Raw genomic sequence first — 144,179 nt, 5'->3', positions numbered from 1 at the left:
TGTATAAGTACCATATGGACTATATCTATATATTCTCTATCATACTGTGGGATCATTTGTATAATATATCTGACACAATAAAAGGCTAATGCTGCTCCTCACCTTTATGGGGGAATAGGAGTGTTGTGCATCCCGGCAGTCACTAGATGGCGCCCAATGGAGCTTCACGTTTATGAGGTCTGTTTACTGATCCATATTCACTCTTCTTTAAGAAAAGACTGAAGAATATCAATTAATTGTTTGATTTCTGGCATAAATAGGGTATTAGTATGGCCAGTATGTTTCCACTTATATAGATGTCCAAGATTGGGACCTTAATTAAGTATTTTTCAGAATATTTTCTCCAATGGATAGATCATTTTATGGTCCGTAGAGATTAAATTCAATTTTTCAAAGGAACAAATAAAAGATTCCTGGTATCACCAGCAGTAGTGTTCTCCTCTGTGTCCAATGTGAAAGACACAGAGGAGAACACTACTGCTGGTGATACCAGGAATCTTTTATGTATGTATATGTATGTATGTATATGTATAGGAGTATGTCCTGAAGACGGGCTTGGCCTGAAACGCCGTAGGCATCAGTAAAACCGCACTTTATTTTGAAAGAGACCTGGAGTGACGTTCTTCATTGGGGAAGTTTATATATATATATATATATATATATATTTATTATTACTATTATTTACATACATTTGGTCTATCTATAATACTTTAACTGACCCGGCATATACTGGGTCACCTAATTGTCCATCTCCATGCTTTGCTCCGCCCCTCTGGAAACCCCCTTCTGAAAATCCTGCGTTTGCCCCTGCTTCTATCACCCAGACATTCACTCAGTTTATTTTTCACCACAAACTAACACAGGAACAAGAGGTAATGTTAGCACAGAAACAATATACAGGTAGTGGCCCAAATATCCAGTCCTTGTAGAATATATAGTTCCTCCATTGCTTCTATATTTGCCCATTACTATGTCAATTTTGGCTTTTGATTAGGAATTTCTCCCTAGATCACATAGTCATTTATATTCCATTCACAGCTGATGGCCAATCATTAGGATCAGGGCTGCCATCAGAATATGTGGGACCCCGGACTGACATAATAGACAGGGCCCCTTCCTTTTCTCAGACAGTCAGCAGCACTGGCCGCACTACTCAATCTATACATTGCTTCATGGGAAATGGGAACTATGTTTATGACAAATTGCACTTTATAGACTATAATCCTGGGCCCAATATCTGTCTGGGACTGGATAGAAACTTCTCTGAATGGAGAACACTTAGCACCAGGTGTATTTGATATGTAGGAAGGTTATGTTTCCACTCTACCAAGGGAATTCCAATGTAGAATAACAACAGAGAGTCTTGGGAAATATTCCCTACAACATAGGACAGGGACTAATTTTAGCCTTCTCATGTGCGGCTCCTCTCACCCCCTGCCCCTTTCTTATCTTCTCATGCATTGGCTTATGATATATTTATGGACAGCAATACTGCTATTATCTCCACAAAGGTTTCTTGGAGGAGTTTTCATGTATTAATTCCTCATTTATGAGAAATGGCATCATATTTATTTTGTATATTAATGGAATGACATTACTGACTATTATATTGTGCTATTTCTTGCCCACTGTATTTGCTATGATATACCATTTGGATGTTTGCCTATTGCCATGGATATATAACAGTCTGACATGCATTGAATAATCTATTATTACATGTCGTGCTTTATGCAATACAATTGTATTTGAAATTCATTTTTTTTTTTGTGTGTTACAGGTATAATCCAGAAATTCTGCTAAGAACATTACAAGACATTGTTAAAAGGACATTATTCTCTGATCAAGCCAACTATAGATAGTGTTTTCCTATACACCTCTGGAGGATTCTCTAAAGACATTCTCATTTTCTGCATGGGAGAAACCTTCCACAGCTAATTTGTATCTTATCTAATACAGGATGAGTCACACAGGAGAGAGACCACATCTGTGCTCTGAGTGTGACAAATGCTTTACATATAAATCACAGCTTCTCACACATCAGAGGAGTCACACAGGAGAGAGACCACATCTGTGCTCTGAGTGTGACAAACGCTTTACATGTAAATCAAATCTTCTCAGACATCAGAGGAGTCACACAGGAGAGAGACCACATCTGTGCTCTGAGTGTGACAAATGCTTTACATATAAATCACAGCTTCTCATACATCAGAGGAGTCACACAGGAGAGAGACAACATCTGTGCTCTGAGTGTGACAAATGCTTTACACGTAAATCACAGCTTCTCATCCATCAGAGGAGTCATACAGGAAAGAGACCATATCTGTGCTCTGAGTGTGACAAACGCTTTACATGTAAATCAAATCTTCTCATCCATCAGAGGAGTCATACAGGAGAGAGACCATATCTGTGCTCTGAGTGTGACAAACGCTTTACACGTAACTCACAGCTTCTCATACATCAGAGGAGTCACACAGGAGAGAGACCACATCTTTGCTCTGAGTGTGACAAACGCTTTACATGTAAATCAGAGCTTCTCATCCATCAGAGGAGTCACACAGGAGAGAGACCACATCTTTGCTCTGAGTGTGACAAACGCTTTACACGTAAATCACAGCTTCTCACACATCAGAGGAGTCACACAGGAGAGAAACCGCATCTGTGCTCTGAGTGTGACAAATGCTTTAAATGGAAATCAGAGCTTCTCACACATCAGATGATTCACACAGGAGAGAAACCATATAAATGTGCTGAATGTAGCAAGTGTTTTATCACCAGGCAAGCACTTGTTCGGCATCAGAGGAGTCACACAGGAGAGAGACCATATAAATGCTCCGAATGTAGCAAATGTTTTTCCCAGAAATCACATCTTTCTGAACATCAGAGGACTCACACAGGAGAGAAACCATTTCAATGCTTTGAATGCAGAAAGTGTTTTACAGACAAGAGAAATCTTCTTCTTCATCAGAGGATTCACACAGGATAAAAACACATTAATGTTCTAAATGTAACAAGTGTTTCACTAAGAAACAAGGGACCGTATTCATGTCTGTTCGTTCGGACCCCTTCGTTCACAAGGGGTCCGATGTTGGGCTATTGTCACAGCATAAGATGAAATTTTACAGCAGATCCGGGCGGCTCTGATCTTATGTGTCTGTACATGTGTATTGTCATATGTAGGGGACTGTTCAATGGGTGCACACACACAACCTTGAGGGCAGGGGGGGCAGGTGGTGGTGGACCGGACCATTTACATATGGGAACACCCAGCACTTAATGGGTGATCCCTAGATAACACTGGGCATTATCATGCTAATGGGCCGATGATGTGGGTACAGGGGCGGGCAGATGACATCACCGGTTGTCAGCTGCCCGCCCACTTCCTTCTGAATTCTCACACACATCTAAGGTTGCTCCAAGCAGATGTGCGTGTGCCTTCCACATCATTCGATGGTCGCTGACCATCGAATGATATGGGTGTTCCCCTGCAGCCTGCGAATGGAAGTCTATGAAACATCCATTCACAGCCTGTGTGTAGGAACACCTGCTGTAAGTTGGGGTGAGCAGCCCAGCATTCTCAGGTGGAGTTTGGTGGAAGAAACTAAAAGAAACCACAAAAACTTGTTATACATCCAATGAGTCACACAGGGGATCAGCCAAATACATGCTCTGAGTGCAGCAAGTGTTTTACTAAAGAGATCAACCTTATTACTCACATACATAGTCACTCTGAGGGTCTGACTGTTGCATGCGAATCAATAGTAAGTTGTATCACCACATTATGTGTTTCAGGAAGGTAACTTTAATGTTACAGTATGAATATGGCAATGAGTTGATATAAATCTATCTTGCTAAAGACAGGAGAGCTGTGACCAGTAAGCTGGGGGCTGCTTTTCCCTTGGGACAATCTCTCTGTTGGGAAATAGAGCTGCAGTATAACAGACAATGACGATGTGGCTGCCATTACTGTGCCCTGTAATATACAGCTGTTCTGCTCACACTGGTGCCGGGGATAGTACAGGAAAGAGCTGTATATCCATTACAGAGTCCCAGCAGCTCCTCCAAGTCCCTATTATACCTCGTGATTCTGTCCCTCATACATTCCTATTGCTGTCTTACCTCCCTCTGATTCATATACTATGTATTATATTGTATAATGGTGCAACTAAGACATCAGTCCCCTGTATCCCATATTAATCACTGATTATACAGTTGTTTGTTTGTTTGCTGGCACTAGGTGATGAAAGCTGATATCTGGTTGCTGTGGGTAACAGCACATATTTTGTTTTTACACCATGTTATAAATAAAATCCCATTGATAACACATTGTTTACCATGTTTATGATCAAGAACATAATTAAAATGACTTAGTGACTATAATCAAACAATATCAGTAACTACTATTTATGTTACTGACAGTTATCCCCATAATACTTGTTGTTGAATAAATACTGATCCTTATAAATGATATGATTCTGTTTTTGGCTGCTGATCTAATATATTTTATTAGTATTAAATCCTTTTGTACATTGTTCTACATATTAGAAGATGGGACCAGGGGAGATACAGATGGAGCCACTATCATCTAGCCTGCCTATGGTGTTTGTCCTGCCATAAGTAGCACAGCATGGTATATGGCATATGGCATTATATACCAGCAAGACCAGTACCATATAAAACAGGAGATTCTTGGCTTTCAGGGCTCCAATGAGTATAAACATCAGACACATCTCACCATCACCTGACTACTTATAGGTAGAGCTTAGGGCTTCTATGAGATTATCCAACACTGATCCTGTATTGTCCTATATTACACTTTCCCACAGATTTTTTTTTGTAATATTAGAATTGGAATGAGCGCTACTGCTGTCACTGATAGTACATGGATGCTCCTGTTCCATAGTCTGATCCATGGCCAGCTGTCACGATCCGAGCTGTCAGACAGACGTTCTTACCGGCTAAGTGCCTCCGCAGGTTCAGCTTGTGGTCCAGACGTCATCCCTGCCGGCGTCCTGTCTGCCGTGCGCCATCACCGCTGCCATCCTCCAGTCCTCTCAGCGCTGCTGAGTCCGCGGCTGCGCGGCGCACCGCTCTCCTTGTCCCCAGTGACAGTACTCAGTGCACGGCAATCCATCCGTCCGCCGCCATTGCTTCCAGTATCCAGCATGGTGTGCACAAACACACTTTCCCGCCATAGCAGACATGGGGGTTGCCATGTTCTTCCCAGTCACATGTCTGTACTGTCCAATCCTGAAGGTTCTGATCTCCCAGTCATACCTGCCCGGCCAATCCTGGCCACTCTGTGGGTATAAGTATGCTGGGAGCTCTCAGAACCTTTGCTAGTGCTTCAGTTGTCTCCAGTGTATGGTCAGCTGTCCTTGTCTCCGTGCAAGTGTATTTCCTGCTGGTGTTGTCTCCCATGCTGCAGTGTATTCCAGGTTGTTCCATCTCCTGTGAAGTCCAGGTTATTCCATCGCCTGTGATCCTGCCTCTACAGCCCAGCGACCAAGCCTAGCTCCGGGACTCTGGTCCTTCGATGCTTCAGCATCACCAACCATCGATGTTCCATCATCACCTGTAAATCCGATATTCCAGCTTCCAAGTCTTCCGTCCGTCATTCCGGACCCACAGTCTCCACGTCCGTCATTCCGGACCCACAGTCTTCACATCCGATATTCCGGATCCAATGTTCCACCATCGATACAATTCTTCAACTCATCTGTAAAGTATTGCAATCTGCATGAACTGTATCATTATTCCTGCATACTTTACTGCCTGTCATATTACAACCATCTGCTCAATAAACTCGGTTGTATTTTACCTTTGACTACTCATTGGCTCCAGGGTGCACTGTCGCGCAGTCCATGCGCAAGGGTCCTCTCCAACCTCCCCGGTTCAGGTACTGGTCCAGGTCCCCACCAGAGGTCTCAGTCTTGTCGACTCAGCCCCCTGGTGTGACAGTAAGCACTAGCCAAATGGATCCAGCCGCAAGCCAAGCATCACCATCCAGCCCTGTACAGCAACTGGCTGTTCGCTTGGATCAGCAAGAGGCTGCGCAGAGCCAAGTGATTCATTGTCTGCAAGATCTGTCTTCCCGGCTGGATAAGCTACAGACCACTCTCAGTGGCCCTGAGCCTGTCAGAGAACTTCCAAGTCCAGTTCATCCTCCTGTAATGGCTGCTGCACCTCGCCTTCATCTGTCTTTCCCCACTAAGTATGATGGGAACCTCAAGACCTGCCGAGGTTTTCTCAATCAGTGTGAGATTCACTTTGAGCTGCAACCCAGTAACTTCCCTACTGAAAGGGTCAAGATCGCCTACATCATCTCCCTCCTATGTGGAGCATCGTTAGAATGGGCGTCCCCTTTATGGGAAAGATCTGATGCCATCTTGTCTAATTACAAAGACTTTGTGTCAACATTCTGGCGCATCTTCGATGAGCCTGGGCGATCAGCATCCGCCTCCACTGAACTCCTCCGTCTCAGACAGGGATCCCGCTCCGTCGGGCAATATCTGGTCCAGTTCCAGATTCTGGCGTCTGAACTCTCCTGGTGTGATGGGGCCTTATACGCAGCTTTCTGGCATGGTCTATCCGACCGTATTAAGGATGAACTCGCTACCAGAGACTTACCCTCAGGTCTAAGTGACCTTATTTCGTTATGTATCAAAGTAGACCTACGCTTCCGAGAAAGGTCTGTAGAACGTCACAAGAGCGCTCCAGTTAAAGTGCCAACTCCTCCGCCTTCTTTACCTGCTGCTCCCGTGGCTCATTCCAAAGAAGAACCAATGGAGATAAACCGCTTCCGTTTGTCCCCAGGAGAACGACGACGTCGTCGGTTGGCACAGCTCTGTCTGTATTTTGCCGATCCTGCACATCAAATTTCTGCATGCCCAAAGCGTCAGGAAAACTCCTCCTCCTAGCCCGTCAAGGAGAGGGTAGGCTAGGAGTAATTAAGTCCTCTCCATCAGCAACTGATTGCGTCCTTCCAGTTTCCCTACAAGTTGGTCAGCATTTCAAGACTGTCTCCGCACTTCTTGATTCCAGTGCCGCTGGCAACTTCGTTACTGCAGAACTGGTCCGCAAGTGGGGGTTGCCCACTGAAAGTCTTTCCAAGACTGTCTTCCTTACTGCTGTGGATGGCAGTAGGATTCCTGATGCGACAGTCTCCCGCAGAACTTTGCCACTTACAGTAAAAGTGGGAGTCCTGCACACCAAACTTTTGTCCTTCCTGGTTTTACCCCGAGCCACTCATGCTCTGGTTCTGGGTTTACCCTGGCTCTGTCTTCACAATCCTTGTCTCGATTGGAAGACATCTGAAATCCTTTCCTGGGATCCTTCCTGCTCTGGTACCTGTCTCCAAAAGGTACTCCCAGCTCGTCATTCTTCAGCCGATGCAGCAGACCTTCCGCCTCTTCCCTACCAAGAGTACTCAGATGTATTCAGCAAGTCTGGCGCTGATGTCCTACCTCCTCACAGACCGTGGGATTGCCCTATCGACCTTATCCCAGGCAAAGAACCACGCAGAGGTAGAACCTATCCTCTCTCTCTTCCAGAGACTCAAGCCATGACCGACTACATCAAGGAAAATCTGGCAAAGGGATTCATCCGTCCTTCGACTTCTCCTGCTGGTGCAGGATTCTTCTTCGTAAAGAAGAAGGATGGAGGCCTACGTCCCTGCATTGATTACCGCGGCCTCAATGACATCACAGTAAAGAACCGATATCCGTTGCCCCTCATCACCGAGCTGTTTGACCGTGTCAGCGGTGCAACCATCTTCACGAAACTCGACCTGAGGGGTGCATATAATCTCATCCGCATACGAGAGGGCGACGAGTGGAAGACGGCGTTTAATACCAGAGACGGCCACTATGAGTACCTCGTCATGCCCTTCGGGCTCAGCAATGCCCCAGCCGTGTTCCAGCACTATGTCAATGAGATTTTTCGGGACATTCTGTATCGACATGTAGTTGTATATCTCAATGACATTTTAATCTACGCCAATAACATCACAGAACATCATTATTGGGTCAAAGAGGTTCTGTCCCGGCTGCGAGCTAATCATCTCTACTGCAAACTGGAGAAGTGTGTCTTCGAGGTGAAGTCTATACCCTTCCTAGGGTACATTGTCTCCGGTTCTGGTCTTCAAATGGACCCAGGAAAACTGCAGGCCATCCAAGATTGGCCAATTCCCTCTTCGCTGAAAGGTATTCAACGTTTCCTGGGTTTTGCCAATTATTACAGAAAATTCATTCGTAACTTCTCTTCTATTGTGGCTCCCATCACTGCCTTAACGAAAAAAGGGTCTAATCCAGCGAAGTGGCCGGCGGAAGCCATCGAAGCCTTCCATCTGCTGAAGCAGAGGTTCACTTCAGCGCCTGTTTTAAGACAACCTGATACCACTTTGCCCTTTATTCTCGAGGTTGATGCCTCCTCCGTGGGTGTTGGGGCAGTCCTCTCGCAGAAAGCGCCCGATGGTCGTCTTCATCCCTGTGGGTTCTACTCCCGTAAGTTCCTGCCTGCAGAGCGTAACTATGCCATTGGTGACCAAGAGCTCCTCGCCATCAAGTTGGCATTAGAAGAATGGAGATATCTTCTAGAGGGCGCTGTCCATGAGATCACAATTATCACAGATCACAAGAATCTTCTGTATCTTAAGTCTGCTCAATGTTTAAATCCCCGTCAAGCCAGATGGACACTTTTCTTTTCCAGGTTCCGTTTCAAGCTGTCATTCTGTCCAGGGACACAAAACCGAAAAGCTGATGCCCTTTCCCGCTCATGGGAGCAAGATAGTGAGTCTAAGTCCACACATCAACATTTCATTATTGATCCAGTGGCCTTCTCCGCAACAGGAGTTTCAAATCTCACTCCCCCTACAGGGAAAAGATATGTAAAGCCAGCTCTAAGGAAGAAGTTGCTTTGTTGGGCGCATTCTTCAAAATTCGCTGGCCATGCAGGCATTCAGAAAACTTACGAGTTTATCACCAGGTCCTACTGGTGGCCGTCCCTTAAACAGGATGTACAGGACTTTGTCGCCTCTTGTGCTAAATGTGCTCAGCACAAGACTAGTCGTCAGTCTCCTCCTGGGCAATTGATGCCACTGTCAGTGCCACATCGTCCTTGGACGCATATTTCTATGGACTTTGTAACTGATCTTCCAGAGTCTGACAAGTACACCACCATCTGGGTGATTGTTGACCGGTTCACCAAGATGGCTCACTTTGTTCCTCTCACCGGTCTTCCGTCAGCTTCCAAGCTGTCCCAGCTCTTCATCAAAGAGATATTCAAGCTTCATGGGCTGCCTCTTGAAATCATCTCCGATAGAGGAGTCCAATTCGTAGCCAAATTCTGGCGAAGCCTGTGCTCCCTGCTTCAAATCAAGCTAAAGTTTTCCACAGCCTATCACCCTCAAACAAATGGCCAAACGGAGAGGGTGAATCAGGACCTTGAAGCATTTCTCCGCACATATGTCTCTTCTTCCCAAGATGACTGGGCTCAACTTCTTCCATGGGCAGAGTTCTGCCATAATAACCAATATCGTTCTTCATCAAATGTCACTCCATTTCTTGCCAACTATGGGTTTCATCTTTGAGTTCCTGACTTCACTCTGCAACCTGTGTCCTCTGTTCCAGCGGTCGACACGACCATCCGGCAATTCATCAAATCCTGGAAGCTCATTCGTTCTTCACTCCTGAAGGCTTCAAGCAGGTACAAGAAATTTGCCGACAGGAAACGCAGAGCTGTGCCAGCCCTCCGTCCAGGAGATCATGTCTGGTTGTCAACCAAGAATCTCCGATTGAGAGTGCCATCTATGAAGTTCGCTCCCCGATATATTGGTCCATTTCCAGTTGAGCGAGTCATCAATCCTGTAGCTTACAAGCTCAAGTTGCCGCCCTATTTGAAAGTGCCAGCTACATTCCACATTTCGCTGCTCAAGCCGCTGGTTCTGAATCGCTTTCATTCCAAGCTCCCCAAGGCTCCTAAGGTTTGCACCCAGCGTGGAACAGAATATGAGGTCAGTAAAATCTTGGACTCTCGCATCCGATATGGTCGTCTGCAGTATTTGATCGATTGGAAGGGCTACGGCCCCGAAGAACGATCATGGACCAATGCCATCGATGTCCATGCTCCCAGACTCATCCGGGCGTTCCACTCCAAGTTTCCCCGCAAGCCTAAAAGGTGTCCTGGGGCCACCCTTAAAGGGGGGGGGGTGCTGTCACGATCCGAGCTGTCAGACAGACGTTCTTACCGGCTAAGTGCCTCCGCAGGTTCAGCTTGCGGTCCAGACGTCATCCCTGCCGGCGTCCTGTCTGCCGTGCGCCATCACCGCTGCCATCCTCCAGTCCTCTCAGCGCTGCTGAGTCCACGGCTGCGCGGCGCACCGCTCTCCTTGTCCCCAGTGACAGTACTCAGTGCACGGCAATCCATCCGTCCGCTGCCATTGCTCCCAGGATCCAGCATGGTGTGCACAAACACACTTTCCCGCCATAGCAGACATGGGGGCTGCCATGTTCTTCCCAGTCACATGTCTGTACTGTCCAATCCTGAAGGTTCTGATCTCCCAGTCATACCTTCCCGGCCAATCCTGGCCACTCTGTGGGTATAAGTATGCTGGGAGCTCTCAGAACCTTTGCTAGTGCTTCAGTTGTCTCCAGTGTATGGTCAGCTGTCCTTGTCTCCGTGCAAGTGTATTTCCTGCTGGTGTTGTCTCCCATGCTGCAGTGTATTCCAGGTTTTTCCATCTCCTGTGAAGTCCAGGTTATTCCATCGCCTGTGATCCTGCCTCTACAGCCCAGCGACCAAGCCTAGCTCCGGGACTCTGGTCCTTCGATGCTCCAGCATCACCAACCATCGATGTTCCATCATCACCTGTAAATCCGATATTCCGGACCTCCAGCTTCCAAGTCTTCCGTCCGTCATTCCGGACCCACAGTCTCCACGTCCGTCATTCCGGACCCACAGTCTTCACATCCGATATTCCGGATCCGATGTTCCACCATCGATACAATTCTTCAACTCATCTGTAAAGTATTGCAATCTGCATGAACTGTATCATTATTCCTGCATACTTTACTGCCTGTCATATTACAACCATCTGCTCAATAAACTCGGTTGTATTTTACCTTTGACTACTCATTGGCTCCAGGGTGCACTGTCGCGCAGTCCATGCGCAAGGGTCCTCTCCAACCTCCCCGGTTCAGGTACCGGTCCAGGTCCCCACCAGAGGTCTCAGTCTCGTCGACTCAGCCCCCTGGTATGACACCAACAACAGGAGGAAAGATATACATGATATTACAACACGTGATCACCCAGTGATACAGACAATAGAGGGGCTGCTACCCTGTAATTCAGACACTGATTGTATAGAATAGATTGCCTGTATATCATATCTAAGAAGTTTTTTATTAAAACAAGTATTAAAACAACAGAAGAGATAAAATGACACACAGGTTCCTGCACACAGATGTATATTAGGAAATGTCTCTGCTTGTCCATGTGATTCTCACCAGACCGATTTTATGGGACAACCGATGGTGTCTGACTCCTAGAAGCACAGTCCAAGCATATGTTGTTACAGTATCTAACCACGTGGGGATAAGTTTGGTGATGTTTGTGATGTAAACGATGGTCGATCCTCACTGGTTCTGTGCTATGCTTGAATTACAGTTTCAAATCCAATATAGGAGTCCCAAATGATTTCCTAAATGGAAACTGCATCCATACTGGTCCTGGTCTGGTCCAAGCAGAGAGGGATGACCTTTGGGAGAACAAGTGTGTACTAGGAGTTGGTTATATAGGGCCAGTACGAATTGTTCTGGGTGACACTCTATATGTAGATCCTTTACCTATTAGGTAAAGATTTAGATTTTGTATTTTACATTGCACAAGTTGTGTTTTAGATCTTAGATTTTTTTGGAAAAAGTGAAAGAGAGACCAAGAGTAGATACACTGGAAGATCAATAAATAGTTCCACCTCTCATTCCATGTTCAGGACATATAGATAAATCGGTACTTGTTTCCTAGCACGGCACCTATCGCATTGTATACCATAAGCCTTACAATGGTACGTGATGCGATGTTACGCGATGGCACCCGATGTTATACAATTTAATATCGTATACCATCGTATATGGCATAGAATGGCATACAATGTGATGGGATACGATTTTAAATTGTATAAGCACCTTAATGGGTGTTTTCAATGTTAAATGGCCCCCCTATAAGATTATTAATTTAATAAGCACCGTAAGGGGTGCTTACAATGTTAAAAGCACCCCCACGCCACCCACACTATCAACGGCAACCCGAAGCAGTAAAGTAATACGCTTCCCCTTGCGGGGCTCGCTGCGCTCGCCATGCTTTGAGCTCGGTGGCTCGCTGCGCTCGCCACACTATATAAAATCAACTCCACGCCGACGTAGATAGTGGGGGTATAAAAAGGTCAGAGGACGCGTACCGCCGCCCCTCGCGAGCTCGCTGTGCTCGCCATGCTTCGGGTTGGCATTGAGTGGGGGTGGTGTGGGGGTCCATTTAACATTGTAAGGCTTATACATTTAAAAATAGTATAGGGTGCTTAAAAACAAGTACTGATAAATCTATCCCACTTTGAGCATGAAATAATAACAATTAAAAAAATGCTTAAATCGCATCACATGTGGCTATATGGCATGCGATGCGATACAATTCATAAGATGTCATACGATTGAAAATCATGGGCGCCGTGCTAGGAAACAAGTACCGATAAATCCGCCCCACTTTGAGCATGAAATAATAACAATAAAAAAAAATGAAATAGATAAAAATGGATTATAAACTTACTAAGGTTGGAATTGGTGAAGTAAATCTACATCAAATAACATATAATCAGTCCATGAGACAGAGGATAGATAGTATTACAAACCTTAGAGGCACTTTTAAATAATGACTCTAAAATGGAAAAAAAAAAACTACATTACACACTATATTCATCACAAGAGTCACAATCACAGACACAATTTTGGTGGGGTGTTCAAGTGGTTAATGCGCATAAATTATAAAAATGCAGCCTGCTAGTGAACCATAGGGAGGATACCTTCCCCCTGTAGATAGAATTCTGTATAGTAGGTATATGGCACAGCTTGGCGCAAATTTATAACAAAAATGTGTGAGTTGTTTGTATTTAAAACAACTTTTATTGACATCAATATTTTTTAAAAAACAGATTTCTTTAAAAACATATAATTATACATACAAGGTACACATGGACATCTCAATGGTTCTTTAAAATATAAAGAATACCTCACCCTATGACTGGATTGCGGTGGGCTAACTTTGAATATATCAAATCTGCGGCACCACCGCAGAAGATGTGAGGGTGGAAGTCCCAGGGTAAAGTGCAAGTGCGTCCCCTTTCAATGGATGTCCAAGTGTCCAATGGTGGGTGTATGAACACCAGCGTGTAGCAGCAATGCGTTTCGAGGAGTAATCCTCTTCTTCAGGCTGTATGCTATGCCTGTGCTGGCCAGGGTTATTTATACCCCTTTCCTATTGGCACCAATAAGATGCTAACCAATCAAAATTGCGGCATTTTCCCGCATTTTTCTCCGCTTACCGGAAGTGATCTGCGTTCCAGCAGTCACTTCCGGTTTGCGTTCCACCTCTTCTCTACTTCCTACTCGAATGGACTAATTTCTCCAGCGCAATAACCGGAAGTGTTCTGCGTTCCAGCAGACACTTCCGGTTTGCGTTCCACCTGCGTATCCGCACTTTCAAACTTTCTGTTGAGGCTGGGCTTCAGGATCTCAGCATTGTGAGGGAGCTTTACTGGCGTCCTTTTCTTAGAAGCTGCTTGCAGGAGCTTGATCTTTTTGTTCACCATATTTCTGGATGATCGCTCTTCCCTTTTACAATTTGATAGATGTTCTGTCCACCATCTTTAGTGTGGGCAGAGGAAGGGCATAGCGATTTTCATCATATTTTACATTCGGATTTCATTCATTACTCTCCTCACCTACTGTGCCATACTTCGTATTCCGGCATAGTCCATCCCTTTTACCGGGAGAGTAATGATTAACATAATAATCCACTTGTAGGTTTGATCCGGAAATACATAAAAATGGAGTAGAAAAGAGGAACATGTTAGGAGGTATAAAACAAATGAATAATAAAAGGCTTATAAAAAGACTTATAAAAACAACTATATCAATACTAGTACAATGTTAAAAGGTTACTCTTCTAAAAACCATTTGAGTTCAAAGTCAACATTGTGACCATTGGGTAAAAGTGTGTCTAAAAGAAAGATCCATTTCATTTCGTTTTTTGCTAAAACAGTTTCCACATCACGATTTTTCCAATGGGCAATGACCTGTTGTATGCCTATGAATCTTTTTATGGAGCTTTCGCATTTTTTATGATGTTTTAAGAAATGCTCAGATAGTGGATGAGTGATTGCACCTTTACGGATATTGTAAATGTGCTCCGCTGATCTTAATTTTAGATTTCTTTTTGTTTTCCCAATGTATATTTTGTTGCATTCACATTCTAGAAGGTATATCACATTTCTACTGTGGCATGTGATGAATTGATTTATTTTATACTTTATACCATTTACTTCAAATGTGGTTGCTTTCTTTTCGTATGGTTTATGTGAAGTAGCCCTACACATTAGGCAGGAGCCACATCTGTGGAAGCCTTTGTTTCTTTCGCTTCCACTTTGTTTTTCTTGTAAGGCGCTTTTTACCAGTAAATTTTTCATAGAAGGCGCCCTTCTGTATATGAAATTGGGCCTTTCGGGAATATGTTTCCCTATCACTGGATCATCCAACAAAATTCTCCAGTTGTTTTTAATAATTAATTCCACTTTTTTGTGGTACGATCCATATTTCGTAAAAAAGGCCCACTCTGTCAAGTTCGAATTTTTTCACATCTTTTGTGGGGATTTGGGTTTTAGCAATTCTGATCTTTCTATATTGTTAATTTTTACTCTTGAGTCTCTCAAAAGGTTTTCAGAATATCCCTTTTGTCTGAATCTTTGGTCCAATTCATCATATTGTTGTTCCAAAACCTTGTGTTCTGTACAATTCCTTTTGAGACGTTTGTACTGTCACAAAGGAATGTTTTTTAACCATCTTTCATGGTGCTCACTGTTTATTTCTATGTATGAATTGGAGTCCGTTATTTTTCTGTGTGTTTTAGTTTGTATTTTTCCATCCTCAATGTATATATTCAGATCCAAGAATACTAATTCCGTCTTACTAGTATTAAAAGTCAAATTTATATTAAAATTATTGGTGTTTAAAAACTCACAAAAACCACTTAAAATATCATCACTTCCTTTCCATATGAATAAAATATCATCAATGAACCGCCACCAGGCTACCAGGCCCGCCCCCTCCGCCAACCTATCATCGACCACTCCGGTCTCCCAGAAGGCCATAAACAGGTTGGCATAACTAGGTGCAAACCTGGTGCCCATGGCGGTCCCTTTTATCTGAATATAAAAACTTCCATTAAAATAAAAATAATTATTGTTTAAAATGAAAGCTATGGATTCAATTATAAAATCTTGCAGATCTTGGGAGTAATTGCTTTTTGTTAAAAAAATATTTTATTGCCTCCTGCCCTTTTTCCCACTCTATAATTGTATAGAGGGTACTTACATCTGCACTAATGAGGGTACAGTCTGTGTCCCATTTTATATTTTCCAATTTTCGTAATACGTCTCCCGTATCTTTTAAGAATGAAAGAGTTTTCGACACAAGCGGTTGAAGGTAGAAATCTACGATGGCCGATAGATTTGACGTAATGCTACCGGTTCCAGTAATGATGGGACGACCCGGTGGTTTAGTTTGGTGCTTGTGTATTTTGCGAAGAACGTAAATTGTAGGGGTGGAGGGGTGTGAAATATTTATGAAATCCAGTTCTTCTTTTGATAATACCCCTTTATTGAAGGCTTTTTCGCTCAGGGTTTTTAAATTTTCTATTATTTTAGAAGTAGGATCGCTCCTTAACTTTTTGTATGTGAGCTGATCACTTAACTGTCTATCTATTTCTTTAATGTAATCCGTTTTATTTAAGATTACAACCCCCCCCCCGCCTTATCGGCTGGCTTTATGATGATATCCTCATTATTTTTAAGGGATTCGATGGATTGCCATTGTTTTTTGGTGATGTTTTTAGTTTTAGATGGTTCTACTCTTCTCAATTCTTTAGAGACAATGGAGTTGAAGCATTCTATGCTCCCCCCCTTTACGTGCTTTGGGTAAAATTTAGATTTTTTCTTTAAGGAAGTGGTGTTTATGGGTTCTTCTATTTCTATGTCTTCAGTTTTATCATCACTGTTTTTCATTAGAAAGAATTTTTTTATGCTTAACTTCCTTATAAACTTTTGTAAGTCCACAAATAACTCAAAAGGATTCACTTTTGCTGTGGGGGCGAACTTAAGTCCTTTCTCTAAGGTTTTTATTTCTTCCTCTGAGAGTTTATGATCGCTTAAGTTGAACACTTTACCAGCACAATTTGTATCAACAATGGGAATATTTTTGGGAATCTTTTGGGGGCGGTTTCTTTTGGATCCCGTACCCCCTCTTTTTCCTCTGTGAGTTTTTTTATTATTATTATTTATTCTTTTCTCGGTGGTCTGGGTTCCCGACCTAAAAAAGGTTTTTGGGGCCTAAAATTATTGGTTTGGGTTCTGAGGTCGTGATTTTGGAATCTAAAATTATTTGTAGTGGGTCTATATTGATTCCCCTGTCGACCATATTCTGATCTATTTTCTGATTCATTTTGATTCCTTTTTGGTAAATAATCACGTTGGTTGGGAGTTTTTACAAATACAGGTTTACTCCACCTTTTTGGTGTTTGATGGAAATTTTCAACCTGTCTTTGATATTTGTTGGGTTCTCTATTATTGATCCGCCAATTGGCCCTACTAAAATTTCTTTCCCCTTGTTGGTAAGAACGATTATTAGGTCTTTTGATGTTTTTTTGTTTTTATTTTTATTTTTATTTTTGTTGAATTCTTTTTGATTTTCATCTTGTGGGATTGTTAAATCAATTTGATCTTTTACACTTTCAATACCCATATCTCTAAGTAATTTTTTATTTTTTCTAATTTGTAGATCCTTTGTATTTCTTTCCAACTTTGATAAAATAATTTTCTCTTTGGAAATTACTTCCTCAGAGTTAGCATGTGGTTCTACCAATGCTTTCAGTCTGTCGATTTCTTTATTAATATCTGACAGATCTCTTTGTCTTTCTTGTATAATCAAATCAGTTAAGGCTTTAGAGCAACTGTGTAGGATGTTATTCCACTCTATTTTGAAGCCTTCTCTGGTTGAATTAAAGGAGGGAACTTTTTCCAAACGTAAACCATTTGGTACTAGGTTTTTGCTTAGATACTGTTCCAGAGTGGTTGCCTCCCACCAGAGTCTGTTTTCTTTTAACATACATTTTTCAAGGTTGGCAAGAATACTATTTAAATCACCATCTTTGGCTATAATATTTTCTAATTCTGTACAAGAAAAGATATCTTTCAAATTTCTCCTGTTTTCCCTAAATGAAAACATTTTCTGCAGCAAATACACTTGATGGTATCTTGTAGACGTACAATTTTGGTGGGGTGTTCAAGTGGTTAATGCGCATAAATTATAAAAATGCAGCCTGCTAGTGAACCATAGGGAGGATACCTTCCCCCTGTAGATAGAATTCTGTATAGTAGGTATATGGCACAGCTTGGTGCAAATTTATAACAAAAATGTTTGAGTTGTTTGTATTTAAAACAACTTTTATTGACATCAATATTTTTTAAAAAACAGATTTCTTTAAAAACATATAATTATACATACAAGGTACACATGGACATCTCAATGGTTCTTTAAAATATAAAGAATACCTCACCCTATGACTGGATTGCGGTGGCCTAACTTTGAATATATCAAATCTGCGGCACCACCGCAGAAGATGTGAGGGTGGAAGTCCCAGGGTAAAGTGCAAGTGCGTCCCCTTTCAATGGATGTCCAAGTGTCCAATGGTGGGTGTATAAACACCAGCGTGTAGCAGCAACGCATTTCGAGGAGTAATCCTCTTCTTCAGGCTGTATGCTATGCCTGTGCTGGCCAGGGTTATTTATACCCCTTTCCTATTGGCACCAATAAGATGCTAACCAATCAAAATTGCGGCAATTTCCCGCATTTTTCTCCGCTTACCGGAAGTGATCTGCTTTCCAGCAGTCACTTCCGGTTTGCGTTCCACCTCTTCTCTACTTCCTACTCGAATGGACTAATTTCTCCAGCGCAATAACCGGAAGTGTTCTGCGTTCCAGCAGACACTTCCGGTTTGCGTTCCACCTGCGTATCCGCACTTTCAAACTTTCTGTTGAGGCTGGGCTTCAGGATCTCAGCATTGTGAGGGAGCTTTACTGGCGTCCTTTTCTTAGAAGCTGCTTGCAGGAGCTTGATCTTTTTGTTCACCATATTTCTGGATGATCGCTCTTCCCTTTTACAATTTGATAGATGTTCCGTCCACCATCTTTAGTGGGGGCAGAGGAAGGGCATAGCGATTTTCATCATATTTTACATTCGGATTTCATTCATTACTCTCCTCACCTACTGTGCCGTACTTCGTATTCCGGCATAGTCCATCCCTTTTACCGGGAGAGTAATGATTAACATAATAATCCACTTGTAGGTTTGATCCGGAAATACATAAAAATGGAGTAGAAAAGAGGAACATGTTAGGAGGTATAAAACAAATTAATAATAAAAGGCTTATAAAAAGACTTATAAAAACAACTATATCAATACTAGTACAATGTTAAAAGGTTACTCTTCTAAAAACCATTTGAGTTCAAAGTCAACATTGTGACCATTGGGTCGTGATGTGGAAACTGTTTTAGCAAAAAACGAAATGAAATGGATCTTTCTTTTAGACACACTTTTACCCAATGGTCACAATGTTGACTTTGAACTCAAATGGTTTTTAGAAGAGTAACCCTTGTGTCGACCTTTCTGTGTTGATTTTTTCTTGTGGCAATTTGCGGCACCCCAGCGACCCCCCTCCCGTGATTCACGCCCCCTTCCCATGATTCACGTCACCCCCGCGCACCCCCCTCCCGCAATTCGCTACCCCCCCTCACGCAATTCACGCCCCCTCCCGCGATTTGCTGACACCTGCGCCCCCTCCCTCCCTTGATAAACGGCACCCCCATGCCCCTCCCGCAATTCACGGCACCCCTAAGCCCCTCTTTAGTCCCCCGTATACTCACACACCCCTATCACTACCCAGCTTCCTGCTCTCCTGAACCGTAACTTCCATCACTGGGGAATCGCTGACGCTGTTTTGCCCACATGCCCCTATCATGCCTTATAGCCTAGCCTCCTGCTCTCATGCACCCTAACTCCCACCCAGTAGGAGGAGACACTGACTCAGGGCCACCATCCTGTACTGCCACGCTGGACCCTCACCCACTGGCAGAAGCTGCACAGTATCTCCCACCCTCCACTTTAGTCCCCCTTATTCCCACACACCCCTATCACTACCCAGCCTCCTGTTTTCCTGTGTCGTGACCTCCGCCAGTGGGGAGCCGCTGACTCAAAAACACCCTACTATACTATTGCACACACACACACACACGCCTAAACAACATGCACGCACAGCCCCCCCCACACCCACAAATGTCACTGTACCATCCACACTATCAATGTACATCTTACTCTGTAACTGCTTTTTAATTAAACAAAACAATACACACCACTTCCACATCATATGCTCTCTATTTAACACATTTCACCTATAACTCAAGTTGCAATACAGGTATCTTTCATACAATTCTAACCATATTTCTCACAATACAAACGTTCACAAATTAAGGGGGCGCAGCCCCTTACGACGGTGTGAAGTGCGCCCGTAGGGCGCGATGAATCACCTAGTTAAGAATAATTAATTAAACGTTCATCAAAATAGCTCACTACATCCCAATTATTTTTATTTAATGTGATTATTATATAGATTTCAACAACTATATTTAATATTTGAACCATACAAAAGCATTTGCTAAAATAATAATATAATTTTATATCACAGAGAGCAATAATGTTTATAATAATAAATATGAATTGCCATCATAAAACTAACCAATAAAACCATAGAAATGGGATCATTGGGTAGACATGCATTACGGTTGACATGGATTAGTATTTATCGCAGTATATAATTCCAGTCTGCTGTTGCCGCTGGCTACCAGTATTATTTATGACAGTATATAAAAATCCAGTCTGCTGTTTCCACTGGCTACCAGTATTTATCGCAGTATATAATTCCAGTCTGCTGTTGCCGCTGGCTACCAGTATTATTTATCACAGTATATAAAAATCCAGTCTGCTGTTTCCACTGGCTATCAGTATTTATCGCAGTATATAATTCCAGTCTGTTGCCACTGGCTACCAGTATTTATTGCAGTATATAATTCCAATCTGCTGTTTTCACTGGCTACCAGTACTATCAGTCCAGGGGTGCCCACATGTGTGCTGTATCCATCCAGGGGTGCCCATATGTGTGCTGTATTTGTCCAGGGGTGCCCCCATGTGTCCTGTATCAGTCCTGGGGTGCCCGCATGTGTGCCGTATAATTCCAGGGGTGCCCCATGTGTCCCATATCAGACCAGGGGAGCTGCCCTTTTTTTAAATGAAAGTAAAATTAAGGTGTTTTTTTTTTTTACTGCAAGGGCTGTTAAATGCGCTGTAGTCCAGGGGTGAGCCAAGAGTGCTGTATAATTCATGGGCTGTTGCTAAGTAAGGTGTGCTGCTCTTTTTTATAATTAAAAGAATACACATTTTTATTTTTTACTGCAGGAATTTGTCTGCCGTATAATTGCATGCCTGCCGCCATGTGTGCCATAACAGTCCAGGGGTGCCACCATCTGTGCCGTATAATTCCTGGGGTATGCCAAGTCTGCCGTATAATTCATGGGGTGCTGCCAAGTGTGCTGTATTAGTCCAGGGGTGATGCTAAGCGTGCCATATCAGTCCAGGGGTGATGCTAGGTGTGCCGTATCAGACTAGGGGGGATGCTAAGTGTGCCATATCAATCCAGGGGTGATGCTAAATGTGCCATATCAGTCCAGGAGTGATGCTACCTGTGCCATATCAGTCCAGGGGTGATGCTAGGTGTGCCGTATCAGACTAGGGGGGATGCTAAGTGTGCCATATCAGTCCAGGGGTGATGCTAAATGTGCCGTATCAGTCCAGGGGTGATGCTACCTGTGCCATATCAGTCCAGGGGTAATTCTAGGTGTGCAGTATCAGCCTAGAGGGTATGCTAAGTGTGCCATATCAGTCTAGTGTTTGTGCCGCACACTTGTGTGGCTTATCATAGTTATCCAGCTACCTCGGTGCAACCTTTTGCCCTAAAAACAATATTGTAAGGTGTGAGCTGTTCAGAATAGACTGTAAATGAGTGGAAATGAATGTTATTGAGGTTAATATAGCGTAGGAGCAAAAAAGTAAAAAAAAATCTGCGATTTTAGCAGTTTTTATGCTTTTTTAACAAAAAAATCAGAACCCAAAACCCGAAAAGTGGCCGGTGCACATCTCTAATTATAGGTAGAGCTTAGGGCTTCAATGAGATTATCCAACACTGATCCTGTATTGTCCTATATTACACTTTCCCACATATTTATTTTAATATTAGAATTGGAATCAGCGCTACTGCTGTCACTGATAGTACATGGATGCTCCTGTTCCATAGTCTGATCCATGGCTGACAACAGGAGGAAAGATATACATGATATTACAACATGTGATCACCCAGTGATACAGACAATAGAGGGGCTGCTACCCTGTAATTCAGACACTGATTGCATAGAATAGATTGTCTGTATATCATATATAAATAGTTTTTATTAATACAAGTATTAAAACAACAGAAGAGATACAATGACACACAGGTTTCTGCACACAGATGTATATTAGGAAATGTCTCTGCTTGTCCATGTGATTCTCACCAGACCGATTTTATGGGACAACCGATGATGTCTGACTCCTAGAAGCACAGTCCAAGCATATGTTGTTACAGTATCTTACCACGTGGGGATAAGTTTAGTGATGTTTGTGATGTAAATGATGGTCGATCCTATAATTATATATAATAATAACAACAGTCCCAATGCCATTATCAGAGTCCCAATAGAAACTGCATCCATACTGGTCCTGGTCTGGTCCAAGCAGAGATGGATGTCCTTAATGTGGGAAAACAAGTGTGTGCTAGGAGTTGGTTATATAGTAAATCAGAGATTTGGGGCCAGAAGGAAGTGTTCTTGGTGATAGATGCAGATCATTTGTCTATTAGGTAAAGGGTTAGATAAGGTCCTTATGTATTTAACATTGCACAAGTTGTGTTTTAGATTTATTGTTGAAAAGTGAAAGAGAGACCATAAGGAGATACATTGGAAGATCAAAACCTTGTTCTACCTCCCATGCCATATGCAGGATATATGGATAAATCTATCCCACTTTGAGCATCAAATAGTCACAATTTTAAATAACATGAAACAGATAAAAATGGATTATAAACTTACTAAGGTTAAGTATTGGGGAAGATAATCGACATCAGGTAACATATATGTAATCAGTCCATGAGACAGAGGATAGATAGTATTACCAACATTAGAAGCACTTTTAAATAATGACTCTAAAATGAAAAAAAAAAAAAAGTACATTACACACTATATTCATCACAAGCGTCACCATCACAGACACAAGACACAATATTAAAGCTAGTTCTGGTCACAAAAAGATTCAAAAAAACATACACAAGATATTTTTTTTTAGATATCACAAACTGCAAAAAATCCGTTTTATAAATAAAATAATACATTTTCTTACAGCAGACTACAGTCACCTTTTTTAATTTTAAAGGCTAAAAAATGTAATAGAAATAATTGTGCCAAATCAATCAAACAGACCAACACTATTGAGAAACCATTAAGAATATATAAAGTTTCATCTAAATAACTCTCTAGATATCAATTCATTTTATTTAATGTGATTGTTATATAGATTTCAACAACTATATTTAATATTTGAACCATACAAAAGCATTTTCTAAAATAATAATACAATTTTATATCACAGAGAGCAATAATGTTTATAATAATAAATATAAATTGCCATCTTATAACCACCCTATAAATCCCTAGAAATGGGATCATTGGGTAGACAGTAAATTGGTCGACAAGCATTATGTCAACATGCATTAAGGTCGACATGCAGGAAGGTCATCATCACTGAAGGTTGACATTGATTAGATCGACAGGGTCATTAGGTCGGCACAAGCATTAGGTCGACATGCAGAAGGTCTCCGGTCGAAAGGTCGACATGTTTTTTTTAAATTGTCCCGAATTTCGACACAGTCGACATGGACACTGAAACATAGAACCACGTCCCCATTCTCCCACCACACCCTAGTGCACGCGCGTCTCAGTCAGATGGAGAGCCGGGCTGCTGGCGGATCGCCAGCAGTGAAGTTCTGGCGATTCGCCAGCAAGAGGCAGCCTGGCTCCATCTGTAACTCAGGCAGATTCCGACACGGGTTATCAGCCAGATCAAAACGGTACCTCTCTGTCTTCCCATATCTCCTTTCTACAGGCATTATGCTTTAGCACGTGCATACAGATATTGATACATACATCTCACCCTTATTTCACCTTAACAGCCCCACCACTGGAGACTTCCGGTTCCGGCATGGAGAGGTGAGCAGCTTCTCTCCGCCGCTCCGTTACCCGCCCGCATATTTTAGCTATATTCAACCTGAATTCCCCACGCCGACACCACTCACGATCACCCCGTCGTCCACACGCTAGAATGGACACTAAACTGAACCCGGGGATCGGAGGACAGAGCGCTGCTGCGCCACAGCAGCAGCGACATGAAAAACGAAGGGGAGATCACAGTATGGCGTCAGACCCGGACAACGCCCGAGGCACGCCAGCAGCAAAAAAAACCATCACGGAAGATGGAAGCTCCCCTCTGGATGTACATAACACTCAAGGTATGTCCCCAGCAGCCCAGAAAGATTTCACAGCGCTAATACAGGCAGCGATACAGCCATTACTGCAAAATGCTGTGGGAGAAATTACTGCGCAAATGGGGAAGCTTAACACAAGGCTGGAGGTGGCGGAGGCTCAAATTGATAGCAACATGGGGGAACTACTCACGCTGAGGAAAACTGTGACCAAGCTAGAAAAAGAGCAGAGATACCTTAGGGATGGTCTGGAAAACGCAGAAAATAGGGCCAGACGCAATCATTTAAGGATCTCTGGGATACCTGAGTCAGTGAAAGGGGCTCAATTGGAACATTTTATCAGGAATACTGTTCCTATGCTGCTAAATATAACAGCTCAATGTCCAGACATTGTAATTGAGCGTGTACATAGGCTGGGCCAGATAGACCCCCAGAGGAAAGTCCGTCCAAGGGTGGTAATCTTTAAAGTCTTGAATTTTCTGCACCGCCAAATTATATGGTCTGCCTCCAGGAAAAATAACCCAGTAAACTGGGAAGGTCATCCACTTAGATTTTTTCAAGATTTTTCGGTGGCCTTGTCAAAAGAAAGACGCTCTTATTCTACTGTATGCTCAGACTTGGTTAAAGCAAACCGGAGATTTTATATGATGTATCCTGCCTGCCTGCGTATTTTTTCGGGGAATGGTTTTAAAGATTTCAAGTCGGCAAGGGAAGCAGAGGATTTCCTTAAAAGAGAAACTAATGGATTCAATCCAGATGACATCTCTGACACAGCCTATCCCCCAGAAGGATGAAGTCTTCATGGACCCCCATACTGTTCTTTGGAAGCGAACTCTTAATCATGTCGGACTGACAACTTGCTTTTGACATGAATAAGGCTATAGACATACGACTTTCTTACCAGGGGACTATGTCTACAATTAAGCCATTGACCTTGAAGGACTGGTTCTTTCTGATGAGTATACTATTATATTTTCTTGTTCTTTTTCTTCATATGAAGTATAGGTGTGGAGGAAATGTTTTACACAAATTAAGCCGATAAAGGCTTATAGTTTGGCTCTAGTAGCCAGGTATAGTTTTAATATAGCTACATGTAACTTGTTTAATAATTGGCGGGGGCGGGTAAATGGAGCTTGCTGGACTAAGTTAATGTGAATTTAGGAATTGAGTCTGCAGATCTGGGTCCGTCTGACGTCCCCAGGTCTCATAGATACTGGCAGTCCATGTACCGTCTTATGTTAGCTGCTTTTTTTCAGTTTTTGTATGTCCTTATTTGTCTGATGTTCCCTTCATGTGCTTTCCTTCCTGTTCCCCACTCCCTGAAAGAAAATCCGATATATAACTCAGTATGTGTACTAATTAGATTCTATGATGGCACTTAAGATCGCCTCTCTAAATATAAGGGATATACATACCCCGGCAAAAAGAAGAAAGCTTTTATCTTATCTAAACAAACAAAACATAGATTTAATTTGCCTCCAAGAAACACATTTGATGCCCCCTGAGGTCAAAAAACTCCAGATGATGGGGTGGAAGGTACTGGGATCCTCGTCACTGAGTTCTAAGTCATGTGGGGTTGTTACCCTAGCTAAAAAATCCATAGATATCCAAGTCGGATCTGTGTTCTCTGACCCTGGTGGTAGGATACTAATAGTAAAGGCGGTGGTAAACAAGTTGAATATTACAATCGGCAATATATATGCCCCTACGGGATACAAAAATCTTTTTTTACAGAACTACTAGCCCGGCTACATACTTATGACCCCACTTCCCTGATTTTATGTGGGGATTTAAATTTAATTTCGTCGATAGGGTTAGATCGCTCATCAAAAAAATCCAAAATGACACACCTCCCAAAAATAGGGGTCCCATATCTAAACAAAATGCTTAATTTGGTGGATGCGTGGAGGATTCATAATCCGATAGAAAGGAATTACACATGCCTCTCCCTTACTCATGACTCATGGTCCCGCATCGATTATATTTTGGTAGCGGAGCCCTTATTTACAAGAGTATCTGTGCCTGAAATTGCACCACCAGTTTTGTCTGATCATGGCATGGTCTCATTGGTACTGGAACTCCACGCACCCTCCAAAGCAAATCCACTATGGAGATTCCCCTCCCACTTGGCACACTCTAAGGAACTTCAAGCTCATATTGAAAAGGTTTGGGCTCACTTCCAATTAGATAACGAGGGACATCAGGAAACTGAAGCCATGGTATACTGGCAAGCAGCAAAAACGGTATTACGAGGAGAAATAATTTCCTTCCTCTCTCATCAAAAGAAAATCTAAATAAAAAGTACGTGAAAATCCAATCGGAACTATCCGAAGCCTTTACTACATTTAAGCAGTCCCCCAGCACATTGACTAAGGCTAGGTTTTTACTAGCTCAGACTCAAAGTAATGAGTACTTGCTAAACATAGGGGACAAGTATATTTTCAATGTTAGCTCCAAATTTTATAGGTTTGGGAATAAGATTGGAAAGATGCTAACTAAAGGCCCCCATACACTATACGATTTTGGGACGATTTCATCCGATTTCGGCACTTTGGGCCGATAACCGGATGAAATCGCCCCAAAATCGCAGGTGTGTGATGTATGATCCGATCCGATGCGCGGTCCCGTGCGCATCGGACCGGATCAGGGAGGTCGGACGGTCAGCACATAAGATCATCCGACCTCCCTGTACTGCTATGCATATGCCTGCCCACCTGTCAGGCATATGCATGCAGACACCGGGGGGCGGGGGAGCACGGCGGGCAGACACACTGACCTGACTGGGCACTGGGCAGCTGTGATCAGAAATAGCAGCGGCAGTAGTGGGGGCGGGCGGTGGCAGTAGTGGGGGCGGGCGGCAGCTCACAAATAAGTTCCCGGCGGGTGATGCTGACCTGGCCGGCATGCTGTGGTCTCAAATACAGTAGTAGCGCTGCCGCTGCGGGACGCACAGCGGCGGCTATTAGATTTTCAAAATAGCTGTCAAATGACCGGCCGTTCTGTGATTGGCTGAGAGCTCTCTCAGCCAATCACAGAACGGCCGGTCATTTGACAGGAATTTTGAAAATCGAATAGCCGCCGCTGTGCGTCCCGCAGCGGCAGCGCTACTACTGTATTTGAGACCACAGCATGCCGGCCAGGTCAGCATCACCCGCCGGGAACTTATTTGTGAGCTGCCGCCCGCCCGCCCCCACTACTGCCGCCGCCCGCCCCCACTACTGCCGCTGCCCGCCCCACTGCTCCTCACCGCCCTGCAGCTCCCCATTTGTTTTACATGTGATAAATCGCATGCGATTTATCACATGTAAAATCTGGCTCATCAAGTGCCAAATTTTATGTGAGCCTCCCGGGGAGCTGCCGGGCGGCTCACAGGAGAATTGGGTCCGACTTGTCCTAAGGACAAGTCGGCCTAATGTATGGGGGCCTTAACCTTTTGCAGGGCTCTAGGCATAAAACTTCTGTCCAGCCATTGCTATTAGAGGATGGTACATTGTCGACTACAGATTCTCAAATTGCGGGCATTCTTAAAAAATACTATGAAACACTATATTCTGCTTCCAGTCATGACCTGGAAGAACAGGGTCTTAGACCTGAGGTTCGATCGGCTGCGACCCCTTCTCCTCTTTCAGAGATGGCTGCCTACTGGGACTTATTACCGTTCCCGCAGGTGCCAGAAACATTAAAAAATGCTTTAGTTAGGTCAATATCAGAGGAGGAGGTGCTATGGGCGATTGGCAGGTTAAAACTTGCTAAAGCGACGGGCCCTGATGGGTTTACTAATGAATTTTTTAAAATGATGGCTCCACAAATAGTGAAACCTCTGACGAAGGGCTTTAACTTTATTATGGAAAGTGGTACCTTACCTAATTATTTTTCAGATGCCATTATCAAAGTCCTACCAAAAAAGGACCGCTGTCTTAATCTACCAGGTTCTTATAGGCCTATATCACTCCTAAACACTGAGTATAAACTGTTTACAAAAATAATTGCGGAAAGAGTAAAAGGAATTCTTCCGGCTATTATACATAAGGACCAGACCGGGTTTATCACGGGCAGGCACTCTGTTGCCAATGTGAGAAAACTGCTGGCAGCGATTCAGAAGTCGAGCGCCTCCTCGGCGTCCAGTGGAGTTGATAATTTGGTCCTCACGCTGGACGCCGAGAAGGCATTTGACATGGTGCTATGGCCCCACTTATTTCAATGCATGACAAATTTTGGTTTTCCCTCTAAATTCGTGGATATAATCCGCACACTATATTCATCTCCCAAATCGACAATAGCGTGCAACGGGCTTTTATCAGTTCCTTTCAATTGCAAAGGGGTACTCGCCAGGGGTGTCCGCTGTCTCCGCTTTTATTTGTGATTGCAGTGGAACCCTTCGCGATAGCCATTCGTACATCACCCCTAATACAGGGGATTAAGGTGCACCAAGAAGAGATTAAAATTGCATTGTTTGCAGATGACACCCTTATATTTTTGTCAAATCCCTCTCATTCTCTACCGGCTATTCTCCACCTTATTAAATCCTTCGGGGAAAGATCGGGGTATAGGGTTAATATTACAAAATCTGAAATACTATTACTGGGCGCCAAGTCTAAACAGCCGGCACAGACGCTTGATTTTCCCTTCCCAATTTGTCAGAATCATTTCAAATATTTGGGAGTCCAGGTGGGTGGCGATCTTGATAAACTATATACAAATAATTATGGACCCATAATATCACAAATAACAACCAAGTTGGAGGGTTGGAAGGACCTACCGATTTCCTTAATGGGCAGACTGGCAGTGATAAAGTCTATTATTATGCCAAAAATACTGTATCGTGCACAGATGTTGCCTATTGCTCTGAAAAAAGTTGACATGGCCAAATTGGATTCACTATTTTCTAAATTTATTTGGATGGGTAAACGCCCCAGAATAGCCAAGGTTAAACTTAAAACCCCCACATCAGAAGGGGGACTGGGTTACCCAGACATTCAGAGCTATATCTTGGCTATCCATTTAAGGTATATCAGAGATTGGCTCTTAAACAAATCTACGTATACAGACAGGGCCTTAGAGAGAAACATTTTCCATCCCTACTCGCCAGGAGCTTTGTTGCAGATGAAACGGGGTGAAATACCACCAGAGGTCAGAGAGCACATCCTTTTTAGAGATACTTACTCGGCATGGATCCAAATCAATAAAATTACTAAGGAAAATCCACATGAAACTCACTATGTACCTTTATGGGGCAACCCGGCTTTCCCCCCCACCATCATGGATTTAAGATACATCATTTGGAGAGATAAGGGGTTAGACCTAGCAAATAAAATTTGACCCAGGGGGCGACGCATTCTCGTTTGGAGACCTAGCTTTGAGGTATGACCTCCCTAACACACACCTATTTATGTATTACCAGGCAAGACACTTCTCAGCCGGCCTTGCAATCAGGAAAAAAGAACTTCCAGTTATTAAACTACGATCACAGATTAGTAGCATAGAGACACTATTGGTTTATATAACTACTAAATCTTATAAATTAAATATGCTATATAACCTACTAATATCTAATACTTTTGTTACTAATGTACATTGGGATATGTTGGCCGAGAGGTGGAATGCAGATATACCTCAGATTCGGACTGTTAAACAATTAACTTATTTAAATTTGAAGGTATTAAAGTCTCTTAAATCAATATACCTACAAGAAGTGCACATCCGCACATTACATAGGGCTTATATAACACCTTATAGACGCAGGCACATGGTGGTAGAAGAAAAAGGTTTCTGCATTAAATGTGGAATTACCAAGGCAGACTATGCCCACTGTATGTGGGATTGTTGTAAAATCCGAAGGTTTTGGTGTAAAGTAACATCCTTTATTAATCAGATGTTGCAGACTCAATGGAGTATGGAACCCTCAGCATGTATGGGTATATCCTTTGAACACTGGCCTCTGGAATCCATTACCTCAGAGGAATTTCACATTTTAATAACTACAATCACAATAGCCCGAAAGTGTATATTGGTCAAGTGGATCAAAAAGGCAGCACCAACCCTGGAAATGGTTAAGCAAAAGTTACTACAAATTTTATTTTTCGAAAAAAAATATGCTCGATTGGAACAGCAGTCTGGAATACGAAAATTTCATGCTAAATGGTTACCATTCATAAATACAGTGGATGAGAATACTAAATCTAACATTATGTTTAGTATAGAAAATGTCTGATGTTTTGCAATTGTTTGACAATCATATTACATGTGTAACTATTTGAATTAGAAAGAAACATAAGGGTAAAGATAGAGGAAGGGGGTAGAGGTCTTCCTCAGACGAACCCAATCCAACATGATGCGGCTTTCTTAGAGGTGCTGTCTAATGGTTTCTTTAGTACGGACTTGCCATATGAAATAAAACACAGATGTATGGACACTTACCTGCCATGAAGAACAGTACAGAATACTCTCTGTTATATAAAAGCTGCTGTCAGGTAATAAGGCGGACACTGACGCCATTATACCTCTTGCATTACCTGACAATATATTCCCTGGCTACCTGCCTCTATGGATATGTAACATGCAAATTGTCCATACAAATGATGTGAAATTGTTTTATTAATAATCTTACATTAGACTAGTCACTGATTGATAATCTTGGGAAAAATATATACCTACAGCAGACAAGACAGTGTGAGATTATATCCTGATATTGTCATAGTTACTTGTCTTGCACTAGAAATGTGATGTTTCCATGTAAAAGCACATTCACTGGGATAATTGTGTAATTACACCACTAATTGTGTGCTCTCATATCAAGTCACATGACTACTCTCGGGCTGAAGGCAACATTCAAACATGAAATAAGACTATTACTATTGCTGAAGTGTACTTAGCATTGTCTTTTGCCACCCGCCCGCATGTGATGTATTATAAACACACTGTTTATACCTAATTAGATTATCACTGGTAACATCTATGTGTTTCCCTTTTGTACAGTCTGTGATACTAACTATATGTATCCAGTGCTGACAGGATTATAATTACAGGCACTTTCCATTCAGCAACTGTATAACTGGATTATTTACTATGTATATTTAGATCTTACTTGCAGACTAATGCTGTGTACACACGGGGGCTATAGCGGCTATAATCGCTGTCCTAATGTGGATAGCCACTAATACTATTTTCAATTAATATCTTCTATTATGTGAATAGAGGAGATACATTTAAAACAGTGCCCCAATAAAAAGAGAGTGATTTTCCTTCTATTACTGATATGTAGAACAAGTCTTTCTGCTGAAACTCTGGCCAGACAATAGGTGACTCCTAAACAAAAGGTCCCATTGGTGACATAACAGGATGCCAGAGGCTGCTGTGATCTAATTACTATACAAGGTGTTACCCTGCCAGGGTGTAATTAGCATTTCCCATTGTAGTAAGTGACTTTAGGAATATTTACCCCTCATATACAAGACAAGGAGCTGGGCAGGAGAAGCTGCTGTGGTGAATGACTGTATACTAATGTTATGTGACCCTAATTCACATGTCACCTCTCAGTGTAAGAATTACTGCAGGGCATCCTGGGAACTACTGGGAAGAGCTGGGGAGGAGTGACTATAAATAGGCTGTATCAGGCCACTGGGAGCTGATGGAGGAGCTGCTGGATCAGTTACTGGTTGGAGAGCTGGGAGGACGGAGGAGTAAGAGAGAGACAGAGGAAGGATCCCCAGAGTAAGGTAATTATATTATACATAAGATTATGCTGATAATTACACAATCAATTTTACTATTCTTTTGTGAATATTGCCTTGTTATTAGTGATTACATTTTATTTGACCAATATATAATAAGTTATTATTACTATATAATATAATAATATGGCCTTATTCTATGTGTGACATTGCAGTTAAGTATTCATAAATCACTATACAAGTTCATGAAAGGTCACATTCTATGTATAAATATATTAAAGGGACTTTATCATTTTACATCTAAATTGTATGTGTCAGTAATGTAGGGGCAGGAATCATTTAGATGTCACATAATTATACTGTATAATATCATATGTGATACAATATATATATAATCAGTAATATGTACATTATATATCTCTATGTGTTCTTTATCAGTTATATGATATCATGTATAAGTACCATATGGACTATATCTATATATTCTCTATCATACTGTGGGATCATTTGTATAATATATCTGACATAATAAAAGGCTAATGCTGCTCCTCACCTTTATGGGGAATTGGAGTGTTGTGCATGCTGGCAGTCACTAGATGGCGCCCAATGGAGCTTCACGTTTTGCCCTGTTTAGGAGCCGACATTATGGTTATGTTGGCTAGTTACTTGTGTATATATATATATATATATATATATAGAGAGAGAGAGGGCAGGGGGGGGGGCAGTACTCCAAGCATCTTGAATAAATGAAACTCTCAGGCCATCCTATAAGGACAACGTTTCGTTGCTTTTTAATAAGCAATTTCTTCAGGTCATGGCATCCATATATATATATATATATATATATATATATATATATATTTATCCGTTTTTTGTATGTAAAATATAATCAAGGAATGGTGATTCATTGAGATTGTAGCAATAACATACTAGTAACATATATTATGATTAAAGTGTGAGGATACGGGAACTTCTATCACCCAAACACTGCGCACATGAAACAAAAAATATCAGTTGATTTTTCACCACAAACAGATATAGATAACACACAGGAACAAGAGGTAATGGTAGCACAGAAACAATACACAGGTAGTGGCCCAAATAGCCAGTCCTTGTAGAGGATATAGTTCCTCCATTGCTTCTATATTTGCCCATTACAATGTCAATTTTGGCATTTTATTAGGAATTTCTCATTAGATCACATAGTCATTTATATTCCATTCCCAGCTGATGGGCAATCATTGGGATCAGGGCTGCCATCAGAATATGTGGGACCCTGGACTGACATAATAGACAGGGCCCCTTCCCTTTCTAAAGCTGTGTACACACGGGGGCGATAGGGGCTGAAATCGCTGGAAATATGGTCGCTGGTGACCATATTGCCAGTGATGGGAGTGTCCCCCGGTGATAAAATGCAGGGTGCGCTCCCGTTTTCAGCCCCACTCTAATCGCTGGTCACAGGAGCTTGCTCCTGCGACCAGCTGATTACCTCGGTGGCTCCCCCAGCAGAGGTTCACTTTCATCAGAGACCATCTCTGGTCGCTAATGAAAAGGAGACACTACTGAGCATTATATTGCTGAACATTATATCTCCCCGTGTGTACGGGGCTTTAGACAGTCAGCAGCACTGGCCACACTACTCAATCTATACATTGCTTCATGGGAAATGGGAACTTTGTTTATGACAAATTACACTTTATAGACTATAATCCTGGGCCCAATATCTGTCTGGGACTGGATAGAAACTTCTCTGAATGGAGAACACTTAGCACCAGGTGTATTTGATATGTAGGAAGGTTATGTTTCCACTCTACCAAGGGAATTCCAATGTAGAATAGCAGATACTCTAAAATATTCCACGTGGTATGAACAACAGAGAGTCTTGGGAAATATTCCTTACAACATATGACAGGGGGTAATTTCAGCCTTCTCATGTGCGGCTCCTCTCACCCCCTGCCCCTTTCTTATCTTCTCATGCATTGGCTTATGATATATTCATGGACAGCAATACTGCTATTATCTCCACAAAGGTTTCTTGGAGGAGTTTTCATGTATTAATTCCTCATTTATGACAAACTGCACCATATTTATTTGGTATATTAATGGAATGACATTACTGACTATTATATTGTGCTATTTCTTGCCCACTGTATTTGCTATGATATACCATTTGGATGTTTGCCTATTGCCTTGGATATATATCAGTCTCACATGCATTGAATAATCTATTATTACATGTCGTGCTTTATGCAATACAAATTTATTTGAAAATAAAAATAACTAGATCTACACCGGTCATTTCTATATTTTAAATATTGATTTTTTTCGTGTTACAGGTAAAATACAGAAATTCTTTTAAGAACATTAGAAGACATCGCTGAAAGAACATAATTCTCTGATAAAGCCAACTATATATAGTGTTTTCCTATACACCTCTGAAGGATTCACTAAAGACATTCTCATTTTCTGCATGGGAGAAACCTTCCACAGCTAATTTGTATTTTATCGAATACATGATGAGTCTGACAGGAGAGAGACCACATCTGTGCTCTGAGTGTGACAAACGCTTTACACGTAAATCACATCTTCTCAGACATCAGAGGAGTTACACAGGAGAGAGACCACATCTGTGCTCTGAGTGTGACAAACGCTTTACATGTAAATCAGAGCTTCTCATCCATCAGAGAAGTCACACAGGAGAGAGACCACATCTGTGCTCTGAGTGTGACAAACGCTTTACACGTAAATCAAATCTTCTCAGACATCAGAGGAGTCACACAGGAGAGAGACCACATCTGTGCTCTGAGTGTGACAAACGCTTTACATGTAAATCAGAGCTTCTCATCCATCAGAGAAGTCACACAGGAGAGAGACCACATCTGTGCTCTGAGTGTGACAAACGCTTTATATGTAAATCAGAGCTTCTCATCCATCAGAGAAGTCACACAGGAGAGAGACCATATCTGTGCTCTGAGTGTGACAAACGCTTTACATGTAAATCACAGCTTTGCAGACATCAGAGGAGTCACACAGGAGAGAGACCACATCTGTGCTCTGAGTGTGACAAAGGCTTTACACGTAAATCACATCTTTTTAGCCATCAGATGATTCACACAGGAGAGAAACCATTTCAATGCATTGAATGCAGAAAGTGTTTCACAGACAAGAGAAATCTTCTTCTTCATCAGAGGATTCACACTGGATAAAAACACATTAATGTTCTAAATGTAACAAGTGTTTCACTAAGAAACAAGGGACCTTATCCATGTCTGTTCGTTTGGACCCCTTTGTTCACAAGGGGTCCGATGTTGGGCTATTGTCACAGCATAAGATGACATTTTACAGCAGATCCGGGCGGCTCTGATGTTATGTGTCTGTACATGTGCATTGTCATCTGTAGGGGACTGTTCAATGGGTGCACACACACAACCTTGTGGGCAGAGGGCAGGGAGTGCAGGTGGAGGTGGACCAGATCATTTGCATATGGGAACACCCAGCACTTAATGGGTGATCCCTAAATAATACTGGGCATTATGATGCTAATGGGCCAATGATGCGGGTACAGGGGTGGGCAGCTGACATAACCGGTTGTCAGCTGCCCGCCCACTTCCTTCAGAATTCTCACACACATCTAAGGTTGTTCTAAGCAGATGTGCGTGTGCCTTCCACATCATTCGATGATCTATGAAACATCCATTCACAGCCTGTGTGTAGGAACACCTGCTGTAAGTTGGGGTGAGCAGCCCGGCATTCTCAGGTGGAGTTTGGTGGAAGCAACTAAAAGAAACCACAAACACTTGTTATACATCAAAGGAGTCACACAGGGGATCAGCCACATACATGCTCTGAGTGCAGCAAGTGTTTTACTAAAGAGATCAACCTTATTACTCACATACATAGTCACTATGAGGGTCTGAATGTTGCATGCGAATCAATAGTAAGTTGTATCACACATTATGTGTTTCAGGAAGGTAACTTTAATGTTACAGTATGAATATGGCAATAAGTTGATATAAATCCATCTTGCTAAAGACAGGAGAGCTGTGACCAGTAAGCTGGGGGCTGCATTTCCCTTGGGACAATCTCTCTGCTGGGAAATAGAGCTGCAGTATAACAGACAATGACGATGTGGCTGCCATTACTGTGCCCTGTAATATACAGCTGTTCTGCTCACACTGGTGCTGGGGCTAGTACAGGAAAGAGCTGTATATCCATTACAGAGTCCCAGCAGCTCCTCCCAGTCCCTATTATACCTCCTTATTCTGTCCCTCATACATTCCTATTGCTGTCTTACCTCCCTCTGATTCATATACTATGTATTATATTGTATAATGGTGCAACTAAGACATCATTCCCCTGTATCCCATATTACTCAATGATTATACAGCTGTTTGCTTGCTGGCACTAGGTGATTAAAGCTGATATCTGGTTGCTGTGGGTAACAGCACATATTTTGTTTTTACACCATGTTATGAATAAAATCCTATTGATAACACATTGTTTACCATGTTTATGATCAAGAACTTAAATAAAATGACTTAGTGACTATAATCAAACAATATCAGTAACTACTATTTATGTTACTGACAGTTATCCCCATAATACTTGTTGTTGAATAAATACTGATCCTTATAAATGATATGATTCTGTTTTTGGCTGCTGATCTAATATATTTTATAAGTATTAAATCCTTTTGTACATTGTTCTACATATTAGAAGATGGGACCAGGGGAGATACAGATGGAGCCACCATTATCTAGCCTGCCTATGGCATTTGTCCCGCCATAAGTAGCACAGCATGGTATATGGCATATGGCATTATATACCAGCAAGACCAGTACCATATAAAAGAGGAGATTCTTGGTGAGATGTTTAAACATCAGACACATCTCACCATCTACTCATACCCCTTTCCCACTGCAGCTCTTAAATGGTAAATTGCCTTTTTTTAGCCTTTTTAAACGGGTAGAGCTGCAGTGGGAAAGCTCCAGGGGGCTTTACCCATTTAACATATACCGGTATTTGTTAAATAGGTAAAAATCAGGGTTCTACCCATTTAAGAGTCATTTTTTGGCAGTGTGAAAGGCTCTATTTCTATGGCTTGAACCGTGTCCCTTGGGGGTTGAATGTGTGAATGCTATTAAATGTTTTTTAAAAGTGGTTTTCACCTGCAATGTGAAAGGTGTTAAGGCTCAGACCCATTTTAAAGTGCCGTTTAAGAATACCGGTTCTTTACCAGTTTCTGCAGTGTGAAAGCAGCATTATAGGTAGAGCTTAGGACTTCTATGAGATTATCAAACACTGATATTGTATTGTCCTATATTACACTTTCCCACAGATTTTTTTTTTAATAGTAGAACTGGAATCAGCGCTACTGCTGTCACTGATAGTACATGGATGCTCCTGTTCCATAGTCTGATCCATGGCCGACAACAGGAGGAAAGATATACATGATATCAGAGCCGGCCTTAGGCATAGGCAAACTAGGCAATTGCCTAGGGCATTTGGAATGCCTAGGGGCATCAACAGCTTCTGCTCATTAAAATGATATGCAGCATGCCTATATTCTGGGTGTGAGTGAGGCTGTATCTGCATATGAAATAGTGTATTCATGGAAATCACTGTAACATTGCATTCCGTATGCAGGTACAGCCACAGTCGCACACAGAATATAGGCATGCCACATATCATTTTTTTAATCACTGGAAGCTCCTTGTGTGTGCTGGTCATAACAATGCAAATAAGACGATTTTTCAGCAAAAAAAGGCACCCAATGTTAGCAGAACTGGCCAGGAGCTGCATGGCCTATTGAGGCAGGATGTATGTGGAAACATCTGTATCCAAGCAGAGGCAGAGGTCACAGTGTTAGCTGCTGTGCTAGTGCTGTCTGTGGGTGGGTTGGTTGTGCAATAGTGTTCGGCATATGTGTAAGGGGCGTTATGTGTGTCATGTATAAATGCATAAATAATGTGTGACATATGTGTAACAGGCATTATGTGTGTCATGTGTATAAGGGCATTAATAATGTGCAACATATGTGTAATGGGCATTATGTGTGTCATGTGTATAAGGGAATTAATAATGTGCAATATATGTGTAATGGGCATTATGTGTGTCATGTGTATAAGGGCATTAATAATGTGCAACATATGTGTAAGGGGCATTATGTGTGTCATTATGTGTATGAAGGGCATTAATAAAGGTTGGCATAATGTGTAAGGGGCATTATGGTTATAAGGACATTAATAATGTATTTCATGTGTAAGGGGCATTACTGTGTGGTATTATCAGGGGTGCTGAGAGAAAGGGGTAGGGGATAGAAATTACCCAGGCCAAAGTCTGTTGGAAGGGCCCAGTGGGGGCCCCGGGCCCCCTCCCTTAAGTGACAGCAGCAGCTGCAGCTCTTCTCCTCTGCCCAGCACACACTGCTTTGTGCTGGGTTGCCGTGTGGCCATGAAGGTGCTTAATATACAATATTTTCTCAGGATTTTTTTCTAAGGGTATAATGTGAATAATGTGAGGAGTAATGTACATAAGGTAAAGTGGTACTACTGTGTGACGTAACGTGAATAAGGGACACCATCGCATGATATAATGTGAATAAAGTTGCACTACTGTGTGGCATAATTTGAATTGGGGGTACTATTGTGTGGCCATGCCCCTTCCCAGCAAGAACACACCCCTGTTTGGGCTGCGCACCGAATGTGTGCACTGTTTCTATTTAAAATATTGCAGGTAGGAACACCAAAATGATGACTGCTATGATGAGGGTTGATGGTGCTGGGAAAGGGGAGCAGGGTCAGAGACGGAACTAGTGGCGGTGCTAGGGGCACCAGCCAAAATCTTGCCTAGGGCATCATTTAGGCTAGGGCCGGCTCTGCATGATATTACAACATGTGATCACCCAGTGATACAGACAATAGAGGGGCTACTACCCTGTAATTCAGACACTGATTTCATAGAATAGATTGCCTGTATATCATATATAAATAGTTTTTATTAAAACAAGTATTAAAACAACAGAAGAGATAAAATGACACACAGGTTTCTGCACACAGATGTATATTAGGAAATGTCTCTGCTTGTCCATGTGATTCTCACCAGACCGATTTTATGGGACAACCGATGGTGTCTGACTCCTAGAAGCACAGTCCAAGCATATGTTGTTACAGTATCTAACCACGTGGGGATAAGTTTGGTGATGTTTGTGATGTAAACGATGGTCGATCCTATAATTATATATAATAATAACAGTCCCAATGCCAATATCGGAGTCCCAATAGAAACTGCATCCATACTGGTCCTGGTCTGGTCTGATAAATCTATCCCACTTTGAGCATCAAATAATAACAATTAAAAAAAAATAAACTTACTAAGGTTAAGAATTGGTGAAGATAATCAACATCAGGTAACATATATGTAATCAGTCCATGAGACAAAGGATAGATAGTATTACCAACATTAGAAGCATTTTTATATAATGACTCTAAAATAAAATAAAAAAGTACATTACACACTATATTCATCACAAGCGTCACCATCACAGACACAAGACCCAATATTAAAGCTAGTTCTGGTCACAAAAAGATACAAAAAAACATACACAAGATAATTTTTTTTAGATATCACAAACTGCAAAAAATCCGTTTTATAAATAAAATAATACATTTTCTTACAGCAGACTACAGTCACCTTTTTTAATTTTAAAGGCTAAAAAATGTAATAGAAATAATTGTGCCAAATCAATCAAACAGACCAACACTATTGAGAAACCATTAAGAATATTTAAAGTTTCATCTAAATAACTCTCTAGATATCAATTAATTTTATTTAATGTGATGTTATATAGATTTCAACAACTATATTTAATATTTGAACCATACAAAAGCATTTTCTAAAATAATAATCTAATTTTATATCACAGAGAGCAATAATGTTTATAATAATAAATATGAATTGCCATCTTATAACCACCCTATAAATCCCTAGAAATGGGATCATTGGGTAGACAGTAAATTGGTCGACAAGCATTATGTCAACATGCATTAAGGTCGACATGCAGGAAGGTCACCATGATTGAAGGTTGACATTGATTAGATCGACAGCGTCATTAGGTCGGCACAAGCATTAGGTCGACATGCAGAAGGTCTCCGGTCGAAAGGTCGACATGTTTTTTTTTTAAATTGTTCCGAATTTCGACACAGTCGACATGGACACTGAAACATAGGACCATGTCCCCATTCTCCCACCACACCCTAGTGCCGGGCTGGGCAACACCAGCCCTCCAGATGTTGATGAACTACACATGCCAGCATGCCTTGCATCAGTTTCAGCATGGCCACATAGCATCCTGTGTAGTTCATTAACATCTGGAGGGCCGGTGTTGCCCAGCCCTGCCCTAGTGGATGGTAGGGCATGAAATACCACCTGTCGGCACAAGTCAACTCAAAAAACAGAGTAAAACCCCATGTCAACGTTTTGACTGTTGACCTTCCCATATCGACCTAATGCTTGTGTTGACCTAATGACCCTGCGACCTAACCCACGTCGACCTTCCATCATACCTTCCTGCAATTCAGAATAATAATTTATTTTAACAAAATAAATTCTTGCAATTCATAGCACAAAATTTGGCAAAAAAATTGTACTGGAATATGCATTTATAATTCTGCATTTTATTGGGCTCCAGCATTGCATCTTATAAATGCTAACGCAGACACCGAGGAAGCCCCCTGTGCGATACGATCATCTGGTGCATTAACCACCATGCACGGCGGATGTCACAGCAGCTACAGATGGAGCCGGGCTTGTCTTTGCAGGGGATGGCGATGGCGACGCCAGCCCCCATCCCCCGCCACCCGCCATCTGTGTCTGCGAAAGGGGACACACGCGCGTCCCCTTCCGACGGCGCTTCTCCCGGGTCCCCGCCGGCTTGTCGGCGGTCACCCGGGGTCCCCACCGCCTCTCTGCACCCCCCCGCCTAACCCTGTCCATCTCCCTGAAGTGGAGACGGACAGGTTCCCATCGCCCTGCCGCACACGCGTCTCAGTCAGATGGAGAGCCGGGCTGCTGGCGGATCGCCAGTGGTGAAGTTCTGGCAATTCGCCAGCAAGAGGAAGCCCGGCTCCATCTGTAACTCAGGCAGACTCCGATACGGGTTATCAGCCAGATCAAAAAGGTACCTCTCTGTCTCCCCATATCTCCTTTCTACAGGCATTATGCTTTAGCACGTGCATACAGATATTGATACATACATCTCACCTTATTTCACCTTAACAGCCCCACCACTAACTAAAACCAGCTTCACATTGCAGCTTTGACACAGTATATTGCCGTTTTGTTTTTACCATTTTAAAACGGGAACAGCTGCAGTGTGAAAGCTTCATTGTCAATTTACCGGCTACAGAATACCGGTATTTTGAAACATGTTAAAAGCAGGATCCTACACGTTTCTGAGCCGTTTTCCCTGCAGTCTGAACAGCTCAGAAACGGGAAAAAAAAACATTTTAAATAACATTGTATGGCTTTCTATGGGGAAAACGGGTTGAATCTGAAGGTACAAAATGGTATTGAAACTGCAATATACCTTTACAACATGCAATATGAAAGGGGTTTAACCGGCTTTTGAACCGTTTTAAGACATGTTTACAAAAATGGGTTTAAAGCAGGTTTTGGCAATGTGAAACCAGCTTGAATGTCGCTCACCATCCACCAATGCAATCCAATTGTATGTGGAAGGCAGCAGCACACTAGGAAAAGGTAAAAGGCTTTTCTATGTCTCTCCTCCCTATCCCACCTCTTTTCCCTGAATACTCTCATCACAACCACTGAAGGATAGCATTCTGTGCTGGGGTATTTCTATACAAGGTGCCACCTAGGTGAGTGGGACAGCAGATATTCAACTTATTTATATCCCTAGTGTCCCAGCAACTAAGACCCGCTCACTCACCATACCACTAAAGCCCACTCGTATTTGTAGTGGCAGTTAGCAGTCACTGGTACTGGCTGGTAATGGGGAGGGTGACCCCTCTGAACACACCTGTTACCATACACTGCATATTGGGTATATATAGTGACCAGCAGCAGTCCGGAGAGACACACCGGGGAGACTGTTCTCCTATAACTACACTGTCTCTTACTATTTTCCTAAGGGGAGACAGTAATTTATACCTTGAACCAATAAAACACAGATTTATGGACACTTACCTGCCATGAAGAACAGTACAGGATATTATGTGTTATATAAAAGCTGCTGTCAATTAATAAGACGGACACTGACGCCATTATACCTCTTGAATTACCTGACAATATATTCCCTGGCTACCTGCCTTTATGGATATGTAACATACAAATTGTCCATACAAATGATGTGAAATTCTTTAATTAATAATCTTACATTAGACTAGTCACTGATTGACAATCTTGGGAAAAAGATATACCTACAGCAGACAGTACAGTGTGAGATTATATCCCGATATTGTCATAGTTACTTGTCTTGCACTAGAATTGTGATGTTTCCATGTAAAAGCACATTCACTGGGATAATTGTGTAATTACACCACTAATTGTGTGCTCTCATATCAAGTCACGTGACTACTCTCGCATGTGGTGTATTATAAACACACAGTTTATACCTACTTAGATTATCACTGGTAACATCTATGTGTTTCACTTTTGTACAGTCTGTGAAACTAACTATATGTATCCAGTGCTGACAGAATTATAATTACAGGGACTTTCCATTCAGCAACTGTTTAACTGGACTATTTACTATGTATATTTAGATCTTACTTGCAGACTAATGCTGTGTACACACGGGGGCGATAGGGACTATAATCGCTGGGAATATGGTCGCATGCAACCATATTGCCAGTGATGGGAATGTGCCCCGTCGATAAATCGCCGGTGCGTGCTCCCGTTTTCTGCCCCATTGTAATCGCAAATTACCTCTGCGGCTCACCCAGCAGAGGAGCCGGTAGCAATATAACTTCCCCCCCGTGTGTACACACCTTAAGTGATACATAGGGGTGAAATGTAATAGGATGAGAGATTTAGAAAGTGAGAGATTTGGTAAGAAATCAATAGTTTTTTAAAGCGACAATCATTTACACTGCAAAATCAAACTGGTTTTGCAGTGTAAATGATTGCCGCTTTAAAATAACTGGAGTTTTCTTACCAAATCTCTCACTTTATGAATCTCTCATCCTACTAAATGTCCCCCATAGTATCAGTATAATTTTTTTTATACTTCAAATCTTTATTTCTTTTATACATATAAAGACAAATAGAAAAAGACTTACAACATACAATCTCGTACGTATAGTTACAATTCAGTGCATTTTTGTTACATAGACAAGATAAAATACAATTTTTAACTCATTGCGCCGTCTTCCTGCTACCCTGGCTCATGTTAAAAAAAAAACAGCTTGTCCTGTATGGCAAGCGATATCAGGTCTCTCCTCCCTTGAGTATACTTATTAACCTTTGTACTACCCTGGTCCCTTCATGGGAGCTTTGGGACAGATTCATATGTTTTTTGCCACCTGGGTAGTTGTTTTAGGTGTTGACCAGTTGAGGGCTAGATGTCATGGGGACCCACCAATATTGCTGGTTGTTGCTAGATTTATTCGAAGATTAATATTGTCCCCAGGTTAAGGTCAGGGTAGTGACCCCTGGATGTGTAATCTGAGTTTACTTAAAAATGGGTGTATTAGTTCCGACGGGATAGTGTTACCTTAGCAACCAGTAATTTCTACAATTTAGTGAGGATAAGTGCGTGTGTATAGAGTAAACTTATAAAGTTTACACTAGTAAGAGAAAGGAGGCGAGAAAAAGTGTAAAAGAGAATAGTTTATGATAAGTCGCCTCTACAGTTTCCATTGCATATAGTGATGCCCTTTATACTTCCCATTATGTGCTTTTAATACGACAAACAAACAAGGTTTGACCGTGTGCGATATCTTTCTAATTATTACCTCGTGATACCTCTAATGATATCTACTATATAATACTTATCGTGATAATTTCCTTCCCATACCATCCCCCCTCCCCCTCCCCCATTACTGTCATTTATGTCTATCATTGTGACGTAGCTATATAAATTACATTTGATAATATGTGGAATTAATCCACTTGTGCCATATTAATTTGTATTTTATCACTGAATTTGTGTATACGGATTGTTCCTGTCTAATGATGTAATTTACTAATACTACCCAGTTATTCAGCTCGGGTGGTGCTTTCGCCATCCAGTTTCTCCCAACTACGACTTTCGCCAGCGAGACTAAGTTATTAATATAGATTTTCTCATTACCGCTCATATTGTCCCCCATAATGCCTAATAGGCAGCACTTAATGGTTAATATCTCGATATTTAACCCGGTATCTACTATTACCTTTTTAACTTCTTCCCAGAATTTGGCGACCCCCTGGCACTCCCACAACGAATGCAGGAAGGTGCCAGAGGTGTCGCCACACCTGGGGCATACTATGGCGGTTCTGCCTGGAAATTTACTTAATGTTTTAACTGAGAGGTACGATCTGTGAAATAAATATAATTGCGTTAACTGAACCCGGAGAGAACTAGTGGCCTTGTTTATAGATTTCATTGCTGATAACCATTCCTCATCACTCAATTCACCGATGTCTTGTACCCATTTTACCCGAAGATATTTCAGTCCGTCTTTAGACACTTCCTTCCCCAAGATCTTATATACCCTGGAGACTATTTTTTTTTTTGTTACTAGATTTTAATATTGTTTTTGTCAGTGACTCCCCAAATGTCGGGGAGTCATTGGCAAAATATGACTGTATAACACTTCTCAGCTGCAAATAGCGATAGAAGTGCGTTTGAGGCAGATTAAATTCTGGGTACTTATGTAATATCTGGGCTCCCGTTTTTCTTATGAGACCGCATCCCCTCGCGGGGCTCGCTGCGCTCGCCACGCTTCGGGCACGGTGGCTCGCTGCGCTCGCCACACTATATAAAATCAACTCCATGCGTAATTGGATAGTAGGGGTATGAAAAAATTAGGTGCATTTAACATGGGAGCCCAGATAATACATAAGTACCAAATTCTGTTTTTAATTGAGTAAATGATTTTAGGCCAGATGCCGTATAGATCTGTTGGAGTTTGGTCACTTCATAGGGGTGCCAGGCTTCTATAATCTGTAAATTGGACGCTTCATGGTCAGTGAGTTGATCTACAATTCGATGATCTATATCCATGAAGTCTACACCCAGTATTTGGTCAGCCTCACGCCAAATTTTTATGGCCTGTATCATTAGTGGAGGGTTTGCACTAGTAAGTTTCCCCTGTAAGATTTTTTGTAATGGGTTGACTCTAGCAATAGAAAAGGAGATTAATTTGTTGGCGTATTCCCAACCGTACTCCCCATGCAGTATCCACGGTCTTAACTGTGCCAACTGAGCAGCCAGATAATATCGCCTCATATCCGGCAGACTCAGTCCCCCTTCACCATTATCCCTCATCAGGTTTTTTAAGCTTATTTTATGCCGGGCTCCATTCCAGATGAATGCAGCTATCATGCTGTTAATTTTACGGAATAGGGGTTTCGGGAGGTAAACAGGTGCATGGGTAAATGCATATAGAAATTTGGGGAGTACCACCATTTTTACGAGATTTATTCTCCCGGTAACTATCAAAGGGAGTTTGGTCCAGACTTTGATTTCATCCCTTAGCCATACCAATAGAGGTTTAATATTGAATTGAACATAGTCTCCAGGGTCCGAGGATATATTTATGCCAAGATACTTAAAAATTGTAACCCATTTCAACGGCTGGGTGGATATTGGGGGCGGTTTTAGGGATGGATTAACTGGAAAGATGATAGATTTTGTCTTGTTTATTCTGAATCCAGAAAAATCACCGAAGTTGTCAATCAATCTCAGGACCACCGGAAGGTACTTACTGTAGTCCAATAAATAAATTAGAAGATCGTCGGCATAAAGAGAGACAACGTCGTTACTGCCGCCTAGCGGAAGGCCCACAATTGCCGGATGTTGCCTTAGCAAACAGGCCAGTGGTTCTATTGCCAGGGCGAACAAGACAGGGGAGAGCGGACACCCCTGTCTCGTCCCCCGGGCAAGAGCAAAAGCCGGTGAGGTCCATCCATTAACGAAGACCCGAGCCATCGGGCTGGTACACAAAAGCTGTACCCATTTAATAAAATTAAGACCCAGCCCGAACGCTCGGAGCACCGCCCAAAGGTATGGCCACTCAACCGCGTCGAATGCCTTTATGGCATCGAGTGAAACAACAATTGAGCTGCCGCACTCCCTGCCAGTGGTCTGTAAATGGGTATAGAGATGACGAATGTTTGCAGAGGTATCCTTACCCGGCATGAATCCCGATTGGTTTTGATGGATTAACGTATGAATATGTTGATTTAGTCTATACGCTAGTATTTTTGCCAAAATCTTGGCCTCCACAGAGATCAAAGATATTGGCCTATATGAATCGGGATCACAGGCTGGTTTACCCGTCTTTAAGATCACAACAATTTTGGCCTCGGAGAATGATGCCGGGATGGTACCCTCCACAAAACAATTGTTAAATGTTTCTAAAAGTAAGGGTGCAAGGGAGTTAATATATTTCTTATATATTTCGATCGGGATCCCGTCTAGGCCAGAGGCCTTCCCACTCGGTGAGTCCCTAATTGCATTGACAACCTCTGTGATCCTTAGTGGGGATTCCAATTCTTTTTTAGCATCACTGTGTAGTGCTGGGAGGACAATGTTTTCCAGGAACTCCTCGATCTCAACAGAATTATGTTGTAGCTGGGAGGTATAGATCTTGGAGAAATATAACCTAAGTGCTTCCCCGATTTGTACGGTGGAGCTTACCATTTCCCCCTTTTCATTTCTGATCGAACTGATTGTTTTAGAGGGAAGTTCTGCACGAGCCAGGAAAGCGAGATATTTTCCTGACCTGTCTGAATGGCAATACTTCGCCTGCGTTTTTTGGCACATGATTTTAGCATTTTCTGCTTTCACTACCTCGAGCCAAGTGTTCTGGGCTATTTGCCAGGACTGGTAGGCGCTATTGGTGTTACTGGTCAGGTATTCTGCTTCCCTGACTAGACAGAGTTCCTCCTTCTCCTGGATTTTCTCCCTACGTTTTCTTTTCAGTTCCGCTATACATTTCCGTAATGTACCCCTCAGGTATGCCTTAAAGGCATCCCACTGTATTGCAGCTGATGCAGAGCCTTGGTTAAATTCCCAATATTCCTTCCATTGATCTTCCAAATTGGTGCTATTGTTAATACTATTTAGCCAATTCGAGTTGAAGCTCCAAAAGCCGCACCCCCGGTCAGTGTCTAGGGAAAGTTCCATAAACACCGGAGAGTGATCGGAGATACCTCTCGCTCTGTATTCAATCTTAAGGACTTGGGGGTGAGACTTCTGGATACCAGTATATAATCGATTCTGGAAAAAGTGGCGTATGATGTTGAGAAACAGGAGAACTGGCGAGTAGAAGGATTTTGTATCCGCCATGGATCTGCCCATCCAACACTTTGGATGAAATTGGCCAGTCCCCTGTTACTCCCCACCACTCCACTGTTTCCACTTCTCCACCGATCTAATTGGGGATCCATGATATTATTTAGATCACCCATACATATGACGGGGGAGTTGGGTGTGTGGGCTGCAAACTCAATAGCTTTTGACAGGATTTTATAAGCGAAGGGGGTGGGATATAAATGGCCAAAATGATATATGGGGAGTCATGAATTAAGCAGTCCAAAAATACGTAGCAACCCCCTGGGTCGGCCCATATCCTCTTACAGGTAAATGGCAACGTTTTCCTTATAAGTAACGATACTCCCCTAGCAGAGGAGGTAAAAGAGGCATGGCAGGAATAACCAACCCATGGCTTTTTCAAGGCCATCAGTTTCCCTCCCACCAAGTGGGTTTCAGTTAAGGCAACTATATCTGGTCCCATGCTCCTAAGTTGATTCATAACAAGGGAGCGTTTGATTTTACAATTTAACCCTCGAACGTTCCAGTTCACTACTTTAATCTTCGTCATTTGGTTATGTACCCCTGCCATACCTCTTTCTCAGCATTTTTAGAGCAGAGCAACAAGTCGACATGCGCAATGTAACACTTAATATACACGTTAACCATACGTACTGTACACAATCCCACAAAAAAACCTCCCCCCACCCTGTATACCTCCCAGTGCTAGGCATACCTAATCCCCTCCCCCCCCCCCCACAAACAGAAAAAGAAAAAGAGAAATGAAAAATTAGAAAGTAGCTCGACCCGGTTGCCTGGGGGCTAAGAAAAAGAAATAAGCCACCAATTTGCGGGGAGCTCCCTGATAATATAATTGCAATAAAGCTGATGCCTAGCCATCTGCCAGCTGCCGTGGCCCGGGGACATGATTATCAAGCCACTTGGTGGCTTCCTGCGGGGTCTGGAAAAAAATAGTCTCGCTGTTATATATGACCCGAAGTTTAGACGGGAATACCATCGAATACTTCAGGTTTTTGTCCCGCAGACGTTTTTTAATTTTGATAAACTTCGCTCTTTCTTTCTGCACCTCCAGTGCAAAATCTGGGAATACGGATATGTGGACCCCGTTATGTTCCAGTTGCCCATTGGCACGTATTAGCCGCAAGATTGTATCTCTGTCCTGGTAATTTAGGATTTTGACTATTAAAATCCTTGGGGGAGCCCCTGGTGGAGGCGGAATGGCTGGCACCCTGTGTGCCCGCTCGATTGCAAATTGCTTAGAAAATGCGTCCTGCCCAAACGTTACATACATCCATTCCTGTATGAACTTAATGGCATCTAATCCCTCCGCTTTTTCCGGTATGCCCACAAATCGCAAGTTATTTCTTCTTAATCGACCTTCCACATCGAGCATTTTAGCCTTTATTTCAGTTACTTGCTGAGACAATTTGGTCACCTTAGTAGACCATTGATTACTCGCATCTTCAAGCGCTGAGATCCGAGTCTCAGCTACATTGATTCTTTCTGTTGTAATGTTAAGGTCTGACTTAATAGAAGAAATTTCTGCTTGTACCCCCTTTATTTGCTCCGGCAGCCGATGTTCGGAGGTATTTATTGCCTCTAGCACTTGCTGGAGTGTTATTTTGGGTGCAGGCGGCGGGCTTTTGCTTTTCGATGGAGTCGAGTGTGGGGTTGTAGTGGGGGTTTGCAGGGTGTTCCAACCTTGTGCTCGTGCATATCTCTCTAGGTGGGCCTCAGCCGAGGTGGTACCGGTTTTGCCCATATTTCACGGAGGGACAGGGAGATTTGGGTGGTAAACAATAGTGATCCTTGCAGTGGGATTTTAACTCTATACAGTTCACAGTTAGCAGTGTACTATGTTCACATGGCACACAATAGGAGATATGAGCAGATAATGATAAGTAAATTGTACTTCACCGGATTTTCTGCTTGGATTCGATGTAGTCTCCCAATTTGCTTGGTACTATCCGGACCACTCAGCATCTGCGGTGGGACTTTCCTGTCCCTGCGGTCGATCCCGCGGGGATGGATGTCCTGCCAAATCGAATGCACCGGGGGGGGCCGCAGGACAAGGGGTATCCGAACTTCACTCCCAATAGGTGCGGCATCCATAAGTACCCCTGAAGTATCTGGTCACCACGTCAGTATCCAACATGTGGAGAGGGGTTGCTGAGGCGTTTTCTGACCCATATAATGGGGGTCGGCAGCTGCTGGTGGCAGGGAGGTGGTTAACACAGACAGACCCTCTCACTGTCTGTCGTGTGGTCTGCTGTGTTTATTGCCCCACTTAATACCGGCTTTGAAATGTCTCCTCACTCCCCACAGAGAGCAGGATAGTTTTACAATCAGGAGGGAGGCAGAGGGGGATGGCGAGCGCTCCTGCAGCTCCTTGTTTGGCGTTAACACGCAGTACTACAGTCCATATCTCCCTTTGCAGGGAAGGAGTAGAGGCAGCAACAGCAGGATTTCACTATATGCACAGCCACGCTGTGAGGTGGCGACCGCGTCTCCCTTAACCAAGAGGGGGAGAGGGAGAGGCGACAGCAGTCAGAATCTCCCTTGACAGGGAAGGAGCGAGTCTTTTCTGTGTGCACAGCCACACTGTGCTCAGAGGCAATGCCGCGTCTCCCTTAACCAGGAGAGGGGGGAGGAAGCGGCAACAGCCGGACAACCGGCGAGCGCTCCTGCCACGCTACACCCAGCGCAAGTCTATTGTATACCCGGCAGCGTCTCCCTCAGCCGGGGGGATAAGTGAGAACGGAGCACCACAGTCCACGCGGCGCTTCCCCGTGACGTCAGCAACACGGGCAGCAGGTACTACAGGCAGCAGTGCGAGGAAGGTTTTCCACCGCTGAAGCAGGTCAGATTGCCGGGCCAGAGCTAGCTAGGCAGGCGGCTATTATTACGGATGTCCATAAACCAGGGAGCTCAGTCCACCAACACCCTCACTCCCGCACCGCCGTGGCCACACCCCCCCTAGTATCAGTATAATTAATTACATTGTACTAAACAACAGTGCTATTTACATCACCTCACTGGGATATACAAACTTGTTACTATACCTCTGAATGTGATTATTTGACCATTGATGTCTGTGACAGTTATATATGTGTGTATATGTGCAATATTTTAATATATGATTTGTAAAAGCTTAGTTTTAGTATAACCTTCAATAGGTGGGAATAACTCCCCTTCGCATCCATTACTGGTTACAAACTCTAGAACTTGCCTAGCTTTATCACATGTCCTAATGTAGATAGCCACTAATACTATTTTCAATTAATATCTTCTATTTTGTGAATAGAGGAGATACATTTAAAAGAGTGCCCCAATAAAAAGAGAATGATTTTCCTTCTATTAACAATATGTAGAACAAGTCTTTCTGCTGAAACTCTGCCCAGACAATAGGTGACTCCTAAACAAAAGGCCCCTTTGGTGACATAACAGGATGCCAGAGGCTGCTGTGATCTAATTAGAATACAAGGTGTTACCTTGCCAGGGTGTAATTAGCATTTATCATTGTAGTAAGTCACTTTAGTTCTATTTACACATAATTTACAAGACAAGGAGCTGGGCAGGAGGAGCTGCTGTTGTGAATGGCTGTATACTAATGTTATGTGACCCTAATTTACATGTCACATCTCAGTGTAAGAATTCCTGCAGGGCATCCTGGGAACTACTGGGGAGAGATGGGGAGGAGTGACTATAAATAGGCTGTATCAGGCCACTGGGAGCTGATGGAGGAGCTGCTGGATCAGTTACTGGTTGGAGAGCTGGGAGGACGGAGGAGTAAGAGAGAGATAGAGGAAGGATCCCCAGAGTAAGGTAATTATATTATACATAAGATTATGCTGATAATTACACAGTCGGTTTTAGCATTGCTTTTGTGAATATTGCCTTGTTATTAGTAATTACATTTTATTTGACCAGTATATAATTAGTTAATATTACTATATAATAGAATAATATTAACTTATCCTATGCGTGACACTGCTGGATCAGTTACTGGTTGGAGAGCTGGGAGGACAGGGGAGTAAGAGAGAGACAGAGGAAGGATCCCCAGAGTAAGGTAATTATATTATACATAAGATTATGCTGATAATTACACAATCAGTTTTACTATTCTTTTGTGAATATTGCCTTGTTATTAGTAATTTCATTTTATTCGGCCAATATATAATTAGTTAATATTACTATATAATAGAATAATATGGCCTTATTCTATTTGTGACATTGCATTAAGTTTACATTCTATGTATAAATATATTAAAGGGACTTTATCATTTTACATCACAATTGTATGTGTCAGTAATGTAGGGGCAGGAATCATTTAGATGTCACATAATTATACTGTATAATATCATATGTGATACAATATATATAATCAGTAATATGTACATTATATATCTCTATGTGTTCTTTATCAGTTATATGATATCATGTATAAGTACCATATGGACTATATCTATATATTCTCTATCATACTGTGGGATCATTTGTATAATATATCTGACACAATAAAAGGATAATGCTGCTCCTCACCTTTATGGGGAATTGGAGTGTTGTGCATGCTGGCAGTCACTAGATGGCGCCCAATGGAGCTTCACGTTTTGCCCTGTTTGGGAGCTGGCATTATTGTTATATTGGCTAGTTACTTGTGTGTGTATATATATATATATATATATATATATATATATATATATATTTCTCTAATTGCTGTGTGTTCATATGTGTAATACCTCTATATACTACGCCAGGGCAGTGTTTTCAAAGTGTATACTGTTATTATACATTCTACATTAATATAATTAGATAATACAAGATCAAATTACTTGCATTTTGGAAAAAATATATTATTTTTCTATAAAAAAAAACATATTTATTATAATATATATAATTCTCAGTTTTTTGTTTGTACAAATATAATAAAGGAATCATGATTCACTAAGATTATTGCAATAAAATACTATTAACATATATTATAATTAACATGATACAACATATGACAGGGGGGTAATTTCAGCCTTCTCATGTGCGGCTCCTCTCACCCCCTGCCCCTTTCTTATCTTCTCATGCATTGGCTTATGATATATTTATGGACAGCAATACTGCTATTATCTCCACAAAGGTTTCTTGGAAGTTTTTTCATGTATTTATTCCTCATTTATGACAAACTGCCTCATATTTATTTGGTATATTAATGGAATGACATTACTGACTATTATATTGTGCTATTTCTTGCCCACTGTATTTGCTATGATATACCATGTGGATGTTTGCCTATTGCCATGGATATATATCAGGGTGGGGGTTGGAACCGCACTGACTAGTATTTTAGTGTTTAAGTGGCAAATTTATAGAAAACCAACATTGAGACTATGACGAGTAAATTCTAATAGTCATGCGGTTGGTGGTGCACCCACGGTTTCAGTATAACAACTGAATGGGAGTTTTTGTTTGCACAAGAGAGGGCAAACACTAGAAAGAAAAGAGCTTTGTGGGCGCACTCTTAATAATGTAAATATGAAATTAATTTAAAACGTAACATTTAATTGGATCTCTTAATATAAGATAGCAGAAATTTGAAAGATTTAATAAGGAGAAAAGGTGTAAGAGGTGAAAAGATAGTTAGGTACCACTAGTTAAAGGCAAAAAAGATTTTTTAGCATAAAATGTTGTGTGATGGTCCTATTGGCTTTTCACACCTTATTCTCCATTCGGCGCATCACGTCCATATCGACATTGATATATGGACAATGCGATTTTGGGCGAAAATGAATGGTTTGGGTCCCTGGTCGGTTTAAATAACCTGTAGGGATATGAGTTGCCCCAGCCACTATTATGATGGTATTATCACAGCTTGTATTGCTTATGCAGTAGGCGTGTCCAGTACAATTTACTTAGGGATACCTCTATTAATACCACACCAGGAGTTCTTCGGGGGTCTCCCACAGGAATACTAATCTGGCCCGTCACTGCTTAGCTTCCAAGTTCGGGAAGTTTTTGGGCAGTTCCAGTGAGGTATGGTGGTATTTCGTTGAGGGTTAATTCCCAGAATCCCAATTGTCTGGTTAACTGCGTCAAAGCATTAATAGCTGACTGGATACCTGGTTATTGTCGGCCACCACTCGATTAGCGGCTAAATATTAATGATCAACAACACATCATATAGTGAAAAAATGAAAAAGAGGATGGGAGGAGGGAGGGAGGGGGGGGGGGTTTGGGGGGGAAGGAAAGAGGGGATCTTGGGAAAGAGGGAGAGAGCAGTGAGAAAAGATGGAGAGGGAAGAAGAAAGCAGTTGATGATGTGTGAAGTTGAATATAGAGGGTATTTACAGACAGTGTGGCCCCTTGGAAATTCACTATGTCACTATAATCAGGACTTGAGATCTTGGTGTTTATAGGGTTAAATGCCTATAAGCCAGCCTGTTAGATAAGGTGGTGGATGTTTTATTGGTTTTAACCAGTGTCCACAGTTGTGTCGACGGTGTTGCCGACTCTAATTACGGCTCTGTCCCAACATTGATTTTTGCATAGAAGCTGTTATCAGAGAACCTGCCTATTAAATGCCTGGCTCTGTTCCAATATTGGATTTTAGATGAAGTTTGCTAACAAAGAAGTATTTGCTACTTAAATTGTATCACAACAGTTCATAGCAGCCAGGTCCAGTAAAGGAGTCTTAGCTGTTAGCACACAATTGGTTGATAGAGTGCAATTTAGTGTTCATCACAATGAGATACTTTGAAACTTTGTAGCAGTGCTTTAGCAAAAAGGAAGAAGGGGAAGTGTCTCCTCACTGCAGGGCGCAGCGGGGGAACACTTGTACCTGGGACGCCGCCGCCGGGCGTCAGAGCTTCGGGTCCGGGTAAAGTCACTGTGGGGGAGTCTTTAGTGCTGGTAACGCCGCTGCTGTAGTCGCTGGGGGGTCCGTTAGACACGTGTTTCGCCGGGATCGGCTTCTTCAGTGAGCGCTCACTGAAGAAGCCGATCCCGGCGAAACACGTGTCTAACGGACCCCCCAGCGACTACAGCAGCGGCGTTACCAGCACTAAAGACTCCCCCACAGTGACTTTACCCGGACCCGAAGCTCTGACGCCCGGCGGCGGCGTCCCAGGTACAAGTGTTCCCCCGCTGCGCCCTGCAGTGAGGAGACACTTCCCCTTCTTCCTTTTTGCTAAAGCACTGCTACAAAGTTTCAAAGTATCTCATTGTGATGAACACTAAATTGCACTCTATCAACCAATTGTGTGCTAACAGCTAAGACTCCTTTACTGGACCTGGCTGCTATGAACTGTTGTGATACAATTTAAGTAGCAAATACTTCTTTGTTAGCAAACTTCATCTAAAATCCAATATTGGAACAGAGCCAGGCATTTAATAGGCAGGTTCTCTGATAACAGCTTCTATGCAAAAATCAATGTTGGGACAGAGCCGTAATTAGAGTCGGCAACACCGTCGACACAACTGTGGACACTGGTTAAAACCAATAAAACATCCACCACCTTATCTAGCAGGCTGGCTTATAGGCATTTAACCCTATAAACACCAAGATCTCAAGTCCTGATTATAGTGACATAGTGAATTTCCAAGGGGCCACACTGTCTGTAAATACCCTCTATATTCAACTTCACACATCATCAACTGCTTTCTTCTTCCCTCTCCATCTTTTCTCACTGCTCTCTCCCTCTTTCCCAAGATCCCCTCTTTCCTTCCCCCCCAAACCCCCCCCCCCTCCCTCCCTCCTCCCATCCTCTTTTTCATTTTTTCACTATATGATGTGTTGTTGATCATTAATATTTAGCCGCTAATCGAGTGGTGGCCGACAATAACCAGGTATCCAGTCAGCTATTAATGCTTTGACGCAGTTAACCAGACAATTGGGATTCTGGGAATTAACCCTCAACGAAATACCACCATACCTCACTGGAACTGCCCAAAAACTTCCCGAACTTGGAAGCTAAGCAGTGACGGGCCAGATTAGTATTCCTGTGGGAGACCCCCGAAGAACTCCTGGTGTGGTATTAATAGAGGTATCCCTAAGTAAATTGTACTGGACACGCCTACTGCATAAGCAATACAAGCTGTGATAATACCATCATAATAGTGGCTGGGGCAACTCATATCCCTACAGGTTATTTAAACCGACCAGGGACCCAAACCATTCATTTTCGCCCAAAATCGCATTGTCCATATATCAATGTCGATATGGACGTGATGCGCCGAATGGAGAATAAGGTGTGAAAAGCCAATAGGACCATCACACAACATTTTATGCTAAAAAATCTTTTTTGCCTTTAACTAGTGGTACCTAACTATCTTTTCACCTCTTACACCTTTTCTCCTTATTAAATCTTTCAAATTTCTGCTATCTTATATTAAGAGATCCAATTAAATGTTACGTTTTAAATAAATTTCATATTTACATTATTAAGAGTGCGCCCACAAAGCTCTTTTCTTTCTAGTGTTTGCCCTCTCTTGTGCAAACAAAAACTCCCATTCATGGATATATATCAGTCTCACATGCATTGAATAATCTATTATTACTTGTCGTGCTTATTTGAAAATAAAAATAACTAGATCTACACCAGTCATTTCTATATTTTAAATATTGTTTTTTTTCGTGTTACAGATAAAATACAGAAATTCTAAGAACATTAGAAGACATCGCTGAATGGACATAATTCTCTGATAAAGCCAACTATACATAGTGTTATTCTATACACCTCTGAAGGATTCACTAAAGACATTCTCATTTTCTGCATGGGAGAAACCTTCCACAGCTAACTTCTATCTTATCTAATACATGATGAGTCTGACAGGAGAGAGACCACATCTGTGCTCTGAGTGTGACAAACGCTTTACATATAAATCACAGCTTCTCATCCATCAGAGAATTCACACAGGAGAGAGACCGCATCTGTGCTCTGAGTGTGACAAACGCTTTACATGTAAATCAGCACTTCTCAGACATCAGAGGAGTCACACAGGAGAGAGACCACATCTGTGCTCTGAGTGTGACAAACGCTTTACATATAAATCACAGCTTCTCATCCATCAGAGGAGTCACACAGGAGAGAGACCACATCTGTGCTCTGAGTGTGACAAACGCTTTACATGTAAATCACAGCTTCTCATCCATCAGAGGATTCACACAGGAGAGAGACCATATCTGTGCTCTGAGTGTGACAAATGCTTTACATCTAACTCACATCTTCTCAGACATCAGAGGAGTCACACAGGAGAGAGACCACATCTGTGCTCTGAGTGTGACAAATGCTTTACATCTAACTCACATCTTTTTAGACATCAGAGGAGTCACACTGGAGAGAAGCCATTTACATGTTCTGAGTGTAGCAAGAGTTTTACCTGTAAGTCAATTCTTATTATACATCAGAGGATTCACACAGGAGAGAGACCATTTATTTGCTCTGAGTGTGACAAATGCTTTATACGTAAATCACATCTTCTCATCCATCAGAGGAGTCACACAGGAGAGAGACCATTTCAATGCTCTGAATGCAGAAAGTGTTTTTCCCAGAAATCACACCTTTCTGAACATCAGAGGACTCACACAGGAGAGAAACCGTTTCAATGCTTTGAATGCAGAAAGTGTTTTACAGAAAAGAGAAATCTTCTTCTTCATCAGAGGATTCACACTGGATAAAAACACATTAATGTTCTAAATGTAGCAAGTGTTTCACTAAGAAACAAGGGACCTAATTCATGTCCATTCCTTTGGACCCCTTCATTCACAATGGTCCGATGTTGGGCTTTTGGCACAGCATAAGATGACATTTTAAAGCAGAGCTGGGTGGCTGTGATGTTATGTGTCTGCACTTGTGCAGGGTAATTTCTTCTCATGTGCAGATGCTGGGTGCGTGCAACCATAGCGAACAACCTGGGGGAGACAGGGGGCGCAAACTGGTCCATTTTCATATGGGAACACCCAGCGCTTCATGGGTGATCCCATGAGAACGCTGGGTGTTCTCATGCTAATGATGAAGCGGAGGCGGCAGCTGACATCACTAGATGTCAGCTGCATGTCCACTTCCTTCAGAATGCACACACATGTCTTAGGTTGCTCTTTGTAACCTTAGATGTGCGTGTGCCTTCCACATCATTCAATGGTCGGTGACCACCAAATGATGTAGGTGTTTCCGCACAGCCTGCGAATGGATGTTTATGTTAAACATCCATTCATAGCCTGTGCGTGGGAACACCTGCTGCAAGTTGGGGTGAGCAGCCCGGGATTTGAAGGCAAGGTTTGGTGGACTCACAAGGCTGCGAATTCCCAACCTTGCAATGCAATTAGAATAAAACCCCCAAAACTTGTTATACGGCAAAGGAATCACACAGGGGATCAGCCATATCCATGCTCTGAGTGCAGCAAGTGTTTTACTAAAGATATAAACCTTATTAACCCCTTGAGCGGTGGGTTTTGCTGGGGAAGGACAAACCTACCGGGACAGGATTGTCCTGCCCCAGAAAAACCCACCACAGAGTTGTGGGCCACTCTTCTGCATCTCTCCCCCCCCCTCATGTCTCCTCCGGCACCTAACGCCGGAGCTCCTGTGCCCTGCCCCAGCCCCTGCCACGATCATAATATGTGCCTGGCTCGGGTTGTTCAGGGCGGCTTGGGAGGATTCGGGCACCTGAAATCCCGAGTCCACCCGAGCCGCGCTGAACATCCCGAGCCTGCCGCCTGCTATTTACTAGAACTAATGGTGGTGGGGTCAGGGGAGCTCCAGTGTACAATCACCTTGATGGATGGAAGGGTGCCTGGAGAGGTGATGCATCAGTAGTGCACACCTGGACACCACTGGCACACACCTTCATTTTGCGGCAGCACAGCTTATATTATTATACAATTTTATTCATGTTTTAAATAATATTTTTTTTTATTCAGTGTTTTATGCAATTGATCTTATTCAGTTTTTTTGTGTACATATAATATAACTAGTATGTATGAAAATAATGCATGTTCCTAATATTAATGCTGTGACATATACATTTGACTATGTTTTATTGTGCCGATGTTGGAACGCATACTAAACCTTCTTGGAACGCACAGCCATATTTAAAATCCTGTTCCATAGTCTGATCCATGGCCGACAACAGGAGGAAAGATATACATGATATTACAACATGTGATATAGACAATAGAGGGGCTGCTACCCTGTAATTCAGACACTGATTTTATAGATTAGATCTGTCTGTATATCATATCAAAATAGTTTTTAATTAAAACAATTATTAAAACAATAGAAGAGATACAAGGACACACAGGTTTCTGCACACAGATGTATTTTAGGAAATTTTAAGGAAAGGTTTGTTTGAATCCGCACATAATCTCATGAAGCTGTTAGTTATTTGTTAAACGAACATTGTTGTCATTAAAGGTTGATTTTTGGTATAACCTGTTGGTGGTGCTCCCAGAACAAGTTTCAGAGAACTTTACTGGAAAAGGAGGGGCCTTGCGGTAAGATGCAAGAAAAGACTGAATCAGTCTTACCTGGGGCACACTTTAATTAGATGTATGTTGTGTTATTGTATTTTATTAAAATGTAACTTTTAATTCTTGTTGCTTAAACGGAGGGGTGACAATTGTCACTTTGGTTGGGGATATTTGATTTAAGTGGTATCCGTATCCCCAATGTCTATTCTGCACCTTACAAATTCAGGTGCTAGTCTATAATTACTTAAAAAATGACACACAGATATCTGCATTAATCATTTAGATACAAATATGCTCATTAATTATTAAACACAGAAAACATTTTCTTCCCCCATTGGCGAAGATTTATCAACATATATCAGATGTCAAAAAGGAAGTAGCCTTTTAGGGGTTTGTGACATAATCAACGATACCCCCTTTGCGTTTATTTTATATCAAGTCTTTATTAGGCAATTCCTGCTCGCTTCCCACAATTATTTTCCTTATGTATATTTCAATACCTGCTTTCAAAGATTTTTTTTAGAAGAATTTATAAGAAAGAGAGCTGAGATTGTGTGTTTTTGTTACACTAACTTCCTCTTCTGCTTTCTAGCATCATAAGTTAGTATCAGATGCTAGATGAGAGAGAGGAAATATAGTGTTTCCATAAACTAGATTTAGAATAAGAGCACAGGGTTGGCTTCTGCTTGTCAATTTTGATTGCTCAGAGCGACCTTGTTGTTCAATTTAGCAGTGCAAGGTATATGCTCGGCTATCTGACTGAGAGTGCCTTGCTGCGGAAATTTCACAGGAGACAGGGATTGCCTATATCCCTGTCTTTTCAGAAATGATTCAGAGATATTAGTCAGCGGTGACTGTTCTGCTGTCTGATATCAGCATGTATTGCTTCAAATATCTGATGAGAGACAGTCTCTTTTGAGACAGATCCCAGCTGATGTAAAGGGGTCCTCCAGTGTGCGCCCAGTGACAGTGCCAGTCCGGAAGAAGGCTATAAGAGCCAGCAAAGTCGGGTGCACAGCAGATCCCAGCTTGCAGGAAAAACAGCCCGGGCACGTGTGTGAGAAGAGGCACCGGGTGGACCTTCTGTGTGCCTACTTGTTTGCCTACCCACCAAGAAGAAGGCCAGGGGTGCCAAAGGAGAGGGAGGACGGCCTGACTTCCCTGAAGGGCAGCTTGGACATAGAAGCCTGTGGGTGAGTCTCACTGGGCAAAGCCCAATTGCAGAACTGTAATAGTGCAGCTAAAAACAACTGATATCCCAAAAAGAGACAAGTGGTTACCCCACAGGAACTGTGTGCATTAAACTGTATGGTACACTTAGTTTAGGCCAAGAGGACAAGGTGCACTAGGCTCTGAGGATAGTTGACTAAGTGTGAGCTTACTCACAGGGACTTTCTTCTGATTATTAACTGCACAAGTAAATACAACGCTATGGGTTAAATGGGCCAAAATACTGCGGCGGCCAGACTTGAGAAGTATGCTCGGTCTCAAGCAGGTAGTAGCTCCCACACAGGTACCCCTCAATCGACTCCCACCAAGGAGAGTAAAAATCCGCCACCTCCAGAAGTAACATTGCAGCAAGTCCTTGAGGCGATTAATACCTGTGAAACTCGCCTCCTTGAACAAATCAATAAAGTACAGTCAGATATTACTTTATTGAGAAATGATGCGCAAAAAATCCCCGAAAGAGTAACTGAGGTGGAAAATCGCATTTCGGCCATGGAAGATAGCCCCACTTCAAACACAGGTGAAATCTATGAGTGGTCAAATGATTGACATGCGCCCAAAAATGTCTGACATGGAAGGGAGGCTTAGACGGAATAATATTCGTTTTATCGGCTTTGAGGAGCGTATAGAGGGAGCTCCGGAAAAATTCTTGGAAGAATGGCTAATTCAGATGTTTGGCAACAAGGCCTTCTCCGCGCAGTTTGCAATTGAGAGAGCTCATCGCATCCCAGGCCGCCCCACCCCAGGTGGTCCACCTCGTACCCTAATAGCTAAATTTTTAAAATTCAAAGATCGGGACTGTGTGCTGAGACTGGCTAGGGATAAGGCGGACTTTGCTCACAATGGCAGGAGGATTTCTGCCTTCCCGGACTTTCCGTTAGAGGTTCAGAAGGACCAAGCAAAATTCAAGGATATTAAAGTCCGCCTTAGGGAGTTGGATTTAAAATATTCTATGATCTATCCGTCCAAATTGAGAATAGTGGCGGTGGGAGCTGCAAAGTTTTTTTTCACTCCTGGGGAGGCGGCGAGTTGGCTGGACGGCACATATCCTGGAAGAAAACAGATGTCTCCCAGTTAAACTGTCCAATTGAAAGGATATTTTCCTTTTAATTCAGATTGGTCTGCTGTTTCCATTAAGCTATGTGCCATATTTTGTTGTCTTTGGTATTTGTCTCTGAACAAGGGGAAATTCTGCTTGTCGGTAAACATGGGGGGAGGGACTGGAATCATTATGATGTAATAAAATGTATTAGGCGGCGGTGAGAGCACGGGGGAGGACGGGGGTACCCTCTTTTGGTGGCCATTAGTTTATTGCTCCATGAGTTAATCCAGTTGGCGATAGTGTAAAGGGGGGTATTTGTTGAGGGGAGGGTTGGGATACAGGTATGCCGTGGTAAATAGGCTATACAGGGAGGGGGAGGAGGGAGGTAGGGTGTGTATATGTGTGTTTGTTTTTGTTTGCTCACAGCAAGTATATGATAAGATTGTCCCATAGCATGTACTCGATAAACTTGGAATACTCAGCAATAAGAACCGCTTTTGGTATATATGTCCAATGCCCGGCAGAACACTGGGTAAATGTTAAATATCCGCCTTACCATTATGTCCAGTCTAGATGGTCAGATTAATGTCCTGGAATGTTAGAGGCCTGAACTGTATGGTAATAAGAGCATTAGTTCTTAAGCAGTGCAAGAACACGGATGCCGATATTATCTGCTTGCAAGAGACCCACCTGCAAGGGGAACGTCTAGCATCTTTGAAACGTCCCTGGATTGGTCACAGTTACCATGCCCCTTTTTCTTCAACCTCCAGGGGCGTTTCAATGTTGATTAAGAAGTCGGTGGTTTTTGAGGTTGGTTCTCTGAAGATAGACCCTGGGGGGAGATATATATTTGTGGAATGTGCTATTGAACATACACTTTTTTGTATTCTCACAGACTATATTCCACCCCCGTTCTCCTATGATGTAATAAGAATGGCGGTTGAATTTGCTGCCTCTTTTCCAGACAGTATGGTAATCTGTCTGGGCGACTTTAATAAGGTACTTTTGCCTCGTTTAGACAGATGGAATAGGACGGAAAAAGAAATTGCTAAGGAAGGTAATAGGTTTGCAGATTTTATAGAGGCGATAGGGTGGAGGGACCCTTGGAGGCTGAGGAATCCTGGCCTCCAACAGTTCTCTTGTTATTCATCTTCCCATAAAGCATTTTCTAGAATCGATATGATCCTGGTCTCTGAGAAGGGTCTTAATAAGATCAGTCAGGTGGAATATAAAGCCCGGGGAATCTCGGATCATTCACCGGTAACCATCCAGATCGACTTAGAGACCCCGACGGGTTCCGATACTGGAAATTGCAGCCATACTGGCTGGCACACATGGGGGAACAGGAGGAAATAGAGGTTATGATGGAAAAAGTTTTTGATGAGAATTTAAGTTCAACATTAAATACTGTGGTGTGGGACGCCTTTAAGGCCTTCTTAAGAGGGGTTTTTATAAAAAGAATTGCCTTTCTGAAGCAGACAAACCGTAAAAGGATGAACGAATTGGAAGTTGAGATGATTAACCTAGAAAATAATTTTCTTTTAAATAAATCAGAACTAGCTCTTTCCACATGGCAGACAGCCCAAAAAGAATGGGTGGAGCACCTTCAAGATGTGATGTGAAGGAGGTTGGTCACAGGGGCTCATAAATGGTATTCAAACTCTGGCCGAACAGGAAAATTTCTAGCATTTTTGATGAAACAGGATAGACCGTCTAATATAATCCCCATGATTAAGCTAGACTCAGGGGAAGAGGTAATAAAAACCCCTAGGACAGCGGAAGTTTTCTCCACACATTTTGAAGAGGTGTATAGATCAAAACTAAATTGTAGTAAAGAAGAAATTGGGGAATACCTGGGGAGGATAAGTTTGCCAAATCTCTTGCCAAGCTCTAGGGATTTATTAGAAGCCCCACTGACACTGGAGGAAGTAATAACAGTAATTAACTTAGTCCCAGGGGGGAAAGCACCAGGCCTGGATGGCCTGCCCGGGGAGGTTTACCAGAAATATGTCATTAAGCTGGCCCCCCAGTTATTGAGTGTCTTTCAGCACATGGAAATGGAGGAAAGTATACCCCCGTTGATGTCTGATGCCGCAATAATTGTAATACCGAAGAGCGGAAAAGATCCGACCAGGGTGGACTCTTTTAGGCCTATATCCTTAATATCATCCTACGCTAAAATATATGCCAAAATATTAGCAAATAGATTGAAGAATGTAATAGAGCAAATAGTCCACCCTGATCAGATGGGATTTATGGCGGGGAAATCTACAATGATTAATTTGCGCAGGGCCTACTCCTACCTGCAAAGGGCGGAACAGGGAGAGTCGGGAGCAATGATCGCATCATTTGATGCGAACAAGGCTTTCGACTCGGTGGAAAGTCCTTTCCTATGGGGAGTTTTACAGGCTTTCGGCTTTGGGGAAAGGTTTATCAAGCAGGTTTCGTTGCTCTATCAGAATCCTAAAGCTAGAATGACCATTAATGGATTCACTTCCCCCTCCTTCTCTCTCTCCAGAGGAACACGACAGGGATGTCCCCTATCCCCCCTGCTGTTTGAAGTGGTAGTGGAACCCCTTGCGTGCATGTTAAGATCTGCTCTGGGGGGAGAGAGGAATGGTGGTGGACCCAGCAGAAATCTAGTTTCATTATATGTGGACGACATCCTGGTGGGCCTGGCAGTCTCTAGAGATCTGCCTAGGAAAATGGGATATATACAGGACTTTGGGAAGTCTTCAGGCCTGACAATGAATTGGAATAAATCAAATTATATTCAAATAGGTAACAAGGAGTGGAATGACCCTGAGGTTGATGCCCAATTAAAAAAGGTAGGGAAGTTTCGCTATTTGGGCATATGTTTTGCTGGTAACGCCGCTGATTTTATTTCCGACAATATAATTCCGTTCATTAAAGATCTAAGGACCAAATTTCGGAGCTGGTCCAGACTCCCGATCACACAAATCGGTCGGGTTAATCTGATCAAGATGGCAGTACTTCCTAAGTTTCTGTATATTGTCCAAAATTCTCCAGTTTTTATCAAAGATGATTACTTTAGGAAGATAAATAGCCTTGTCTCTTCATTTATATGGTGCGATAAGCGGCCAAGAATAAGGCTGGACACCATATGCAGGGACAGAGAAAAGGGAGGTCTGGCTCTTCCAGATTTCAAAGTGTACTATATGGCTGCCCAAATGGTCCATATCTGTGCATGGGTCAGGCCAGGCGAGGCTACAGGCGAACTGCAGGAACTAATGGAGGGTGTGGATCCAGATGTCACTCCCCTTCAGAGAATGTTTGTGCAAGGGCTCCGTCAGGACCTCCCACCAATTATCAGTCAAGCTGTTAAGGTTTGGAGGTGGACTAGCAAGCTGACAAAATTTGACAGTCTGGACCCAGACACTCCTATTTTTTCCCTCAGCACAATGAAGGAAATTAAGGAACAACAGTGAGGAAAGTTGTGGAACTCTTTTGGAATTAGCTCTATAGGCCAATGGTATCAAAATGGGGCATTCAAATCCTTTTCCCAGCTACAGGTTGAGTTTAATCTACCGAAGGAAGTGTTCTTTAGATATCTACAGGTAAGAAGCGCTATGGCCCAATACTGTAAGGGTGAGCAGTGGACAATGGAGAAAGCCCCTTGCAAGAAATTCATTAAAAAACTAGGGAGGGGCAAACGGCTGTCTAAAATATATCACTTCCTACATTCCTATGTACAAACTGAGGAGTTGGGAGCTCTACGGGTAAAGTGGGGGGAAGATATTCCTCAGCTAGATGAGAGTAGGTGGAGGGTGGCAATGGCGGGTCCTAAATCCGCGACCAACTCTATGCGAATACAGCAGGTACAATTTAACATCCTGCATCGGACATATATAACGCCAGTAAGGATGAAAAAATATGCGGGTCCAGAGTCCCATAGATGCCCAAAGTGCGGAGAAGGAGAGGCCACATTTGAACATTTATTGTGGAGTTGTAGGAACGTAAGCAGGTTCTGGGATGGGATAATTAAAACTCTTGCACAAATCGGCATCCCTAGGGGATCCTTGAATAAACTCAATCTGGTCTTGGGGATATGGGAGGAGGAGGGAAATACCCGAGAGACGCAGCAGTTGGCAAGGAATCTAACCGCCCTTGCAAAAGTAATAATAGCCCGTCAGTGGTTGTCCCCTAAAGGCCCATCATTAGTGGAATGGATTCAATTGGCAAACTCCACCAGTGAACATGAGAAATTTGTATATGCATCCCGGGGATCGACTCAGAAATATCACAGGATATAGGGTCACTGGAATAGATCAGTGAATTATAAAGTGGGTAATAGTATTAGATTAAATAATTAGCACAATGTAGGTAGAAATATCTATAATTAGTGATATACACTTTTAAGGTTTGAGACATGTATGTATCGGGGGTGTGATGAAAACTCGAAAGTAGACACTTTCTGGCACATTCTGGCACATAAAGTGATATAGATATAGAAGTGGATTTAGAACAAGGGATGTTGTAGATCTTATATTTGAGTCCCTTTTTTTCTTTTTTTGGTTATTTCTTTGGTCTGTTTATATACTGTATGTGGTGTTTTTTTTCGTTTTTTCTTATATTTATTGTAGAAGTGTTTTTAGACACAGTTATTAAACATGATTGAACTTAAGGATAACCCAAACACAACTAAGTAGTTAATGGCACGTATTCAACGAGTAGTTAAGATATATATTTGACAATATGTTTTTTTTATTTTACTATATTTGGTTGATAGAGTCCAGAGGTCCCCTACACAAAGGGTGGGGATGGTGGAGTAGTCCAAGGGGAAATAAAAGGAATGGAAAGGAAATGAAAGGGACGAGGCAAAAGGGCAGGCGGGCTTGAATGGATAAGCAAGGGTAGAAGGGAAGAAGGCTTGGGCCAAATTGCGGTTATAAGACTATGCAGTGGGTTTGAAAGGATGGAGGCGTTTTCTTTCTTTTTTTTTTTTTCTATAAGTAAGTCAGTGGGAGTAAGGTATACAGAGCTGTGATTGTGTTAGTCCAGGGGGAGTATGTCTATGTGTAGTGTTGTTATTGTTGTAGTCTTGTCATCGATATATATGAAATGTACTGTTCTTCTTGATATTTGTCTACAGATCTTTGTATATGCGATAATGTCTATTGTTTTTTTTATGGATTTAATTGTGATATGAAATTTGATAACTAAATAAAGACTCAATTAAAAAAAAAAAGAGAAAAAAGGAAAACAATACATATAATCCTTTGAGGAAAACACAAAAATTCCTCTTTTGTTGCTTTATATCTCTTTGGAAAGGCTGGTTGTACAGTTTACAGCCAAAAAAGGTGCAGATTTTCTACAATCAATATTGTTTTATACATGCATCAACATTAGTAGTTATCTGCTATGATCACGGTCTTTCAAGTGTGAAATTCTAACTCCTGTGTAGAATATAACAAGCACACAGAGTTATTTAGCTGAAATGCTGCTGAGTTTGAAACTGTATCAACTCTTTGCCTTGTATTTATACACACATTGTATCACAATAAGAATCTTTAGAAATAGAAAGCAGTGAATGGCATTCTTTTTCCAGCAATTGTTACAGTTACTTTCTAAATCTCTAAGAGACTGTTTCTTCTAATTTACAGTAAGAGGTACACAATGCAAACAATCATTAATACCAGTAGTAGTGGCTATCTGCTTTAGTCAGCTTTTTCAGGTGCAAGAAATGTCTTTTACCTTCATTGGTGCCAACGTATCGTACCATGTGTATATAATTCATTCTATTGCACAGTCCATACACGAATGTCTTATTGCCAAGTTTTTACATAATAAGCCCCTTAGCAGAAAATCAAAACAGCTTGTGATTTCTTAAGCGCTGGGTAATAAATTGCACTTATTTACTATACATTTGTGTAGCCTCCCGCAAAAGCCAACATTGTCCATTTATGGTTATGCGGCTGACGGGGGTACACTGGCAATAGCAGGGTATGGTGTTTGCCTGTATGGAGTACCAGGTAGCGGCAATTGCCGCTTCTTACTTGTGTACCGCTTCAAGCGGGGTGCTGTGCAGCCGGAGAAAGAGGGGTGGGTGCAGCTGCGGGCATCTGTTGAAGTCGGATTCTCACTCAATGTGTGATAGCCGATACAGGAAGTGACGCGCGTTTCGCTCGGGGAGAGCTTGGTCACACTCGGTTCTGTGTGAAGCTCCTTCGATCTGTCTGACTTTTAATTGTTCATGATGATTGGATAATTGTCAATTTGTCATCCAATCTTGTCCGCTCTTGTTGCCATACTATGCTCTACATTGATTGTCACTGTGTGAGTTTTTGGGTATAAAGGAAATGAGTTATCCCATATTGTATTAGGTGCTGAAATGGCAGTGTTTATATTAATTTTGCTGCCATTGATTGTTTTGGTTAAATAGATTTCACATATCTATATGGTGGAATTTTACTGATTATGGAGAATATTCTTCTTTAGCGATAGATTTGTCCTTTTTATTACATTGGGATATTTGTTTATTGCTGGTTAGAGGTATCTATTAAATTGTGATTATATATATATTTTTATTTATTTATTATTATTAAAAAAAATAAAATAATTTCTTTAAATTTTATATTATTGTTATTAATTTTCACATCTTTATGTGGTGGAGTTTTAATTGTTATGGAGAATATTCCTTCCTTTGTGATAAATTGGTCCCTTTAATAGATTAGGATATCTATTGATAGCTGGTTAGAGGTATCTGTATCGGTTTGTAATTAAATATATATTGGTTTGTAATTAAATATTTTATATTTTTAAATATTTCATATTTTTTATATGGTGGCATTTTTATATGCCATTGTGAATTTTTGTTTGTGGAAAAGTCCGAATGAATTTGATAAGCACCAAATACTGTAACTATTGATTTAAAAAAAAAAGGATGTTTAAAAAATGAAAATATATTGTAACCAACTGAGGATCGAACTACTGATACTGACATAGTGAAGCTGTGCCTCTACCCGCTAGGCCACTGTTACCTGTGATTATCTTCGCTACCTTGGTGTGTGATATACAGCAACGTCCAATACAAGACATACCCCATAAAGTACAGTACATACTGTATGACATGCTCCGTATGATACTGTAGGTCCTCAAATAATGTTTGAAGTAGTCATCCAGCAATAGCAAAGGTTAGCATGGCTTCTGCACCAATTACATAAATTACCGTACGTAACTGCGGCTGCGAATAAAATAAAAGAACTCTGTCCGTAAAGTAAGGACAAAATCCGTAGTGTAAAGTATGATACTGTAGGTCCTCAAATAATGTTTTAAGTAGTCATCCAGCAATAGCAAAGGTTAGCATGGCTTCTGTACCAATTACATACATGACCATACGTCACTGCGGCTGCGAATAAAATACAAAAACTCTGGCTGTAAAGTAAGGACAAAATCCGTAGTGTAAAGTCTTAACGTGGAGCATTAGTCACCCAGTGGTTAAACTATGTATTACATGGCGTGGTACATAACGCAGGACATAAAGCAATCTGCAACTCGCGAGTCAGAGCCCTCAAAAGCGTGTTGTAAACCACGATGTACTCGGCCAAATGTAGTAGGATGAGAGATTTAGAAAGTGAGAGATATGGTAAGAAATCAATAGTTTTTTTTAAAGTGGCAATCATTTACACTGCAAAATCAAACTGCTTTAAAATAACTGGAGTTTTCTTACCAAATCTCTCACTTTCTGAATCTCTCATCCTACTAAATGTCCCACCATAGTATCAGTATAATTCATTAGATTGTACTAAACAACAGTATGCTTTACATCACCTCACTGGGATATACAAACTTGTTACTATCCCTCTGAATGTGATTATTTGACCATTGATGTTTTGTTTCTCTCTGTGACAGTTATATATGTGTGTATATGTGCAATATTTTAATATATGATTTTTAAAAGCTTAGTTTTAGTATAACCTTCAATAGGTGGGAATAACTCCCCTTCCTGTCCATTTCTGGTTACAAACTCTAGAACTTGCCTAGCTTTATCACATGTCCTAATGTGGATAGCCAATCTAAAATACTATTTTCAATTAATATCTTCTATTTTGTGAATAGAGGAGATAAATTTAAAAGAGTGCCCCAACAAAAAGAGAGTGATTTTCCTTCTATTTATTATATGTAGAACAAGTCTTTCTGCTGAAACTATGGCCAGACAATAGGTGACTCCTAAACAAAAGGTCCCTTTGGTGACATAACAGGACGCCAGAGGCTGCTGTGATCTAATTACTATACAAGGTGTTACCCTGCCAGGGTGTAATTAGCATTTATCATTGTAGTAAGTCACTTAAGGAATATTTATACCTCATTTAAAAGACAAGGACTAGGCAGGAGGACCTGCTTAGGTGAATGACTGTATACTAATGTTATGGGCCCCTAATTTACATGTCACCATGAGCATCCTGGGAACTACTGGGGAGAGATGGGGAGGAGTGACTATAAATAGGCTGTATCAGGCCACTGGGAGCTGATGGAGGAGCTTCTGGGTCAGTTACTGGTTGGAGAGCTGGGAGGACGGAGGAGTGAGAGAGAGACAAAGGAAGGATCCCCAGAGTAAGGTATCTATATTATACATAAGATTATGCTGATAATTACACAATCAATTTTACTATTCTTTTGTGAATATTGTCTTGTTATTAGTGATAACATTTTATTTGACCAATATATAATTAGTTAATATTACTATATAATAGAATAATACAGTGTTATCCTACTTGTGACAGTGTAGTATTCGTAAATCAATATACAAATTCATGAAAGTTCACATTATATGTATAAAAAAGAGACTTTATCATTTTTCATCAAAATTGTATGTGTCAGTAATGTAGGGGCAGGAATCATTTAGATGTCACATAATTATACTGTATAATATCATATGTGATACAATATATATAATCAGTAATATGTACATTATATATCTCTATGTGTTCTTTATCAGTTCTATGATATCATGTATAAGTACCATATGGACTATCTCTATATTTTCTCTATCATACTGTGGGATCATTTTGACATAATAAAAGGCTAATGCTGCTCCTCACCTTTATGGGGGAATTGGAGTGTTGTTCATGCTGGCAGTCACTAGATGGAGCCCAATGGAGCTTCACGTTTTGCCCTGTTCGGGAGCTGACATTGTGGTTATTTTAGCTAGTTACTTGTGTGTGTGTGTGTGTGTGTATATATATATATATATATATATATATAAATATATATATATCAATATTTTTTTTTTTTCGAAAAGAATAGACAAGAGCACTCCATAGTGCAATAAATCAAAGTATTTATTTCTTAAAAATGGACTTTCTCCATACAGATAGATAAAATTACGTACCACACTGGGCGGTCTTAGCCACCGCAGGAATAACAGCATAAAAATCAGTCGGAGCGGTTACACTCTCACGTTTAAGGAAGTCCAGCTCCCAGACACGTCAGAAGGAAAGGTGGACAGACTGCAACGCCAGGCCACGCCCCAACGCGTTTCGTCAGAGGGCTGGCCTGGCGTTGGTCAGTAGCTTCTCTTATAGCCCGCATGCAGCTGAACTCAATCACATACTCAATCACATATGGTTATTGCACTTAAACCTTGACAAAGGGGTGAATGATACCCCGAAACGTTGGTTTGCTTTAATACACGCTGTTGAAAACCCTTGGAGTGCCGCTGTCTGTTCCTTCCTACGAGACTACCTGTTTGTTCCAGAAGGCACCCAGGTACTGAATCCCAGCTGAGTGAGTGCCAGGCCGTCTACCTCTCTCTCTCTCTCTCTCTCTCTCTCTCTCAATATATATATATATACAATTGGGGGTTTGGACTCTGTATTGCGCTAGATACTAATGCAGCACCTCCAAAATTCCTCCTGTTAGTGAGGAATAGCAAGAAATACAAAGAAAAGGGGTGATTGGAGTGCGCAACCTATTGTCTCTATGGTCACATATATATATATAACATGTACCACCCAGTTCATCCAATCAGTACTCAGAAGTCCTTTCTGAAGGTGATTTCTGTATGTCCAATATTGAATTTGTTCGCAGTAATCATGCAATTTTCATTTTTGAAAAAATCTTTTTATTTCAAAAAGCAACCCGACGCGTTTCGTCTTTACGACTTCATCAGGGGTACAACTGGGAATGGTACAGAAAGAAAGAGGGGTACTTTTAAGTACATAAAATATAAGTTTTTGTTAAAATTTAACAAATAAAATAATTATTATATTACATACCCGATGTATAATCATATGAATGATAATCCATACAGTAAGTATTGCAGATTAACGTGGATTTTAATATATCTGGAATGGTTAAAAGATATACGTATAATTAAAATAAGTTACTAAAAAAAGTTTACTGAAAAAAGGGGGGGGGGGGAGAGAGCTAGCTAGAAAAAAGGGTTTCCTTTACTTACCAATATGGTATTGTGGGTATAGCCAACCTTTTACAAAAAGTTGGGTATTCAAAGTTGGTGGGTGATTAATCGGTCACCAGTTTGGATCTGTTTTAGATCAGTTGGATATTCAAAATTTGGAGGGTGATTAATCGGTCACCAGTTTGGATCTGTTTTAGGATAATGATTACTATTAGCAATTTATTTGTACTTTATATAAAAAAATTAAAAAATATTTTAAGAAGGTTCCCCTTATTTACATCAAATAGAGAGAGGCTCTATATAATTAATTACATTTAAAAAATGAATGAGGTTTCTTTTCACTCACCAATATAGTATTGTGGGTATAGCCAACCTTTTACAGATAGTTGGGTATTCGATAATTGGTGGGTGATCGATCGGTCACCGGCTTGGATCTGTTTTAGGATAATGATTACCATAAGTAATCAATCTATACATTATAATAAAATATTTAGGAAAATTTTCCCTCATTTGCATAATATAGTTAGTGGTTATATGTAGTGGAAAAAATTCAATTAGATTATGTTTATCAGACTAAATCTGCCCCAGAATGCACTGGATCAGCACAATATAATATATTCTTTACAGACTCTGAATAAAGTTGATCAGCTCTAATACATATATAGAGTATTTCAATGTATCCATAAATGTTGCAAATTTTACCATCTGTGTGGCATTGTCTAATCTCAGTATAATTTACAAGAAAACTCCAAATATAAAGTGAAGATTCCAGTATGGATACAAAGTGCAACAATACATAAATGGCTGGGCTGAATTAATGATAATTGACACATATGTGAAGCTTGAATACACAGTGTAACGATACATGAGTAGCTAAGTTGGACAAATAATACCTGACACATATACAAGGTATCAATTCTTTGTTAAGTACAAAGTATAACAGTATGCACTTGTTGGCTTACCAGGGACTCTTCCAAATGAATGCCTCCTCCTCGCTCACTCTGGTGTATAATGAAGGGCATGCTGGCTGTGTATTTATAGCAATACAGACTCTGATTACTTCCTATTAGTGTGAAACTAATTAAGTGCTTTTCCTCAAAGATAATGGGTGTAAATGCATTGACTGATGGATAAAATGATTATCTAACATTTACAACTCACTGGCTTATAATACTCCTGAAAAAACCGTCTCATACACTAAGTTCTTATTATTTGTTTATATATGGAACGCACGCCGGAGGTGTGTGCGTTCCATTTGCCAAATATGGTAGTTCCGCTTTTTGGTTTAAGTATATGTGGAGCGCACGTCACCGTAACACGTGCGCTCCATCTATATCTTTCCACGTAACTTCTTAATGTGTGGCGCACGTTCTCAGCGTGTGCGCTCTGTCTGTAACCTTCTCCGTGATAACTTCTGTAGGAGACGCACCGTTTGAACGTGTGTGCTCCAAAATTCTTACATATGCGTTCCATAGTCCCGTGCAACCAGGAAGTCTATGGAGCGCTTATACCAATATGACACATATCCTTTCAGTGTCATTCTGAAACCTATTAGGGTCATTATTAGAATATCTGCGCTCCAATAACTGAATGTATAAAAATAAATGTGTTCCTATACGCATAGTTAATGGTGTTTTATATAATGTTACTAAAAAAAAAAAATTTTTGGAGTGATCGTGTACTAAATTAAGAGGTGCTTACTAAACGCATATGTAAGAATTTTGGAGCGCACACGTTCAAACGGTGCGTCTCCTACAGAAGTTATCACGGGGAAGGTTACAGACAGAGCGCACACGCTGAGAACGTGCGCCACACATTAAGAAGTTACGTGGAAAGATATAGATGGAGCGCCCGCGTTACGGTGACGTGCGCTCCACATATACTTAAACCAAAAAGCGGAACTACCATATTTGGCAAATGGAACGCACACACCTCCGGCGTGCGTTCCATATATAAACAAATAATAAGAACTTAGTGTATGAGACGGTTTTTTCAGGAGTATTATAAGCCAGTGAGTTGTAAATGTTAGATAATCATTTTATCCATCAGTCAATGCATTTACACCCATTATCTTTGAGGAAAAGCACTTAATTAGTTTCACACTAATAGGAAGTAATCAGAGTCTGTATTGCTATAAATACACAGCCAGCATGCCCTTCATTATACACCAGAGTGAGCGAGGAGGAGGCATTCATTTGGAAGAGTCCCTGGTAAGCCAACAAGTGCATACTGTTATACTTTGTACTTAACAAAGAATTGATACCTTGTATATGTGTCAGGTATTATTTGTCCAACTTAGCTACTATGTATCGTTACACTGTGTATTCAAGCTTCACATATGTGTCAATTATCATTAATTCAGCCCAGCCATTTATGTATTGTTGCACTTTGTATCCATACTGGAATCTTCACTTTATATTTGGAGTTTTCTTGTAAATTATACTGAGATTAGAGAATGCCACACAGATGGTAAAATTTGCAACATTTATGGATACATTGAAATACTCTATATATGTATTAGAGCTGATCAACTTTATTCAGAGTCTGTAAAGAATATATTATATTGTGCTGATCCAGTGCATTCTGGGGCAGATTTAGTCTGATAAACATAATCTAATTGAATTTTTTCCACTACATATAACCACTAGCTATATTATGCAAATGAGGGAAAATTTTCCTAAATATTTTATTATAATGTATAGATTGATTACTAATGGTAATCATTATCCTAAAACAGATCCAAGCCGGTGACCGATCGATCACCCACCAATTATCGAATACCCAACTATCTGTAAAAGGTTGGCTATACCCACAATACTATATTGGTGAGTGAAAAGAAACCTCATTCATTTTTTAAATGTAATTAATTATATAGAGCCTCTCTCTATTTGATGTAAATAAGGGGAACCTTCTTAATATATTTTTCAATTATTTTATATAAAGTACAAATAAATTGCTAATGGTAATCATTATCCTAAAACAGATCCAAACTGGTGACCGATTAATCACCCTCCAAATTTTGAATATCCAACTGATCTAAAACAGATCCAAACTGGTGACCGATTAATCACCCACCAACTTTGAATACCCAACTTTTTGTAAAAGGTTGGCTATACCCACAATACCATATTGGTAAGTGAAAGAAACCCTTTTTTCTAGCTAGCTCTCTCCCCCCCCCTTTTTTCAGTAAACTTTTTTTAGTAACTTATTTTAATTATACGTATATCTTTTAACCATTCCAGATATATTAAAATCCACGTTAATCTGCAATACTTACTGTATGGATTATCATTCATATGATTATACATCGGGTATGTAATATAATAATTATTTTATTTGTTAAATTTTAACAAAAACTTTTTTATGTACTTAAAAGTACCCCTCTTTCTTTCTGTACCATTCCCAGTTGTACCCCTGATGAAGTCGTAAAGACGAAACGCGTCGGGTTGCTTTTTGAAATAAAAAGATTTTTTTCAAAAATGAAAATTGCATGATTACTGTGAACAAATTCAATATTGGACATACAGAAATCACCTTCAGAAAGGACTTCTGAGTACTGATTGGATGAACTGGGTGGTACATGTTATATATATATATGTGACCATAGAGACAATAGGTTGCGCACTCCAATCACCCCTTTTCTTATATATATATATATATATATATATATATATATATATATATATATATATATATTACGACCATAATAGTGCTATATAGCGCACAGTAATTATAATTGTCTTTCCTATCTCAAAACATCACACAATAGTTTCTTAACATAGGATTTTCTTTTAGATAGTGATGTACAAAATCCTGACGCGTTTTGTCTCACTACGAGACTTCATCAGGGGTGCTTTAAAAATATCATTATTGATCTGTATAGGGGTTTCTCCTTATTTCAACAATGGATAATTGTCAGTATTGGAATTATTGTTAGTGGCTCAGGAATGAATGAGCTCTCCACTGGGTGTGCTCTAACTTTACTATGAGGTCTGTTTACTGATCCATTTTCACTCTTCTTTAAGAAAAGACTGAAGAATATCAATTAATTGTTTGATTTCTGGCATAAATATGGAATTAGTATGGCCAGTATGTCTCCACTTATATATATATGTTCAAGATCGCGACCTCAATTAAGTATTTTTCAAAATTTTTCTCCAATGGATAGATCATTTTATGGTCCTTAGAGATTAAATTCAATTTTTCAAAGGAACAAATAAAAGATTCCTGGTATCACCAGCAGTAGTGTTCTCCTCTGTTTCTTTCACATTGGATACAGAGGAGAACACTACTGCTGGTGATACCAGGAATCTTTATTTGTTCCTTTGAAAAATTGAATCTGAGAGTATTTTCCAAAAGCTGGGACTCTCCCCCTTCGAAAGACACTAGTAGCTTGTCTCTACTGTTCCCAGAATCAGAGATATCAGTCTTCCAGCAGCTGGTTACTGCTCTAGCTCCACACGCCTGGTATGTAGTTTTATATCCTCGTTGACAGATTGCTCTGCCTCCTGAATTCTGATCCCCTATTCCCGAGAACCATTTGGTAGATGGGATTCTATAGTTTTTAATTCCATTAAAATCTAAGAAATCTATTTCCAGGAACTGGAGATATCTGCAGTCAAGCAAGCTGTCCTCCCACCAGAAAATTATGAATAATAAGCCCACTCAACTATACACCCCTCCTCTACATATTAAACATCCTCTACCACTCTAGAAGTTATGTATCAGGGCCCCTTCATTCAGCCCAATGCTCCCTTCTCCCACCCCATCTCCCACAATCTGTGCAGTAAAGGGATAATTAGTGGTAATTACTGATCCAGGCCCTACATGCTGAGCGGTTGATATAATACCCCCTACCACCCACGGGACATCAAAGCTTCCCCCACCCCTACCACTGGAGGATTGGTAGGGGCCCAAATACATCGCCATGGCCAGGGGCCTACACTGCTGTTGAGACCCCTGTATGTATATATATATATATATATATATATATATGTATGAATATGTATGTATGTATGTGTGTGTGTATATATACATATATATATATATATATATATATATATATATATAAAAAATTATTTTTATTATTATTACTATTATTTACATACATTTGGTCTATCTATTATACTTTAACTGACCCGCCATATACTGGGTCACCTAATTGTCCATCTCCGTGATTTGCTCCGCCCCTCTGGAAACCTCCTTCTGAAAATCCTGCATTTGCCCCTGCTTCTATCACCCAGACATTCACTCAGTTTATTTTTCACCACAAACTGACACAGGAACAAGAGGTAATGTTAGCACAGAAACAATATACAGGTAGTGGCCCAAATAGCCAGTCCTTGTAGAATATATAGTTCCTCCATTGCTTCTATATTTGCCCATTACTATGTCAATTTTGGCTTTTGATTAGGAATTTCTCATTAGATCACATAGTCATTTATATTCCATTCCCAGCTGATGGCCAATCATTAGGATCAGGGCTGCCATCAGAATATGTGGGACCCCGGACTGACATAATAGACAGGGCCCCTCCCCTTTCTCAGACAGTCAGCGGCACTGGCCACACTACTCAATCTATACATTGCTGCATGGGAAATGGGAACTTTGTTTATGACAAATTGCACTTTATAGACTATAATCCTGGGCCCAATATCTGTCTGGGATTGGATAGAAACTTCTCTGAATGAAGAACACTTAGCACCCGGTGTATTTGATATGTAGGAAGGTTATGTTTCCACTCTACCAAGGGAATTCCAGTGTAGAATAGCAGATACTCTAAAATATTCCACGTGGTATAAACAACAGAGAGTCTTGGGAAATATTCCCTACAACATATGACAGGGGGTAATTTTACGTGACGTTAAGGGGAAGGGGGAGAGGGAGACGGGCCAGTGCACAGGTAAGTGTGGTAGTTTTGATATGACAAATTAATGATAACAGTCCACAGTAGAATTATAATTATGAGAACAGGCGGTTCCCTAAAGAGTCACAGATGTGGAGGTGCACCCTAGAGAGTAAATACAATTGGAAAGAAAAAGAAGGAACGACTCTCTTTGGTGTTGGGGCACTCTTAGTATAATGATTACGTCAAGTAATCTATAAATTTAAAATATATAGGGTAGTCAAATAAGAAAATGTAGGTGGGATTTGGGCTGCTAGCTCAAAAATATGGAGTACAGTGAAAGAATGCTAGTTGAACAGAGTAGTGGAGAAGGAATGTTCTCCTTCCAAATGAATTATTAGGCGTTTAAAAATTAGCTTTTATTAGATATATAGTAAAAAAATATCTAGACAGACATTCGTCAAAAAGAAGCCGCGCTCAAAGGGACTCCCCGGGCACCCCCCTGCCTCATACACAGCAGCCTGCACTTTTTGACGAATGTCTGTCTAGATATTTTTTTACTATATATCTAATAAAAGCTAATTTTTAAACGCCTAATAATTCATTTGGAAGGAGAACATTCCTTCTCCACTACTCTGTTCAACTAGCATTCTTTCACTGTACTCCATATTTTTGAGCTAGCAGCCCAAATCCCACCTACATTTTCTTATTTGACTACCCTATATATTTTAAATTTATAGATTACTTGACGTAATCATTATACTAAGAGTGCCCCAACACCAAAGAGAGTCGTTCCTTCTTTTTCTTTCCAGGGGGTAATTTTAGCCTTCTCATGTGCGGCTCCTCTCACCCCCTGCACCTTTCTTATCTTCTCATGCATTGGCTTATGATATATTCATTGACAGCAATACTGCTATTATCTCTACAAAGGTTTCTTGGAAGAGTTTTCATGTATCAATTCCTCATTTATGATAAACTGCACCATATTTATTTGGTATATTAATGGAATGACATTACTGACTATTATATTGTGCTATTTCTTGCCCACTGTATTTGCTATGATATACCATTTGGATGTTTGCCTATTGCCATGGATATATATCAGGATCACATGCATTAAATAATCTATTATTACATGTCGTGCTTTATGCAATACAATTATATTTGAAATTCAGTTTTTTTTGTTTTTTTTGTGTTACAGGTATAATACAGAAATTCTGCTAAGAACATTACAAGACATCATTGTTAAAAGGACATTATTCTCTGATCAAGCCAACTATAGATAGTGTTCTTCTATACAGCTCTGGAGGATTCACTAAAGACATTCTCATTTTCTGCATGGGAGAAACCTTCCACAGCTAATTTGTATCTTATCTAATACAGGATGAGTCTGACAGGAGAGAAACCACATCTGTGCTCTGAGTGTGACAAACGCTTTACATATAAATCACAGCTTCTCACACATCAGAGGAGTCACACAGGAGAGAGACCATATCTGTGCTCTGAGTGTGACAAATGCTTTACACGTAAATCACAGCTTCTCACACATCACAGAAGTCACACAGGAGAGAGACCACATCTGTGCTCTGAGTGTGACAAATGCTTTACACGTAAATCAAATCTTCTCATCCATCAGAGGAGGCACAAAGGAGAGAGACCATATCTGTGCTCTGAGTGTGACAAATGCTTTACATGTAAAACATCTCTTCTCACACATCAGAGGAGTCACACAGGAGAGAGACCACATCTGTGCTCTGAGTGTGACAAATGCTTTACATATAAATCACAGCTTCTCATACATCAAAAGAGTCACACAGGAGAGAGACCACATCTGTGCTCTGAGTGTGACAAATGCTTTACACGTAAATCACATCTTCTCATCCATCAGAGGAGTCACACAGGAGAGAGACCATATCTGTGCTCTGAGTGTGACAAATGCTTTACACGTAAATCACAGCTTCTCATCCATCAGAGGAGTCACACAGGAGAGAGACCATATCTGTGCTCTGAGTGTGACAAACGCTTTACATGTAAATCACATCTTCTCATCCATCAGAGGAGTCACACAGGAGAGAGACCACATATCTGCTCTGAGTGTAACAAAGGCTTTACATGTAAATCATCTCTTCTTAGCCATCAGAGGAGTCACACAGAAGAGAGAACACATCTGTGCTCTGAGTGTGACAAATGCTTTACACGTAAATCACATCTTCTCAGACATCAGAGGATTCACACAGGAGAGAGACCACATATGTGCTCTGAGTGTGACAAATGCTTTACATGTAAATCAGAGCTTCTCATCCATCAGAGGAGTCACACAGGAGAGAGACCACATCTGTGCTCTGAGTGTGACAAAAGCTTTACATATAAATCAGATCTTCTCATCCATCAGAGGAGTCACACAGGAGAGAGACCACATCTGTGCTCTGAGTGTGACAAATGCTTTATACGTAAATCACATCTTCGCAGACATCAGAGGATTCACACAGGAGAGAAACCATATAAATGCTCCGAATGTAGCAAATGTTTTTCCCAGAAATCACATCTTTCTGAACATCAGAGGAGTCACACAGGAGAGAAGCCATTTCAATGCATTGAATGCAGAAAGTGTTTTACAGACAAGAGAAATCTTCTTCTTCATCAGAGGATTCACACTGGATAAAAACACATTAATGTTCTAAACGTAACAAGTGTTTCACTAAGAAACAAGGGACCTTATTCATGTCTGTTCGTTCGGACCCCTTCGTTCACAAGGGGTCCAATGTTGGGCTATTGTCACAGCATAAGATGAAATTTTACAGCAGATCCGGGCGGCTCTGATGTTATGTGTCTGTACATGTGCATTGTCATCTGTAGGGGACTGTTCAATGGGTGCACACACACAACCTTGAGGGCAGGGGGGGCAGGTGGCGGTGGACCGGACCATTTGCATATGGGAACACCCAGCACTTAATGGGTGATCCCTAAATAACACTGGGCATTATCATGCTAATGGGCCGATGATGCGGGTACAGGGGCGGGCAGATGACATCACCGGTTGTCAGCTGCCCGCCCACTTCCTTCTGAATTCTCACACATATCTAAGGTTGCTCTAAGCAGATGTGCGTGTGCCTTCCACATCATTCGAAGGTTGCTGACCATCGAATGATATGGGTGTTCCCCTGCATCCTGCGAATGGAAGTCTATGAAACATCCATTCACAGCCTGTGTGTAGGAACACCTACTGTAAGTTGGGGTGAGCAGCCCGGCATTCTCATGTGGAGTCTGGTGGAAGCAACTAAAATAAACCACAAAAACTTGTTATACATCCAATGAGTCACACAGGGGATCAGCCATATACATGCTCTGAGTGCAGCAAGTGTTTTACTGAAGAGATCAACCTTATTACTCACATACATAGTCACTCTGAGGGTCTGAATGTTGCATGCGAATCAATAGTAAGTTGTATCACCACATTATGTGTTTCAGGAAGGTAACTTTAATGTTACAGTATGAATATGGCAATACGTTGATATAAATCCATCTTGCTAAAGACAGGAGAGCTGTGACCAGTAAGCTGGGGGCTGCTTTTCCCTTGGGATAATCTCTCTGTTAGGAAATAGAGCTGCAGTATAACAGACAATGACGATGTGGCTGCCATTACTGTGCCCTGTAATATACAGCTGTTCTGCTCACACTGGTGCTGGGGCTAGTACAGGAAAGAGCTGTATATCCATTACAGAGTCCCAGCAGCTCCTCCCAGTCCCTATTATACCTCCTTATTCTGTCCCTCATACATTCCTATTGCTGTCTTACCTCCCTCTGATTCATATACTATGTATTATATTGTATAATGGTGCAACTAAGACATCAGTCCCCTGTATCCCGTAGTAATCAATGATTATACAGCTGTTTGCTTGCTGGCACTAGGTGATTAAAGCTGATATCTGGTTGCTGTGGGTAACAGCACATATTTTGTTTTTACACCATGTTATGAATAAAATCCTATTGATAACACATTGTTTACCATGTTTATGATCAAGAACTTAATTAAAATGACTTAGTGACTATAATCAAACAATATCAGTAACTACTATTTATGTTACTGACAGTTATCCCCATAATACTTGTTGTTGAATAAATACTGATCCTTATAAATGATATGATTCTGTTTTTGGCTGCTGATCTAATATATTTTATAAGTATTAAATCCTTTTGTACATTGTTCTACATATTAGACGATGGGACCAGGGGAGATACAGATGGTGCCACCATCATCTAGCCTGCCTATGGCATTTGTCCCGCCATAAGTAGCACAGCATGGTATATGGCCTATGGCATTATATACCAGCAAGACCAGTCCCATATAAAACAGGAGATTCTTGGCTTTCAGGGCTCCAATGAGTATAATCATCAGACATCTCACCATCACCTGACTACTTATAGGTAGAGCTTAGGGCTTCTATGAGATTATCCAACACTGATCCTGTATTGTCCTATATTACACTTCCCCACAGATTTTTTTTTAAAAATATTATAATTGGAATCAGCGCTACTGCTGTCACTGATAGTACATGGACGCTCCTGTTCCATAGTCTGATCCATGGCCGACAACAGGAGGAAAGATATACATGATATTACAACATGTGATCACCCAGTGATACAGACAATAGAGGGGCTGCTACCCTGTAATTCAGACACTGATAGATTGCCTGTAAATCATATATAAATAGTTTTTATTAAAACAAGTATTAAAACAACAGATGGGATAAAATGACACACAGGTTCCTGCACACAGATGTATATTAGGAAATGTCTCTGCTTGTCCATGTGATTCTCACCAGGCCGATTTTATGGGACAACCGATGGTGTCTGACTCCTAGAAGCACAGTCCAAGCATATGTTGTTACAGTATCTAACCACGTGGGGATAAGTTTAGTGATGTTTGTGATGTAAATGATGGTCGATCCTATAATTATATACAGGTTGAGTATCCCGTATCCAAAATGCTCGGGACCAGGAGAATTTTGGATAACGGATTATTCCGTATTTCGGAATATTTTAATATTTCAATGATGTATTTTGAAGTATCTTGCATGTATGCTGTATAAACACATAATATACACACAAATATATTTTATTACCACATAAAATACACACAAATATATTTTAATTGTTCAAAAAACAAGGTTTCAAAACGTGAAACAAAATGTGTGTACTATCTCAGCACTGAATTTGAATGCCAAGCAATCATTGTCTTGCACATATATAGTGGCAGTTACATATCATGTCCCCAGTGATGCTGTTACAAATGTCCCCAGTGAGTTTTTAGCAAAAAAAAATTTTTTTTTCACTTTCTGGAATGTCCGTATTTCGGAATAATTCGGATAACGGATATTCGGATACGGGATACTCGACCTGTATAATGATAACAGTCCCAATGCCAATATCGGAGTCCCAATAGAAACTGCATCCATACTGGTCCTGGTCTGGTCCAAGCAGAGATGGATGACCTTAATTTGGGAAAACAAGTGTGTACTAGGAGTTGGTTATATAGTAAATCAGAGATTTGGGGCCAGAAGGAAGTGTTCTGGGTGATAGATGCTGATCATTTGTCTATTAGGTAAAGGGTTAGATAAGGTCCTTATGTCTTTTACATTGCACAAGTTGTGTTTTAAATTTATTGTTGAATAGTGGAAGAGAGACCATAAGGAGATACATTGGAAGATCAAAACCTTGTTCTACCTCTCATGCCATATACAGGATATATAGATAACTCTATCCCACTTTGAGCATCAAATAGTCACAATAAAAAAAAAAAAAAAAATAGATAAAAATGGATTATAAACTTACTAAGGTTAAGAATTGGGGAAGATAATCGACATCAGATAACATATATGTAATCAGTCCATTAAACAGAGGATAGATAGTATTACCAACATTAGAAGCACTCTTAAATTATGACTCTGAAATTAAAATTAATTACATGACACACTATATTCATCACAAGTGTCTCCATACAGACACAAGACACAATATTAAAGCTAGTTCTGGTCACAAAAAGATGCAAAAAAACATACACAAGATAATTTTTTTTAGATATCACAAACTGCAAAAAATCTGTTTTATAAACAGTCAAATATATTTTCTTACAGCAGACTACAGTCACCTTTTTTAATTTAAAAGGCTAAAAAATGTAATAGAAATAATTGTGCCAAATCAATCAAACAGACCAACACTATTGAGAAACCATTAAGAATATTTAAAGTTTCATCTAAATAACTCTCTAGATATCAATTAACTTTATTTTATGTGATTGTTATATAGATTTCAACAACAATATTTAATATTTGAACCATACAAAAGCATTGTCTAAAATAATAATACAATTTTATATCACAGAGAGCAATAATGTTTATAATAATAAATATGAATTGCCATCTTATAACCACCCTATAAATCCCTAGAAATGGGATCATTGGGTAGACAGTAAATTGGTCGACAAGCATTATGTCAACATGCATTAAGGTCGACATGCAGGAATGTCACCATGACTGAAGGTTGACATTGATTAGATCGACAGGGTCATTAGGTCGGCACAAGCATTAGGTCGACATGCAGAAGGTCTCCGGTCGAAAGGTCGACATGTTTTTTTTTAAATTGTCCCGAATTTCGACACAGTCGACATGGACACTGAAACATAGAACCACGCCCCCATTCTCCCACCACACCCTAGTGCAGGGCTGGGCAACAACAGCCCTCCAGATGTTGATGAACTACACATCCCAGCATGCCTTGCATCAGTTTCAGCATGGCCACATAGCAAAACTAATGCAAAGCATCCTGGGATGTGTAGTTCATTAACATCTGAAGGGCCGGTGTTGCCCAGCCCTGCCCTAGTGGATGGTAGGGCATGAAATACCACCTGTCGGCACAAGTCAACTCAAAAACCAGAGTCAAACCCCATGTCAACGTTTTGACTGTTGACCTTCCCATATCGACCTAATGTTTGTGTTGACCTAATGACGCTGTCGACCTAACCCACGTCGACCTTCCATCATACCTTCCTGCAATTCAGAATAATCATTTATTTTAACAAAATAAATTCTTGCAATTCATAGCACAAAATTTGGAAAAATAATTGTACTGGAATATGCATTTATAATTCTGCATTTTATTGGGCTCCAGCATTGCATCTTATAAATGCTAACGCAGACACCGAGGAAGCCCCCTGTGCGATACAATCATCTGGCGCATTAACCACCATGCACGGCGGATGTCACAGCAGCTACAGATGGAGCCAGGCTTGTCTTTGCAGCCTGGCTCCATCTGTAACTCAGGCAGACTCCGACACGGGTTATCAGCCAGATCAAAAAGGTACCTCTCTGTCTCCCCATATCTCCTTTCTACAGGCATTATGCTTTAGCACGTGCATACAGATATTGATACATACATCTCACCTTATTTCACCTTAACAGCCCCACCACTGACTAAAACCAGCAAAAAAAAACCATTTTAAATAACATTGTATGGCTTTCTATGGGGGAAACGGGTTGAATCTGAAGGTAAAAAAATGAAACTGCAATGAAAATTGAAACTGCAATATACCTTTACAACATGCAATATGAAAGGGGTTTAACCGGCTTTTGACAAGTTTTAAGACATGTTTACAAAAACGGGTTGAAAGCAGGTTTTTGCAATGTGAAACCAGCTTTCAACTCGTTTTTGTAAATGTTTTTTTTTTAAATGGGTCAAAAGCCAGTTAAACCCCTTTTATATTGCATGTTGTAAAGGTATATTGCAGTTTTAATACGATTTTTGTACCTTCAGATACAACGTGGAGGATCCTGCTTTTAACACGTTTCAAAATACCGGTATTTTGTAACCGGTAAATTGATTGTGGAGCTTTCATATTGCAGCTGGTACCGTTTTAAAGCAGTTAGAAATCGGCAATATGCCGTGTTAAAACTGCAATGTGAAAGGGGCTTTATTGTGTGATCTTTTATCAAGTCATGTGACTACTCTCGGGCTGAAGGCAACATTCAAACATGAAATAAGACTATTACTATTGCTGAAGTGTTCTTAGCATTGTCTTTTGCCACCCGCCCACATGTGATGTATTATAAACACACTGTTTATACCTAATTAGATTATCACTGTTAACATCTATGTGTTTCACTTTTGTACACAGGGCCGTTTCTAGAGGCGGACAAGCCGTGCAGCAGCCCGGGGCGCCGCACGGCTTGTCCGCCTCTGAAACAGCCAGGGCGCCCGGCAGTCTAACCCCCCCGCCCGCAGCCGCAGCCGCTGCCGCTGTCTCCCCGGCCGCCCGACTCCACGCTGGAGAGGGGAGGGGAACGCATCGTGCGTTTCTCCGTCCCCTCGCCCACGTCACTGGGCTGCCGCTGTCAGCCAATAGGAGCTCGGGCGCGGGATAGGAGAGAAGCACGATGCGCTCCCCTCCCCTCTCCAAGTAAGTTTGTTACTGGGGGCATATGTTTGTGACACTGGGGGGCATATATCTGTGGCACTGGGGGGCATATATCTGTGGCACTGGGGGCATATATCTGTGGCACTGGGGGCATATATCTGTGGCACTGGGGGCATATGTTTGTGACACTGGGGGGCATATATCTGTGGCACTGGGGGGCATATATCTGTGGCACTGGGGGCATATATCTGTGGCACTGGGGGCATATATCTGTGGCACTGGGGGGCATATATCTGTGGCACTGTGGGGCATATGTGTGGCACTGTGGGGCATATGTGTGGCACTGTGGGGCATATGTGTGGCACTGTGGGGCATAATTGTGGCACTGTGGGGGCATATATTTGTGGCACTGGGGGCATATGTGTGGCACTGTGGGGGCATATATTTGTGGGACTGTGGGGGCATATATTTGTGTCACTGTGGGGGCATATATTTGTGTCACTGTGGGGGCATATGTGTGGCACTGTGGGGGCATATATGTGGCACTGTGGGGTATATATTTGTGGCGCTGTGGGGGCATATCTGGCACTGTGGGGGCATATTAGTAAACAGCATCGGTTGTGCGGCAGCGGCACATGGGGCATAATGTGTAATGGGCATTACGATGTGGGGAGTATTGTGTAATTGCCATCACAGTGTGTGGTCTAATGGGCATCTTGGTGTGCGGTGTAATGTGTAATTGTCATCACGGTGTGCGGCGTAATATGTAATCGTCATCACAGTGTACGGCGTAATGTGTAATTGGCATCACAGATAAATAGTGTATAATGATTTAAGTAGCCTGTCATTGTGAGGCGTACTAGGTCATTGTGTGGCCTTCAGCCAGCCAACTTAAGTGCGGGAGGACAATAACAATTCCTGCAGCAACCAATGTCTGGTCTTGCAGGTTGCAAAAGTGTGATATAAGGTAATTGTTTTCCTGCTAGACCACGCCTTACATTAAGCCACACCCCTTTTAATATCAAGCCACACCCCCTATTTCGGCGCGCGCCTTCGGCGCGCGAAATTACTATAATACCATGCTATGTATTGGGGGGGGGGGGCGCATTTTTATTTCTTCGCCCTGGGAGCTAAATTGTCTAGAAACGGCCCTGTTTGTACAGACTGTGAAACTAACTATATGTATCCAGTGCTGACAGGATTATAATTACAGGCACTTTCCATTCAGCAACTGTTTAACTGGATTATTTACTACGTATATTTAGATCTTACTTGCAGACTAAGTGATACATAGGGGTGAAATGTAATAGGACGAGAAATTCAGAAAGTGAGAGATTTGGTAAGAAATCAATAGTTTTTTAAAGTGGCAATCATTTACACTGTAAAATCAAACTGGTTTTGCAGTGTAAATGATTGCCGCTTTAAAATAACTGGAGTTTTCTCCCAAATCTCTCACTTTATGAATCTCTCATCCTACTAAATGTCCCCCATAGTATCAGTATAATTAATTAGCTTGTACTAAACAACAGTGTGCTTTACATCACCTCACTGGGATATACAAACTTGTTACTATACCTCTGAATGGGATTATTTGACCATTGATGTCTGTGACAGTTATATATGTGTGTATATGTGCAATATTTTATTATATGATTTTTAAAAGCTTAGTTTTTGTATAACCTTCAATAGGTGGGAATAACTCCCCTTCCTATCCCTTACTGGTTACAAAATCTAGAACTTGCCTAGGTTTATCACATGTCCTAATATCGATAGCCACTAATACTATGTTCAATTAATATCTTCTATTATGTGAATAGAGGAGATACATTGAAAAGTGTGTCCCAATAAAAAGAGAGTGATTTTCCTTCTATTAACGATATGTAGAACAAGTCTTTCTGCTGAAACTCTGGCCAGACAATAGGTGACTCCTAAACAAAAGGTCCCTTTGGTGACATAACAGGACGTCAGAGGCTGCTGTGATCTAATTACTATACAAGGTGTTACCCTGCCAGGGTGTAATTAGCATTTCCCATTGTAATAAGTGACCATAGGAATATTTACACCTCATTTACAAGACAAGGAGCTGGGCAGGAGGAGCTGCTGTGGTGAATGACTGTATACTAATGTTATGGGCCCCTAAATTACATGTCACCTCTCAGTGTAAGAATTCCCGCAGGGCATCCTGGGAACTACTGGGGAGAGCTGGGGAGGAGTGACTATAAATAGGCTGTATCAGGCCACTGGGAGATGATGGAGGAGCTGCTGGATCAGTTACAGGTTGGAGAGCTGGGAGGACGGAGGAGTAAGAGAGAGACAGAGGAAGGATCCCCAGAGTAAGGTAATTATATTATACATAAGATTATGCTGATAATTACACAATCAATTTGACTATTCTATTGTGAATATTGTCTTGTTATTAGTGATTACATTTTATTTGACCAATATATAATAAGTTATTATTACTATATAATACAATAATATGGCCTTATTCTATTTGTGACATTGCAGTTAAGTATTCATAAATCAATATACAAATTCATGAAAGTTCACATTCTATGTATAAATATATTAAAGGGACTTTATCATTTTTCATCTAAATTGTATGAGTCAGTAATGTAGGGGCAGGAATCATTTACATGTCACATAATTATACTGTATAATACCATATGTGATACAATATATATAATCAGTAATATGTACATTATATATATCTATGTGTTCTTTATCAGTTCTATCATATCATGTATAAGTACCATATGGACTATATCTATATATTCTCTATCATACTGTGGGATCATTTGTATAATATATCTGACACAATAAAAGGATAATACTGCTCCTCACATTTATGGGGAATTGGAGTGTTGTGCATGCTGGCAGTCACTAGATGGCGCCCCATGGAGCTTCACGTTTTGCCCTGTTTGGGAGCCGACATTATGGTTATGTTGGCTAGTTACTTGTGTATATATATATATATAGAGGGCAGGGGGGGGGGGAGCAGTACTCCAAGCATCTTGAATCCTTGAAACTCTCAGGCCATCCTATAAGGACAACGTTTCGTTGCTTGTTAATAAGAAATTGCTTCAGGTCATGGCATATGTACTCTACATATATATATGTATGCTAGAGGAAGAGATGAGAGCGCTCCATTGTGCAATAACGTCAAAAACTTTTATTTAAGAACAAGATGTGTCTTCAATAAAAACAGGTATATCGTGACGTACCAAAATAGGCGGTATACCACCGCAGAGATTTCGCATAGATAGTGTTTACCCAAACACATATGTAGGAGAGGTTACACTACGGGCTTTCAGCGTCTCGACACGGCTGGATGGATGGACTGCAACGCCAGGGGCGTGGCCTGGCGTTGCAGTCCATCCATCCAGCCGTGTCGAGACGCTGAAAGCCCGTAGTGTAACCTCTCCTACATATGTGTTTGGGTAAACACTATCTATGCGAAATCTCTGCGGTGGTATACCGCCTATTTTGGTACGTCACGATATACCTGTTTTTATTGAAGACACATCTTGTTCTTAAATAAAAGTTTTTGACGTTATTGCACAATGGAGCGCTCTCATCTCTTCCTCTAGCAATTCTACACCTGTGAAATTCATGTGACCGAGAGCTGCCAGGATAATTGAAAATCCTTTGGTGCAGAAAGAAATTGGAATTGGGACTTCATTCAAACAGTCCTTTAAGTGTGGATAATATCAACAAATATCCACAGCTCACAGGTTTTTAAATAATTTGCACACTTATTTCCCTTGCTATATATATATCCGTTTTTTGTATGTAAAATATAATCAAGGAATGATGATTCATTAAGATTGTTGCAATAACATACTAGTAACATATATCATGATTAAAGTGTGAGGATACGGGAACTTCTATCACCCAAACACTGCGCACATGAAACAAAAATATCAGTTGATTTGTCACCACAAACAGATATAGATAACACACAGTAACAAGAGGTAATGGTAGCACAGAAACAATATACAGGTAGTGGCCCAAATAGCCAGTCCTTGTAGAGGATATAGTTCCTCCATTGCTTCTGTATTTGCCCATTACTATGTCAATTTTGGCATTTTATTAGGAATTTCTCATTAGATCACAGTCATTTATATTCCATTCACAGCTGATGGGCAATCATTGGGATCAGGGCTGCCATCAGAATATGTGGGACCCAGGACTGACATAATAGACAGGGCCCCTTCCCTTTCTAAAGCTGTGTACACACGGGGGCGATAGGGGCTGAAATCGCTGGAAATATGGTCGCTGGTGACCATATTGCCAGTGATGGGAGTGTCCCCCAGCGATAAAATGCTGGGTGCGCTCACGTTTTCAGCCCCACTCTAATCGCTGGTCGCAGGAGCTTGCTCCTGCGACCAGCTGATTACCTCTGTGGCTCCCCCAGCAGAGGTTCACTTTCATCAGCGACCATCTCTGGTCACTAATGAAAAGGAGACACTACTGAGCATTATATTGCTGAACAATATTTCTCCCCGTGTGTATTGGGCTTTAGACAGTCAGCAGCACTGGCCACACTACTCAATCTATACATTGCTTCATGGGAAATGGGAACTTTGTTTATGCCAAATTACACTTTATAAACTATAATCCTGGGGCCAATTTCTGTCTGGGCCTGGATAGAAACTTCTCTGAATGGAGAACACTTAGCACCAGGTGTATTTGATATGTAGGAAGGTTATGTTTCCACTCTACCAAGGGAATTCCAATGTAGAATAGCAGATGCTCTAAAATATTCCACATGGTGTGAACAACAGAGAGTCTTGGGATATATTCCCTACAACATAGGACAGGGGGTAATTTTAGCCTTCTCATGTGCGGCTCCTCTCACCCCCTTCCCCTTCCTTATCTTCTCATGCATTGGCTTATGATATATTCATGGACAGCAATACTGCTATTATCTCCACAAAGGTTTCTTGGAGGAGTTTTCATGTAGTAATTCCTCATTTATGACAAACTGCATCATATTTATTTGGTATATTAATGTAATGACATTACTGACTATTATATTGTGCTATTTCTTGCCCACTGTATTTGCTATGATATACCATTTGGATGTTTGCCTATTGCCATGGATATATAACAGTCTCACGTGCATTGAATAATCTATTATTACATGTCGTGCTTTATGCAATACAATTGAATTTGAAATTCAATTTTTTTTTGTTTTTTTTTTTTGTTACAGGTATAATACAGAAATTCTACTAAGAACATTACAAGACATTGTTAAAAGGACATTATTCTCGGATCAAACCAACTATAGATAGTGTTTTCCTATACACCTCTGGAGGATTCTCTAAAGACATTCTCATTTTCTGCATAGGAGAAACCTTCCACAGCTAATTTGTATCTTATCTATGACAGGATGAGTCTGACAGGAGAGAAACCACATCTGTGCTCTGAGTGTGACAAACGCTTTACATATAAATCACAGCTTCTCACACATCAGAGGAGTCACACAGGAGAGAGACCACATCTGTGCTCTGAGTGTGACAAACGCTTTACATGTAAATCACATCTTCTCACACATCAGAGGAGTCACACAGGAGAGAAACCATTTACATGTTCTGAGTGTAGCAAGTGTTTTATCACCAGGCAACATCTTGTTATACATCAGAGGAGTCACACAGGAGAGAGACCATATAATTGCTCTGAGTGTGACAAAGGCTTTGCATACAAATTAGATCTTCTCATCCATCATAGGAGTCACACAGGAGAGAGACCATATCTGTGCTCTGAGTGTGACAAACGCTTTACATGTAAATCACATCTTCTCACACATCAGAGGAGTCACACAGGAGAGAGACCACATCTGTGCACTGAGTGTGACAAATGCTTTACATGTTATTCACATCTTCTCAGCCATCAGAGGAGTCACACAGGAGAGAGACCATATGAATGTGTTGAATGTAGCAAGTGTTTTATCACCAGGCAAGCACTTGGTGTACATCAGAGGAGTCACACAGGAGAGAGACCATATAAATGCTCTGAATGTAGCAAGTGTTTTTCTCAGAAATCACATCTTTCTGAACATCAGAGGAGTCACACAGGAGAGAAACCATTTCAATGCTTTGAATGCAGAAAGTGTTTTACATTAAAGAAAAGTCTTCTTCTTCATCAGAGGATTCACACAGGATAAAAACACATTAATGCTCTAAATGTAGCAAGTGTTTCACTAAGAAACAAGGGACCTTATTCAAGTCCGTACATTCGGACCCCTTCGTTCGCAAAGTGTTTGATGTTGGGCTTTTGGCATAGCATAAGATGACATTTTACAGCAGAGCCGGGCAACACAGATGTTATGTGTCTGCACATGTGTAGGGTCAGTTCTGAGCATGTGCAGATGCTGGGTGCGTGCACCCATGGCGGACAACCTTTTCGCTGCGTGCTCACACCCAACCTTGTGGGCAGAGGGCTGAAAGACAGGGGGCACTGAACCGGTCCATTTTCATATGGGAATACCCAGTGCTTCATTGAGAATGCTGGGTGTGCTCATTCTAACGGGCTGATGATGCGGATGAGGGGGCAGGCGGCTGAAATCACCAGATATCAGCTGCCCACCCAATTCCTTCAGAATGCACACACATCTACAGTTACTCTGAGCAACCTTAGATGTGCGTGTGCCTTCCACATCATTTGATGGTCGGCGACCATGGAATGATGTAGGTGTTTCATAACAGCCTGCGAATGGATGTTTATATTAAACATCCATTTGCAGCCTGTCCGTGGGAACACCGGCTGCAAGTTTGGGCGAGCAGCACAGCATTCACAGGTGGGGTTTGGTGGACTCACAAGGCTGTGAATTTGCAACCTTGTGAGGCAATTAGAATAAACCCCAAAAACTTGTTATACATCCAATGAGTCACACAGGGGATCAGCCATATATATGCTCTGAGTGCAGCAAGTGTTTTACTAAAGAGATCAACCTTATTACTCACATACATAGTCACTATGAGGGTCTGACTGTTGCATGCGAATCAATAGTACAGATGGGTCAGGGTCCATCTTTGCAGGGGATGGCGCTGGCGTCGCCAGCCGCCATCCCCCGCCAGCGCCATGGCGATGGTGAGAAGGGGACGCGCGCGCACGAGAGGCGCGCGCGTCCCCTTCCGACGGCGCTTCGATCCGTTCCCCCGGGTCCCCGCCGGCTTGCCGGCGGTAACCCGGGGTCCCCACCGCCTGCCCGCACCCCCCCTAACCCCCCCTAACCCTGTCCGTCTCCCTGAGGCGGAGACGGACAAGGTTTTCCGTCGCACGTGCGTCTCAATCTCCTCGCTGGCGAGGCTGCTGGCGGGTCACCAGCGCGTACGTTCTGGTGACCCGCCAGCAAGGATGGGATACATAACATACTGTAAGTTGTATCACACATTATGTGTTTCAGGAAGGTAACTTTAATGTTACAGTATGAATATGGCAATAAGTTGATATAAATCCATCTTGTAAAGACAGGAGAGCTGTGACCAGTAAGCTGGGGGCTGCTTTTCCCTTGGGACAATCTCTCTGTTAGGAAATAGAGCTGCAGTATAACAGACAATGATGATGTGGCTGCCATTACTGTGCCCTGTAATATACAGCTGTTCTGCTCACACTGGTGCTAGGGCTGGTACAGGAAAGAACTTTAGGTACTTGTTTAGTTTCATGGCGGCTGATATATCGGATGCGATATCTGCCAATGCGATCCGATGTGATTTTTTATCTGTTCGTAACCCCACTATCCACTACGCATGGAGTTGATCTTATATAGTGTGGTGAGCGCAGCAAGCCACCGAGCCCGAAGCGTGGCGAGCGTATGCGGATTTCTCGTCACACTATCTAACATCAACTCCATGCGTTGTGGATAGTGGGATTATGTACAGGTAAAAAATCGGATCGCATCGGATCGGTTGATATATATCGGCCGATATTGCATCCGATATATCGGCTGCCATGAATCTAAACAAGTACAGAGCTTTATATCCATTACAGAGTTCCAGCATCTCCTCCCAGTCCCTATTATACCTCCTTATTCTGTCCCTCATACATTCCTATTGCTGTCTTACCTCGCTCTGATTCATATACTATGTATTATATTGTATAATGGTGCAACTAAGACATTGGTTCCCTGTTTCTTATATTAATCAATGACTATACAGTTGTTTGTTTGCTGGCACTAGGTGATTAAAGCTGATATCTGGTTGCTGTGGGTAACAACACATATTTTGTTTTTACACCATGTTTTGAATAAAATCCCATTGATAACACATTGTTTACCATGTTTATGATCAAGAACTTAATTAAAATGACTTAGTGATTATAATCAAACAATATTAGTAACTACTATTTATGTTACTGACAGTTATCCCCATAATACTTGTTGTTGAATAAAAAATGATCCTTATAAATGATATGATTCTGTTTTTGGCTGCTGATCTAATATATTTATAAGTATTAAATCCCTTTGTACATTGTTCTACATATTAGAAGATGGGACCATGGAGATACAGATGGAGCCGTCATAATCTAGCCTGCCTATGGCGTTTGTCCTGCCATAAGTAGCACAGCTTGGTATATGGCCTATGGCATTATATACCAGCAAGACCAGTACTATATAAAAGAGGAGACTCTTGGCTTTCAGGGCTCCAATGAGTATAAACATCAGACATCTCACCATCAACTGACTACTTATAGGTAGAGCTTAGGGCTTCTATGAGATTATCCAACACTGATCCTGTATTGTCCTATATTACACTATATCCACAGATTTTTTTCAATAGTAGAGTTGGAATGAGCGCTACTGCTGTCACTGATAGTACATGGATGCTCCTGTTCCATAGTCTGATCCATGGCCGACAACAGGAGGAAAGATATACATGATATTACAACATGTGATCACCCAGTGATACAGACAATAGAGGGGCTGCTACCCTGTAAGTCAGACACTGATTTTATACAATAGATTGCCTGTATTTCATATCTAAATAGTTTTTATTAAAACAAGTATTAAAACAACAGAAGAGATAAAATGACACACAGGTTCCTGCACACAGATGTATAATAGGAAATGTCTTTGCTTGTTCATGTGATTCTCACCAGACCGATTGTATGGGACAACCGATGGTGTCTGACTCCTAGAAGCACAGTCCAAGCATATGTTTTTACAGTATCTTTCCACGTGGGGATAAGTTTAGTGATGTTTGTGATGTAAACGATGGTCGATCCTTATATATAATAATAACAGTCCCAATGCCAATATCGGAGTCCCAATAGAAACTGCATCCATACTGGTCCTGGTCTGGTCCAAGCAGAGATGGATGTCCTTAATGTGGGAAAACAAGTGTGTGCTAGGAGTTGGTTATATAGTAAATCCGAGATTTGGGGCCAGAAGGAAGTGTTCTGGGTGATAGATGCAGATCATTTGTCTATTAGGTAAAGGGTTAGATAAGGTCCTTATGTCTTTAACATTGCACAAGTTGTGTTTTAGATTTATTGTTGAAAAGTGGAAGAGAGACCATATATTGGAAGATCAAAACATTGTTCTACCTCTCATTACATATACAGGATATATAGATAAATCTATCCCACTTTGAGCATCAAATAGTCACAATTTTAAAAAAAATAATAATAATAATAGATAAAAATGGATTATAAACTTACTAAGGTTAAGAATTGGGGAAGATAATCAACATCAGGTAACATATATGTAATCAGTCCATGAGACGGAGGATAGATAGTATTACCAACATTAGAAGCACTCTTAAATTATGACTCTGAAATTAAAATAAATTACACTACACACTATATTCATCACAAGTGTCACCATCACAGACACAATACACAATATTAAAGCTAGTTCTGGTCACAAAAAGATACAAAAAACATACACAAGATAATTTTTTTTAGATATCACAAACTGCAAAAAAATCTGTTTTATAAACAGAAAAATACATTTTCTTACAGCAGACTACAGTCACCTTTTTTATTTAAAAAATGTAATAGAAATAATTGTGCCAAATCAATCAAACAGACCAACACTATTGAGAAACCATTAAGAATATTTAAACTTTCATCAAAATAACTCTCTAGATATCAATTAATTTTATTTAATGTGATTGTTATATAGAGTTCAACAACTATATTTATTATTTGAACCATACAAAAGCATTTTCTAAAATAATAATATAATTTTATATCACAGAGAGCAATAATGTTTATAATAATAAATATGAATTGCCATCTTATAACCACCCTATAAAACCCTAGAAATGGGATCATTGGGTAGACAGCAAATTGGTCGACAAGCATTAGGTCAACATGCATTAAGGTCGACATGCAGGAAGGTCATCATGACTGAAGGTTGACATGGATTAGATTGACAGGGTCATTAGGTTGGCACAAGCATTAGGTCGACATGCAGAAGGTCTCCGGTCGAAAGGTAAACATGTTTTTTTTTAAATTGTCCCGAATTTCGACACAGTCGACATGGACACTGAAATGTAGAACCACGTCCCCATTCTCCCACCACACCCTAGTGGATGGTAGGGCATTAAATACCACCTGTTGGCACAAGTCAACTCAAAAAGCAGAGTAAATCCCCATGTCAACGTTTTGACTGTTGACCTTCCCATATCGACCTAATGCTTGTGTTGACCTAATGACCCTGTTGACCTAAGCCACGTCGACCTTCCATCATGTCTACCTTCCTGCATGTTGACCTTAATGCATGCTGAACATAATACATGTTGACATAATGTTGTCAACCTAATGCTTGTTGGCCCAATGCTTGTAGACCTACTGACCGTATCCCAAACCATTTTTTAATATTGTATTCTTAAGGTGCCCATACACTAGTAAGATTTATCTTCAGATCTGGCTGGTTGGAAAAAAAAACATGGTTATGGATGAGCAACAGTTTGTTAGTTTTCCAGCATTTCCAAGCAAATGGTCAACTGTCATTTGCTCTCATCCATAACCATGTTTTTGTTCCAACCAGACAGATCTGAAGATAAATCTGCGTGTGTATGGGCACCTTTAGTTTAAAGCATACTTAAACCTGATTTAAAAGCATTAGCTGTTGGTTGCTACCTGGCTGATAATGTTGTGGACAAGGATGCATCAATCAAGATAGGTCTGATTTAAAGTTAGTAAAGATAATAAAGAATTGTTTGTATTTGTTTCAACAGTATTGAGTATTTCTACATTAAAATCCTGGTAATACAAATTATGTATTATGTTTCAAAAATACATAAGGATTTAATAACTCCACCAGGAAGATCTGTACATGTGGTAGTGGCTTCTTTGTACACTAATCTTTCACATGTAATTGATTTAATTAAATACAGCGTTATTTCTATCAAATAATAAATCACAGGTTATATCAAACTTTTAAGATATCTTTAGTACATAAAATAGAAAAGCGACTATGTCTTGGTTACTATTGGTATTCTGACCATGCTTACAGCTACACAATATGCACAAAAATGCCCCACATTTTCTTAATACAACACAATGTTATATAAACTAATTCAGAATAATAATTTATTTTAACAAAATAAATTCTTTCAATTCATAGCACAATATTTGGAAAAAAAATATTTGTACTGGAATATGCATTTATAATTCTGCATTTTATTGGACTCCAGCATTGCATTTTATAAATGCTAACGCAGACACGATGAAGGAAAAGGGGGTGAGTGGTGCGCTATCAACAGCTGCTGATACTGGGTTGTCAGACCCAAAAACAGTAGTAGGTAGGAAAATAGAGAATGTGCCAGCGCTGGCTGAATAATTATAAAGACCAGACGGTATCTCAAAATTAGTACAAATTTAATTTACATATAAAAACAATCAAAAAAAAAAAATTATAATAAAACAATGAATAAATGTTAATAAGAGCACAAGATGCTTGGCTGATTTATGCGGAGCTCCACAAATGCGGAATATGAATAAGAGTTAGTAATATTACCATCTGCAGTTGGCTGGTGAGGATGACAACACCAGTGGGAGTGATGTTGAAGTCCCGTTAGAATGGTTCCCTATGAAGGGATAGGAGTGTTTCTCCCTATTTGGCGTCTTCTCCTTTAAGCTGGATCTTTTTAGGAACTTGGCTTGAGTCCCATGAAGGTTTTTGTAATCCAATAGATGTTTAGGAGATGATGGACGTCTGTGGGAGAAGGGGCATCACTTGAACAGATGGATGAGATGATGGTGAGATATTATGAAAGCTCAACGCGTTTCCCCGGATGTTTGCTGTCCGGCTTCCTCAGGAGCAAGTGTGTGGAGTGAGCTCTGGGCTCAGTTTAAATAGCAGTCAGCTAATTGCTCATTAGGTGCATCTGTGCGCATCAGTGCTCAAGTTAAAATACATAGTATTACAAATATCATATAAAATAAAATAAAATGACAACCGTCTGGATAATGGATGAATAAACAAATAATGTAGGAGGCAGTATACAAAAAATATAGTAACTTTAAGCAATTTTTCCGTGATCACACGGAGTATTTTGACCTTTGACCTATTAGGTCACATGATACAGAGCAGACACGAGGAAGCCCTCTGTGCGATACGATCATCTGGCGCATTAACCGCCATGCACGGCGGACGCCACAGCAGCTAACTCAGGAAGACTCCTACACAGATTATAAGGCCAATCAAAAAGTACTTCTCTGACTCCCCGTCTCTCCTTTCTACAGGCATTATGCTTTAGCACATGCATACAGATATCGATACATACATCTCACCTTATTTCACCTTAACAGCCCCACCACTGACTAAGTGTCGCTCACCATCCACCCTGACAATACAATTGTATGTGATAGGCAGCAGCACACTAGGATAAGGTAAAAGGCTGTTCTATGTCTCTCCTACCTATCCCACCTCTTTTCCCTGAATACTCTCATCACAACCACTGACAGACAACATTCTGTGCTGGGGTATTTCTATACAAGGTGCCTCTTGCATTACCTGACAATATTTTCCCTGGCTACCTGCCTTTATGGATATGTAACATACAAATTGTCCATACAAATGACGTGAAATTGTTTTATTAATCATCTTAAATTAGACTAGTCATTAATTAATAATATTGAGAAAAAGATATACCTATAGCAGACAAGACAGTGTAAGATTATATCCCTATAGTGTCATAGGGCCAGGGCCGGCGCTACCCGCTCAGCAGGGGATGCAAAGCAGGGAGGCGCCAGCCTGCATAGGCGCTCCCATTGCCTTTGCTATCCTGCTGCTGACGCTGCGCCTAGCCTGACCTGAGACTCTAGAAGGCAACCTGCGGCGCCGGCGGCTCCCTCCTTCCTCCGACTCCTCTCTCCTCGCCGCACTCACCCCTACCCCTTGCCCGCCCGACAATCAATTGAGCCAGCTGAGCAGAGCTGAAAGGAGAGCAGGGAGGCTGTGTAGAGCTGCATGTAGGTGGCGCTGCAGTGCACAGCTCTGAGTCCTCTGCTCTTCGGCAGTTCCAACTTCCTTCTACTCCGTGAGAAAGTGACCACAGCACATGGGACTGTTGACTATTCAGGTGTGTGTTCCCTGATGTGGGTGGTGGGGGCACCTTAAATAACTGTATACTGGCCCAGGGAGCATTAGGATATCTTTGCAGCTGCAGGGCATTTTATATGATTGCTTGTGTGGTGTCATTCCTTTTAGTACATCCCTTAATATCAAGTATGCTGTGTGTATGACTGTACTGTGTATATACAGTTTGCTGTGTATGTGTCTTGTGTATGTTTATGAATATACTGTGTGTATGTTTGCCTACTGTATATGCCACGTGTGTGTGTGTTTGTATATGTATGGTACATGTGTGTGTATTTATGGTAGGTGGGCATGTATGCTCTGTGTGTATTTATGGTACTTTTATGCCCAGTGTGTATGTATTGTATGTACAGTATGAGTGCATGCCCTGTGTAAATGTATGTGTGAGTGTATGCCTTGTGTGTACATATTGTGTCTGTGTGCATGCATGCCTTGTGTGTATGTATGGTGTGTGTGCGTGCATGCCCTGTCTGTATGTATGGTTTGTGTGCGTGCATGCCCTGTGTGTATGTATGGTTTGTGTGCGTGCATGCCCTGTCTGTATGTATGGTTTGTGTGCGTGCATGCCCTGTCTGTATGTATGGTTTGTGTGCGTGCACGCCCTGTCTGTATGTATGGTTTGTGTGCGTGCATGCCCTGTGTGTGTGTATGTATGTATGTATGTATGTATGGTGCGTGTGCCTGTATGTATGTATGTATTGTGTGTGGGTGTGTGCATGCCCTGCGGGTATATATGGTATGTGTGCGTGTATGACCCGTGTGTACATATTGTGCGTGCATGCCCTGTGTGTATGTATGATATGTGTGCTTGTTGGCCCTGTGTGTATGTATGGTACTTATATACCTAATGTGTATGTATGGTGCGTGTGCTTGTATAACCTGTATGTATTCTATGTGTGTATGTGTGCATGCATGCCCTGTGGGTATATATGGTATGTGTGCCTGTATGCCCTATGTGTATGTATTTTGTGTGAGTGCATTCCCTGTGTATATGTATGGTATGTGTGCGTGTATGTCCTTTATAATTATGCTATGTGTATGTATGTGTTTACTATGGGACACCCCCCCTGAAAATCCTGGGTTTACCCCTGCTACTGTATGGCAGGTGCCTCAGTCCTCAGTCTCCTCCCTCTACTTCCCACTCCCCTGTATCAGGTCCTCCCATGCCCTATGTATGCGCCTATGTACAGACAGAGTCCCAGTGCCCCTATAAAAATGTCCGCCTCAATAGAGGAGTGAGGCACTTGAGTGCCTCCTGCGCCTCTGTCAGGGTGCCTAGCGCTACCAGGAAGTGCTGATTCCAGGAGCGCTGGCATGCTGTGCCTCTGCATCACCAGGAATGTAACTCCCCTGGCAACAAGCATTTAAACCACCAAAGCAACTAGCGTGTAGCAATCATAAAGCCCCTGGAGAGGAGCAAGTAATCCCTGGCAACGAGCATTTAACTCCTGGCAATGAGTGTGTAGGTAAGCTGAACTTATGTGGCATTATATGTTATGGGCATAACGGTGTGTGGCATGTCTAATAAACATTACAGTGTGTGCGGCATAACGTGTAATGGCCATTATGGTGTGTGGTATAATATGTAAAGGGCATTACGGTGTGAGACATAATGTGTCATGGGCATTACGATGTGCGGCATAAAGTGTAATGGACATTATGATGTGCTTAGTGCTGGTGCAGTATTTCTATAGAAGATCTATCGAGCGCAGGGTGTCTAAGGGATCTACCTGGCACATCGTGCATAAGGAGCTCTAGCTGGAACAATGTTCATAAGTGGCACAGTGCGCACTCGCCCTGTATTCAGTGTGTATGTATGTATGTATGTACTGTATGTATGGGTGGCAGGAGGTACAGGGACCTAATTCCTTTTCTGGCACAGGGAACCAAAATGTATAGTTACTACACTGATGCTACTGGGCACATGATGTGGCACTACGGGCATTATATAGCTTTTTTTCAGCGTCCAGATTTGTTGCTTGCTGTCTCTTTCTAAAGTATAGGAGGGCGCAAATTTATAGTTTGCAGGAGGGCGCCGAACACCCTAGCACCGGCCCTGCATAGGGCCTTATTCTGGTTGGTGCGGGGGGGCCGTACGCGTACGTTCCGGGGTTTTTAACGATCTGCACATGTGTACCATCTCCAATGCGCAGGCGCGAACACTCCACAATGCTTACGGACGGGTCTCTCCGTGCGAAAAAACCTGTACGCGAGAGTACGGGCATTGGGGGCGGCATAGGGGCGTGTTGAGGGGAGCGGCCGAAATAATGAGAGAAAATGGGCGAAAACATGGGCGTACACAGGGGTTTACATCAAAAATGAACGTGCTACTACCGCTCGATCAGCTAAAGCACCGTTCATTTCGGACACAAAACAGGTGGCCGCCAACCGCCACCTCAGACCACCCCTACAGATACCGCATGACAGCGTGCGCCTGGGTTTGCTAATTTACGCTGATTACTACTCAAACACATACACCTGAATGTAATAAGCAATGCTGCAGTCTATTAAGTCCAAACCATGATTTCACTACCTGCAAGCCACACACAGCACTCAAACACCTCGGAAGCTTATCTTTCTATACTTCTCGACATTTAAAGGTTTGTTTAATTTAAGGTAAGAATCTTTGTAAGACCTGCTTATATATGCTAAGGTAGGTATTTGTTAAACAGTTATACACATTCACTACGTGCTTTCATAGACTTTACACAGTAGCACACTCAATCTACACAAGTCGACATGTGTCAACGTGTTCACTCTAATACAAACATAGCTTTAGACCTATAATTTGTACAGCAATGTCCTAAAATTAAAATAGTAAGGAGTGCTTAAGCCGCAACAATGTCATAACCCTTAAATAGCACAGCCTAATTGTGAGGTTAGAGGTGAGCCCCCCAAAACAAAACTACCAATTGGGATACAGCATACATTCATCCAAGAAGGAGGAATCTATTTATTGTTACTGTATGTAATATGTACAGTATGTGTGTGTTAACATATTAGTTTTTAGTACTGTGTTTACAGCATACCCTTCTTCAATGTAGTTGAAAAATGTATGTGGCCTTCACACTTAACTCACAACTTCTTATTATGTACAAATACAACAAACATTGGTGTATATTATATATTCAATATAATGTTTTTTTTCCCTTCACTACAGTCACTGAACAGCACCAGGAAGATGTGGGCCAGATTTTGCAGGAAATATTTTTACCCTGCTTTATTTGAACATTCTTTTTTTGCGCCTGGAGGCCCTCCTTTAATTTTTTTGATTATTTTTGTTTTTATGTTTAAAAAAAAATAAAAGTTTATATTCAGTTAGAAGTTGCCTGTGTTTTTAATTCTAAAAATGTTAGAGGGTTTGTAAGGGCAGGTACATACAGATGTGTAGTTTAACTTATATTTGTAATTTGAGGTGAGGGGTAACGATTGCTGTGTGAATGTGTGTGTTTTTGAGTTAAATAACACATAGTAAAAATGCATGAATGTTTAATGTTGTTAGATTAAAACATCACACATAACATCAGGGTAGGTATACATAGTAAAAATTCAGATCAAACTAATTATGGACATAATTTAGTACATACACACAAACAACAACATAACTTTATTTAAAAGTAAATTGCAATGTGGGGACACATAGATAGTGATAAAAATGCAACATTAGAACATAAAATATATACATGTAAGGAGGGTTAAAATGTATTATTTTTAGCCTGTTCATTAAGGTAGACAATTGAGGCAATAGAAAACAATAATTGATTAACAAATAGAATAATTATTTTAATTGTCTTAATCATAGTTGAAAGGGTAGATTACGAGGGCCATATATGTGAAGGGTATGCCAGCGTGCACGGACGTACGCTCACTCTCACGAGCGGTGACATACGCTGAGTTTTCCATTGAAAACAATAGAGACCCATCCGTGCACGGTGGCGTACGCTCAGATTTCCGCAAGAAGTCGGCGGGAAGACGGACGAGAGACGTCCGTAAACGGTGGCGTACGCTCTGTTGTACGCCAGTTGTCGGTGTGTAAGGGGTGGTCCGTCCGTGTATGTTGGCGTACGCTCAATTGTACGCCACTCCCCTCCGACGTTGTTTCTGCCCGTACGTATGCGGCTGATTTGTGGGTGGACTTAACCTCAACGGCCGCGTACGGAGAGCGTGCGCTAATATGGGACGTAGGCACGTTTGGCCGCACCAACCAGAATAACCCCCATAGTTACTTGTCTTGCACTAGAAATGTGATGTTTCCATCTAAAAGCACATACACTGGGATAATTGTGTAATTACACCACTTATTGTGTGCTCTCATATCAAGTCACGTGACTACTCTCGGGCTGAAGGCAACATTCAAACATGAAATAAGACTATTATTATTGCTGAAGTGTTCTTAGCATTGTCTTTTGCCACCCGCCCGCATGTGATGTATTATAGACACACTGTTTATACCTAATTAGATTATCACTGGTAACATCTATGTGTTTCCCTTTTGTACAGTCTGTGAAACTAAGTATATGTATCCAGTGCTGACAGGATTATAATTACAGGGACTTTCAATTCAGCAACTGTATAACTGGACTATTTACTACGTATATTTAGATCTTACTTGCAGTCTAAGTGATACATAGGGGTGAAATGTAATAGGATGAGAGATTCAGAAAGTGAGAGATTTGGTAAGAAGTCTCCAGTTTTTTTTAAAGCGGCAATCATTTACACTGCAAAATCAAACTAGTTTTGCAGTATAAATGATTGCCGTTTCTTACCAAATCTCTCACTTTCTGAATCTCTCATTCTATTAAATTTCCCCATAGTATCAACATAATTAATTACATTGTATTAAACAACAGTGTGCTTTACATCACCTCACTGGGATATACAAACTTGTTACTATACCTCTGAATGTGATTCTTTAACATTGATGCTTTGTTTCTCTCTGTGACAGTTATATATGTGTGTATATGTGCAATATTTTAATATATCATATTGAAAGCTTAGTTTTAGTGTAACCTTGGATAGGTGGGAATAACTCCCCCTCCTTTCCATTACTGGTTACAAACGCTAGAACTTGCCTAGCTTTATTACATATCCTAATGTAGATAGCCAATCATACTATTTTCAATTAATATCTTCTATTTGTGAATACAGGAGATACATTTAAAAAAGTGCAGCAACAAAAAAGAGAGTGATTTTCCTTCTATTACTGATATGTAGAACATGTATTTCTGCTGAAACTATGGCCAGACAATAGGTGACTCCTAAACAAAAGGTCCCATTGGTGACATAACAGGAGTCTGCTGTGATCTAATTACTATACAAGGTGTTACCCTGCCAGGGTGTAATTAGCACTTCCCATTGTAGTAAGTGACTTTAGGAATATTTACTCCTCATTTACAAGACAAGGAGCTGGGCAGGAGAAGCTGCTGTGGTGAATGACTGTATACTAATGTTATGTGACCCTAATTTACATGTCACCTCTCAGTGTAAGAATTCCTGCAGGGCATCCTGGGAACAACTGGGGAGAGATGGGGAGGAGTGACTATAAATAGGCTGTGTCAGGCCACTGGGAGCTGATGGATGAGCTGTTGGGTCAGTTACTGGTTGGAGAGCTGGGAGGACGGAGGAGTAGTAGTAGTAGTAGTACGTTTATTTATAAGGCGCCACAAAGTGTCCGCAGCGCCGTACATAGCAAAAAAAAAATAAAAAAATTACAAGGTAACGTACAGGGCGTGTAGAAAGATACAGTATAAATAGGGGTATAGCTGGTAGAACTAAAATCAGCATCAGTTCAGAAGTAGGTGTCAAAATAGTCAAGGAGACCGAAGATGAAGTAGAGGAAGGGAAGAACAGGACAGGAGCACAGGTGAGGTAATGAGGTAGGGTGAGTACGTGAGGAAGGAGGGCCCTGCTCATAAGAGTTAACATACTAAAAATAGGTGGGTGGACGAACGAAATACAATAGGATAAGTAGGAACGGAGGGGAACGGAGGCAGGATAGGAGGATCAAAAGAGGTTAGGAGGAGGGATAGGCTAGTCGAAAAAAGTGGGTTTTGAGGGAGCGCTTGAAGGAGGTAAGGGAATCAGATAGCCTGATGGGTGGCGGGAGGTTGTTCCAGTGCAGGGGGGCAGCGCGAGAGAAATCTTGGACACGGGAGTGGGAGGAGGTGATTAGGTGAGAGGTCAGTCGGCGGTCAGCGATGGAGCGAAGAGGACGGGGGTAAGAGAGAGACAGAGGAAGGATCCCCAGAGTAAGGTAATTATATTATACATAGGATTATGCTGATAATTACACAGTCGGTTTTAGCATTGCTTTTGTGAATATTGCCTTGTTATTAGTAATTACATTTTATTTGACCAGTATATAATTAGTTAATATTACTATATAATAGAATAATATTAACTTATCCTATGAGTGACATTGCAGTTAAGTATTCATAAATCAATATACCAATTCATGAAAGTTCACATTATATTTATAAATATATAAAAGGGACTTTATCATTTTTCATCTAAATTGTATGAGTGATGGGCAATCATTGGGATCAGGGCTGCCATCAGAATATGTGGGACCCAGGACTGACATAATAGACAGGGCCCCTCCCCTTTCTCAGACAGTCAGCAGCACTGGCCACACTACTCAATCTATACATTGCTTCATGGGAAATGGGAACTTTGTTTATGACAAATTACACTTTATAGACTATAATCCTGGGGCCAATTTCTGCCTGGGCCTGGATAGAAACTTCTCTGAATGGAGAACACTTAGCACCAGGTGTATTTGATATGTAGGAAGGTTATGTTTCCACTCTACCAAGGGAATTCCAGTGTAGAATAGCAGATACTCTAAAATATTCCACGTGGTATGAACAATAGAGACTCTTGGGAAATATTCCCTACAACATATGACAGGGGGTAATTTCAGCCTTCTCATGTGCGGTTCCTCTCACCCCCTACCCCTTCCTTATCTTCTCATGCATTGGCTTATGATATTTTTAGGGACAGCAATACTGCTATTATCTCCACAAAGGTTTCTTGGAAGAGTTTTCATGTAGTAATTCCTGATTTATGACAAACGGCATCATATTTATTTGGTATATTAATGGGATGACATTACTGACTATTATATTGTGCTATTTCTTACCCACTGTATTTGCTATGATATACCATTTGGATGTTTGCCGATTGCCATGGATATATATCAGGATCACATGCATTGAATAATCTATTATTACTTGTCAAGTTTTATGCAATACAATTTTATTTGAAAGAAGAACAAAAATAACTAGATCTACACCAGTCATTTTTATATTTTCAATTTTTTTTTTTTTTTTTGTGTTACAGATAAAATACAGAAATTCTTCTATAACATTACAAGACATTGTTAAAAGGACATTATTCTCTGATCAAGCCAACTATAGAAAGTGTTTTCCTATACACCTCTGGAGGATTCACTAAAGACGTTCTCATTTTTTGCATGGGAGAAACCTTCCACAGCTAATTTGTAATTTATCAAACACATGATGAGTCTGACAGGAGAGAGACCACATCTGTGCTCTGAGTGTGACAAACGCTTTACATATAAATCACAGCTTCTCATCCATCAGAGGAGTCACACAGGAGAGAGACCACATATGTGCTCTGTGACAAACGCTTTACATGTAAATCATCTCTTCTTAGCCATCAGAGAAGTCACACAGAAGAGAGAACACATCTGTGCTCTAAGTGTGACAAATGCTTTACACGTAAATCACATCTTCTAATACATCAGAGGAGTCACACAGGAGAGAGACCACATCTGTGCTCTGAGTGTGACAAACACTTTACATGTAAATCAGAGCTTCTCATCCATCAGAGAAGTCACACAGGAGAGAGACCATATCTGTGCTCTGAGTGTGACAAACGCTTTACATGTAAATCACAGCTTCTCATCCATCTGAGGAGTCACACAGGAGAGAGACCACATCTGTGCTCTGAGTGTGACAAATGCTTTATACGTAAATCACATCTTCACAGACATCAGAGGAGTCACACAGGAGAGAGACCACATCTGTGCTCTGAGTGTGACAAACGCTTTACATGTAAATCAGAGCTTCTCATCCATCAGAGGTGTCACACAGGAGAGAGACCACATCTGTGCTCTGAGTGTGACAAATGCTTTATAAGTAAATCACATCTTCTTAGCCATCAGAGGAGTCACACAGGACAGAGACCACATCTGTGCTCTGAGTGTGACAAACGCTTTACATGGAAATCAGATCTTCTCAGACATCAGAGGAGTCACACAGGAGAGAGACCACATCTGTGCTCTGAGTGTGACAAATGCTTTACATGGAAATCAGAGCTTCTCAGACATCAGATGATTCACACCGGAGAGAAACCATATAAATGTGCTGAATGTAGCAAGTGTTTTATCACCAGGCAAGCACTTGTTATACATCAGAGGACTCACACAGGAGAGAGACCATATAAATGCTCCGAATGTATCAAGTGTTTTTCTCAGAAGTCAACTCTTTCTGAACATCAAAAGAGTCACACAGGAGAGAAACCGTTTCAATGCATTGAATGCAGAAAGTGTTTTACAGAAAAGAGAAATCTTCTTCTTCATCAGAGGATTCACACAGGATAAAAACACATTAATGCTCTAAATGTAACAAGTGTTTCACTAAGAAACAAGGGACCTTATTCATGTCTGTTCGTTCGGACCCCTTCGTTCACAAGGGGTCCGATGTTGGGCTATTTTCACAGCATAAGATGACATTTTACAGCAGATCCGGGTGGCTCTGATGTTATGTGTCTGTACATGTGCATTGTCATCTGTAGGGGACTGTTCAATGGGTGCACACACACAACCTTGAGGGCAGGGGGGGCAGGTGGTGGTGGACCGGACCATTTGCATATGGGAACGCCCAGCACTTAATGCGTGATCCCTAGATAACACTGGGCATTATCATGCTAGTGGGCCAATGATGCGGGTACAGGGGTGGGCAGCTGACATCACCGGTTGTCAGCTGCCTGCCCACTTCCTTCTGAATTCTCACACACATCTAAGGTTGTTCTAAGCAGATGTGCGTGTGCCTTCCACATCATTCGATGGTCGCTGACCATAGAATGATATGGGTGTTCCCCTGCAGCCTGCGAATGGATGTCTATGTTAAACATCCATTCACAGCCTGTGTGTAGAAACATCTGCTGTAAGTTGGGGTGAGCAGCCGGCATTCTCAGGTGGAGTTTGGTGGAAGCAACTAAATGAAACCACAAAAACTTGTTATACATCCAATGAGTCACACAGGGGATCAGCCATAATCATGCTCTGAATTCAGCAAGTGTTTTACTAAAGAGATCAACCTTATTACTCACATACATAGTCACTCTGAGGGTCTGAATGTTGCATGTGAATCAATAGTAAGTTGTATCACACATTATGTGTTTCAGGAAGGTAACTTTAATGTTACAGTATGAATATGGCAATAAGTTTATATAAATCCATCTTGCTAAAGACAGGAGAGCTGTGACCAGTAAGCTGGGGGCTGCTTTTCCCTTGGGACAATCTCTCTGTTAGGAAATTGAGCTGCGGTATAACAGACAATGACGATGTGGCTGCCATTACTGTGCCCTGTAATATACAGCTGTTCTGCTCACACTGGTGCTGGGGCTAGTACAGGAAAGAGCTATATATCCATTACAGAGTTCCAGCAGCTCCTCCCAGTCCCTATTATACCTCCTTATTCTGTCCCTCATACATTCCTATTGCTGTCTTACCTCCCTCTGATTCATATACTATGTATTATATTGTATAATGGTGCAACTAGGACATTGGTCCCCTGTATCCCATATTAATCAATGATTATACAGTTGTTTGCTTGCTGGCACTAGGTGATGAAAGCTGATATCTGGTTGCTGTGGGTAACAGCACATGTTTTGTTTTTACACCATTGATAACATATTGTTTACCATGTTTATGATCAAGAACTTAATTAAAATGACTTAGTGACTATAATCAAACAATATCAGTGACTACTATTTATGTTACTGACAGTTATCCCCATAATACTTGTTGAATAAATACTGATCCTTATAAATGATATGATTCTGTTTTTGGCTGCTGATCTAATATATTGTATAAGTATTAAATCATTTTGTACATTGTTCTACATATTAGATGATGGGACCAGGGGAGATACAGACGGAGCCACCATCATCTAGCCTGCCTATGGCGTTTGTCCAACCATAAGTAGCACAGCATGGTATATGGCATATGGCATTATATACCAGCAAGACCAGTACCATATAAAACAGGAGATTCTTGGCTTTCAGGGCTCCAATGAGTATAAACATCAGACACATCTCACCATCACCTGACTACTTATAGGTAGAGCTTAGGGCTTCTATGAGATTATCCAACACTGATCCTGTATTGTCCTATATTACACTTTCCCACAGATTTTTATATTAGAATTGGAATCAGCGCTACTGCTGTCACTGATAGTACAAGGACGCTCCTGTTCCATAGTCTGATCCATGGCCGACAACAGGAGGAAAGATATACATGATATTACACCATGTGATCACCCAGTGATACAGACAATAGAGGGGCTGCTACCCTGTAATTCAGCCACTGATTGTATAGAATAGATTGTCTGTATATCATATCTAAATAGTTTTTATTAAAACAAGTATTAAAACAACAGAAGAGATAAAATGACACAAAGGTTTCTGCACACAGATGTATATTAGGAAATGTCTCTGCTTGTCCATGTGATTCTCACCAGACCGATTTTATGGGACAACCGATGGTGTCTGACTCCTAGAAGCACAGTCCAAGCATATGTTGTTACAGTATCTTACCACGTGGGGATAAGTTTAGTGATGTTTGTGATATAAATGATGGTCGATCCTATAATTATATATAATAATAACAGTCCCAATGCCAATATCGGAGTCCCAATGATGTCCTAAATGGAAACTGCATCCATACTGGTCCTGGCCAAGCAGAGATGGATGACCTTAATTTCGGGAAAACTAGTGTGTACTAGGAGTTGGTTATATAGTAAATCAGAGATTTGGGGCCAGGAGGAAGTGTTCTTGGTGACACTCTATGTGGACATCATTTGCCTATTAGATAAAGGGTTAGATAAGGTCCTTATGTCTTTTAAATTGCACAAGTTGTGTTTTAGATTTATAGTTGAAGAGTGGAAGAGAGACCATAAGGAGATACATTGGAAGATCAAAACATTGGAGTTTATTCTAGTTCATTCTTTCTGACAAAATCCTTCTTAGATGGACAAAACCATGTGCACTGCAGGGGGGCAGATGTAACATGTGCAGATAGAATTAGATTTGGGTGAGTTATTTTGTTTCTGTGCAGGGAAAATACTGACTGCTTTATTTTACACTGCAATACAGATCTCACTTTGAAGAAAAACCCCACCCAAATCTAATTCTCTCTGCATATGTTACATCTGCCCCACCTGCAGTGCACATGGTTTTGTCCATCTAAGAAGGATTTTGTCAGAAAGAATGAACTAGAATAACCCCCATTGTTCTACCTCTCATTCCATGTTCAGAATATATAGATAAATCTATCCAACTTTGAGCATCAAATAATAACAATTTAAAAAAAAATGAAACAGATAAAAATAGATTATAAACTTACTAAGGTTAAGAATTGGGGAAGATAATCGACATCAGGTAACATATATGTAATCCCTCTCTCCTCATGTGCCTTTCTTAGAATATATAAACCACAGCCACCCTGATAATTGCTTCAGTGTCCTGTCCCCTGATGCAACTATCCGTATTAACCATGTACTTGTCCCAAACTGTCTTGTAATGTAATTTGCTATGTGTTTGCTCATAACTATGCTCTGTAAAGCGCTGCGGAATTTGTATGCGCTATATAAGAAACTGTTAATAAATAAATAAATAAATGTAATCAGTCCATGAGACAGAGGATAGATAGTATTACCAACATTATAAGCACTTTTAAATAATGACTCTAAAATTAAAAAAAGTACGTACACACTATATTCATCACAAGCGTCACCATCACACACACAATACACAATATTAAAGCTAGTTCTGGTCACAAAAAGATACAAAAAAATATACACAAAATATTTTTTTTGTTAGATAATCACAAACCGCAAAAAAATCCATTTTCTAAACAGAAAAATACATTTTCTTACAGCAGATTACAGTCACCTTTTTTTCATTTAAAAGGCTTAAAAAAAAGAAATAGAAATAATTGTGCCAAATCAATCAATCAGACCCTCACTATTGAGAAACCATTAGGAATATTTTAACTTTCATCAAAATAACTCTCTAGATATCAATTAATTTTATTTAATGTAATTATTATATAGATTTCAACAACTATATTTAATATTTGAACCCAGGGCCGTTTCTAGACAATTTAGCTCCCAGGGCGAAAAAGAAAAAATGCGCCCCCCCCCCCCCCCCTCCCAAATACATAACATGGCATAGAAGAAATTGAGCACCGAAATAGGGGTGTGGCTTAATATAAGGGCGTGGCCTAGCCTGAAAACAATTACCTTACATCACACTTTTGCGACCTGCATGACCAGACATTGGTTACCGCAGGAGTTGTCATTGTCCTCCCGCACTTAAGTTGGTGGGCTGAAGGCCACAATGACATAAAAAACATAAAGGCCCACACAGTGACCTAGTACGCCTCACAGATCAAGGCCAAACAATGACAGGCTACTTAAATCATTATACACTATTTATCCATGATGCCAATTACACATGACGCCGCACACCGTGATGACAATTACACATTACGTCACACACTGTGATGACAATTACACATTATGCCACACACTGTGATGCCAATTACATATTACGCCGCACACCGTGATAAAAATGACACATTTCTGTTACACACTGTGATGCCCATTACACCCCACACTGGGATGGCAATTACGCAATACTCCCCACACCGTAATGCCCATTTCACATTATGCCCCACGAGCCGCTGCTGCACAACTGTATCCATTTACTAATATTCCCCCACAGTGCCAGATATGCCCCCACAGTGCCACACATATATGCCCCCACAGTGACACACACATATGCCCCCACAGTGCCAAATATGCCCCCACAGATATGTCCCCACAGATATGCCCCCACAGTGCCAAATATGCCCCCACAGTGCCACACATATGCCCCCACAGTGCTGGATATGCCCCCCACAGCGCCACACATATATGCCCCCACAGTGACAGCTATTCCCTCAAAGGCCAAACATATGCCCCCACAGCGCCACACATATATGCCCCCACAGAGACAGATATGCCCCAACAGTGCCAAATATGCCCCACAGTGCCACAGATATATGCCCCCACAGTGCCACAGATATATGCCCCCACAGTGCTACAGATATATGCCCCCACAGTGCTGGATATGCCCCCCACAGTGCCATACATATATGCCCCCACAGTAAAAAGCTATTCCCACACAGTGCCACACATATGCCCCCACAGTGACAGCTATTCCCACACAGTGGCACACATATGCACCAACAGCGCCACACATATATGCCCCCAGTGACAGCTATGCCCCAACAGTGCCACAGATATATGCCCCCACATTGCTAAATATGCCCCCACAGTGCCACAGATATATGCCCCCACTTTGCCACAGATATATGCCCCCACAGGGCCAAATATGCCCCCACAGTGCCACAGATATATGCCCCCACAGTGCCACAGATATATGCCCCCCACAGTGCCACAGATATATGCCCCCACAGTGCCAAATATGCCCCACAGTGCCGGAAGCAGCATACAGTAATTCACTGTGCCTCCCCCTGCTGCCATCGCCTCTGCTGTTGCCTCTTATTCATCTTCCTTGGGGAGGGGAGGGGAGCGCATCACATGTCTCTCCTTCCCCTTCACTGAGCTGTCAGCCATTCATACATCGCGGGCTGTCTCCTGATTGGCTGACAGCCCAGTGACACAGTGAGAGAGGGGAAGGAGAGACGCACGATGCGCTCCCTCCCCTCCCCTCCCCTAGGAAATTAATCAGCGGCGCCGGCGGTGGACGGTGAGAGCTGAGAGGCGAGCCGGAGAGGGGGAGGAAGGGAGGCAGCGCTGGGGGGAGCTGCTGCCTGGCGCCCCGGCTGTTTATTAGAGGCAGACAAGCCGTGCGGCGCCCCGGGCTGCTGCACGGCTTGTCCGCCTCTAGAAACGGCCCTGTTTGAACCATACAAAAGCATTACAGTGGGAAATGCTAATTACACCCTGGCAGGGTAACACCTTGTATTCTAATTTGATCACAGCAGCCTCTGGCCTCCTGTTATGTCACCAAAGGGACCTTTTGTTACATTTTATAATATTATTACCATCTAAATACTACCGGTTAGAATCATGATGCAGTTCATTTCAAAACATTCTTTAATACATTAAAGTAAATTAAAATTGATTTATAAGCAATAGCTGTTTGCAAACCAGATAATAATATTGTAGCCAAGCTAATAAACTTCTAAATGAAAATCACAAACTTATGAAACAAAGATCCTACCACTAATAAAATGAGTGAATCGTTATTTGTATTTGTTTAAAAGTGTTGATTATTTTGGCATTAAATTTCCAGTAATTTAAATGGTGTATTATAATTAAAAAATACATAAGGCACACAGACCCCCCCCCACATCCTATGAGGCTCTATGCCGGGCTGAATCCTCTCCTCAACATCTCCTTTCCATAGGATATAAACTCCTAATAGAAGAAACGTTCGCTACGCTACCACGTCTTACTATGGATAGGGAAAGGGATCTAGGTATACAGCTAAGCCATAAAGAATGGGGGAAAATATTTCAGGTCACTAAGTCATGCTCGTCAAGCTATTCAGTGATAGAGACCCAATATAAGGTATTATCTAGATGGTACAGATGCCCCTCAATATTGGCTAGGATGTACCCTGGAGTACCTGCATCTTGTTGGAGATGTAACGCAGCCGTAGGATCCCCGCTACACATATGGTGGTAATGTAGTAGCCCTCGCCCTTTCTGGAATTCAGTGTTTTCTATAACTAAGGAAATGATGGGACAGGATGCAAGCTCTGATCCTACATTCTGGCTTCTTTATAAAATAGACTGTCCTATTGCCATAAAACAAAAAATCTTTACTAAAACACTTGAACAGTGCAGCTAAAGCCGTTATCCCGATACACTGGAGGTCCTCTTCTCCCCCAACCATAGCTGAATGGTTCACGCAACTTGAGTTCTACATGTCTATGGATGACCTGTCTCTGTCCGGCCCCTCTAACTATAAAACGTTTAATGCTATATGGACACCATGGCTCATTTTCAAAGACTCCCTTTCCTATTTAAGACATATTAGGATATCAAAATATCAAGATAGATATGACGATAACTTGTCAATGGCTACCCGGATAGTACCCCTTCTACTCCTTCCCCTCTTTCCACCCTCTCCCTACCTTTATATACCTTCCTCTCTGTAACATTACCAGATATGTTCTTCATCTTGTTTTTGACTTATGCTACAAGAAAATAAGTTCCATTAAGACTGTTATGACTACATGCCAGTATAACCGTGCTTAAGCCTTTCATCTGACTATCACATCAATTAACGATGCCTAACAAGATATCTGACTGTGAGACTCGCATGTATTTGTTGATAAGTAACTTCTGTTTTTTTTCTGCAAAATACCTTCAATAAAAACTTTAATGGAAAAAATAAAAAATACATAATGATTAAAAAATACAGGAAAATCTATACTATTCCTTTCAAATTATAAATCAAAGGTTCTATAAATCTTTTAAAATATCTTGAGTACATAAAATGGAAAAATAAATATCTATGGGTTACAATAAAAACAAGACAGAAAAAATAAATATAACGCGCTAGAAACAATGTATGGGTAAAATAAAAATATTTATTAATTACACTAAGTGTCACTGGCCAGTGAGAGTATTACATAGTAAAAATACATACATTATGGAACAGTTTATATAAATTCTGCATCAAAACATTTATTAAAAAAGCTTATGGGCCAATATTGTCTGTCCAATCCTGGTTTTTGTGTATAGGGAATAAATGTTTTTTTATAGAAAAAGGTGATTTTCCAAATCCCCTATACTGTATATGGCATGAACTGATATCTGGCCAGAAAAACTTCTTTTTAAAAAGTAAAAAAAGATAAGAAAATATGTATTGTTTGGGAGCGTCCTCCCTGTACCTGCTTCTGTTCTGCTGGGTTTATTCATTCTTATGGCTGTATGCAGGAGTACCAGTCTCTGTGGGTTTATTACGAGCCCGGGCTCCTAGTCACAATGGGGCTCCCAGTAGTTCCAGTGGCTATTGACTGAATGCAGGTACGAGGTTCGACCTCCTATCCTCTGGAGTGTGTGAAGACAGAAATGGGTGCTCAAAATGACGTGTTTCCCCGCCTCCGTGGGGACTCGGTGGCTTCTTCTAACAGCGTATTTGGTCTACACCTAAAGGCTATCTGTTAAATTGACAATTTTTGTGGGTTTTAGCGCTGATATACCTTTTTCTTGTGTTTATCTATGGGTTACTATTGGTATTCTGACCATGTAAACATCTATACCACATGCAAAAGATGGCAAAAAAATAATTTTCTAATCATAGAAACCTTATATAACCTAACTTATAATAATAATAATAATAATAATAATAATAATAATAATAGTTATAATAATAGTAATAATAATAATAATAGTAATAATAATAATAATAATAATAATAATAATAATAATAATAATTAAGAACAAAAACACACGACACCGCCTTAGGAATAATACTGCATTGGCATATACATTTCCTCAGGGGAATGGGAAACATTTCACATTTATAATTCTGCATTTTATTGGACACCAGGATTACATTTATACATTTATGTATACATTTATACATTTTTGTTTTTTTTATTATTATTATTATTATTATTATTACTATTTATTATAAAGTAGGTTATATAAGGTTTTTATAATTAGAAAATTATTTTTGCCATCTTCTGCATGTGGTATAGATGTATACATGGTGAGAATACCAATAGTAACCCACAGATATTTGCTTTTGCATTTTATGTAATCAAGATATTTTTAAATATTTTTAGAACCTTTGATTTATAATTTGAAAGGAATAGTATAGATCTTCCTGGTGGCATTTTTAAATCCTTATGTATTTTTGAATTATAATACACCATTTAAATTACTGGGAATTTAATGCAAAAAATAATCAACACTTCTAAACGAATACAAAAAAGGATTCACTAATTTAATTAGTGGTAGGATCTTTTATTTTTTTCATAAGTTTGTGATTTTCGTTTAGAAGTTTATTAGCTTCCAATGCGAAATCAGACCAATCTTGGATGATGTTTCCATCCTCGGCTACAATATAATTATCTGGGTTGCCAACAGCTATTGCTCATAAATCAGATTTAATTTACTTTAATGTAATAAAGAACGTTTTGAACTTAACTGTGTCCTGATTCTAAACAGTAGTATTTAGATGGTATTAATATTATAAAATGTAATAAAAGGTCCATTTGGTGACATAACAGGAGCCCACAGGCTGCTGCGATCTAATTAGAATACAAGGTGTTACCCTGCTAGGGTGTAATTAGCATTTTCCATTGTAGTAAGTGACTTTAGGAATATTTACACCTCATTTACAAGACAAGGAGATGGGCAGGAGGAGCTACTGTGGTGAATGACTGTATACTAATGTTATGTGACCCTAATTTACATGTCACCTCTCAGTGTAAGAATTCCTGCAGGGCATCCTGGGAACTACTGGGGAGAGATGGGGAGGAGTGACTATAAATAGGCGGTATCAGGCCACTTGGAGCTGATGGAGGAGCTGCTGGAGGAGTCACTGGTTGGAGAGCTGGGAGGAAGGAGGAGAGAGTGTGAGAGAGACAGAGAAAAATAAGACAAAACGGTAACTATATTATGAACTTATTCTAATACATTATATGTAAATACAATTTTGTAAATACTGTTTTGTAGTTATTGTTATAGAACAGGGGTCAGGAACCTTTTTGACTAAGAGAGCCATGAAAGCAAAATATTTGGAAATTTATTTCAGTGAGAGCCATATAATATATTTTAAAAGTGAATTCAACTAAATGTCAGTATAAAACGCCTCTGAATTTATTCTTTTAAATAATGTTGTTATAATACTCACCATTAATGCGAGCAGTATAACACACATAATGCCCCCAGCAGTATACCCCATATAATGCCCCCAGCAGTATACCACACATAATGCCCCCAGCAGTATAACACACACATAATGCCCCCAGCAGTATAATAGAAGTGCACAGAATGCCCCCAGCAGTATACCACACATAATGCCCCCAGCAGTATAACACACATAATGCCTCCAGCAGTATACCACACATAATGCCCCCAGCAGTATACCACACATAATGCCCCCAGCAGTATACCACACATAATGCCCCCAGCAGTATAACACACATAATGCCTCCAGCAGTATACCCCACATAATGCCCCCAGCAGTATAACACACATAATGCCCCCAGCAGTATACCACAGATAATGCCCCCAGCAGTATAACACACACATAATGCCCCCAGCAGTATAATAGAAGTGCACAGAATGCCCCCAGCAATATACCACACATAATGCCCCCAGCAGTATACCACACATGATGCCCCCAGCAGTATACTGTACCACACATAATGCCCCCAGCAGTATACCACACATAATGCCCCCAGCAGTATACCACACATAATGCCCCCAGCAGTATAATAGAAGTGCACAGAATGCCCCAGCACAAACTTACTGCTGTAAGTTACACTCACCGTCAGTGTCCAAAAGCCTCCAGCACCCGTGTGGCGCGCAGTGATTCCCCACGTGTCAGCAGAGGTGGGGAGCCTATCAGCGCGGCGGGCAGCCTGTCAGCACGGCGGGTGTGGGATGTAGCTGGAAGAGCCTACAGTACACACTGCGGCGTATCAGCTCTTCCACCCACACCCCCCCCCCCCCCGCCGCCGCGCTGACGGCTCAATCCATTCCCCCGATGTTAGCCGCGTATCCTCATAGAAAGGGGATAAAAAATCAGGCAGTCTGCGAGCCATATGCAATCATCAAAAGAGCCACACCTGGCTCGCGAGCCATTGGTTCCCGACCCCTGTACTAGAGTAATGTCTTGCTATACTAGAGGCAGAAATGTAAGGGATTGGGTGGTCCGGACGGACATCACCCCACCATCGATAATGGAATCCTCCGGTTTTTTGAGGCGCCGTAACGGCTGTTATAGGTGTCTCAATTGTTTGACCTGCCGTAGCCTGACTGTTGGTGATAGCTTCTGCCACCCCTTCAGTGGCAAACGCTATAAAATATGCCACAGGGTCACATGTACCACACGTTACATTGTATATCTGATTTCGTGTCCCTGTGGTCTACACTATGTCGGGAAGACCGACTGTACCCTTCGTGTGCGAATGGCAGGTCACCGAGCAGCAATTCGTGCTGCATTGTCCACTGGTAACAGCGATCAGCCTGTGGCAAGACATTTTGCCCAGGCTGGCCACAGTATGGCTAATTTCAGGTATATTATCATAGACCATATACCAGCAAGATTGAGAGGAGGAAACAGGTCATTAGCTTTACTCCAGTGTGAATCACGTTGGATTTTTAGATTGAATACGATGACCCCAAATGGATTAAACGATCACCTAGGGCTACATGCTTTCCTGTAATTATTTTTCAGTGATTGGTTTCGTGTTGTAAATATTTCTGTCTCTGCAGTAACAAACTGGTTCTGCAGGAAGATTGTACATTGGATGTAAATTCATGTGGGATTACGCTGTGCATTGATGCTGAAGTGAAGTGATGTATATATTGTATATAGTGCCAGATTGATGCTTTTGTCTGGTGCCCCCGGTTCAGCTGGGCCAGCCTCAGCCTGATGTTTTATATTTTATGAATGCATTAATCTGGGTAAGTGCGGCGGGAGATACGGACCGTGGGCGGTGTCACTTGCTGAGCCAGGTATCTAGGAGAATGATGGGCATTGTTGCCGCGTCTCCATGGTAACTGGGGCGGAAGTGACATATCGCAGGCCGGCTCTGGTGTCCGGAATGGATTGTGTGGTTTACACATCTCCCGGACAACCAGCCCGGAAGTGATGCGCTCATGGGGGACGGTCTGCTTCCGGCAAATCCGATAGGTGCATGCATGTGGGAGATGGGGATATAAGGTGAGCAATGTATGTACTTTTTTATGCCTGATGACGAATAAAATTCGAAACGTTGCAGTATAGCTGAGTCTACTATCTATTCTTCTTTGATACCGAAGTGCGGCTGTGACTGTCTGACGTGGCAGTGTGTATGTATGTATATGTGTGTGTGTATATATATATATATATATATATACCCAGGGAATGGGACGACACTCACTATTCAAGTTCATAAATGCTGGGGTGCACACTCAAAAATAAGCTTCCATGGAGGAAGTATTTGATATAATTGTGGGTACAGAAGGAGGACACTCGCCAGACTGGAGTTAAAAATGATTCTTTTTATTTCATTTCATTTTATTTACGCTGCCATCACATATGGTCAACGTTTCGACCCGAATTAGGGCCTTTTTCAAGACGTGTAAGACAGCCATATCAGATAATACATCCAGTAATAAAAGACACCTATTACAAAAAATATAAATACAAACAAGAAAATGTGTATGAGTACCAGGAGGGAATCAATCAACCATATGTTAAAATACACACTATCCCCAGACCAATAAAGTTCTATAAAGTTCTATCAATATCACCTTCTTGCAAAGAAAATCTTAGCAAGATCTTTAACCATTAACTTTTAAGGAGCATATACTATCAATAATCCATGCCTAAAACAAACAAATGCTGTAGCAATACATACCATGGAGTGTCCAGAACGCTGCACCACGAGCTGTTAACGCATGTCAGCGTCGTGTGCCACTGTTTACTAACCTCTAACCTTTTAAAGCGTCAAATGGCGCGAAAAACGTCAGCTGGAACGCACATCAGCTTCCCCTAATGAACTGCCTGCCATCAGCTAAGTATTTCCTGGTGCTCAGCGCTCGAATAGCGCATCACTCATCCATTCCCATAGATCAAATGTACCATGTGATCGCGACTAGCGCGTCACATGATCATAGCAACCAATCACTTCAGGCTCACTAGCAGTGTCATTACTGGGTGCCTGGAACGCACCTGGACCGCATATATTGCTATGGGATGCCCTGTATTATCCAACAGACGCCATCTAGTGGACTTTTTGCAAAATGACCAGCAAAAAAGATTATTCTGACACTCCTGGCATATAGTTGCACCAGCACCCGATATAAATAGGCATAACAATATTCCTTTAGTTTTAAGCCTCACCTGGACCCAATACACATCTTTTACAAGACATAACAAATATTAGAAGTACAAACAATACAGTTTATACTAAAAATTACAATACAAACATATAAACAATTTAAGCATGCAAATTCATGTACCAACATCACCCATATCACAGATATATTTTACCATAAAGCATCCAATTACAAAAATGCTGCTAATGAGTTGTATTCATTTAAGCCTTTCGGCGCTACTGTATCAAGTTTTGCAATCCACCTTGCTTCCCTTTGGAGGAGGGCTTTTCTGCGGTCGCCGCCTCTCTCAGAGGGGGGTTCCCAATCTATAATCATATATTTTAGTGACGAAATTTGGTGACCTTCTTTTACGAAGTGGACAGCCACTGGCTTATCAGAAGCACCCGTACTGTATGATAATCTGATCGAAGACCTATGTTGGGTCATCCGTTCGCGAAAAGTTCTGATTGTCTTCCCCACGTATAAATACCCGCAGGGACATTTCAGAAAATAGACAACATAGTCCATAAGACAAGTCAGACGATGTCTTAACATTATTTTGGTGCCCGTCTGAGGATGATTGAACGTCCGGCCAGTTATCATTGACCTGCAAGTTATACATCCCAGACATCGATAGCACCCAACTTGTTGGGAAAGCCACGTCGGTTTCTGTTTGACAGACGTGATGGACATATTCGGTCTCAATAAATAATCTTTGAGATTCCGGCCTCGTCTTACACTCAGTAATGGTTGGCTTTTTTCCATTTTTGCGAATGCAGGGTCAGAAGAGAAGATATGCCAATTTCTTCTTATGCCATGTTGTACACGTCTTAGGCCTGTGTTGCACTCAGTGCCCAGAACCATAGTTGGTGCTTTTCTCTGTACAATACCACTTGTATTTTGTACTTGGTGTTTTCGTCTGGCTTTAGTAAGGCAATTTTGAATATCCTGTCTCCTGTACCCACGCTCACTAAATCGCTGGCAACATTCCTGAAGTTGTTCCTCAGCTTTTATCGGACTAGAGTTGTTACGTAAGATCCTTAGGAACTGTGAGATGGGCAGTTTGGTTTTCAATGAGTCCGGGTGATGGCTTGTAGCCCACAACATTGTATTCCGATCTGTGGGTTTTCGGTACAACGTGTAACCCAATTTGTTACCATCCCTAAACAATGTCACGTCTAAAAAGTTTATGGACATGCTACTTATCTCTGATGTGAACCTGATAGGGTGGTCAAGGCTATTAAGATTGTTTACCATATCATGAAAGGACTGCTCAGTGTCCAACCATAACAGGATCACATCATCAATAAACCTTTTATAATACAATATCTGGGTACCATACTTAGAAAGAATGTGCTCATCCTCATACCTTTGCATAAAAATGTTAGAATAGGCCGGAGCCAAATTCGACCCCATAGCGGTCCCGGACAGCTGAATGTAATAATCACCCTGATACAGGAAGTGATTATTACGGAGCACCATGCCCAATAATTCCATCATGAATGCTATCGGGGGACCGCTATAGGGCCCTATCAACATTTTATCCTCAACAGCCCGTATCCCCATATCATGGGGTATTACGGTGTATAAGGATGATACATCAAGTGATGCTAACAAACAATTTTTCGGAATATCAGTCAGTCTGTTGATGTCATCCAGAAAATGACCTGTGTCACGGAGGTAGCTCTTATCACTTATTACAAATGGTTGCAGGAAAAAGTCCAAGAATTGGGCTATAGGTTGTAAAATTGAGCCGCGTGCAGAAATTATTGGCCGACCAGGAGGGTCGACCAATGATTTGTGCACTTTTGGCAACAAGTAAATCAGGGGGCACAAGGGGTATTCAACCGTCAGATAGTCCAACACATTATCATCTATCCAGGTCTGAGTGTGTCCAATTTTCAACATTGCATCAACTTCACGTTTAATCCTAGGCATAGGATTAAAACCCAGTTTTAGATATGTATGTGAATCAGTCAATTGTCGTCTCACCTCAGCATCATATTTTTTAGAGTCCAATAGGACTACTGCCCCACCTTTGTCTGCACTACGTATGGTTATTGAAGTATTATTTTTTAAATCAGTTAGAGCAGATCTTTCCGCTTTACTAAGATTATCATGCATCTTAATATTTTTGTTATCATGTAATACTTCATGATTAACCATACGTAGAAAGTTCTTAATACTGGTGTTATTAGAGTGGGGATCAAACGTACTCCTATTCTTAAATAATGTATTTGAGAATGTCTGAGGTGAGTTTTCCCTGTTGTCGAAGAATTCCCTCAATCTCAATTTCCTACCCATCTTATGTAGATCCACAGACCACTTAAATGGGTCCATTTTATTGGTTGGTATAAAGGACATACCCTTCGACAACAAGGATTCCTCAGCCTCAGAGAGCTGATGTGAGGAAAGGTTAAAAATTAATTCCCTTTCTTGCCCTTTCTGTTTCTGTTTCTTTCTAATGATCCTACCCCTTCTAGGATGGGGTCTCCTGTTGCATTTATCCTGGACCTTGTTCCTGCACCTAAAAAACCACTAGATGGGGGTTTACCGTCAGAAAATTCTCTATCAGAGGATGATGAATATTGGCTACTTTGTCCAGGGCGATCACCACGTGGTCGTCCCTGTCTCCTATTACCCATAAATTTAGATCGTGTAGTGTCGCCAGATAACCAGCGGTATACACCATGATGTTTGTAGTCCATTTCCACACTTTCTAATTTTTTCCTTTTAAAGGATATTAAGTCACCTTGAAATTTATCAATTTGGGCTTGTAGCCTAACTAACCAATCCTCTTTTTTATCTTTTTTTAGAGTTGCTGCATATTCTGCATCAAAACTTTGTATTTCCCCCCTAATTTTGGTTAACTCCGCTCCTACCTCTTCAATCACCAAAATAAGGAGATCCAGGGAACATTTATTCAACACCCCACACCATCGTACACAAAACGCTGGGTTCTTGCGCCCGATGGTGGGGGTGTTGTTGACCCTGAATCCCCGAGGTATTTGTTTTTTTCGATAATATTCAGATAAAAACTGCCCATGGAGAACTAGTTCTACCTCACGTCTCCTAAGTTTTAACAATTTGTGAAAAATATCAATAGGTGACTGATCAGGTAATTTATCAAAATCTAGACGATTAAACAAGACTTTTTCTATTTCATCATCAGTAAGGCTGACCAACTGATTTTCAGCCTCACTTAACAAAGCATCATCAAGAATACCCAAACTGTGGGCCATGTTGGTAATTTTGAGAGGATTTAAGAGGATGAGCACACTCTATAGTACAAATACAATCTGGGTGGCAATGGAACAATAATAAGCATGCAATATACTAACACTTAATAAAATACTTATCCAAACTCGATATATTCACTGATCCATGTTCAAAACATGTAATACATCATGATGGGTTGTAAAGTTCTTCAATACACTTCATAAACATTGAAATTGGTAGGGTGCCAGTCCAAAAGAGTACTGTCAGTATCCTTTGTATATCCAGGGAATGGGACGACACTCACTATTCAAGTTCATAAATGCTGGGGTGCACACTCAAAAATAAGCTTCCATGGAGGAAGTATTTGATATAATTGTGGGTACAGAAGGAGGACACTCGCCAGACTGGAGTTAAAAATGATTCTTTTTATTTCATTTCATTTTATTTACGCTGCCATCACATATGGTCAACGTTTCGACCCGAATTAGGGCCTTTTTCAAGACGTGTAAGACAGCCATATCAGATAATACATCCAGTAATAAAAGACACCTATTACAAAAAATATAAATACAAACAAGAAAATGTGTATGAGTACCAGGAGGGAATCAATCAACCATATGTTAAAATACACACTATCCCCAGACCAATAAAGTTCTATAAAGTTCTATCAATATCACCTTCTTGCAAAGAAAATCTTAGCAAGATCTTTAACCATTAACTTTTAAGGAGCATATACTATCAATAATCCATGCCTAAAACAAACAAATGCTGTAGCAATACATACCATGGAGTGTCCAGAACGCTGCACCACGAGCTGTTAACGCATGTCAGCGTCGTGTGCCACTGTTTACTAACCTCTAACCTTTTAAAGCGTCAAATGGCGCGAAAAACGTCAGCTGGAACGCACATCAGCTTCCCCTAATGAACTGCCTGCCATCAGCTAAGTATTTCCTGGTGCTCAGCGCTCGAATAGCGCATCACTCATCCATTCCCATAGATCAAATGTACCATGTGATCGCGACTAGCGCGTCACATGATCATAGCAACCAATCACTTCAGGCTCACTAGCAGTGTCATTACTGGGTGCCTGGAACGCACCTGGACCGCATATATTGCTATGGGATGCCCTGTATTATCCAACAGACGCCATCTAGTGGACTTTTTGCAAAATGACCAGCAAAAAAGATTATTCTGACACTCCTGGCATATAGTTGCACCAGCACCCGATATAAATAGGCATAACAATATTCCTTTAGTTTTAAGCCTCACCTGGACCCAATACACATCTTTTACAAGACATAACAAATATTAGAAGTACAAACAATACAGTTTATACTAAAAATTACAATACAAACATATAAACAATTTAAGCATGCAAATTCATGTACCAACATCACCCATATCACAGATATATTTTACCATAAAGCATCCAATTACAAAAATGCTGCTAATGAGTTGTATTCATTTAAGCCTTTCGGCGCTACTGTATCAAGTTTTGCAATCCACCTTGCTTCCCTTTGGAGGAGGGCTTTTCTGCGGTCGCCGCCTCTCTCAGAGGGGGGTTCCCAATCTATAATCATATATTTTAGTGACGAAATTTGGTGACCTTCTTTTACGAAGTGGACAGCCACTGGCTTATCAGAAGCACCCGTACTGTATGCTAATCTGATCGAAGACCTATGTTGGGTCATCCGTTCGCGAAAAGTTCTGATTGTCTTCCCCACGTATAAATACCCGCAGGGACATTTCAGAAAATAGACAACATAGTCCATAAGACAAGTCAGACGATGTCTTAACATTATTTTGGTGCCCGTCTGAGGATGATTGAACGTCCGGCCAGTTATCATTGACCTGCAAGTTATACATCCCAGACATCGATAGCACCCAACTTGTTGGGAAAGCCACGTCGGTTTCTGTTTGACAGACGTGATGGACATATTCAGTCTCAATAAATAATCTTTGAGATTCCGGCCTCGTCTTACACTCAGTAATGGTTGGCTTTTTTCCATTTTTGCGAATGCAGGGTCAGAAGAGAAGATATGCCAATTTCTTCTTATGCCATGTTGTACACGTCTTAGGCCTGTGTTGCACTCAGTGCCCAGAACCATAGTTGGTGCTTTTCTCTGTACAATACCACTTGTATTTTGTACTTGGTGTTTTCGTCTGGCTTTAGTAAGGCAATTTTGAATATCCTGTCTCCTGTACCCACGCTCACTAAATCGCTGGCAACATTCCTGAAGTTGTTCCTCAGCTTTTATCGGACTAGAGTTGTTACGTAAGATCCTTAGGAACTGTGAGATGGGCAGTTTGGTTTTCAATGAGTCCGGGTGATGGCTTGTAGCCCACAACATTGTATTCCGATCTGTGGGTTTTCGGTACAACGTGTAACCCAATTTGTTACCATCCCTAAACAATGTCACGTCTAAAAAGTTTATGGACATGCTACTTATCTCTGATGTGAACCTGATAGGGTGGTCAAGGCTATTAAGATTGTTTACCATATCATGAAAGGACTGCTCAGTGTCCAACCATAACAGGATCACATCATCAATAAACCTTTTATAATACAATATCTGGGTACCATACTTAGAAAGAATGTGCTCATCCTCATACCTTTGCATAAAAATGTTAGAATAGGCCGGAGCCAAATTCGACCCCATAGCGGTCCCGGACAGCTGAATGTAATAATCACCCTGATACAGGAAGTGATTATTACGGAGCACCATGCCCAATAATTCCATCGTAATACCCCATGATATGGGGATACGGGCTGTTGAGGATAAAATGTTGATAGGGCCCTATAGCGGTCCCCCGATAGCATTCATGATGGAATTATTGGGCATGGTGCTCCGTAATAATCACTTCCTGTATCAGGGTGATTATTACATTCAGCTGTCCGGGACCGCTATGGGGTCGAATTTGGCTCCGGCCTATTCTAACATTTTTATGCAAAGGTATGAGGATGAGCACATTCTTTCTAAGTATGGTACCCAGATATTGTATTATAAAAGGTTTATTGATGATGTGATCCTGTTATGGTTGGACACTGAGCAGTCCTTTCATGATATGGTAAACAATCTTAATAGCCTTGACCACCCTATCAGGTTCACATCAGAGATAAGTAGCATGTCCATAAACTTTTTAGACGTGACATTGTTTAGGGATGGTAACAAATTGGGTTACACGTTGTACCGAAAACCCACAGATCGGAATACAATGTTGTGGGCTACAAGCCATCACCCGGACTCATTGAAAACCAAACTGCCCATCTCACAGTTCCTAAGGATCTTACGTAACAACTCTAGTCCGATAAAAGCTGAGGAACAACTTCAGGAATGTTGCAAGCGATTTAGTGAGCGTGGGTACAGGAGACAGGATATTCAAAATTGCCTTACTAAAGCCAGACGAAAACACCAAGTACAAAATACAAGTGGTATTGTACAGAGAAAAGCACCAACTATGGTTCTGGGCACTGAGTGCAACACAGGCCTAAGACGTGTACAACATGGCATAAGAAGAAATTGGCATATCTTCTCTTCTGACCCTGCATTCGCAAAAATGGAAAAAAGCCAACCATTACTGAGTGTAAGACGAGGCCGGAATCTCAAAGATTATTTATTGAGACCGAATATGTCCATCACGTCTGTCAAACAGAAACCGACGTGGCTTTCCCAACAAGTTGGGTGCTATCGATGTCTGGGATGTATAACTTGCAGGTCAATGATAACTGGCCGGACGTTCAATCATCCTCAGACGGGCACCAAAATAATGTTAAGACATCGTCTGACTTGTCTTATGGACTATGTTGTCTATTTTCTGAAATGTCCCTGCGGGTATTTATACGTGGGGAAGACAATCAGAACTTTTCGCGAACGGATGACCCAACATAGGTCTTCGATCAGATTAGCATACAGTACGGGTGCTTCTGATAAGCCAGTGGCTGTCCACTTCGTAAAAGAAGGTCACCAAATTTCGTCACTAAAATATATGATTATAGATTGGGAACCCCCCTCTGAGAGAGGCGGCGACCGCAGAAAAGCCCTCCTCCAAAGGGAAGCAAGGTGGATTGCAAAACTTGATACAGTAGCGCCGAAAGGCTTAAATGAATACAACTCATTAGCAGCATTTTTGTAATTGGATGCTTTATGGTAAAATATATCTGTGATATGGGTGATGTTGGTACATGAATTTGCATGCTTAAATTGTTTATATGTTTGTATTGTAATTTTTAGTATAAACTGTATTGTTTGTACTTCTAATATTTGTTATGTCTTGTAAAAGATGTGTATTGGGTCCAGGTGAGGCTTAAAACTAAAGGAATATTGTTATGCCTATTTATATCGGGTGCTGGTGCAACTATATGCCAGGAGTGTCAGAATAATCTTTTTTGCTGGTCATTTTGCAAAAAGTCCACTAGATGGCGTCTGTTGGATAATACAGGGCATCCCATAGCAATATATGCGGTCCAGGTGCGTTCCAGGCACCCAGTAATGACACTGCTAGTGAGCCTGAAGTGATTGGTTGCTATGATCATGTGACGCGCTAGTCGCGATCACATGGTACATTTGATCTATGGGAATGGATGAGTGATGCGCTATTCGAGCGCTGAGCACCAGGAAATACTTAGCTGATGGCAGGCAGTTCATTAGGGGAAGCTGATGTGCGTTCCAGCTGACGTTTTTCGCGCCATTTGACGCTTTAAAAGGTTAGAGGTTAGTAAACAGTGGCACACGACGCTGACATGCGTTAACAGCTCGTGGTGCAGCGTTCTGGACACTCCATGGTATGTATTGCTACAGCATTTGTTTGTTTTAGGCATGGATTATTGATAGTATATGCTCCTTAAAAGTTAATGGTTAAAGATCTTGCTAAGATTTTCTTTGCAAGAAGGTGATATTGATAGAACTTTATAGAACTTTATTGGTCTGGGGATAGTGTGTATTTTAACATATGGTTGATTGATTCCCTCCTGGTACTCATACACATTTTCTTGTTTGTATTTATATTTTTTGTAATAGGTGTCTTTTATTACTGGATGTATTATCTGATATGGCTGTCTTACACGTCTTGAAAAAGGCCCTAATTCGGGTCGAAACGTTGACCATATGTGATGGCAGCGTAAATAAAATGAAATGAAATAAAAAGAATCATTTTTAACTCCAGTCTGGCGAGTGTCCTCCTTCTGTACCCACAATTATATATATATATATATATATACACACATATACATATATATATATATATATATTCTCAAAAAAGAAAAACAGATTATGAACAACATAACGTTTACCAGTGGCTTTCTGGCACCAATAAGAATCCATATGACAAGAGGCGCCTATTCTTCCGTCGGGGAGCAAGACGAAATAATCTTGATACTGAATCATCTACGGATTTCAATAGTACTGAGAGTGAGAATGACAACCGCAAACCCTCTCAGACAGGAGTGACGACCAGATCCAAACATCCAGACCCTCACGTGGACGGATGAGACAAGGTGGACAAAATAAGAGTATCCTCAAAAGGAAAGAGGCAGGAAGCCGCCAGCTCCAAAAACAAAGAAATAATCCTAAATTTGTCCTCCTATGAATTAAGCAAGTCCGAAATAAGGGACTATCATTTATTCCGAACCGCACCTTTAAGGAATTCGAATGGCAGGTTGAGAAATACCAATTGCAGCGGAATTTGAAATTAAAAGAGTTTTAGAACAAGCCTGAGAACAAACCTTCAACTGGTACATCTACAGAAACACCTATCATTCTCAAAAAAATTCGCAATTTATTGCCCAAGTCAACTTTCGACCCTGTGTCGACCAATTCTAGTCTAAAGATATTTCTGCAAAGGATTGACCAGGTGGTCAACAAGTCCATCAAAGAACCGATTGAGTCACACCACAACCTTACAGTGGCCGAAAGGACAGCGTTAAAAAATGTATCTAAAAATGATGAGCTTATAATGCGCCGAGCAGACAAAGGCGGGGCGATCGTACTCCAAGATCGACAAGCCTACATTGATGAAATCATGCGACAATTGAGACCTACATACCATTGGACAAAAACCCTACCAGTCTCTTTAAACAAGAGTTAAAAAACCTGTTGCAGCGTGGTGTGGATATGAAAGCCATTTAGAAGGAACATCCCATTATTCCCCTATTGTACACCTTACCAAAGGTCCACAAAGGAGTAATACCTCCACCCGGTCGACCAATCACATCATCGAGAAGATCGTTGCTCCAATTGATCTCCATTTATTTGGACACAGGGGGCCTTATTCTATTTCACTCTTTCTGACAAAATCCTTCTTAGATGGACAAAACCATGTGCACTGCAGGGGGGAAGATGTTACTTGTGCAGAGAGAATTAGATTTGAGTGGGGTTTTACTTCAAAGTGAGATCTATATTGCAGTGTAAAAATAAAGCAGTCAGTATTTACCCTGCACAGAAACAAAATAACTCACCCAAATCTAATTCTCTTTGCACGTGTTACATCTGCCCCCCTGCAGTGCACATGGTTTTGTCCATCTAAGAAGTATTTTGTCAGAAAGAGTGAACTAAAATAAGGCCCAGTATTACAGCCTTTAGTCCAGCAGCATAAATATCATTTATTGGACACATCATTTTTGCAACATCTGACAACCATCGAAGATGACTGAACACTCCTGGATGGTATGTGCTGACGTTGTCAGCTTGTATACTGTAATACCACATGGTGATGGGTGTGAGGCTGTCAAGAAATTTATGATTGACAGTGGTAAATTTGATGAACCGTACATTGATTTTTGCATCATGCTATTGGAATTTGTTTTGACAAAAAAATCTTTTCATGTTTAACGGCAGGTTTTATTTACAGGGCAAGGGGTGTTCTATGGGCGCAGCGGTAGCTCCCGCTTTAGCGAATATTTATATGTTCCAGATGGAGCAGCAAATATTCTTTGACAAATTAGAGCTAGCGGAGAATATATCGTCATACGTAAGATACATCGATGTATTCTTCTTGTGGTCAGGCAGTGATAGCCAGCTATTACAGCTTAGAAGCCCATAATGCCACACAATGCCCGATAAAATTCACTGTCCACATGAATAAAGTATACATTGATTTCCTTGATGTGGCTATATCTCGCACTGAGTCAGGGTTGTCTACTAAAGTTTTTTACAAACCCACGGATCGTAATACAGGGCTCCATATTAACAGCTGTCACCCTACGTCTTTGAAAATGGGACTCCCATACTGTCAGATGATCTGAGTGAGACGGATCAACTCTGAGAGTGTGGAGGCTGAAACACAGCTAAATGACCTAATTGAAAAATTTGTTGAGCATGGCTATGATCGAGTGTCCTTGATTAACACCAAGAATAAGGTATTATTAATGGACCGCAATGATTTACTTAAGAAAAAATGTAACATTAACGCAGGTGAAAAACAACGCCTACCCTGGGTTAGCGGTTACAATACCAGGTCTAACCTGGTGAGTAAAATTATTAAACCGCAGTGGCCGATAATGAAAAGTGATGAGTGCTTACCGTTCAAAGATACATATATTATGCCATGCTATACTGGGGTCCCAATCTTCGTGATGCACTTGTGAAATCTGATGTCACCAGACACAGAGAAGAAAAACATTTCTTATTGCAGCAACCAGGTTGCTTTTAAGTGTGCATGTGTCACATGTCAGTTCATGTTGAGTGGCAACAGTTTTAATCATCCCCACTCAGGGAAAAAGATTCCCATTAGACAACACCTACAGTAACTTGTAATAGCATCTTTGTTATTTATCAATTGATCTGTCCGTGCGGTCTTACCTACATCGGTAAGACCAAATGTAAGTTCAAAGAGAGAATGTCGGGTCACCGGTCTACCATACGAGCGGCCCTGGCCACTGGAACCAGTGATCAGCCGGTGGCTCGCCACTTTGTTGAAAAGCATCATACATTATCAAGCCTCAGATATCGCATGATTGATCAGGTTGAAAGATTAATCGGGGAGGCAATCAAAACAGGGCTTTATTGAAACGTGAGGCTGAATGGATATATCGATTAGATGTATTAGCACCTAAAGGACTCAATGAATATTTATAATTTTCTGCATTTAGATTTTTTCATTATTATGTCCAAAAACTTTCACTACTCCTGTTAGTTAATATGGGGGAAATTTACTAAAGGAAAATTGTAGAACAATAGGTGTATTTGTGTCACGGCAGAAGGGCTGGATGGAGTCGTGTGGTGCACAGAAGCTGGAGACGGACCAGGGCGAGTAGGATTGAAACGTGCAGGTTTAATAACTGATTTCATAAATAATAAGTTCACTTAAATACTTCTTTAAGTGGCAAAAGAATAAATCAATAAGTCCAGCACAATATACTGCCAGTGGTAATTCTGGAACCAGTCTTTAGGTGAGCCAGAGTACATAGAAGAAGATGCAGGAAGAGGTTGATTTGGTGAGGGAAGAAATGGATCCGGAAGACTGGAAGAGGATGGAATGGATGGATGATGAAGAAAGGGAATTCTGGAACAAGCAGGGACCAGCACTAGATAGTGCTTGCAGCATTGGTGTCAGGAGAAAACCTTCCTTGGATAAGGTGCAGGGAGCAAGGCACCAGAGTCAGGAGAGAGAACCAGGATCCAGGAGTCAGCTCGGAGTTGTGAACGACTCAGAAGACTCATTGCACTGACACGGATCAGCCTGGGCAGCTCCACTAAATCCCCAGGGAGTGGCTGCCATTGGCTGTCCGTGCAGGATGAGGAGGAACTCTCTACTCTGGCCCAATCCGCTACCTGCCCTTACTCAAGATGGCGCCGCCGGCCTCCCGGCGCCGCAATCGTCAAGGACGCTGCTACCTGATGCTCCGTCGCTGCCGCCTCTACCCAGCGCTGCCCCCACCTGCCCGCCTCAGAGTGGAGCCTGCACACGCTAGCCGGCGGCGGGCGCGGACGGGTGAGTACTGTACCCGCCGCGCTCCGTCGCGGCTGCGTGTGACAGTACCCCCCCTTTTCAGGGTGGCCCCAGGACGCCTATGGGCCTTGTGAGGATTTCGCTGCAGAAATTGCTTAATCAGCTTTGGAGCATGCAAATCAACGGAGTCCACCCAAGAGTTCTCTTCAGGACCAAAACCGACCCACTCCACCAGATACTGAGTACGAGCATTGCGGTGACGAGAGTCTACGATACGTCTTACCTCGAATTCGATCCCACTCTCGGAGTTAATCTTGGGTGGTTTGGGAACCTTCTTCTGATAAGAGTTCAATCTTAAAGGCTTGAGGAGGGACACATGAAAGGAATTCGAGATCCTTAGGGAAGGAGGAAGTTGAAGTCTATAAGCGACTGGATTAATGACTTGGGTGATAGCATATGGCCCAATGTACCGGGGAGCCAGTTTCATAGAAGGCAGACGGAGGCGTATATGACGGGTAGATAGCCATACCCGATCCCCGAGTTTTAATCTGGGCGCTGCTCTTCTTTTCCTGTCCGCCATTCTCTTGTATCGAGCAGAAGATTTAAGGAGAGCGGTGTGGACATCCGACCAAATCTTCGCAAAGCGTTGGAGGGAAGTGGTCGCTGCAGGAACTTCAGAAGAGGGTAATTCTGAGAAGTCTGGAGATCGTGGATGTTTACCAAATACGGTAAAGAAGGGCGTGGTTCCGGAGGAAGAGTGATAGGAGTTGTTATGCATAAATTCTGCCCACGGGAGGAGATCTACCCAGTCATCTTGAGAGGACGAGATGAACAATCGAATAAAGGCCTCCAAGTCCTGATTCACCCGTTCCGTCTGGCCGTTGGTCTGGGGATGAAAGGCAGTAGAAAACTTGAGATTAACCTTTACCGTGGCACAGAGAGCTCTCCAGAATTTCGCCACGAACTGTACTCCGCGATCAGACACAATTTCTTTGGGCAGACCATGTAATTTAAAAATGGTGGAAATGAATAGCTGAGCCAGTACTGGAGCAGAGGGAAGACCCCCCAGTGGGACGAAATGGACCATTTTTGAGAATCGGTCAACCACTACCCAGATTGCTGTATGACCTTTGGAAGGAGGTAACTCGCAAATGAAGTCCATAGATAGATGAGTCCAGGGTTCTGTGGGAATGGCCAGAGGACGGAGAGGACCAACAGGAGTTGTTCTGGGCACCTTATGCTGAGCACATTTTACACAAGACGCGATGAAGTTGGTGACGTCGTGACGAATGGTTGGCCACCAATAAGAACGTGACAGGAACATCAAGGTCTTCTGTATTCCTGCGTGACCTGCGAAACGGGAGGAATGTGCCCATGATAATATTTTTTTTCGCAGTTCGAGAGGCACAAACGTCTTGCCTGGAGGAGGAATTGGCTGTACGGACACTTGAGCAAAAACCACTGGATCAAGGATTGGACGAGGAAGAATCTCTATATCAGAAGTCGTTTCAAAGGAACGGGATAGGGCGTCAGCTTTAATATTAGTGGTGCCAGGTCGAAATTTAATTTGAAAATTAAAACGTTCGAAAAACATAGCCCATCGGGCTTGACGAGCAGTGAGGCATTGAACTTGTTTGAGAAAGGACAAATTCTTGTGATCTGAATACACGGTGATCTTATGCCGCGCACCCTCCAGAAGGTATCGCCACTCCTCTAACGCAGTTTTGACAGCAAGTAACTCTTGTTCCCCAATGGGGTAATTCTTCTCTGCCGGAAGGAATTTTTTGGAGAGGAAAGCACAAGGATGTAATTCTTGATCCTCTCCTTTTTGTGACAAGATGGCCCCAATACCTTCCGAGGATGCGTCCACCTCGAGGATGAAGGGCTTGTCGAGATCTGGTTGGAGGAGAATGGGTGCCGTCATAAACGCCCTCTTTAACTGTTGGAAGGCTGAGAATGCTTCTGGCGGCCATTGACTTGGATCAACTCCTTTGTGGGTAAGAGCTGTGAGGGGAGCAGCGATGGTAGAGAAGTTCCGGATGAATCGCCGGTAATAATTTGAGAATCCTAAAAATCTCTGAATTCCCTTGAGTGTCGTGGGAGGTGCCCAGTCTTGGATCGCTCTCACCTTCTCTGGATCCATCTCGATACCAGTAGCAGAGAGAATGTGGCCTAAGAATGGAATGGAGGTGACTTCAAAAACGCATTTTTCCAACTTACAGAATAGTTGATTTTGACGAAGACGTCGTAGCACCTCGGACACGGTCTGTCTGTGATGTTGAAGATTGGAGGAGAAGATGAGTATATCGTCTAGATAGACTACAATGGAATGGTACAGCAAGTCCCGGAAGATATCATTCACGAACTGTTGGAAGACGGCAGGGGCGTTGCAAAGGCCGAAGGGCATCACCAGATATTCATAGTGACCGTCTCTTGTATTAAAAGCCGTCTTCCACTCGTCACCGGAACGGATTCGTATCAAGTTGTAGGCCCCTCGTAGGTCCAATTTGGTGAAGACAGTCGCTCCTCTGATCTTATCAAACAGTTCTGTGATAAGGGGTAAGGGATAGCGATTCTTTATAGTGATGTCGTTCAGACCTCTATAGTCGATACAAGGCCGAAGACCGCCATCTTTCTTTTTCACAAAGAAAAACCCAGCCCCGGCCGGAGAGGTAGAAGGTCGGATGAACCCCTTGTTTAAGTTCTCTTGGATGTACAAGGACATGGCCTCAGTCTCGGGTAGCGACAGAGGATAGATGCGGCCACGAGGAGGAAATTTCCCAGCCATCAATTCTATTGGGCAGTCCCAAGGCCGGTGGGGAGGTAAAGTGTCAGCACCTCCTTTACTGAAGACATCTGTAAATGGACGATACGGTACGGGTATAGGCAAGGGTGGAGCTGAAGAAGATGAAGAGCAGTTATCCTCACATTGTGGATGGGTCTGGTAGACCGGAAGGATCTGAGGAATGCAAGTAGACTGGCAGACTGTTCCCCAGGCCTTGATCTCCATAGTGGTCCAATCAATTTGTGGATTATGTTTGGAGAGCCAGGGAAGACCCAGGACCATTTGATGAGAAGATTGTGGAAGAATGAAGAATTGAATGGTCTCTTGATGTAAGGCTCCGATGAGCAACTTCAGCGGAATGGTTTGATGAGTGATTTGTCCACTCCGAATTCGACGGACCAGCGAATGATCCAGAGGTTGCACAGGCAGGGCATGCTGGTTGACAAAAGAAGAAGAAAGGAAGTTCCCCGCTGCTCCAGAATCCAATAAGGCCTGAAGCCTTCTCTCGCCTTGGGGACACACAAGAGTCACTGGAATAGTAGAGTCAGTAGAAGAGGGAGATGAAAACAATACTCCTAATCGGACCTCCCTCGGGGGGATTAGGAGCGGTCGTTTCCCGGCCGCAGTGGGCAGGCAGCCAATAGGTGAGCAGATGAGCCACAGTACATACACAAATTCTCTCGCCGTCTTCGGAACTTCTCCTCGAGGGACAGGCGGGAACGATTGATTTGCATGGGTTCATCAGCTGGTGCAGCAGGCGAAGGAATTGCCTTGGGACCCGGAGCAACATTGGGAGAGAAACGAGGACGAAGGCGATCAGAACGATTCCTCTCAAGTTGGCGTTCTTGGAGTCGCAGGTCGACTTTGGTACATAGGGAGATGAGTTCTGCCAGGGTGGAAGGAGGATCGCGAGTTGCTAACTCGTCTTTGATGCGCCCAGCCAGACCGTTCCAGAAGGCAGATACGAGAGCCTCTTCGTTCCATCGAAGTTCGGACGCCAGGGTTTGGAACTGTACGACATATTGTCCCACAGGGCGACTGCCTTGACGAATCCTCAGGATCTCCGTGGCTGCAGAGGACACTCTGCCGGGCTCGTCGAATATACGACGGAAGGAGGCCACAAACTCTTCATAATTATTGAGAAGAGGGTCCGCACGCTCCCAGAGGGGGGACACCCACTCCAGGGCTGGACCAGCCAGTAGGGATACGATGTAGGCCACCCGGGTTTTGGGCGAAGGGAAATTGGAAGGCTGGAGGGTAAAATGCACGTCACATTGATTTAGGAATCCTCGACATCCTCTCGGAGACCCGTCATATTTACTGGGTGTCGACAGCTGTAGATGGTGAGGAACAGATGGACTCGCAGGAGCAGGAGGGGCAGAGACTCCAGCAGTGGGTACGGCCGAAGCTGAGGGAGCCGCCTGAGGTGGTGACAAGGACTGGAGGAAGTGAGCCACTTGACGCTGGGTGGTTTCTACTTGTTCCAGGCGAGCCATGATGCCTTGAAGAACATCCGTCATGGAAGCCTGTGCTTCACCCGATTCCATCGGGTCAGTGCAAACTGTCACGGCAGAAGGGCTGGATGGAGTCGTGTGGTGCACAGAAGCTGGAGACGGACCAGGGCGAGTAGGATTGAAACGTGCAGGTTTAATAACTGATTTCATAAATAATAAGTTCACTTAAATACTTCTTTAAGTGGCAAAAGAATAAATCAATAAGTCCAGCACAATATACTGCCAGTGGTAATTCTGGAACCAGTCTTTAGGTGAGCCAGAGTACATAGAAGAAGATGCAGGAAGAGGTTGATTTGGTGAGGGAAGAAATGGATCCGGAAGACTGGAAGAGGATGGAATGGATGGATGATGAAGAAAGGGAATTCTGGAACAAGCAGGGACCAGCACTAGATAGTGCTTGCAGCATTGGTGTCAGGAGAAAACCTTCCTTGGATAAGGTGCAGGGAGCAAGGCACCAGAGTCAGGAGAGAGAACCAGGATCCAGGAGTCAGCTCGGAGTTGTGAACGACTCAGAAGACTCATTGCACTGACACGGATCAGCCTGGGCAGCTCCACTAAATCCCCAGGGAGTGGCTGCCATTGGCTGTCCGTGCAGGATGAGGAGGAACTCTCTACTCTGGCCCAATCCGCTACCTGCCCTTACTCAAGATGGCGCCGCCGGCCTCCCGGCGCCGCAATCGTCAAGGACGCTGCTACCTGATGCTCCGTCGCTGCCGCCTCTACCCAGCGCTGCCCCCACCTGCCCGCCTCAGAGTGGAGCCTGCACACGCTAGCCGGCGGCGGGCGCGGACGGGTGAGTACTGTACCCGCCGCGCTCCGTCGCGGCTGCGTGTGACAATTTGTATCCAGAAATACACTTATTTTTGACATTTACTATCCCGAAAATACGGCAATTCGTATTGATGTGCTATTAATACGAATACGAATTGACGTATTTTCGGGATAGTAAATGTCAAAAATAAGTGTATTTCTTGATACAAATACACCTATTTTTTACAAATTTATTTTAGTAAATTTACCCCTATATGTTAGTAGTATTCAGACATACTTTCAAACTAAGCCTTTTGCCTATGGTAATATATTGTTGCAACATTATTTGTTTTATACCTGAATTTTTCACGTTTTCACAACAACAACAAAAAATTGTGTTTTTTTTTTCACAGCTTCACTTATATATTTTTGTGCTATTGTTTTTACAGTGTTATTTGTTCCAGTCAGTCACATATACTGACAAATGTATGAATATTTGTAGTAATTGATGTTGGTGCACAGTAATCAGTCAGCTGTATGGCAGTGATGTCATCCTCAACCACTGGGCGGGAGGAGGCGCCTACATACAAGCTCACATATGGATGATGGTATTTAAGGCCTGTACTTTGTAAGAGATGTTGTATCCTAAAGATAGTGCCGAATAAAGCACTGAAACGTTGACACGTCGACATGTCCGGTCGTCTTTTTGATTTATGAGAGAACCGAGTGGCGCACCTTCTTACCCTATATATAATATATATATATATATATAGAAAGAGCAACAGACCGGCACACTCACTGGCTCAGACGCTAGATTTCTGCTTTGCTGGGTGCCCCCACTGGAATCATGGAATAAACAGTAGTTTGGAGGTGCGGCACTCCCCGCAAATTAACAGGACATGAAGTGGTTTAAAGGCAACGTTTCAATGTCTTTATTGCGACATTTTCATCAGGCTAACATAATACATGACAGGAACATACCTTTATTCACCTCTGTGCACGCTGTCCTAACTGCACAGAGGTGAATAAAGGTATGTTCCTGTCATGTATTATGTTAGCCTGATGAAAATGTCGCAATAAAGACATTGAAACGTTGCCTTTAAACCACTTCATGTCCTGTTAATTTGCGGGGAGTGCCGCACCTCCAAACTACTGTTTATATATATATATATATATATATATATATATATATATACACACAGATAAAAAGCAAAGGATTTGGTACGAGTAACATAATATGGGCTTTTATGTGTGAATATTGCTTTTTTTAATAATGATAAAACGTATTTCACTGAGGCGCCCCCTCTGTTTTTACACATTTGCAGAATTCTAATACTCGCTAGACATGGGTCTTTATCACATTTGGGAGCGATGGTCAACTACGGTGACCTTGTGGAGAACCCTGCACGGTGGAAACTCCAAAGGACTTTTTTTAAAGAGGAATTATTTTTGCAGCAGCTGCTAAAAAAATTCTGCATGGTTTGAGCGCAATTTTTTTTTTTTTTTTAAATATATTTATTGGGTTTTACACTTTCAAACATAATATGTTACATGTAGTGCTGTTTGTAAAATCATTGTTAGCTTGGACATTTTAACCATTTTAGACAATATGAACATTTCAAGCATCGTAGTTTGACAGCATTAATCTGAGTATTTTTGATCAGAATGATATTTTGAGCCCTTCTTCTATCCTTTGGAAATGTCCCGTAGACTTTGAAGTGGATAGGCATTGTGCTTGTCGTCTATAGATGATTTATCTTCGGAGAGTTCCATGAGTATTTGGAAGTGGCTCTGGTGGTTTTCCACCTTTATCTCACTGTCAAACTTTTATATTGTTTTCAAACAACACTTACATCCTTAAATACTTTAAAAGTATTGGTACATATACATTAAAGAAAAGAGGGGGGGGGTATATGGGGGGGGGGAGTTAAGGGATGCGGGGGGTGGGGGGGGTGGGGGGGGGGTAGTGTGGGTCCTATAAACAGTTGGTATCAATTGCGGGTCATCGGGGTCTCATCTCATACCAATAGTACATATGATAGATATCCTAACAATCACATTTCCTTTCTATTGTCTCAAGACCTGGTTCTGGTTTATTCTTCTTCTGTCTGAAGTGGGCCCCATCTTTCGCATAACCTTGTCATTTGTATGGACTGTATTTGTGCATTATACATTTCGTAGTTCATCATTTTGGTCAGGAATTGGACTAGTGAGTCTATTGAGGGAGCTGATTTGTTGAGCCAATGTTTCATTATAAGTTTCTTCCCTGCTGTGACTATTAATGTCACAAAGGGAATGTATCTGCTGTTTTGCTGACTGAGTTCCCATACTTCGAAGTTGGCGAAAAGGATAGGGTAAGGATTTAGCGTTACTTTCGTGTTTAATATTGCAGAGATATAGTTTATCACTTTATGCCAGTATTTTTTTATTTTTCCACAGGACCAAATATTATGAAAAAAAGTCGCCGGTGTCAAGCCACATTTTATGCATGCTCCAGACTCCTCGGGAACAAAGTGTTTCCTTTGGGCTGGGGATATATATGCCCTCTGCAATATTTTTATATGTGTTTCTTGTAGTAGGGCAGACCTTAGGATGCGCATTGTGGATTCATAGTATTTGAAGAGTACGTCGCATGTATCTAATAAAGGTATATCTCCAAGCCATTGCCTCCTTGTCTGTTCTGTTACTTTCGGTGCGTTCAGTGCCATAAGTTCAGTGTATAATGCCTTAATTTTATAATTTGTTTTTTCAAATTTGGCTATGTGTTTATGTAATGTGTTTGTTTGTGAATTCGTCAGCAATATATCGGGTAATGATGCTACGTAGTGTGATAGTTGAATGAGGGGGAAGGTGCTGTGTGTGTTTAGATTATATTTAGATCTCAGTTGTGTTGAGGTAAGTTGATTGCCCCCGGGGTCGAACACTTGGGTCACCAGTCTCAGCCCTTTGTTAAGGATGTGTTTAAAAGCCGGATTTTCTATCCCTGGGGTAAGTTTGGGGTTTCCCCAGATGGGTAGCCACCTGGAAGTGTGCGTGGGTGTCTTTAGGGATTTGCATATTGCATGCCATGCCCTGTAGGTTTCCTTAAAAAGGAGATGATTAATGATGTGTTTCGGGATATGGGGCCCTGGGGTGTGCAGGAGAGCTCCCGGGGAGAAGGGGTGAAATAGAGCACAATCTAGCTGGTATACAATAAATTTACTGGATTCTAGAAGCCAGTCCATGGCATACCTGGAATGCAGTGCCCTGGAGTATTGTAGGAGGTCCAGAATGCCTAATCCTCCCAATGTCTTGGGCATTTGTAGTTTGGCTATGGCTATCCTTGGCTTTCCAGATCTCCATATAAACTTAGTGCATGCTTTTAAAAATCGTTGGGTATCTTGGGAGGTTAGTTTAAGGGGCAGTAGTTGTAATATGTATTGCAGTCTTGGTAGAATAATTGTATTGACTATCTCTATTCTACCTAACAGAGACAGGGGGAGGTCATGCCATACATCCATGGTCTGCTGGGCTTTTTGAATGGCTGGGGTTATGTTGAGTTTATATAGTGTATCGGGTATGTGGGGGATCTGGATTCCCAAGTATTTAATTTGAGTTTGTTGCATCTTAATCGTGTTTAAGTCTGGGTTTAAGGTAAAGTTGGGCTTGGATCCTCTTAGCATCAGGAGTTCTGATTTTGATACATTAATTTTGTATCCCGAGAAGCTCCCGAACTGTTTTATTATCTGCATGGCAATTGGTACAGAGTGCTCAGGGTGTGATATGAAAAGCAACATGTCATCAGCAAATAATGCTATTCTTAGGTCTACTCCTTTGATATTAATTCCCTGGTAGAGCGGGGATTCGCGTAAAGTCACTGCTAGGGGTTCTAATGCCAGTGCAAATAATAAAGGGGACATAGGGCACCCCTGCCTCGTGCCTCTCATGATTGGGAATGGATCCGATATGCTGCCATTACATAGAATTCTAGAGGAGGAATCTCTATATAATGTCCTGAGCCAGTCCACGAAGACTCCCGGGAAGCCAAACTCTCCCAACGTGTGGAATAAGTGGTCCCAGTGCACCATGTCAAATGCCTTCTCGGCGTCCAATGATAATATTGCTTTAGTTGAGTTTGACATGGCGCACTGGGAGTCACAAACCGCCGCAAGGACCCGTCTGATATTGGTCACCGGTTGTCTCTCCATCACGAAGCCTGTTTGGTCCTCGTGAACCAGCCCCGGGACTATCACTTTAAGTCTCCCCGCCAGAATTTTAGTGAGTAATTTATAGTCTATGTTGAGGAGAGATATCGGCCTATACGAGGCTGGGTCCGATAGTTCCCTGCCCGGTTTTGGAAGTACCCTGATATTGGCTAAATTGAAGTGTGCTGGTGGTGATGTAGCTTTGAGTATGGAGTTAAATACTCTTGTTAGACAGGGGGTAATTTTGCTTTGTATCAATTTATAATATTCTGAGGTGAGACCGTCGGGTCCTGGTGCTTTATTTGGCTTCAGTGAGGCGATTGCCTCCTGCACTTCCTCCTGTGTAATGTCTGTTATTAGAGCTTTCGCTCGTTCATTAGATAGTTTGGGCAGGTGTAAATTGTCCCAGAAGTGTATTCTCTGGTCTATGTCTGTTTCAGGATTGGAATAGAGTGTTTTGTAAAACTTATGCAGTTCCTGAGCGATTTCATTGTTTGTTTTTGTCATTGTGCCGTCTGATTTCTTTAAGGGGTGAATCACTGCAGGGGCTCTTTGACCTTGTAGTAAATTGGTGAGCAATTTACTCGATTTATTACCAAATTGGTTGAAGCGTGCCTCTCTTTTAAAGGAGTACCAGGATTCCAATTGTGCTATTAGGTTTTCATGTTTAGTGCGGGCTTTGACGTATTGGGCTTTTACAGTAGGTGTGGGTGTTACTTTAAATTTTTGGTAGGTTTCAGTGAGGAGACGTTGGGATTCCACGTAATCCCGTGTAAGTCCCCGTTTTTGTGAAGATGAGAAGGAGATGATTTCTCCTCTTATCGTGGCCTTTGATGCCTGCCAAAACAGGACTGGATCTATCTCTAGTGTCTCTTTGTTGTCATTGTAGTAAAGATCCCATGCTGTTTTAATTTTTTCTTTTAGTTTTGGGGAGGTGGACAAGGAGGATGGGCATCTCCAGGATATGTAAGTGGACTGTTCTCGGGATAGTTTAATTGTGGTTCTCACTACTGCGTGATCTGAGATGGTAATGGGTTCTATCTCCACTTCCTCTACTTGTGGAAGAAATGTGTGTGAGACTAGTATATAGTCTATTCTTGATAATTGACCTGTGGAGGCGGATAGACAGGTATAGTCTTTTTCCGGGGGGTGTAGTACCCTCCACAGGTCAATTAGTTGTAATTGTAGAGCTAGTGCCTGTACTCCAAATTTTGGTAATTTGCTTCTATTCTTATTTTGGATTTGTCTGTCCATGGTTAGGGATGACACTAAATTGAGATCTCCACCAAGTATCACTGGTGTGTTTAAATGTGGTGTAAGAAGGGATATTATTTTTAGGAAGAATGGCTTGGAGTGTGCATTGGGTGCGTATACCGTCATACATATAAATGATTGGGAGCCTTGCTCCATGCGACATTTCAGATAACGACCCATTGGGTCTGCCACTACCTCGGAAACTGTGATGGCTAGGCTGGTTTTAACTAGGATTGCTAGGCCTCTAGCTTTAGATGTGTAGGGGGCCGCTGCTGCTAATTTCCAGCCCATCATGGCTAGTTTTCGCGTTTCAGGTTCTGTTAGGTGGGTTTCCTGCAGTAGAGCTATGTCTAGTCGTAATTTGTTCAGATAAACCAGTACATTTTTACGCTTCTTGGGGGAGTTGATTCCCCCAATGTTCCAGCTACCTATTTTTAATGACATTCTTATTTTGTGGGTGTCTTTGTGATGTTAGTGCTTAGATATTTTAAGGCTCTTTTTTCCCCTTGGAAGTGCTTCAATTTCAGTGCCCTTTTTCTGATCAACCCACGTGTTTTGGGGGGGGAGGGGGGAGTAGGATAGTCCGAGGGAGAAGAGGGGGGGGGGAGGGAACAACAAATAAAACATTATAGTAAACTTCCGACAAAGTATATCGGTATTTAAACATTACGTTTAGTTTTCTTAGGAGAAGATCAGCTCCTAGAGCTAACCGCCCCACTATACTAAATATTCTAACATTTAAAGACAGTGTATGTGAACGCTGGGGACATTAGGGTTTTAGTCTTTAGTGTACGTCACCATATTACCTGTCCAAAGAAATACACTGCATAGCAATAAAATAACTTATCAACTGTGTATTAACATATACAATACTTGTGCTCTTCTTGCTTCAGTCCTTTCCGATAATCATCTGCTTATCACAAGGGACAAGTGCACGTTGTTAATGGAACTGCTTCTCGGAAGCTAAGGATCTGTCTCTTAAGGCTGTAATTCTGTGTGTGAACGGTGAAAGAACAAAGAGTGCAAATAGGAAACAAAGAGTTTCTGTCCTTATATCTATTCATTCATGTATTAGTGAAGCAAGGGGTCCCTCTTGTGGCGTGAAGAAGAGTCACTTTTTGGGATGTTGCATAGAA

General features: G+C 41.5%; 1 protein-coding gene and 4 pseudogenes across 1 annotated transcript; 3 read left to right on the top strand and 2 right to left on the bottom strand.

Annotated features, from left to right (window-relative positions):
- Positions 1 to 13,852, bottom strand: part of LOC146073256 (uncharacterized) — a 211,251-nt pseudogene extending 197,399 nt beyond the window's left edge.
- Positions 13,853 to 26,043: 12,191 nt separating this feature from the next.
- Positions 26,044 to 79,775, top strand: LOC146073255 (uncharacterized; annotated as a pseudogene).
- Positions 53,079 to 53,198, bottom strand: LOC146076220 (5S ribosomal RNA; annotated as a pseudogene).
- LOC146076219 (5S ribosomal RNA) lies at positions 55,069 to 55,188 on the top strand (annotated as a pseudogene).
- A 1,644-nt stretch (positions 79,776 to 81,419) lies between the features above and the next one.
- Positions 81,420 to 109,628, top strand: LOC146073254 (uncharacterized). The gene is made up of 4 exons (XM_083180444.1): positions 81,420 to 81,538; positions 91,416 to 91,657; positions 106,914 to 107,465; positions 109,519 to 109,628. The coding sequence occupies exons 1-4, from the start codon at positions 81,420 to 81,422 to the stop codon at positions 109,626 to 109,628; spliced, it is 1,023 nt and encodes a 340-aa protein (XP_083036570.1).
- The last annotated feature ends 34,551 nt before the right edge of the window (positions 109,629 to 144,179 follow it).

The sequence above is a fragment of the Crinia signifera genome, chromosome 4, assembly GCF_055691185.1.
Source record: "Crinia signifera chromosome 4, ASM5569118v1, whole genome shotgun sequence".
NCBI classification, from domain to species: domain Eukaryota; kingdom Metazoa; phylum Chordata; class Amphibia; order Anura; family Myobatrachidae; genus Crinia; species Crinia signifera.
This window is presented reverse-complemented; position numbering and strand designations above follow the sequence as displayed.

Coding starts and splice junctions, on each gene's coding strand:
- LOC146073254 (XM_083180444.1), top strand. CDS start 81,420: ATGGCCTATGGCATTATATACCAGCAAGACCAGTCCCATATAAAACAG. Junction 81,539..91,415: donor CATCACCTGACTACTTATAG/GTAGAGCTTAGG, acceptor ACATCTTCTCAG/CCATCAGAGGAGTCACACAG. Junction 107,466..109,518: donor CGGAGAGAAACCATATAAAT/GTGCTGAATGTA, acceptor ACTTTCCCACAG/ATTTTTATATTAGAATTGGA.